This window comes from Macaca mulatta, chromosome 7 (genome assembly GCF_049350105.2).
Source record: "Macaca mulatta isolate MMU2019108-1 chromosome 7, T2T-MMU8v2.0, whole genome shotgun sequence".
NCBI lineage: Eukaryota > Metazoa > Chordata > Mammalia > Primates > Cercopithecidae > Macaca > Macaca mulatta.
The window spans coordinates 111,806,921-111,951,099 of NC_133412.1; the positions used below are offsets into that span (position 1 = coordinate 111,806,921).

The window sequence follows — 144,179 nt, forward strand, 5'->3', positions numbered from 1 at the left end:
CATTTGTTTGTATCTATGATTTCTTTCAGTAGAGTTCTGCAGTTCTTTTATAGATCTTTTACCTCCTTGGTTAAATATATTCCTAACTATTTAATTTTTGCAGCTGTTATGAAAGGGATTGCGTTCTTGATTTGATTCTCTGCTTGGTTGTTATTGGTGTATAGCAGTGCTACTGATTTGCATACATTGATTTTGTAACCTGAGACTTTACTAAGTTTGCTTATCAAATATAGGAATCCTTTGGAGGAATCTTTAGGGTTTTCTAGGTATAGGATCATATTATCGGTGAACAGTAATAGTTTGCCTTCCTGTTTTTCAGTTTGAATGCCCTTTATTTCTTTCTCTTGCCTGATCGTTCTCACTAGGATTTTGGTACTACATTGAATAGAAGTGGTGAAAGTGGGCATCCTTCTATTGTTCCAGTTTTCAGGGAGAATGCTTTCAACTTTTCCCCATTCAGTATGATGTTGGCTGTGATTTTTCATAGATAGTGTTTATTATTTTGAGGTAAGCTCCTTAAATCACTCAAGAGCAGATTGCTTAATTTTCATGTATTTGTAACTTTGACAGTTCCTTTTGAAGTTGATTTCTATTTTTATTCCACTGTGGTGTAAGAAGATACTTTATATGATTTTGATATGTTCAAATGTATTGAGGCATTTTTGTGGCCTATCATATGGTCTTTGAAGAATATTCCATGTGCTGATGACAAGACTGTATATTCTGCAGTTGTTGGGTAGGATGTTCTGTAAATATCTGTTAGGTCCATTCATTCTAGAGTGTAGTTTAAGTCCATCATTTCTTTGTTGATTTTCTGTCTTGATGATCTGTCTAATGCTGTCAGTGGAGTGTTGTAGTCTCCCACTATTATTGTGTTGTTGTCTATCTCATTTCTTAGGTCTAGTAGTAAAGGTTTTTTATGAATATGGGAGTTCCAGTGTCAGGTACATATAAGCTTAGGATTATGATGTTTTCTTGTTGAAATGATCCTTTTATCATTATATAATGGTCTTCTTTTTTATTATTGTTATTCTTACTTTAAAGTCTGCTTTATCTAAGAATGGCTACTCCCGCTCACTTTTGGTTTCCATTTGCATGGAATGTCTTTTTTCACTCCTTTTCCTTAAGTTTATATGAATCCTTACATGTTAGTGAGTCTCAAAGACAGTAGATACTTGTTTTGTGATTTTTTATTCATTCTGCCAATCTCTCTTTTAGGTGGAACACTTAGGCCATTTACATTCAACATTAATAGTGAGATTTGAGGTGCTGTTCCAGTCATCATGTTACTTGTTACCTGGATATTTTGTGTTTTCCATTGTGTTACTGTTTTATAGGCCCTTCAAGTTTTATGCTTTCAAGAGGTTCTATCCTGGTGCATATCAACCTTTTGTTTCATAACTTTCCAGTGCATTTTGTAATTCCCTAAACATGCCTTTCATTTCCAGAAGTTCTGATTGGCTTTTCTTTAAAAAATATATTTCTTTAGAAAAATTTTCATTCATATCCTGAATTGTGTTTTAATTTATATTGGATTTCACCTTTCTCTGGTGTCTCCTTGAGTAGCTTAATAATTAACCTTTTGAATTCTGTATCTGGCATTTCAAAGATTTTTTCTTGGTTTGGATCCATTGCTGGAGAGCTAATGTGATCTTTTGAGGTTGTTATAGAACCCAGTTTTGTCATATTACCAGAATCATTTTCTGGTTCCTTCTCATTTGTGTAGACTATTTTTTCTAATTATTCTTGAATTTATTTTTTATGTGACTGGTTTAATTTCTTTTTTTTTCCCCTTAAGGATGTGACTTTAATGTTTATAATTTATTATAGCCTAATTTGGCTCCTAATGTTTTCAGGCGTGAAGATTCTATGTGAGTTCCTTGATTATATAGTCTTTATATGATGGCTTTCTTAGATATTGATTATAGTAGCAATGTGCTCAATGTGTGGGCAAGTTCACAGTCTCCCATGGGGTTGGAATAGCAGAGGTCTCTTGAAGCTTACCTTGTTCCCTGGTGGTATACACTTTATTTATTTATTCATTCATTCCCCAGTGTTTAATTTACTGGGTTGAATAGCGCAGGCTTCAGGCCAGTAGGGGAACTGTCCCTGGGTAGAAACTGGTTGTGGCTCTCCAGTTTCCATCAAACTTGTACAATTATCCAGACAAATTTGTACAATTTATTACTTCATAATGCCCTCTGATCTGAGTACTGTTTTCCAGAATTTGATCGACAGTATCTGCTGCTCCTTTATTAACATGTAGAATAATTATCTATAGGGATGGCAGTTTTGTCTACCTTCAAATTAGACTCACATGAGCAGTTCTAGATTGGATATAACCCATGGAAATATGATTTTAGGAATCTAAGACTCTCCTAGCATCTATACTGGATCTCTAAATCATAAGAGGATTGGACTGTAGTGTATAAAATTAGAAATCAGAGGGACAAAATTCCAGCACTGTTCAAAAAAGAGGACACCCTGATTATCAAATAAGAGTATTCCTTCTCTGTCAGTTACGGATCTATAATGAGGACACACGAGTCACATTAGTGTAGTTTCATGTCACTAGTCATCAGCCCATTCACCTAAATCCATTTCTTATGCTGCCCTGATGAATACAATGAGGCTTCCCAAGTGCAGTTAATGTCTGCCTCCTGCTAAGAGCTCCAGGGCCTTGGGGACTCTCCAGTTCTCCTTTTTATTCACCATTCTAAATGCATCCATCCTCTCTATTAGACATCTGTACTTTCAATTGCATTCCTTAAAACTAGATTTCTTCCACTCCACCCAGCCCCTCCAGATTTTTACTGTAGTTGTCTCTTCATTTCAGTTTTATTCTGGGTACTCTCTTTCTGATTTCTTTTGTCTAAAAAATTATTCATGTCTAAATTATCCAGTCAAACTTGTACAATTTATTACTTAATAATGTCCTCTGATCTGAGTACCATTTTCCAGAACTTGATAGATAGTATCTGCTGCTCCCTTATAAACATGTAGAATAATTATCTATGGGGATGGTAGTTTCATCTACCTTCAAATTATACTCACATGAGTGTCCTAGATTGGATACAACCCATGGAAATATGATTTCAGGAATCTAAGAGTCTCCTAGCATCTCTACTGGATTTCTAAATATCAATTTCCACTAAAAAGAAGCAGTTTCTTTGGAAAAATCCCTGACTCCAGATTTTCTTGGATAGAGAAAGTACAAAAAAAGCATGGCTCTTGTCATAACAGAAAGAAAGGAAGTATTTAAAGATTATTAAAGTTGTATCAAAAGGATGCAAGAGCCAAATTGAAGAGCCTACTAATGACCAAAGATGAGATAATGTGGGCATTCATCAGAATGATAACTGCAACATTTTAAAACACATCAAACATATTATTTTGAGTTTATAACAATACTTTAAAAATATATTGGTCTCTGGGTGCTAGGAAACAAATGTCATTTTGAAAACTAGTAAGTAAAGAATCACGCCTTTCTTACATAAACTGTACTCAAGATAACCAAGGTGTTGATTAAGGGCAGTTTCATTTTTAGATTTCAGCTAATAGATTAAGAAGAAATGAAAGAAATCTGCTTCCAGCCATTATGATGTAAAAAGGATTTCACTTGTTTTTCTACCATAAGGAACTAAAGAACCAGACTAAATATATAGAACAACAATTTTCAGATGCTGGACATCAGGTGGTAAACAAATTTCAAGGCAAGTGAAGACGGAGAAAAATATGAGCAATAATCAGAAAAACAACAGAAATACTCAAAAAATAACAGAGATAATGGAATTAACTAATGAAGATCTTAAACTACTTACTATAAATATGCTTCATATGTTCAAGATAGAGGAAAGCATCCATACAATGAGAACATAAATAGAAGACATAAAATACACAACTAATGGAATCTTTAGAGATTAAAAAATCCCTAAAATGAAATTACACTGAAAGGGACTGATAGCATTTTATACACTGCAGACACAGAGATCCAATAAACTTGAAAATATAACTGTAAGAACTACCCAAAATACAGTCAATAAAAAAGACTGAAGAAAATGAACAAAACGAAAGTGACCTATAGGATAATATCAGGCAATCTAAAATGTATGCAACTGGAGTACTAGAAGAAGGGAGCTAAAAAATATCTTTAAAAACAATCGCTAAAAATTTTCCAAAATTGATAAAAACTATATACCAGAGGGAAATTGTTTTCCATGTGTCTCTCACATTACTACACATATTATAAGCAGAGACATTCTATTTTTGCCCTGAACTATCTTTTGAAATATGTTTGTATTGCCAATAGCCTTGGAATGCAAAAATAGTGTCTTGTTCTGAAAAAGGGGTAGATTTGTTTACAGTCTTGGAAGATAATGTAAGATAAGAGATACCTTTATTTTCCTATCTAGAGTAAAAGGAAGACATGCATACTGCCCTTTATAAAAGATTCAGATTCCCTAAGTTTAGAGTCTTTGTCTGTAACGTAGCTTAACTGAAGTTCAAATTTCACCTGGACCTCTTCACATAACCTTGTAGTAACTGAAGATCAGAGAAGTGTTGATACTCTAGCTACTACTATTACTGTGAGTAATTAAGTACTCCATGAAACTGTAGTAAGCTAACTTGTTAGCTTGGAAAGTAGGGTAAAATCTCAGACCCTTCAAGTTCTTAATATATATTCACAGACCCAAGCAGCTCAACTCATCCCAGGAAGAATAATCATACATAAAATCCCACCAATGAAGATCACACTCAAATTGCTAAAAATCAGTAATGAAGAGAAAATATAATGGGTCATTTCAAAAGGCACATTATATACATTTCTATATACAGAGAAAATTTTTCAATAAAAGTCTTTCCAAGACTTCCATAACAAACTTTACAAAGCAGAAGACAATAAAATAATATCATTAAAGTGCTTAAAACAAAAATTTAAAAAACTATCAACCTAGAAATTTATATTCAAAGAAAAATCTTTTCGAAAAAAAGGAAAAATAAAGACATTTTATTTCCAAAACTCAAAAGTTGATGAACTTCATTGCCAGCAGACATGCACTATAAGAAATGTCAAAGGAAGTTTTTTAGGCTAAAGGAGAAGAATACTATGGCGAAATTTAGATCTACAGAAAAGAATAAAGAGCATCTGAAATAAGTATGTGGGAATTATAAATATCTATTTCTCATTTTGAATCATGTTAAGAGATAACTGTTACAAACCAAAATAATAGCAATGTGAAGCTTATAACATATGTGAATGTAAAATGTATAACAATAGCACAGGAGATAGGAAGAAGTAAAAGAACGTATACTGTTATAAGGTTCTTTATATGAAGTGGCATAACACTATTTGAAGGTTGACTGCACTAAGATAAAGATTCACATTGTAAACCCTAGAGCAACCATGAGAAAATAAAGAGTCATAACTATAAGGCCATTATAAAGAAAAAGTCATCAAAAATATTCAAATCAAATGAGGGCAGGAAAAGAGGGAAAAGGAAAGAGAAAACAAGTGGGACGAATTTTTAAAAATTACAAATTAGTAGATTGAGACCCATCATATTAACGACTGAATTAAATTTAAGTGATCTAAATACTCACATTAAAAGGCAGAGGTTGCCAGATTGGATAAAAATGGAAGGAGTCAACTACATGCTGATTATAAGGAATCTACTTTAAATATAAAGACATGAATAGGTTAAGGCAAAACTATGAAAAAAGATACACCAAGAAAACAGTGATGTGGTTATATATCAATATCAGATAAAGTACATTTAACACAATAAATATTTCTAGGGATAAAAAGAAGCATTCTTTTTTTAAGTGGTCAGTCCATCAAGAAGATATAACAAATACAAATGTTCATGCACGTAACACCAGGGTTTCAAAATATATAAAACTAAAAGGAAAAATTCACAAATAAAGTTGAATATTTCCACACACTCCACTATTAGTAATAAATGGAACACATAAAATAAATAAAAATTGTAAGATTTGAACAACATAATCAACTTGACTAAATTGACAATTTAGAACACGTTACTCAATAGCAATATAATAAACATTTTATCAAGTACAAATGGAATATTCACCAATGTAAACCATATTTTCTGCTATAAAACAAACATGAATAAATTTGAAAAGATTATTAAATTTATTTTCTCACCAAAATGTTTCCTTTTTAGAAATGGGGTGTTGCTATGTTGCCCAGGCTGGTCTCAAAACTCCTGGCCTAAAGAAATCCTCCCACATCATCCTCAGAATAGCTGAGGCTTGTGCCTACAAGCTCACTACTAAACTACACTAGCTAAAAGTATAGCTAACTACACTACTAAAAGTGAAATTAAACTAGAAATTAATTAAAGGATAATATCTAGAATGTCACCAAATATTCAGAAATTTACAATAACACTATAATTAATATGCGTCACTGAAGAAAAAATCAAAGGAAATTAGAACATATTTTGAATGGAATGAAAATAAAAACACAACATATTTATAACTCAAAGCAATAATTACTTATATCAGAAAGGAGAAATAAAGGCCTCAAATAATTATCTAAGCTTCCGCATAAGAAAAAGAAGTACAAATTAAATGAAATTAAGCAGAATGAAGGAAAGGGAACACAGCAGGAATCAATTAAACACAAAACAAGAAATAGAGCAAATCAATGATATCAAAAGTCAATTTCATTAAAAAAATGAATAAATTTGATAAACCTCTAGTACATCAAGTGAGGAAAGAAAGAATACATGAATTGTCAGTATCAAAATGAGAGAGGAACATAATTACAAATCCTACATTCAAATGATAATGTATTCTTTTAAAAAACAATGGTAAATTTAATAATTTAGATGAAATGAAATAACAATTTGATAAAAATTACCAAATTGATATCAAAAGAAATAGACAATTCTAATAACCATATATATCCATTAAAGAAATTTATTTTGTAATTTAAAATCTTCCCACAAATAATCTTCAGGACCAGATGGCTTCAACCGGTGAACTCTACCAAACACTTAAGGAAAAAAATACCACTTCTGCACAAATATATACAGAAAAAAAGAGGGAGAGAAAATGCTTCCAACTCATTTTATGAGACCAGCATTTTTATAATACCAAAATCAGACAAAATTATTATACAAAAGAAAAACTACAAGCAAATATCCCTCATGAACATAAATGTTAATACTCTTATTTTCCTTCCTTCTTTCCTATTTTCCATCTATAGAGCTATCTAAGTGATAACAGGAGAAAAATGCCTGGGATCAATCTTTATTCTATAGTATAAAATTATGTACAAGGATAGGTTTTTGGGTGACCAAAGCACAGGATATTACTGGACAACTGGGACTGGGTCAGGAAATAGGGAGGAAGAGGCCAGCAGTTTTGCTAGAATTCAAAATTTTGTTGCCTTTAAAAGAGGAAGTGGGAGATTCCTAGAAGCCAACTTTATGTTTCACAGATACAGAAGTCAACTAGGACTTTTTAAATAGTTGGGTTTTACTTGTGGCTTCTAACCCTGAGGGTGGTTCCAGTTGCTTTTTAAATAGTTGGGTTTTACTTGTGGTTTCTAACTCTGAGGGTGGTTCCAGTCGCTCAAGACCTAAAGGATCGGGTGCAAAAGCCAGCCATAGAAACCTCCAGGATTCCAAAAACATGATTTTGAGCTGGGGATACACAGACTGCAACCGAACTCTTGTCTTGAGGAGTACGTAATACAGCAGGAGGCTGCATGGCCCTGCAAGGTTGGTTAAGGGCACAATTATGGAGAAAAGACTCAGGGTAGATACATTCGACAAGTAGAGCAGCAATTACAGAAGCAGGACACTCAGAAGCAATGTGCTTTTAGCTTTTGTAGGACCCACCCTCAGCCATGCCATAGGTATTAATATTCTAAAACAAAATTAAGCAAACCTATTCCAGAAATCCATAGAAAAGATAAAATACCATAATCATTGTAAGATTTATCCTAGGAATGCAAAATTTGTTTAATATTTGAAAATCAATAATGTAATCCACCATACTAACAGACTAAGAAGAAAAATTACATTATTTATTTCAATAGATGAAGAAAAAGCATTTGTTGAAATTTAATAACCATTTATGAAAAACATTCTTACAAACTAGTAATAGAAGAGAATGTCCTCATTCTGATGGTAAAGAGCATCATACCATGTGGCATGTAAAAACCTACAGCTCACATCATACTTAATGGTTAAAGACAACATTAATTTGTCTAAGGTTTAGAAATGGGGCACAGTGCCTGCTCTCACCCCTTCTATTCAACATTATACTGAAGGTTATAGACAGTGCAATCAGGAAAGAAAAAGAAATAAAGGGCATATAGATTAGGAAGTAAGACATAAACTTGTCTTTATTTACAAATGATGTGATCATCTGTGTCAAAAATTCTAAGTAATTCACTTAAAGAAAAAAAAAAAAGCTGCTAGAATAAGTGTTTAGCAAGGCCCCAAGATTCAAGATCAGTCAATAAAAATCAATTATATTTCTATATTCTAACAACAAAAACCTTAGAATTTAAAATTTAAAAAAAAAATACTATCTGTAATAACATCAAAACAATGAAACATTTAGAAATAAATTTAACAAAACATGGCAAGATCTCTACACTGAAAATACAAATGAGAGAAATAAAGACCTAAATAAATGGAGAGATATAGAATATTGTTCTAAGACTTTACATGGTTCAGATGTTATTGTTCCCCAAATTGATCAATAGATTCAAAACAGCACCAATCAAAATTGAAATATACTTTTTTGGCAGAAACTGATAAGCTAGCCATGGAATAGCCAGAAAGAAATGATTAAAAAGAAAGATGAACTTAGAAGACCAACACTACCTGATTACAACAGCTGCAATAAAGCTATAGTAATCAAGGCAGTGTGGTATTGGCATGAGGAAAAAACACATAGGTCAATGAAACAAAATAGAGAGCCCAGAAGTAGATTTACATAGATATACTCAATTAGTTTTAAAAGAAAAAGGTGCCAAAGTAATACAATGGGAACAAGGAAGTCTTTTCAGCAAATAGCTACATAAAAAGAAAAATCAATCTCAACCATTACCCCATATCATCTACAAAAATTAACTCAAAATGAAATATACACCTGGATCTTAAAGTAAAACCTGTAAAATTTATAGAAGAAACCTCAAACATCTTCATAAAGGTAGATAAAGATTTTTTTGATGACAAAATGGATAAATTATTTTAAAAACTGATAAATTAGAGTTTATCAAACTAAAAATGTTTGCTCTTTCAAAGTCACTCTTAAGAGATGAAAAGACAAGATATAGATTGGAAGAAATTATTTTCAAAACATCTCTGATAAAGGGGTTGTATTCAGATAAGTAAAAAAGGTACTCCAATTCAACAGTAAGAATCAAACAATCTGATAAAAATTGACTAAAAGAGTTGATCAGACACTTCCACAAATATATACATAAAAGGAAAATAAGACACTCAATATTACTATTCATTAGGAAAGTGCAAATTATATATATACTGAGCTGTAACTACATACCCAGTAGAATGTCTAAAATTAAAAAGATTGACCATACAAAGTTTTGGCCTGCATGTGGAGCAAATGGAACTCTTTAACATTGCTGGTGAGAGTGCAAAATGACACATTCACTTGGAAAAGAATTAGGCAGTTTCTTATAAAGTTACACATACAATAACCACAAAACCCAGAAAACAAACTAGTAGGTACTGACCCAAGGGGAAAAAAAAGTTAATTAAAAATACTGTTTTGTTTTATAAGACCTCATAGCCTGCCATTCCCTTTTAAAATAAAAGGGTAAGTAGCTTTAGACATAAATACTGAAATAATTAAAAATGAAATTAATTTATATCTGGGGTTTGGTTCAAAATAACCCAGGATAAGAAAATTGATAGAAAATGGCCCATGAATTTAATATTGTTTTAATTAAGATGTACATGGGAGTTTGTTATTCTATTATGTCCTCCTTTGTCTGTGTTTTTTAAAAGGAAAAAGGAGCTCACAGAACAAATCTCTAAATTATCTCCTCTTTAACCTAAAAACCAAAATAATGCCAACAAAGCTATCCTTGATCTTTGAGCAGCAAATGCCAAGGACGATAAATGTTGAAGAAGTATTACTATTAGTTTGTTTCAGTTGAATTTCCTTCCTTCTCAACCTCTTGAAATGAGTGAGTAAGTTCAGTAGAACTAGCTGAGGCTTAAAAATTTGAGAAATTATATCCATTCACTTTCACTTTTTATCTTTACTCTAAAATAATGACAGCCACAGTAGTAGAAGAAATACTTTTGATGTTAATGTGGGTATGATCGTCTTGCAGAATAACAACAAATATTCTGTGTAGAGTATCGTGTAAACTGGCTCTGACTGGCATTAGCTATTTCATCACAGAGTAGAAGACCAGCATAGTACATTCAAGGTTCAAATTTTGGAAACATTAGATCAAAAGGTCCCAGCATACATGACCACAATCCTACCAATATAGACAGGAGCAGCTGCAAACAGAAGCTGGTCCAGTGAGGCTTTTTTCACTCAACATTCTGAATTGCAAATCACCTCTGTCAAGCACACACATTCCTTAAGTTGGCGCCACATTCTATATACTAACATACTAAGTACCAGGAATCCCAGAAGGCACTTCCTTTCAGCAAAATCTCAACTAAAGTTGATGCAATTTACACGGAAGCGGAAGTAGATATATACGTATAATCTGGAAGATGCTGATGAGGTATTGTAAGACTTTAAATGTCATGCCAAAGAGTCTAGAACTAACTTTGAATATGAGTAATTGATAATAATTGTTATCAATTAATATTTTTAACTGGCATGTCCCCAAGATACTTCATTCGATCATTTTAATTAAGCAATATATTTAAGTGCCACAAGGTGGAGTGGGAGCAAGATGGCAGAATAGAAGTCTCCACTAATCATCCACCCCACCACCACCCAGGACACCAATTTAACAACTATCTACACACAAAAAGCACCTTCATAAGAATCAGAAATCAGATGAGCATTCACAATATCTGGTTTTAAAGTAATGTCACTGAAAGATGCATGGAAGAGATAGAAAAAACAGTCTTGAATTGATGATACCACCCCTCACCCATCTCCCAGCAGTGGCACTGTGGTGCAGAGAGCATTTTGGCATGCTGGGGAGAGGGAGATCAAAGGATTTGTGAGGCACTGAACTCAGTGATGCCCTATTATAACAGAAAACAAGACCACACCAAACTCTACTGACAACTGCCCACAGAGGGAGCATTTAAACTAGCCCTAACCAGAGGAGAATCACTGATCTCAGTGGTCTGAACTTGAGTTCCCACAAGCCTTGCCACTGCAAGCAAAAGTACTCTGGGGCTCTAACTAAACTTAAAATGCAGTCTAGGTTGCAAAGAGTGCAACTCCTAGATGAGTCCTAGTGCTGAACTGGGCCCCAGCCAGTGGACTGTGGTAGGGGGAATATGACCTACTGAGACAGAAGCCAGCATATCTGAGAGAGTCCTGGCATCACCCCTCCCCTAACCTCAGGCTGTGCAGCTCACAGCTCCAAAAGATACTCCTTCCCTCCACTTGAGGAGAGGAGAGGGAAGAGTGAGGACTTTGTCTTACATCTTGGATACCAGTTCAGCCAGAGCAGGATATAGCAACAATCAGAGTCATGAGGCACCCCCTTTCCAGGCCCTAGATCCTGGAAGACATTTCTAGACACACCCTGGGCCAAAGGAAATCTGCTACTTAAAAGGAAGAACCCAGTCCTGGCAGGATTCATCACCTACTAACTAAAGAGCCCTTGGGCCCTGAATAACCATCAGCAATACCCAGGTAATACATTGAGGACCCTGGGTGAGACTCTGACTCTCACTGCCTTCAGATGAGACTCAGCACATTCCCAGCTGTGATGTTTATGGGGCGAGACTCTTTCTACTTAAGAAAAGCAGAGGGAAAAGCAAAGGGGACTTGGTGTTGCACACTACATATCAGATCAGTCACAGTGAGGATAAAGCAGTAAATGGGCTCTTCGGTTCTCCGATTCCAAGTCTTAGCTCTTGGGCAGCATTTTTAGACCTGCCCTGGGCCAGAGCAGAGCCCACTGCCCTGAAGGGTGAATCCCAGGCCAGGAAGCATTCACCACAATTCAGTTTCAGTCAGGAAGCTGACTGAAGAGTCCTTGGGCTTTAAGGAAATACTGGTGGTAGTCTGGCAGTACTTCCTGTGGGCCTATTGTAGCAGGGGCAATGGGGTGAGGGCCCTCTGCCTCTGCAAATGGAAGGGGAGAGTGGTAAAGACTCCATCTTGTGGCTTGAGTTCCAACTCAGCCACAGGACAATAGAACACCAGGTAGACTTCCAAGGTTTTTTATTCTAGTCCTTGATTCCTGGATGGTACCTCTGGACATGCCCAGGGCCTGGGAGAACTCACCAACATAAAGGGAAGGACACAGGCCAGGCTTGCTTTGCCTCGGGGCCTTGACCAAGTATAGGTCATAGGTAGGGAGTGGTTACAGCAGGCCTCAGGTGAGTCCCAGTGCTGTTCTGGCTTCAGGTTTGACCCAGTGCAGTCCTAGTGGTGGTGGACACAGGGTGTGCTTTGTCATACCACCAGCAGCTCCAGATCGCTCAGAACAGAAAAAGAGGCTGTCCATTCGGAAGAAACTAACAGAAAAGAACAGTCTCTGCCTGGTAATCTAGAGAATTCTTTTGGACCTTGTCCAAGACTATCAAGGCAGTACCTCTATGAGTCTGCAAGAACCACAGCATTAATGAGATTGGCGTGCCCTCTAAAGCAGATACAGTTTATATCACAAGACCTAAGTCCTTTCGAATATCTGGAAAGTCTTCCCATGAAGGACAAGTAAAACAAGTCCAGACTGAGAAGACAACAATAAATAACTAGATCTTCAATGCTCAGACACCAAAGAATATCTCTAAGCATCAACAGCATCCAAGAAACTATAATCTCTCCAAATGAACTAAGTCAGTCACCAGGGACCAATCCTGGAGAAACAGATACGTGACCTTTGAGACAGAGAATTCAAAATAGCTGTGTTGAGGACACTCAAAGAAATTCAAGATAACACAGAGAAGGAATTCATAATTGTATCAAATAAATGTAACAAAGAGATTAAAATAATTAAAAAGAACCAAGCAGAAATTCTGGAGCTGAAAAATGCAATTGGCATACAGAAGAATGCATCACAGTCTTTTAAGAGCAGAACTGGTCAAGCAGAAGAAATAATTAGTGAGTTTGAAAACAGGCTATTTGAAAATACAGAGGAGACAAAACAAAAGAATAAAAAACAATAAAGCATGCCTGCAGGATCTAGAATATAGGCTCAAAAGGGCGAATCTAAGAGTTATTGGCCTTAAAGAGGAGGTAGAGAAAGCAATAGGGGTAGAAAGTGTATTCAAAGGGATAATAACAGATATCAATATCCAAGTACAAGAAGGTTAACAGAACACCAAGTAGATTTAACCCAAAGAAGACCACCTCAAGGCATTTAATAATCAAACTCCCAAAGATCAGGGATAAAGAAAGAATCCTAAAAGCAACAAGAAAAGAAACAAATCACATACAACAGGGCTCCAGTATATCTGGCAGCAGATTTTTCAGGGGAAATCTTATAGGCCATGAGAAAGTGGAATGACATATTTGAAGTTCTGAAGGAAAAAGAATTTTACCCCAGAATAGCATATCTGGCAAAAATATCCTTCAAATATGGAGAAATAAAGACTTTCTGAGACAAAAAAAAAAAAAAAAAAAAAAAAGTTGAGGGATTTCATCAGCATCAGGCCTGTCCTACAAGAAATTCTAAAGGAAATACTTCAATTAGAAAGAAAAGAATGTTAATGATCAATAAGAAATCATCTGAAGGTACAAAACTCACTGGTAATAGTAAGTAGACAGAAGAACACAGAATATTATAATACTGTAACTATGTTGTATAAACTATTCTTTGTTTTTTGTTTTGAGATGGAGTCTCACTCTGTCACCCAGTCTAGAGTGTAGTGGCGCAGTATCAGCTCACTGCAACCTCCGCCTCCCAGGTTCAAGTCATTCTCCTGCCTCAACCTCCCAAGTAGCTGCTATTACAGCTGCCCACCACCACACCCAGATAATTTTTTGTATTTTTTTTTTTAGTAGAGCTAGTGTTTCACCCTGTTGACCAGGCTGGTATTAAGCTCCTGACCTAAGGTGATTCACCCACCTTACCCTCCCAAAGTGCTGGGACCTACTCTTAAGTAAAAAGACTAAACAAGGAACCACTAAAAACTAATAACTATAATTTTTCAAGACATAAACAGTATAATAAGATATAAATGGAGACAACAAAATGTTAACAAGTGGGGGGTACAAAGTTAAGGCGTACTATCTTATTAGTTTTCTCTTTGCTTGGTTGGTAGTTTGCTTACACAAAGAGTGTTAAGTCGTTGTCAGTTTAAAATAACGGGTTATAAGATAGTATTGTCAAGCCTCATGGCGACCTCAAACCATAAAACATACAGCAAATACACAAAAAATAAAAAGCAAGAAGCTAAGCCGTATCACCAGAGAAAATCACCTTCACTAAAAGGAAGACAGGGAGTAAAATAAAGAGAAAAGACCACAAAAGAACAAGAAAAAAAATAACAAAATGATAAGAGTAAGTCCTTACTAAAAATTAATAACATTGAATGTAAATGGACTAAATTTTTCAATCAAAAGGCATAGACTAGCTGAATGGATTTTAAAAAGACCCCAAAATCTGTTGCCTATCAGAAACACATTTCACCGATAAAGACACACATAGACTGAAAATGAAGGGATGGAAAAACATATTTCATGCCAATAAAAACCAAAAAAACCAGGAATACTTGTATCAGACAAAATATATTTAAAGACAAAAACTGTAAGAAGAGACAAAAAAGTCACTGAATAATGATAAAGGGGTCAGTTCAGCAAAAGATTATAATAATTTTAAATATATACATCCCCAACACTAGAGAACCCAGCTATATAAAGCAAATATTATTAGAGCTATAAAGAGAAATAAGTCCCAATACATACATAGCTGGAGACTTCAACAACCTACTTTCAGCATTGGACAGATAGATCTTTCAGACTGAAAACCAACAAAGAAACATCAGACTTAATCTGCACTATAGAACAAATGGACCTAATAAATATTTACAGAACATTTCATCCCATGGCTCCATAATACACATTCTTCTCCTCAGCACATAGATCATTCTCAAGGCTAGACCATGTATTAAATCACAAAACAAGCTTAGAACATTCAAAAGAAATTGAAGTATTATCAAGCATCTTCTCTAACCACAATGGAATAAAACTAGAAATCAATAGCAAGAGGAAATTTGGAAACTATACAAATACATGACAATTAAACATATACTCCTGAATGAGCAGTAGGTTAGTGAATTAATTAATAAGGAAATGGAAAAATGTCTTAAAACAAATGATAACGGAAACACAACATACCAAGACCTATGGGATACAGCAAAAGCATACTAAGAGGAAAGTTTATAGCTATAAGTGCCTACACCAAATAAGAAGACAAACTTCAAATAAACAACCTAATGATACATCTAAAAGAACTAGAAAAAGAAGAGAAAAACAAATTCAAAATTAGTAGAACAGTAAGAATCACAGCAGATACTGAAATGAAGAAAACAATGCAAAAGATTAATGAATCAAAATGTTTTTTTCAAGAGTTAAACAAAATTGGCCAACCTTTAGCCTGACAGAAAAAAGAGAGAGAGAATATCCAAATAGATAAAATCAGAGATGAAAAAGGAGACATTACAATGGATACTCTAGAAATTCAAAGGATCATTAGTGGCTACTATGAGCAACTATATGCCAATAAATTGGAAAACCAAGAAGAAATGTACAAATTCCTAGACACATACAACCTACCAAGATTGAACCATGAAGAAACCCAAAACCTGAATACACCAATAGTGAGTAATGAGATCAAAGCCATAATAAAAAGTCTCCTGGTAAAGAAAAGCCCAGGACTCAATGGCTTCACTGCTAAATTCTACCAAACATTTAAGAAAGAACCAATACCAGTCCTACTCAAACTATTCCAAAAAATAGAGGAGGAAAGAATACTTCCAAACTGATTCTACAAGAACAGTATTACCCTGATATGAAAACCACACAAAGACTCATCAAAAAAATAGAGAATTACAGGCCACTATCAATGATGAACAATGATGCAAAAATCTTCAACAAAATACTAGCAAACCCAATTCCATAACTCCATAAAAGGGCCATTCATCATGACCAAGTTGGATTTACCCCATTATGCAAGGATGGTTCAATAAACACAAATCAGTCAATGTGATACATCATATCAAAAGAATGAAGAACAAAAACCATATGATCATTTAAATGGATGCTGAAAAAGCATTTGATAAAATTCATCTCTTCATGATAAAAAAAAAACTCAAAATACTGCGCAGAGAAGGAACATACCTCAATATAATAAAAGCCCTATATGGCAGACCCACAGCTAGTATCATATTAAATGGAGAAGAACTGAAAGCCTTTCCTCTAAGATCTGAAACACGACAAGGATGCCCACTTTCACCACTGTTATTCAACATAGTACTGGAAGTCCTAGCTAGAGGAATCATACAAGAGAAAGAAGGAAAGGGCATCCAAATTGGAGTGGAAGAAATCAAATTATCCTTGTTTGCAGATGATATGTTCTTGTACTTGTCAAAACCTAAAGACTCCGCCACCAAAAAAACTATTAGAACTGATAAACAAAGTCAGTAAAGTTGCAGGCTACAAAATCAACATACAAAAATCAGTAGCATTTCTACATGCTAACATGTAACTATCTGAAAAAAAATCAAGAGAGTAATCCCATTTTTAATAGCTACACATAAAATAAGATACCTAGGATTAAAATTAATCAAAGAAGTGAAATATCTCTACAATAAAAACTGTAAAACTTCAATGCAAGAAATTGAAGAGAACACCAAAAAAAAAAAAGGGAATATATTCCATGTTCATGGATTTGAAGCATCAATATTGTTAAAATGTCCATACTGTTACATGCATTCATGTGAAGAGACCACCAAACAGGCTTTGTGTGAGCAACAAGGCTGTTTATTCACTTGGGTGCAAGTGGGCTGAGTCTGAGAAAGGAGTCAGCAAAGGGAAATAGGGGTGGGTCAGTTTTATAGGATTTGGGTAGGTAGTGGAAAATTACAGTTAAAGGTGGTTGTCTCTTGTGGGCAGGGGCAGGGGTCACAAAGTACTGAGTGGGGAGATCATGAGACTCACTGTCCAGGGGAGGGATGTCACAAGGTCGATTGATTGGTTAGGATGGGGCAGGAACAAATCACAATGGTGGAATGTCATCAGTTAAGGCAGGAACTGGCTGCTTCACTTCTTTGGTGGTTCTTCAGTTACTTCAGGCCATCTGGATGTATACATGCAGATCACAGGGGTTATGATGGCTTAGCTTGGGCTCAGAGGTCTGACACATACTACTCAAAGTGATATACAGATTCATTGCAGTCTCTATCAAAATACCAATGACATTCTTCACAGAAATAGAAAAAACAATCCTAAAATTATGTGAAACCAGAAAAGACCCAGAAGAGCCAAATCTACCTTAAACCCACACACAAAACAAAAACAAAAACAAAAAACAAACTGGAGGAATCACTTTACCTCACTTCAAATTATACTATAAAGCTAGAGTAAACAAAACAGCATAGTACTGGTATATAAATAGACACATAGACCAATGGAACAAAATAGAGAACCCAGAAACAAATCCACACACCTACAGTGAACTCATTTTTGGCAAAGGTGCCAAGAACATACACTGGGGGAAAAATAGTCTCTTCAATAAATGGTGCTGAGAAAACTGGATATCCATATGCAGAAGAATGAAACTAGACTCTTACCTCCTGCCATATACAAAAATTAAATAAAAATGGATTAAAAATTAAATCTAAGACCTCAAACTATAAAACTACTACAAGAAAACAGTGGAGAAAGTCTCCAGGACATTGACGTGAACAAAAATTTATTGAGTAATACTTCACAAGCACAGATGACCAAAGCAAAAAATTGGACAAATGGGATCACATCAAGTTAAAAGCTTCTGCACAGCAAAGGAAACAATCAACAAAGTGAAGAGAAAACCTACAGAATGGGAGAAAATATTAGCAAACTACCCCTCTGACAAGGGATTAATAACCAGAATATATAAAGAGCTCAAATAACTCCATAGGAAAACACCTAATAATCCAATCAAAAAATGGGCAAAAGATATGAATAGATATTTCTCAAAAGAAGACATACAAATGGTAAACAGACATATGAAAAGGTTCTCAACATCACTGATCATCAGAGAAATGCAAATAAAAACTACAATGAGATATTATCTCAACCCTGTTAAAATGACTTTTATCCAAAAGGCAGGCAATAACAATTGCTGGCAAGCATGTGGAGAACAGGGAACTCTCTCACACAGCTGATATACAAATGGTGGTGGTAATGGAAATTACTACAACCACTATGGGAAACAGTTTGGAGGTTGCTCAATAAACTAAAAATATAGTTACCATGTGATCCAGCAGTCCTACTGCTGGGTATGGGCCCAAAAGAAAGGAAATCAGTATATGGAAGAGATAATCTGCCGTCCTAAGTTTGTTGCAGTACTCTTCACAATATCCAAGATTTGGAAGCAACTTAAAATGTCCATCAACAGATGAGTGGATAAAGAAAATATGGTGTATACACAATGGAGTACTAGTGAGTCATAAAAGAATGAAATCCTGTCATTTGCAACAACATGGATAGAACGGGAGGTCATTATGCTAAGTGACATAAGCCAGGCACAGAAAGACAAACACCACATGTCCTTACTTATTTGTAGGGAAAAATCAAAACAACTGAGCTCATAGAGATAGACAGCAGAAGGATGGTTACCAGAGGCTGAGAAAAGCAGTGGGAGCATACAGTGGAGGAGGGGATGGTTAATGGGCACAGAAAAATAGAAAGAAAGAATAGGCTGGGCACAGTGGCTCATGCCTGTAATCCTAGCACTTTGGGAGGCCAAGGCAGGTGGATCACTTGAGGTCAGGAGTTCCAGACCAGCCTGGCCAACGTGGTGAAACTCCATCTCTACTAAAAATACAAAAATTAGCCAGAAATTGCTTGAACCCAGGAGGCAGAGACTGCAGTGAGCCGAGATCGTGCCACTGCATTCCTGTCTGGGCAACACAGCAAGACTCTTGTCTCAAAAATAAAAATAAATAAAACCTAGTATTTGATAGCACAACAGAGTGACTATAGTCAATAATTTGATGTATGTTTAAAAATAACTAAAATAATATAATTGGATTATTTGTAACACAAAGGATAAATACTTGGGATGGGTACCTCAATTTACATTATGTGATTATTATTCATTGCATGCCTATATCAAAACGTCTCATGTATGCCATAAATATATATACCTATGTACCCACAGAAAGTAAAATTAAAAGACACACAATAAGCTTTGTTTCTCTTATTGATAAATACATGCAAACACATGCAAAATCCATGCAGGGATTGGCAGATACTCTTAAGAATGCCCATGTTGGTAGGCACCTAAACTTCATTATCTCTTTGGTAGACAATGCACTATACATAGAAAATGCCTCAATATATATATTGAGTTCTACACTAAAGTATTTTTTTCTTTTGTTTCAATTTTATTTTTTAAGTTCCAGGGTATATGTGCAGAATGTGCAGGTTTGTTACATAGGTAAACATGTACTATGGTGGTTTGCTGCACCTATCAACCCATCACCTAGGTATTAAGTTCAGCGTGCATTAGCTATTTTTTCTGATGCACTCCCCCACCTCCACCCTCTCCCAACAGGCCCCATACACTAAAGTATTATTAGAAGAAGAATGGCAGTAGTTGTTTCCCTGGGCAATCTAAAATTAATCTGTATTTTCATGAAATAAACGGTTTGAGACAATAGCTTCTCCTTGGGTAAGACTGAATTTGTGTTACCAAAGTATAAACTTGCTCTGGAAGTAAAGACTGGATTAGGATCTAAAATTAGATTATGACTTACACAACAGATAATATTTTAAAAACTAATAACTCACTGCATAATGAATTCTCAAATTTTGAAGACTGGTTACCAAGTTAGTTGATTAATTATCCAGGCCCTCTGTCACTATTCTTCTAGCCATTTTATTATTTATCAATATGTTTTTAACAGAGAATGAAAAAAACAAGTCACAGTATATTTAACTGTTGTCAGCAGCCAGGATCCACAGGTTGGTGCCAGAGGTCTATTAAAGATTATTGAAGATTATCCATTAAAGACCAATAATTTTCTTTTCTTGGATTTGTTACCTATGTTTTCCCTGACCCATTTATCACAAATAATTGAGTTGTTTACACAAAAGAGGAAAATTAAAAATTTCTTCAAGTCAATGCAAGGTACATTTTTAAAATAATATGCAAATTTTAAGAAACAAAAGACCAAGTGCAGAGGCTCACGCCTGTAATCCCAGCACTTTGGGAGGCCAAGGGAGGAGGATCACCTGAGGTCAGGAGTTTGAGACCAGCCTGACCAACATGGAGAAACCCCGTCTCTACTAAAAATACAAAATTAGCTGGGTGTGGTGGTACATACCTGTAATCCCAGCTACTCAGGAGGCTGAGGCAGGAGAATTGCTTGAACCTGGGAGGCAGAGGTTGTGGTGAGCCGAGATCGCGCCATTACACTCCAGACTGGGCAACAAGAGCGAAACTCCATCTCAAAAAAAAAAAAAAGGAAAAAGAAACAAAACACCTGGCCAGATAGCTCTGCTAATAATGAACTCTTAATCTACTAGGATTTTGTTTGTTTTAGAACTCATAATCTGCCACTTGTTTGTTTTTAGCTCTAAGAAAACAATAGAGGATGCATGACGGCCATTTGCAATGAATGTGAGCACTGGAATCATCGTCTCCCTCTATAGTTGACCATAGCTCAGTAACAAAATCTTTCTTTCCAATCATTTTATGTTTAACAAGCAGGAAGAAGCTTATTCTTCTATGAAACATTCAAAACATTATTCTTTTGTCTCTTGCCTTCATCTTGTCTGTCATCCTTATACAGGATTTAAAGTTGAAACATCTCAACTACTTCATCCACCTCTACACGCTCTGCTTCCTACAGAAGCTGACCTTTTTATACAACTGTTCAGACAGCTGGATGAACCTTTTATATACAGTAAATTTTCTCCTATTTTGAAAGCTTATACTGGCTTGTTTTCTGGCACCTACACTTTCACGTAGGTAATACATAAATGTGCAAGTCTGTGAATGCTCTTGAAATCCAGCTGGCAGAAAATGCCAGTTTATAAATAAAATTTACCATGCTCATTTCATTTTCCTTTATGTGAAATGTACTCTAAAAGGAAATAGCGTCTTGCTGAACAAAAAATCTAAGAACAAAATATACACAGCTCTCTGGTCTAATGAAAGTATTTTAAATGGGTAATAAAGCATGAAAAGAGAAAAAAATTATAACACAGATCACTGAACCAAATGATCAACTAAGGAGTCCTCTCTAAAGTAACGGTCAACATCCAGCATGCACTTAGGGGGCTGTCAAGCAACAGGGATTTCAGCAGGATCCTTTCTGCTTAAACGAGTTGAAGTTCAATGAAACTGATATGAAACTCAAAGTCATATCAGTGACATTCTACCATGGAGCAAATAACATTTTTACAAGATTGAGGTTCTTGTTCAGTGAAGTTGTAGTCACGGTATCAAACGCTTGGTTGCTTTAATAAAATAACCTAAAGAGAAATAGCAGCTATAGTTGAAAATGTTAAAAGAAATATGCTTTAAAAATACTTGATCTACCATCATTTTCCAGAGCAGGAGAACAGAAAGCCCCAAGTAACTAGGGATCCAATTCAAGAGGCCTCATCTGGGCAGGTCCTCAGGCTCTGATTTTCCATCTAAGAAATATCTCCTGCCACAATCAATGATCAGACCAATTACTTCCTTCTAAAGAGTACAGTAAAAAATAACTTCTAGTTCTCATTTCTCAAGTTGCCAAAACTTGGTGTAGAATATTTACTTGAAACTAAGACTGGTCATGATTCTAGGCCAGGATCTGGAAAAATTTTCCTATAAAGGGCTAAATAGTAAATGTTTTAGACTTTGTAGGTCGCATACAGTCTGTCACATATTCCTTGAGGTATCTTTGTATGTTTCGTGCAATCCTTTAAAAATGTAACAAACATTCCTAGCTCATGGGCCATGCAAAAATGGGTCACTGGCTGGATTTGACCCATGAGCTGTTTAGCATTTGCCAATCTCTGTTCTAAGCATTGTTCTTCCAGTGCTTACCTGCTAATTCCCCTGGAAACGGACCACACACTAGTATAGCCAGCAGGAATCTTTGGTTTGAACAGGCACCCACGCTCAAAATGTCTGCTAAGAGATTAAGGGAACCCTTAAAGGAAGGGCTTGTGGCCCACTTGTGGGGAACGCACTCAGCAGACGGCCTCCAGGTGTCAGCTCCTTCAGAATCAGCCTCAGCTGCAGAGAGATGCTTCACTCCAGATTACACCCTTTTCAGAGCAGCTTGCGTCCAGTAATTGAGCAAGGCATGAATATAAATGTAAGGCCACTGTGTCCCAACATGGACAGTTCTGCTCGCTCCCCATTCCTTTCATAGGTCTTGATCCCTAATAAACACCTTGCACCGAAACTCTTTCTCAACATCTGCTTCTGGAAAGTCCAACCTGTGACAAACTTAAACTCTATATACGACAACTGAATTATTCAATATGCTACACCAAATTAATGAATACCATTTTCCCAATTGCGAACCAAAAAGGTCACTTTCAGTATCACAACTGTATATAATCTTTTTGTTACTCTAGTCAACATCTTACATTTTTTAATTTTTTTCATATCTAAACTTCAAAGAAGAGTAGAAACTAATTGTGATCTTATTCCTGTGTTTTATGAGATTTCTTACCTCTTTAGAAGTCCTTGTTTGAGTTTCAAGTTTGTGGTAAAGCCCTCAATCATTCTTCAATTCCTCAAAATTATTTTAAAGATTTTTCAACACAAAAGAGAGTTATTTTAAAGATTTTTCAGTATGCCAGTCTCTCTCCATTAACCTATCAAGTCTGCTCTCTACTCATGGGCCCTTCTCCAAGATAAAGATTTTTAATGATTGTGCTTTAATGTAAGGTCACTCACTCACATTGAGAGACACCATAATAAACAGTGCTATGAAACCTGTCAGTGTTTCTGTTGTAAGGACACCTGGAGAACGTTCATCATTAAATTGAGCAGTGTCATCTTCATGAGGCCATTCAGGGGCAATGTTTCTTATCTCACTATCAGAAATTGTTGTGCTTATCTTAAGCAATTCATTTTCTTTTATCTTACCTGTATCATGTAGAACTCATCACGTGAGAAGGCAGTCCAGTGGAGTGGTTAGACTGATCCAGACTGCTTCATAGCCTAGCTCCGCTGCTTGCTTGCTCTACAACTTTGAATGAATTACTTCAACTTTCTGTACCTTACTTTCCTCATCTGTAAAATGGTAATAATAGTACCTTCCTCACAGAGTGATACCAAGAGCTAAATGATGTATATAACATGTACGTAATACTTAAAAGTCCTAGCACAGAGAACACATTCAATAACTGTTAAATTATAATTTCCTTTTTAAATTGGACTACTTAAGGCCAAATTCCTCTTACTTCATGCCGTATATTTTATGTTCTCTGCTCACTTCCCATGTCTTTTTTTTTTTTTTTTTTTTTTTTTTTTTTGAGACAGAGTCTCGCTCTGTTGCCAGGCTGGAGTGCAGCGGTGTGATCTTGGCGCACTGCAAGCTCCACCTCCCGGGTTCAAGCGATTCCCCTGCCTCAGCCTCCCAAGTAGCTGGGACTACAGGCGCCCGCCACCACGCCTGGCTAATTTTTTGTATTTTTAGTAGAGACGGGGTTTCACCGTGTTAGCCAGGATGGTCTTGATCTCCTGACCTCACGATCCGCCCACCTCGGCCTCCCGAAGTGCTGGGATTGCAGGCGTGAGCCACCGCGCCCGGCCACTTCCCATGTCTTTTTTGCACTTGGTTTTCACTGTGCCTTAAATTTCTCAACTTCCTCTTTTTGAAATGTATAATATTCATCATCTTTTTCTGATTATAAAATTAATAAATCTGTAAGGTCTAAAATTTATAAAATCTGAAATTATATAATGTTAATAATTGATATAAATACTATTTATTAAATACTTGGTATATGCTAAGCACTATGCTAAACGTTTTGCATATATTAGCAAATTTAGCCCTCACAGCAACTGTATTGTTATTTTCTTCATTTTATATATGAAGGAATTAAGACCTGGAATAACAACAAAATTTAACCAGAATCTCACAGTTAGAAGTTGGACCCGCATCTATTTTACCATTTCACCATCCTAAGATAACTACTGGAAACATTTCAATAAATTTTCTTCACTTACATGTGTTCTTTGCCTATAAGTATATATACAATAGATATATTTTTAATTAAGAAAATTTATATAATTTTAAATTTATTTATGGTTTCATGTCATTAATTAGTATTTAAATAGAGGTTTTAAGAGCTGCATAATACTCTACCTGTTTGCGTCAAAATGTGTTTGAGCCAGTTGCCTCACTGATTTTGCCAACTTCGATTTTTTTGTTTTTTTAATAGAAGGGGTCTCACTCTATTGCACAGGCTGGGGTACAGTGGTGCAATCATGGCCCACTGCAGCCTCTAACTCCTGGACTCAAGTGATCATTCCACTTCAGCCTCCCAAGTAGCTTGGGACTACAGGCATGCACCACACCATCACACATAGCTAAATTTTTTTTTTTTTTTTTCATTTTTAGTAGAGATAAGGTCTCACTATGTTGCCCAGGCCAATTTTCTTTATAAAGCTTTGACAAACATTCTTAAACATGGAGTTTTATTAACACTTCCAATTATGTATCTAGTATCCAAACTGGAAATATTAAGAGATCTGAACATTTTAAGATTATTCACATTTTCCAAATGTATTCAAGAAACATTGACCAGTTTATTCTCATACCAAAGTCCAAAGGCCTTATGTATCATGTCCAAAGTCAAATTTTGAAATATGTGTGTATGTATTCAATCCTATTGAATTTTTATTGGAATTGTATTATAAACATAAGCTCACTCAGGGAAAAGTAAAATCTTTACAACCAAGAGTATGGCATGCCCCACCATTTATTCAAGTCTTCTTTCATAATTCAGGAAAGCTTTATTTTTCTTTATATAGGTTTTATATGTTTGAGGTAAAATGTATTTCTAGATATTTCATAGTCTTTATTGTTACTGTAAAAGTGGTTTTTCTCCATTGTATTTTATACTTGATTTTCTATTGAATAAAGAAAGGAAAGCTATTTGGTTATGGTTTTATTCCTTTTATTAATATTTAACTTGTAACAGAAAATCTTATTTCTCGTATTAGTACTATTCACTGCTTAGATGGTTTTCTTATATTCCTAGATGCCAATTTGAAGATCAGTAAAGAAGCAAATATTACCTACTTGCAGCTTCCATCCCCCCCCTCTTCCTCTGCCTTTGGACCTGGTGGAACAGTCTCTTGGAGCCTTGGCATTAAGGGGAGAGCAGGAATTGGTGTGGTCGGCCCCAGCAGGGAGTAGTATTTTCTCATTGACATGGCTTAAATGTCCAAGCTCACAGCAGCAGCTATGCTCTCTGTGCCCTGGGCAGACTCTCCCACCACAGCCCCTGGGTAGCCACTGTTCTGTAAAGGTTCTGAGAGGGCTTCTCACAGGAGTATGCTAGTAGGAAATCATACCTGGTTCTACATGGCCAAGAGAGGACAAAGGAATAATAAATTCATTAAAGTACCCTAATATTTTTCAAAATGTAGACTATCTGTAAGGTGTTTTAGTCTTTTTTTTTTAAATTTATTTATTATTATTATACTTTAAGTTGTAGGGTACATGTGCATAACGTGCAGATTTGTTACATATGTATACTTGTGTCATGTTGGTGTGCTGCACCCATCAACTCGTCATTTACATCAGGTATAACTCCCAATGCAATCCCTCCCCCCTCCCCCGTCCCCATGATAGGTCCCGGTGTGTCATGTTCCCTTTCCTGAGTCCAAGTGATCTCATTGTTCAGTTCCCACCTATGAGTGAGAACATGCGGTGTTTGGTTTTCTGTTCTTGTGATAGTTTGCTAAGAATGATGGTTTCCAACTGCATCCATGTCCCTACAAAGGACTCAAACTCATCCTTTTTGATGGCTGCATAGTATTCCATGGTGTATATGTGCCACATTTTCTTAATCCAGTCTGTCACTGATGGACATTTGGGTTGATTCCAAGTGTTTGCTATTGTGAATAGTGCTGCAATAAACATACGTGTGCATGTGTCTTTATAGCAGCATAATTTATAATCCTTTGGGTATATACCCAGTAATGGGATGGCTGGGTCATATGGTACATCTAGTTCTAGATCCTTGAGGAATCGCCATACTGTTTTCCATAATGGTTGAACTAGTTTACAATCCCACCAACAGTGTAAAAGTGTTCCTATTTCTCCACATCCTCTCCAGCACCTGTTGTTTCCTGACTTTTTAATGATCGCCATTCTAACTGGTGTGAGATGGTATCTCATTGTGGTTTTGATTTGCATTTCTCTGATGGCCAGTGATGATGAGCATTTTCTCATGTGTCTGTTGGCTGTATGAATGTCTTCTTTTGAGAAATGTCTGTTCATATCCTTTGCCCACTTTTTGATGGGGTTGTTTGTTTTTTTCTTGTAAATTTGTTTGAGTTCTTTGTAGGTTCTGGATATTAGCCCTTTGTCAGATGAATAGATTGCAAAAATTTTCTCCCATTCTGTAGGTTGCCTGTTCACTCTGATGGTAGTTTCTTTTGCTGTGCAGAAGCTCTTTAGTTTAATGAGATCCCATTTGTCAATTTTGGCTTTTGCTGCCGTTGCTTTTGGTGTTTTAGACATGAAGTCTTTGCCCATGCCTATGTCCTGAATGGTACTACCTAGGTTTTCCTCTAAGATTTTTATGGTATTAGGTCTAACATTTAAGTCTCTAATCCATCTTGAATTAATTTTCGTATAAGGAGTAAGGAAAGGATCCAGTTTCAGCTTTCTACTTATGGCTAGCCAATTTTCCCAGCACCATTTATTAAATAGGGAATCCTTTCCCCATTTCTTGTTTCTCTCAGGTTTGTCAAAGATCAGATGGCTGTAGATGTGTGGTATTATTTCTGAGGACTCTGTTCTGTTCCATTGGTCTATATCTCTGTTTTGGTACCAGTACCATGCTGTTTTGGTTACTGTAGCCTTGTAGTATAGTTTGAAGTCAGGTAGCGTGATGCCTCCAGCTTTGTTCTTTTGACTTAGGATTGTCTTGGAGATGTGGGCTCTTTTTTGGTTCCATATGAACTTTAAAGCAGTTTTTTCCAATTCTGTGAAGAAACTCATTGGTAGCTTGATGGGGATGCCGTTGAATCTATAAATTACCTTGGGCAGTATGGCCATTTTCACGATATTGATTCTTCCTATCCATGAGCATGGTATGTTCTTCCATTTGTTTGTGTCCTCTTTTATTTCACTGAGCAGTGGTTTGTAGTTCTCCTTGAAGAGGTCCTTTACATCCCTTGTCAGTTGGATTCCTAGGTATTTTATTCTCTTTGAAGCAATTGTGAATGGAAGTTCATTCCTGATTTGGCTCTCTGTTTGTCTGTTACTGGTGTATAAGAATGCTTGTGATTTTTGCACATTAATTTTGTATCCTGAGACTTTGCTGAAGTTGCTTATCAGCTTAAGGAGAATTTGCGCTGAGACAATGGGGTTTTCTAAATATACAATCATGTCATCTGCAAACAGGGACAATTTGACTTCTTCTTTTCCTAACTGAATACCCTTGATTTCTTTCTCTTGCCTAATTGCCCTAGCCAGAACTTCCAACACTATGTTGAATAGGAGTGGTGAGAGAGGGCATCCCTTTCTTGTGCCAGTTTTCAAAGGGAATTTTTCCAGTTTTTGCCCATTCAGTATGATATTGGCTGTGGGTTTGTCATAAATAGCTCTTATTATTTTGAGGTACGTTCCATCAATACAGAATTTATTGAGCGTTTTTAGCATGAAGGGCTGTTGAATTTTGTCAAAAGCCTTTTCTGCATCTATTGAGATAATCATGTGGTTCTTGTCTTTGGTTCTGTTTATATGCTGGATTATGTTTATTGATTTGCGAATGTTGAACCAGCCTTGCATCCCAGGGATGAAGCCCACTTGATCATGGTGGATAAGCTTTTTGATGTGTTGCTGAATGCGGTTTGCCAGTATTTTATTTAGGATTTTTGCCTCAATGTTCATCAGGGATATTGGTCTAAAATTCTCTTTTTTTGTTGTGTCTCTGCCAGGCTTTGGTATCAGGATGATGTTGGCCTCATAAAATGAGTTAGGGAGGATTCCCTCTTTTTCTATTGATTGGAATAGTTTCAGAAGGAATGGTACCAACTCCTCCTTGTACCTCTGGTAGAATTCAGCTGTGAATCCATCTGGTCCTGGACTTTTTTTGGTTGGTAGGCTATTAATTATTGCCTCAATTTCAGAGCCTGCTATTGGTCTATTCAGGGATTCAACTTCTTCCTGGTTTAGTCTTGGAAGAGTGTAAGTGTCCAGGAAATTATCCATTTCTTCTAGATTTTCCAGTTTATTTGCGTAGAGGTGTTTATAGTATTTTCTGATGGTAGTTTGTATTTCTGTGGGGTCGGTGGTGATATCCCCTTTATCATTTTTAATTGCGTCGATTTGATTCTTCTCTCTTTTCTTCTTTATTAGTCTTGCTAGCGGTCTGTCAATTTTGTTGATCTTTTCAAAAAACCAACTCCTGGATTCATTGATTTTTTGGAGGGTTTTTTGTGTCTCTATCTCCTTCAGTTCTGCTCTGATCTTAGTTATTTCTTGCCTTCTGCTAGCTTTTGAATGTGTTTGCTCTTGCTTCTCTAGTTCTTTTAATTGTGATGTTAGAGTGTCAATTTTAGATCTTTCCTGCTTTCTCTTGTGGGCATTTAGTGCTATAAATTTCCCTCTACACACTGCTTTAAATGTGTCCCAGAGATTCTGGTATGTTGTATCTTTGTTCTCATTGGTTTCAAAGAACATCTTTATTTCTGCCTTCATTTCGTTATGTGCCCAGTAGTCATTCAGGAGCAGGTTGTTCAGTTTCCATGTAGTTGAGTGGTTTTGATTGAGTTTCTTAGTCCTGAGTTCTAGTTTGATTGCACTGTGGTCTGAGAGACAGTTTGTTATAATTTCTGTTCTTGTACATTTGCTGAGGAGTGCTTTACTTCCAATTACGTGGTCGATTTTGGAGTAAGTACGATGTGGTGCTGAGAAGAATGTATATTCTGTTGATTTGGGGTGGAGAGTTCTATAGATGTCTATTAGGTCTGCTTGCTGCAGAGATGAGTTCAATTCCTGGATATCCTTGTTAACTTTCTGTCTCGTTGATCTGTCTAATGTTGACAGTGGAGTGTTGAAGTCTCCCATTATTATTGTATGGGAGTCTAAGTCTCTTTGTAAGTCTCTAAGGACTTGCTTTATGAATCTGGGTGCTCCTGTATTGGGTGCATATATATTTAGGATAGTTAGCTCTTCCTGTTGAATTGATCCCTTTACCATTATGTAATGGCCTTCTTTGTCTCTTTTGATCTTTGATGGTTTAAAGTCTGTTTTATCAGAGACTAGTATTGCAACCCCCGCTTTTTTTTGTTCTCCATTTGCTTGGTAAATCTTCCTCCATCCCTTTATTTTGAGCCTATGTATGTCTCTGCGTGTGAGATGGGTCTCCTGAATACAGCAGACTGATGGGTCTTGACTCTTTATCCAGTTTGCCAGTCTGTGTCTTTTAATTGGAGCATTTAGTCCATTTACATTTAAGGTTAAGATTGTTATGTGTGAACTTGATCCTGTCATTATGATATTAACTGGTTATTTTGCTCGTTAGTTGATGCAGTTTCTTCCTAGCCTCGATGGTCTTTACATTTTGGCATGTTTTTGCAATGGCTGGTACCGGTTGTTCCTTTCCATGTTTAGTGCTTCCTTCAGGGTCTCTTGTAAGGCAGGCCTAGTGGTGACAAAATCTCTAAGCATTTGCTTATCTGTAAAGGATTTTATTTCTCCTTCACTTATGAAACTTAGTTTGGCTGGATATGAAATTCTGGGTTGAAAATTCTTTTCTTTAAGAATGTTGAATATTGGCCCCCACTCTCTTCTGGCTTGGAGAGTTTCTGCCGAGAGATCTGCTGTTAGTCTGATGGGCTTCCCTTTGTGGGTAACCCGACCTTTCTCTCTGGCTGCCCTTAAGATTTTTTCCTTCATTTCAACTTTGGTCAATCTGGCAATTATGTGTCTTGGAGTTGCTCTTCTCGAGGAGTATCTTTGTGGCGTTCTCTGTATTTCCTGGATTTGAATGTTGGCCTGCCCTACTAGGTCGGGGAAGTTCTCCTGGATGATATCCTGAAGAGTGTTTTCCAACTTGGTTCCATTTTCCCCCTCACTTTCAGGCACCCCAATCAGACGTAGATTTGGTCTTTTTACATAATCCCACACTTCTTGCAGGCTTTGTTCATTTCTTTTTCTTCTTTTTTCTTTTGGTTTCTCTTCTCGCTTCATTTCATTCATTTGATCCTCAATCGCAGATACTCTTTCTTCCAGTTGATCGAGTCGGTTACTGAAGCTTGTGCATTTGTCACGTATTTCTCGTGTCATGGTTTTCATCTCTTTCATTTCGTTTATGACCTTCTCTGCATTAATTACTCTAGCCATCAATTCTTCCGCTTTTTTTTCAAGATTTTTAGTTTCTTTGCGCAGGGTACGTAATTCCTCCTTTAGCTCTGAGAAATTTGATGGACTGAAGCCTTCTTCTCTCATCTCGTCAAAGTCATTCTCCGTCCAGCTTTGATCCGTTGTTGACGATGAGCTGCGCTCCTTTGCCGGGGGAGATGCACTCTTATTTTTTGAATTTCCAGCTTTTCTGCCCTGCTTTTTCCCCATCTTTGTCGTTTTATCTGCCTCTGGTCTTTGATGATGGTGATGTACTGATGGGGTTTTGGTGTAGGTGTCCTTCCTGTTTGATAGTTTTCCTTCTAACAGTCAGGGCCCTCAGCTGTAGGTCTGTTGGAGATTGCTTGAGGTCCACTCCAGACCCTGTTTGCCTGGGTATCAGCAGCAGAGGCTGCAGAAGATAGAATATTTCTGAACAGCGAGTGTATCTGTCTGATTCTTGCTTTGGAAGCTTCCTCTCAGGGGTGTACTCCACCCTGTGAGGTGTGGGGTGTCAGACTGCCCCTAGTGGGGGATGTCTCCCAGTTAGGCTACTCAGGGGTCAGGGACCCACTTGAGCAGGGAGTCTGTCCCTTCTCAGATCTCAACCTCCGTGTTGGGAGATCCACTGCTCTCTTCAAAGCTGTCAGACAGAGTCGTTTGCGTCTGCAGAGGTTTCGGCTGCGTTTGTTATTGCCCTGTCCCCAGAGGTGGAGTCTACAGAGACAGGCAGGTTTCCTTGAGCTGCTGTGAGCTCCACCCAGTTCGAGCTTCCCAGCAGCTTTGTTTACCTACTTAAGCCTCAGCAATGGCGGGCGCCCCTCCCCCAGCCTCGCTGCTGCCTTGCCGGTAGATCACAAACTGCTGTGCTAGCAATGAGGGAGGCTCCGTGGGTGTGGGACCCTCCTGGCCAGGTGTGGGATATAATCTCCTGGTGTGCCTGTTTGCTTAAAGCGCAGTATTGGGGTGGGAGTTACCCGATTTTCCAGGTGTTGTGTGTCTCAGTTCCCCTGGCTAGGAAAAGGGATTCCCTTCCCCCTTGCGCTTCCCAGGTGAGGCAATGCCTCGCCCTGCTTCAGCTCTCGCTGGTCGGGCTGCAGCAGCTGACCAGCACCAATTGTCCGACACTCCCCAGTGAGATGAACCCAGTACCTCAGTTGAAAATGCAGAAATCACCGGTCTTCTGTGTCGCGCGCGCTGGGAGTTGGAGAGACTGGAGCTGTTCCTATTCGGCCATCTTGCTCCGCCAATCGTGTTTTAGTCTTTAAAAATAACTGATTAAATCAAAAAGGACCCTAGTTTGCTGCCTTACCAAGAGTGAAGGTGTTTTATTATTTTTAAGACCACAGTAGCTCAAACATTATCCCCATATATTGACTTATCTTTGCTTCAGAAGCCATGTGCACTCTAAGTTTGGGATTTTCTATGTGCTCTGGATATGTATGTTTCCTGGAGAACTGCATATTGTGTTTCTAGTTTCATGAACTTTGTCTTAGGAAACCTAAAGCACATTGTTACACACACACAGAAGCACACCCCTAATCTCAATGCTGAGGTCACTGCGTATGAGTTAGGAGAGTGTGGCTCTATCTCGTGCTCTGCTACCAGCTTGATCTGCTATGATCTTGGAAAATTCACTTATGTCTCAGCCTTGCTTTTCATCTTTAAAAGGGAAAAAGTCAGGTGACAGTATTTCTAACATTACTTTGATTCTATAACAATCAATGCTCCAAACAGCCAACTTTTAGTTTCTCAAAGATGTATTATCCAGCTTATGGTTAGTTGATGCTTTTTCTTATCTTTTTCTGCCCACTATTAACCATGCCATTTGATAAAAGCCAGTCACAAAAGGTAAAGCCTCGAAAAGCCTAGATCATGAAATGTAAGAACTTCATATCTGTCTTTTTCTGAGTTTCCCATCAGATAGCTAACTGCATGGGGGCGTCTGGATTCCTTCGTGTGATTAGCATCCCTGCACCTGTTTTGTTCTCTTCCACAGCATTGCCACTTACTAAACTATGACAGCAAAAATCTATCCAACTGCTTGCTTTCAGTGCTGGGAAATGTATCTGGTTTAAGTAGGAAATTAAATGAAAATTACAACAAATATTTTTAAGTTTATAGGCACTTTTATTTAAAGCTTAAGGTAAATCTATAGCAAAACTAAACTACTCTGAGTGACAAAAGGAAAATTACTCAAAATTTCATTTCTTAGAATCCTGCTATAACATCTAAACATTTACTACATCATTTTCCTGCCTTAGAAAATACGAAAAAGGCCGGGTGCGGTGGCTCATGCCTGTAATCCCAGCACTTTGGGAGGCCAAGGTGGGCGGATCATGAGGTCAACAGATCGAGACCATCCTGGCTAACACGGTGAGACCCCGTCTCTACTAAAAATACAAAGTTAGCCAGGCATGGTGGCAGGCGCCTGTAGTCCCAGTTACTCGGAGACTGAGGCAGGAGAATGGCATGAACCTGGGAGGCGGAGCTTGCAGTGAGCCGAGATGGCACCACTGCACTCCAACCTGGGCAGCAGAGCAAGACTCCGTCTCAAAAGAAAAGAAAAGAAAAGAAGAAAGAAAGAAAAAAGAAAATACAAAAAAAAAAAAAAAGTCTCCTCAATGGGTTGTATCACTTACACATCACTTACACATCTTCAAGGAATTATAGAAAGGGCATGTGTATTAGTCAGGGTTCTCTAAAGGGACAGAACTAATAGGATATATGTATATATGAAAGGGAGTTTATTAAAGAGAATTAACTCACACGTTCACAAGGTAAAGTCCCAAGATAGGCTGTCTGCAGGTTGAGGAGCAAGGAAGCCAGTGGTGGATCAGTCCAAGTCCCAAAACCTCAGAAGTAGAGAAGCTGCCACTGCAGCTTTCAGTCTGTAGCCAAAGGCCGGAGAGCCCTTGACAAACCACTGGTCTAAGTCCAAGAGTTCAAAAGCTGAAGAACTTGGAGTCTGATGTTCGAGGGCAGGAAGCATTCAGCACAGGAGAAAGATGAAGACCAGACGACCCAGCAAGTCTGCCCTTCCATCTTTTCCTGCCTGCTTTATTCTAGCCACAGTGGCAGCCGACTAGATGGTGCCCACCCAGATTGAGGATAGATCTGTCTCTCCCAGTCCACTGACTCAAATGTAAATTTCCTTTGGCAATACCATCACAGACACACCCAGGAACAATACTTTGCATCCTTCAATCCTATCAAGTTGACATGCAATATTCACCATCAGAGCATGTTACTATCCCGGTCAGAAAATGAAGACCTGACTCACCCATGCTGAGATGTGAAAACAGTTTATGGTTATTTTCTTCCATATATCCCTCATGGAGAGATCTTTTGAAATGACAACATGGTTATGCATTATGGGTGCTTACTTATCAGCTCTATATGTTGTCTTATGAGGTAATGAACTATTACTATTTTATTTCATGGTTATTTTATCTAATTAAGTCAACTAACCTCCTGTTCTTTCACATAACACCTAAAGCTTTGAAGTTGCATATTATTACACACAGAGAGAGGAGAAAAGAGCAAGCTGCCAATGTATGTGATCTGCTGAGCCCTGCTGCCTTTCCCCTGCAGAGAAGCAATGCAGGGCAGAGGAGGAAGACTCTAAACCAGATATCTTGTGTTGAAACACACTACCCAGGAAACACTGGGCAATTGGCATACCCTCTATGACTCTGACCTATAAAATGAGAATAATACTGACATTGGCCTCACAAGGTGGTAGTAAGGACTTGAGTTGATTGATGGCTCCTCCTGATACATTGGGTGTGCTATATAAGCATTTTCCTGTATCTTCCTTATTGGTGCCCTGCTCCAGCACCCTGGGCTTCTTTAATTCCTCGAACATGAGGAGCACACTCCTTCCTCTAAAACTCTGCAGTTTATTTCATAACACTCACCACATAAGTAATGATGTGTGCATTTGTATGACCATTTGCTTAAGGTCTGCCTTCTCCCCTGGTGTAGCTTCCATGAGATCAGGAACTCTATTTTGTTCCTCACTGCATAACCAGGACTATGTCAATGCTTGCAATGGATGCTCAATAGATGTTTGTTGAACATGGAGTGAATAAATAGAAAGCCTAAAATAATAAAAGCATCTAAATAATTTTTAAACCATTATTGGGTTTGCTAAGTCTTCATGGTTTAAGTCAGTTCCTTATCTGCAGTATCATATATTACCATATCAAATCTCAATTTAGCTTGAAACCTTAGAGGTATGCTTTCACATATTTTCTTTCAAAGTGCTTCTTGAGAAACCATATTGCAGAAGTTAATCATGTCTTTTAGAGAACTACATAAATATAGGATCCCTGAGATTACTTCATTTTTTTCTTCTTTGGAAGAAATACCATGAATGAAAATCTAATCAAATTGGATCAATCAGTAGTAAACACAGTGTTCCCAGAACAAAACTTCTTAGCAGATGATGCAGGACTTTGAAACTCAATGTTTTTCCCTTTAGGAAGCAGAGACAAAACTCGAATAAGTTCACTGTACCCTAATGATACTGTTATTTTGGTTTAGGGAATGCAATTTTTAATGAGGATGTACATGCAGAGCAATAAAATGATGTTTTGTAGGAACTATATATTTGATTTTTCACATTACTACTATATTATTATAATACTACCTATGTAAAAAAAATTAGTTCCCTCAAAGAGCACTTTGAACCATTCTGGGAGAGGATTTTATATAAAAATATTATTCAAATCATCATTCAAAATACACAGAGCGTTTAGTAAACCTCTGACCACAGGGAAAGCAAATACGTTTGTCAAAGGCTCTGTTGAGATAGCAATCTCAGAAGGCATCACTATGCCTGCCTTTTATTCAGTTCATTCAAATACACAACCTAATTACACATTTATATTTTTCAATTATTTTTTACCTTACTATACATTTTCATTTATATTTTCCCTAGCTACCTTGCTACTCAAAGTGTGGTCTGCAGATCAGCAGCATTGGCATCACCTGGGAGCTTGTTAGACATGCAGCCTATAAGACCACACCTGATGTACTGAATCAGAATCAGCAATTTAACAAGATCCCCAGGTGATCTGTATGCACATTACATTTTGAGAATCACTGCTGTAAATAGTTTTACCCAAAGCAATGAGAGTTAAATTAAGAATTTCAGTGCAAAGAAGAAATATAGTACTTATGAAAAAAAGTGAATTTGTTAAACAACGTGCAGGAGAATGGTCATGTAGCAGCTGATGGCAATAGAGTCAGACAGATCTGCCTCTCACCACCTTATGTACATCAAACACTTCTTAGTCCCACCACACACCCTCTCAATCTGCCTTTTTACTCCAGCCATTGCTGTGGGAACCAGCACTGCAAACCTGTAACCTGGTAATACCTGACCTCAGCTGCTCTAGGTAGCTATCACTTTCACCCAGGGTTTCACTGCTGCCCCCATGAGAGATGCCTTTGGGAACCTGCTCAGTCATTTTGAGCCATCTACATGCCTTGAAGTCAGAATTCTCCCCCATGGGCAACCCTTGACCAACCCTGAATGACAGCTGCATTCCATTCTAAAGTGCATTTTATGAGACCTCTCAGAGCATTCCCAGCAAAATAAGCCCCATTTGCCCATAGCAGTGGCTAACTGTATATAGAACTGTGGCTTTCTTCTAACCAGCAGAATATGCAAAGACAATAGAACGTCACTCTTGTGATTACATTATATTATATACAGCTCTCTCGGTAACAGACTCACTAGTGATTCTCTCTCCTTAGCTGGCTCTGAATAATTAAAGGGTCATGTTGGGAAAGCCACATGGCAATGAGCTGAGGGTGGCCTCTAGGAGCTGAGGGTGGCCTCTAGGAACTGAGAGTAACCTCCAGCCAACAGCCAGCAAGAAGCCAGAGCCCTCAATCATGACACAAGGAGGTGAATTCTACCAACACCGCAAGTGAGCTTCAAAGCAGATTTTTCCCCAGTTGAGCCATTGGATAAGGATGCAGCCCAGCAACACTTTTATTCCAACCATGTGAGGCCCTGAGCCAAGGACCCAGTAAGCCATGCCCTGCATCCTGCCCACAGAAACTGTGCAATAATTAATGTTTGTTGTGTTAAGCTGCTAATTATGCAGCAACAGAAAACTAATATACTCTCCATTTTATTCTGCAAGCTTCATGAGGTTAGGGACCGTATCTGAAATGTCCAGTGCCTAATAAGAGTGACACATAGCAGTTGTTCAATAAATATGTTATATGTATAAACATATCTCTGAGTTCCCTAAAACAGAATTCACAGTACGCATGTCTAAAAGTATATTCTTCCAGCATTAATATGGTATAAAAAGCAATAGTCATATATTAAATCCCTATTATCAGGTCACATATTATACAATTATAACACAAACAAAACAGGCAATCAAAAAGGAAACAAACCCAGAAATAGTGTTTGCTTTCAGTACTCCTAAGTGCCTGACCAAGATTTGCCTCAATATTTTGTCTCAAGGTTTAATGCTCCAGGCTTCAATCACAAAAAGACACAATTAACATTCATTTCCTTCTAGCCCGTTTTCCTATACCTTAAAAAAAAAAAAGCAGCTGAGAACATGCTATGCATAAAATTGATATCTGGGTTATTTCTTTCAATATCCTATTATGAGCATATTCCTTGTCATAAATCAGCCATTTTCACAGACACATTTGAAATGCTAGACCTTGTATGATTTTGATAATGTTCTCCCAGCATTCTCTGCCTGATATTATCTTATATAAACAGTCAGTCATGCAGAACAGGTGTGACACAGCTGACTTCTGCTTTGGTGCAGCCAACTAGACCCAAGTTTGCTAATTTTAGTCACGTCTCCTTCCCCTCATCAGAACACTGATTCAGTGTTCCAGATGAAACCCTAACACATTGAACATCACAACAGTCTAGTTTATAATAAACTTAAATCCTCTTCTGGCCTAAAGCTCCTTGCCAAGGCCTGTTATAACTACTGCAACAAATTGATGCTAAGTTGTTTTATATACATATATAAACATTGGTAATTTGGCCATGGACATTCACTTCCTGGATGAATTTTTCATTTTCTCACTTCATTGCCTTAATCTCAGTATGGATTTCCCATCCAGATGTCATATTCAATGTGTGCCAATAACTAGCATGAGTTGGGCTCAAAAACCACTTGCTTATATTGTTATCTTGTTTACTTAGTGCCCTTTTACAAAGCTAGTGACAAAAAATGATTAAATATTCTAGGGAGAGGATAAAAGACACAAAGTCAGAGCTATTGGTTACTGTCAAAAGATCAGAATCAACAGGTGTTTGGATCAGTAAGTCTAATTACTTACTTTTCCTTATTGAAGGGACTTTCTAGCCAGAGAGAATCTACTCTTACTGAAAATCCACCAAAAACAAACCAAAACAAAAACCTTCTTCAGAAATAAAAATTTCATCCTTGTTTTGTTATTGGTTCTTTGACCAGGAATGGGTCTTCTCTTAAATATCTCAGGGTTTTTCTTTTTTATTTTTTTAATTAAAGGCCATTTCTCTCATTTGATTTCCCAAAAACATTGAGAACAACAGCTAACGTACAGTCAGCCCTCTATATCTGAGTTCCATATCCATGGATTCAACCAACCATAGATGAAAAATATTCAGGAAAAAAATACATTTGTACTGAACACGTATAGATTTTTCTTGTCATTAGTCCCTAAACAATACAGTATAACTGTTTACGTGGTATTTGCATTGCATTAGGTATAACTAATCTAGAAATTATCTAAAGTATACACAAAGGTGTGTGTAAGTTATATGCAAATACTATGCCATTTTTTAATTTTTTTTTTTTAGACATGGGGTCTCACTATGTTGCCCAGGCTGGCCTTGAACTCTCGGGTGATCCTCCTACTTCAGCCTCCCGAGTAGCTGGGATTATATGCATGCACCACCAACCTGTCTTTACTATGCCATTTTGAAATAAGAGGATTTTGGCATCCTGGAGGGGTGGGGGGTATGGGGGTTTGGCACCAATCCGCCATGGATACTGAGGGACGATTGTACTTGAAAATGGTAATCAAGTCATCACTTTCAAGCCTGTTGAATCCAGCGCTTCATCTACTCCACACCTGCACCCACACAGCTGAATGTGTCTGAAGGAAAACACATAATTGTACTGATTAATCTCACTTTAAATTCATGACCACCCATTTCCAAACAAAGCTGACCCCCTCCATTCGAACACTTAAATCTAATTCCATCTCTCCTGCTCAAGGATATAACTCCCACAATTGCCCCTTCCTCCTACATGTTTTATTTTCCCATCTGTACTCAACATGCAATATATCTATAATTTAAGGCACTCACAATCCCACTTTCCTGTCCTTGTATGACCCCATATCCACACTTTGAAACAAATGAATAGACTTGCTCTGTCCAATTTCTCTCTTCCTGTTCTCACTTAAACCCACTCGGAGTATGCTTTTGCCTGATTGCTCCATCAAAACTGCTCCTGCCAAGCTTTCCAATGAGCTCCACAGTGGAAATTCAGATTCCTCATCTTGCTTGACTTAGCAGCCTTTGATGTGGTTAAATGTTATTTCCTTCTTGAAGCACTTTCTTCACCTGACTTCTAGGACACCACATGGTCTCAAAAGCTTCCTCTCAGTCTTGGCTGGTTCCTTTACTCCCCAACCTTTTAATGTTGGAAAACTCCCAGGCTCCCTTGCCCTGGAACTTCTCTTTCCTATTATCTGTCTACATCTCTAGCTTCATCCCTCTATCGTGATCCCCATTCAAGTCAGAACAGGCTATGTCTTCCTGGGTTAACAACAACCAACCTCCAGTCCCAGTAGCTTAAGAAAGATTTCTCACTCATGCTCCCTCCCTTTCAGTTGTGGTTTGCCTGGGTGTTCTATCCCATGTTGTCCTTTCTCTGGGACACAGCTCATAGAGCAGCTACCATAAAGAGTACTGCCAGCTGCTGTGACAGAGATAAGAATGTGACATTGTGCATTAATTACTAAAGCTTCCATCCAGAAGTAACACGTATTATTTCCACTTGATTTTAGTTGGACAGAGCAAGTCACAGGGCCATAATGAGTAGGAAAATACAATTCTAACATAAAACCATATTAGAAGATGAAATGGAAATATTTGGTGAATGACACTAGTGATTACCAAAACTCCCAAATGTATATCTCCTGCCTAGGCTTCTTCCTAAACTCTTTTTTCATGTACCTAACTCTCTGGTCAGCATCTTCACTTAGATATCTAACTAAAACCTCAAACTGGCCAGGCACAGTGGCTCACGCCTGTAATCCCAACACTTTGGGAGACCGAGGCGGGCAGATCACCTGAGGTCAGGAGTTCAAGACCAGCCTGGCCGACATGGTGAAACCTTGTCTCTACTAAAAAATACAAAAGTTAATCCCAGCTCTTTGGGAGGCCGAGGCGGGCGGATCACGAGGTCAGGAGATCGAGACCATCCTGGCTAACACTGTGAAACCCCGTCTCTACTAAAAATACAAAAAAAATTAGCTGGGTGTGGTGGCGGGCACCTGTAGTCCCAGCTACAGGGGAGGCTGAGTCAGGAGAATGGCATGAACCTGGGAGGCAGAGCTTGCAGTGAGCTGAGATCGCTACTGCACCTCCAGCTTTGATGACAGAACAAGACTCCGTCTCAAAAAAAAAAAAATACAAAAGTTAGCCAGGCATGGTGGTGTATGCCTGTAGTCCCATCTATTTTGGAAGCTGAGACAGGAGATCACTTGAACCCAGGAGGCAGAGGTTGCAGTGAGCCAAGATCGTGCCACTGCACTCCAGCCTGGGAAAAAGAGTGAGACTCCATCTCAAAAAAAAAAAAAAAAAAAAAAAAAAACTCCTCAAACTAAACATCTTCAAAACTGAGGTCTAGTCTTCTCCTTACTCCAAACCAAACCTCTTCCTACAGTTGTTTAATCTCAGTTCGTGGCAACTCCATGAACTCCATATATAAGCCTCGTGAGGGTTTATTGTTGTATCCCCAATGCCAAACAAAATGTGTGGCAAAAAGTAGGTTGAACAAATGACTTGATGAATAAATATTGTGTTTTTGTCTCAGGTCACGCTCTGATTTCTTCACATCTTTAAAAAATGGTAAAGTAGAAACCTTACTTAAAAAGATTCTGACTAACTGAATATAATGATCAACACCGTAGCTCAAGCATACAGGGCCTGTTACTATACCAAATATTGGGTTGAGTTCCTTGCATTCTCTGTCTCCCCCACCCAACAATTAGCCTACAAGTGCTGTACTAGTAGTTCTCTGACATTGTTAGCCTCCTGAATCCGAGCCTTCACTGCCTGCATCCCCTCCCTCTTCATCCCATATGGCCATTCTCTCTCCATATGTGTATACAAACCTTTTGGGAATCCATTGCATATGTCACATTTTTTAAACAGGTTATCCTGTGATCCCCGTTTAACATTTCTAAGACCATTTACTACAAGGTCGATTTTTCTTTTAGAACTTATTATATTTACTTCTGGACTCAACACATTTTTTCTCATTAAGCGTCTCAAGTCATCTCTCCTTACTCATCAGACAAATGCCATGCCAGCTGAAGAATTTTGTGTCCTAAAAGCCTAACTTTTTAAAGAGCTATTTGCAAATTATTGTTATTTTCTGGATCTGACTGACATACCAGGTGAGAGAGTTGTCAGCTGTTAGCTGACAGTTGCAAATCCAGAGGCCTTAAGTCAAGACTCCAAATAAGAAACCCAGCAGCCCAAACTAAAGGTACTATTTCCAAATACATGTCAAGGCATTTGCTTCCCTTTTTAAAAATAAGATCAGATTATATATAAAGTCTATTATTCCATAGTGTCTCTTTCATAAGGTCTGTTATGGTGAAAAAAATCAATAAATATATGTAAAGTGCTTAGAATAGTACCACTCAATTTAAGTATGTGTTGCTATTTTCTTTTCCTTAAGATGACTAATTATTTAATAGTCTAAGTGGGTACTATATTAGGGTTCTCTAGAGGGACAGAGCTAATGGAATAGACATATATATGACGGGGAGTTTATTAAGTATTAACTCACATGATCACAAGGTCCCACAATAGGCCATCTGCAGGCTGAGGAGCAAAAAGAGCCAGTCCGAGTTCCCAAACTGAAAAACTTGGAGTTCAATGTTTGAGGACAGGAAGCATCCAGCATGGGAGAAAGCTATAGGCTGGGAGGCTAGGCCAGTCTCTCTTTTCACATTTTTCTGCCTGCTTATATTCTAGTTGTGCTGGCAGCTAATTAGATTTGTGCCCACCCAGATTAAGGGTGGGTCTGCCTTTCTCAGCCCACTGACTCAAATGTTAATCTCCTTTGGCAACACCCTCACAGACACACCCAGGATCAATAATTTAATCCTTGATTGAATCCTTCAATTCAATCAAGGTGACACTCAGTATTAACCATCACAGGTACACTCTCTTAAATTATAATCCAAAATATAATCTTCATGTGCTGTTATTAACATTTTTAATCTTTGGTAGATTAAAATAGGATTTAAGTAGTTTAAATTCACAGTGTAATTGTAACTATACATATGTTTGGAAACCTGGATATATCAATGCAGCATGTGAGACAGGAAAATAGTTACGTTCCAAAGACGGTACAGATCCAATAATTCTGTCCTGTTGGAGCACATAACAGAAGAAAAACACAGGGGAGGTAACACTGAGACCTAATAAAAACAACCAAAAGGAACTGCCCAGCTGAGACGTAGACACTCAGACGCAGCAGTTTTGGCCGCATAACTGATTGACTAAGCAACCTGAAGCCAGTCGTGAATCGGTGTTTTATTCAGATGTGAATAAAGATGACTGCCCCAAATTTTAGTTACCCCAGTGTGAAAACATTCATTTTTCACTGTCAGTCAGTCAGAAAATATAAATTCTGTCTTAGCTATGTCTCCAGACACACTCTCAGCCATGGCTGGAGTAAGCTTTGATTCCATCTAGGCTGGGAATGTAACCTACTCCCTGCTTGTTTCCTCACACTGTACCACGGCCATCCCAATACAGGCCTCCAGGAGGCAGTGTCTCTTTATTGTAACCGAGTGCATGAATTCTTCCAGTTCTTCAATATTCTTAACTTCTGTCTTCATTCTCCTAGGAAACCCTTCTAGTCCAAGAAAAATTATTCTGTAACGGTAGCCCTCCCACTGGCCCACCCATTATGGAATAATGCATCATGACTTTGCTAGGTTGGGTGAGTTCGTTCAAAGATCACACGCAGGCCTTTGGTTTCGGGAAAGGTAGAGAGAAGGGGACCACAATTTTGAAAGTAAAAGGACTGAAATTATTTTTTGTTTGCAGCACTTGAGGGAAGATGTGATTTTTAAAATAGAGCTTAAAAACCTAAACAAAAAATTGTTGGCCCTCATATATGTATAGGTTGTCCTAAGGAATGCCTTTATTGCTTTACATAGGACAACCAAAGTTCCTGTTGAGACCTTAGGTTGACCCTTTGTCACTTTTCCCACTGAAAGTTGCTTTTGATGTTCATTCTCACTGATTTTTACCTTCAATCAAGCCCTTGGATATGATGTTAGCCATTGCCACTATCAAATACCCTAGAAGAGTGGATATAACCCTTTTTTGATCATGAGTGTCTTTGAAGTTCCAATGAGATATATGTGTATTGCTGAACCTACACATATGTATATATCCTTATGCTTTGCTAACAATTTCAAGGATCTGCTAGATTTTGTTCAGTAAGGTCTTCTAGGTGAAGAAGAGAGAGCCCCTTATAGCTCTCTCACTGCTATCCTAGGTCAATTAGATTAGTCTGGTTATCAAGTGGCTTTTTGTGAACCAGTACTATTGAAAGCCAAATATCAACAATTCGGGAAAATTGTCTTTGACTTCTTTATTTGGAAATACTCTGTAAAGAGAGAATTTTTAATTACCACACAGGACTGATGTTTTATTTGTAGCTTGATCACCAGGTAACTGCTTCATTCATTCATTTCATTTACTTTTACTATCATTACCTCACTTTACATAATAATATTTAACAATTACTGTAATCAGGACACTATTCACACTTTAACCAAGTATCTTTTACGACACTCCTGAGAAAGAGATATCTCTTCTGGATAACCAAGCCAGAGAAGAATAGTTCAATAGCTTTATTACTGTGATAGTGAAAGTTGATGTCAATGCTAAATTGATGACCCTCAATCCTAGGATCATCAAACCACACCTTTCTCCTTTACAAAAGTTAGCAATACTTCCACATTTGCTAATTTCATAAATGATTTAGTAATATCAACTAATACAAAGTATTTGCAAAGCATCTGAAAAAAAAATCATGTTCAGACAAAATCTCATCAAGCTTAAAATTTCATGTCCTAAATTTAGAATATTATATTCACACAAACTACCTCCATTTTATTGCAAATAAAGTGTCTATCGATGTCACCACCATTGTCATTGTTGCAATTGACATTCATTGGTTCAAGCTTTAAGATCAGAGTGGCCCCTAGTGGTGCATTCTTTTTCTTTTCCCCCTCTTTTGTTCTGCTTCAAATTATCAACAGGTACACACTGAATACACATTGATTACTCATTATAACAACAACTTTATTAATGAAATGCTTACTACCACCACTTCCCTAAACTTATAGAAACAAATTATTTTGGAATTTGAAATCTCATATTTTGAAAATATGTGACACGAAAATGTTGACAGAACGGAAGCTCACTGGTAATATTTACTGACAATGAAAGTTCTAAACTAGAATATAAAAATGAAACATTTCTTTAAAAATCAAGAAATATAAAAGGCATGCTAATAATATGATAATGGCCATCCCAAGACAATAACTCAAGAATTAACTGTCTGCAAATAATCATCTGTATAAGCAGTACCTTGACTTTGAAGTCCTTAAAAATGCAAGCTCGAAGACAAGGGAGCTAATCATACTAATTAACTCACTGTGCCTTGTAACAAATTAATTTTGAGTAAAGGAACAGGCAACTAGAGAAAAAGTCCAAAATCTCAATTTGTTAATCTGAATAGAACCTAAATACTCTCAGAATTTATTTGGCCTTTAGAATAAGAGTAGAACCAGGAGGGTGGGAGCAGTGATCGCTCCACGCTCCACGTCAAAATTGTTATTTATGACACCGTTTTTCAGTTCTACGTTCCAATGGGAGAATTTACCATATTTGGGCAGCAGAACATGACAGGTTGACGTAGACTATCCATAATAGGCTCCACCCTCAGAGAACTAATCTAACCTGAAACTTTAACAAGTTCTTCCTATTACTAGGAACAATAGCTTAGCTTCTGTTTAAAATGTGTTCCTGACAGGCAAACTTTGTAGACTAGGTCCTGCTCAGTACTGTCAGCATTCGTTTTTAGTCATCAAGTTGTAGCTAAAGGTCCTTTACATACCTGCTACCATTCTACAAAGACTGTATCACCATTCTTGACTTTTTCTAATAAATGCTGATATTTTGAATGTTTACAAAGTAAAAATATAAAGTAAGAGTCACTCCTTACTCCTAGAGGATCTAATTCTTGTATCTGCCCATTCCTGTCTCCTCAACTTCTTCTTACATAGGTTTGAGCCTCCAGGTCTTCAAACATATTCAGGTGTTACTGGCTGAAAAGCTGTGTTTCACTGATGTTACCACATCTCTCTCCAGCCACCATCCTCAATGTAGCCTTCCTTTCACAAAGTTCTTTAAAGGATATTCTAAATACAGTGTTTTCATGCTCTCACACACACACATCTTAAAATTCCTGTCATAACCAGCCCCTCCCACCCCATATTCATAAATAAAAATAAAATAAAATAAAATAAAATAAAACCAGGCTTCCCAAACAACTTTTATTCTGAAATCTGTCAAGGCTGACCGATGACCTCACCAAATCCAGTAGTGTTTTCTTAACCCTTAGTTTTCAAGGCCTGTCTGTTCTAGTAGACATTATTGACTACCATCTTCTCAAAATGCTTTCTCCTCTTGGATTCCAGGACACCACATTTCTCTGATTTTCCTCTTCCTTTTACAACTCCAGGACATATATCATATATTCTCTGTCTGAGTACTATATACTTCTATTATGTGAGTGACTACAGTATTGACCACAATTATGTATATTTTTTTTCTTTAAGGAAGAGAAGAGAATACAAGGACAATGGAATGATGAGGGAGAGGGACAACAACGTACTTATTGGCCAATTACACCTTTGTGTGATATCTGCAAAGCACACCCCATTCTGAGTAGCTAGATATGTGGTTTAAAGGAGAACTTGGAGACTCACAGGACATAGGAGACATCTGGCCTTCTGAGAACAATTGGGTGCATTCTAAATAGCTCCTGAGCCCCCAGTAGGCCTACTAACAGATAAGACCTTGGGTAGACTACACTGATTCATAGCCTTTTCTAATAACTTATTTGTTTTTAACATTATCATTTACTGTGTCTAAGATTTCTATTCAACAAACTTTTAAGGAAAAAAGTTTTAAACTGTGAAACCATAAGGATATGCTCTGACCATTTCTGAAATTATCAGGTGTCACTCTGACCAAAATTACATGCCCTGAGTATATTCTTAATATTAAAATTATAAGTGTTTTGTCCTTTATTTAGATATTCAAGTAAGCAGAGGAAGCCACGTTCTCTAAAGGCAATTAGAGGAAGCTTGTTGAAATGATCATTTTGGTTGTTTTCATTCTGTTATGAAATGCCATTCTGTTATAAAATGTCATTCTGTTCATTTCATTCTCTAACAAACTTCATCCTGTTAGATATCTCAGAACTCAAACTACGAAGAACTTTAGAGCAAATGAGTAAGTTGATTGTGAAAACATGATGCTCTGCATAGCACACTGATGGCCTCTGTTCAGAATTGTTTTGTTTCCGTTTTGTTTTTTAATAATGAAGGTCAATTAAGCCATAAAATGATAATCCAAAAGAATCCCCTATGGAAGATTCAAGGCAGGCCCAGAAGAGGTGATACTAAAATTGAAAGGGAAGAGCAGCTCTACTGGCCATCTAGAGTAAGTAGGAGACACAGGCAGTAAATATCCTAAATCCATCTATTAGCCTGCATCCTTCCACCTTTCTGGTCCTCTCTTAAGATGATTAATTGATACCAATAACTTCTTAGGGTGTTTTTTTCCCTTTTTATGTACATATGAATGTATGTATGTATTTATTTTAGAGATGGGTCTTCCTATGTTGCCCAGGCTGGAGGGCAGTGGCTATTCACAGATGCAGTCATAACACACTATAGTCTCCAACTCCTGGGCTCAAGTGATCCTCCTGCCTCAGCCTCCCAAGTAGCTATGACTATGGTGCATACCACTGTGCCCAGTTAACATCCTGTATTTTGATATACGAGCTTATTTTTTCCACACTAATAATCTGTATTGTCCTTTGACTTAGAAATTCTGCAGTCTCATTTGGAGAATGGGATATGAGCAGATAATAAAAGTTGGAATTCTTCCTCTTCCACAAATGTATTATGTAATTATAATAATTTCTATCATTTCTGAATGCTTACTCCATATCAGATACCGTGTGAAGCACTTTGTAGACATTATCTCGTGTGATCACAACTATTCTGCGTGGTAGTATTGCCCTTAATTGATTGACAAGAACCTGTGACTCAAAGAAGTAAAAAAAAAAACCTTGCTTATTTCCTAGTAGGCAGATTCAAATCAATCAATACAAACTCACCTAGGAAGTAGCTGAGCTAAGATTCCCAATCTGAATTTTTTTTACCCTGAAGGAACACGCTTTTCCCAACTAAATTAATATTGCTGTTCACCATATTTCTGATGTATAATCACTGGACATTGGAGTAGACACATATTTTTAGCACCCTAATCCAGATAAGGAACTTTAAATGCTCACCAGCCCAGGCTGTGTATCCCAGCATGTTAGGAACCAGGAGGGAAGTTAAGAATACTAAAAGAAATAACTAGACCAAGAAGCAGCTTATCCGCCCCTTCTGGAATCTCTTCCTGGTTCAGCCCACCTGCCTCCACTCCTGCCTCCACCATGTCCATCAGGGTGACCCAGAAGTCCTACAAGGTGTCACCTCTCTGCCAGGGGCCTTCAGCAGCCACTCCTACAAGAGTGGGCCCAGTGCCCTCATCAGCTCCTCGAGCTTCTCCCAAGTGGGCAGCAGCAGCTTCCAGTGTGGCCTGGGTGGAAGTTATGGTGGGGCCAGCAGCATGGGAGACATCACCACTGTCACAGTCAACCAGAGCCTGCTGAGCCCCCTTAACCTGAAGGTGGACCCCAACATCCAGGCAGTGCGCACATAGGAGAAGGAGCAGATCAAGACCCTCAGCAACAAGTTTGCCTCCTTCATCGACAAGGTACAGTTCCTGGAGCAGCAGAACAAGATGCTGGAGACCAAGTGGAGCCTCCTGCAGCAGCAGAAGATGGCTTGGAGCAACATGGACAACATGTTCCAGAGCTACATCAACAACCTTAGGCGGCAGCTGGAGACTCTGGATCAGGAGAAGCTGAAGCTGGAGGCAGAGCCTGGCATCATGCAGGGGCTGGTGGAGGACTTCAAGAACAAGTACAAGGATGAGAACAATAAGCATATAGAGATGGAGAATGAATTTGTCCTTATCAAGAAGGATGTGGATGAAGCTTATGTGAACAAGTTAGAGCTGGAGTCTCCCCTGGAAGGGCTGACTGATGAGATCAACTTCCTCAGGCAGCTGTATGAAGAGGAGATCCGGAAGCTGCTGTCCCAGATCTGGGACACGTCTGTGGTCCTGTGCATGGACAACAGCCGCTTCCTGGACATGGACAGCATCATCGCTGAGGTCAAGGTGCAGTACGAGGAGGTCACCAAGTGAAGCAGGGCTGAGGCTGAGAGCATGTACCAGATCAAGTATGAGGAGCTGCAGACGCTGGCTGGGAAGCACGGGGATGACCTGCAGTGCACAAAGACTGAGATCTCCGAGATGAACCAGAACATCAGCCAGCTCTAGGCTGAGATTGAGAGCCTCAAAGGCCAGAGGGCTTCCCTGGAGGCCGCCATCACAGTTGCTGAACAGCCGGGGAGCTGGCCATTAAAGATGCCAACACCAAGGTGTCCGAGCTAGAGGGTACCCTGCAGCAAGCCAAGCAGGACTTGGAGCGGCAGCTGTGCGAGTACCAGAAGCTGATGAACATCAAGCTGGCCCTGGACATCGAGATTGCCACCTACAGAAACCTGCTGCAGGGCGAGGAGAACCAGCTGGAGTCTGGGATGCAGAACATGAGTATCCACAGGAAGACCACCAGCGGCTATGCAGGTGGGCTGAGCTCGGCCTAGGGGGACCTCACAACTCCCAGCCTCAGCTATGGCCTGGGCTCCGGTTTTGGCTCTGTTGCAGGCTCCAGCTCCTTCAGCCAAACCAGTTCCACCAGGGTCATGGTTGTGAAGAAGATCGAGACCCGCGATGGGAAGCTGGTGTCGGAATCCTCTGATATCCTGCCCAAGTGAACAGCTGCGGCAGCCCCTCCAGCCTACCCCTCCTGCGGCTGCCCCAGAGCCTTGGAGGGAGGCTGCTGTGCAGGGGAGCACAGGGAACAGGAGACCCACCTGAGGCTCAGCCCTAGCCCTCAGCCCACTGGCAGGGGAGTTTACTGCCTGGGGAACCCCCTTGCCCATGCCTCCAGCTACAAAACAATTCAATTGCTCTGTGTGTGTGTGTGTGTGTGTGTGTGTGTGTGTGTTTTCAAAATAAAACCTCAGCTAGCTCTGCCCAAAAAATAATAAATAAATAACTGAGGACAAACAGCCTTACTTCTCCCCTTCTATGGATAATGGCCCCCACTGTTTATCATAAGATGTGACTTGCCTTAGTAATCAGAGAAAACTCAATTGGGAAAGAATGGGAAGCAGTACTATATTTTGGAGAGACACTTTATCCATATAATTTTCTGTGAAAGCCTATTCCTATAAGCAGGACTTGGAATGTGTTGCTTGCTCTCATAATCATCAAAATATGAAATAAATCCATCTTTTATAAACCTACAGGCCAGATTGGCCTCCATCTTCAATTCTAGGCACTCCTGCTAATGCCAGTAAAAAGAAGAAAATTAATTCATGCCTTAATTAGACCAAAATTATTATTTCTCAGTGGATCTCTTAAAGTAAATCTCAAATTGATTTGTGGTGTGTGTGTGTGTGTGTGTGTGTGTGTATTTTAAAAGCATAATGAGGTCATATTTTCTCAAATGTGCACATTTTGGCACAAGCAAGTCTACCAGAAGTCTTCTGAGAACATAGCTTAGTAGATTATACAATTATTAAAGATTGACCTCCTCTGTTGTGTTTAATGAACCAGAAATTGCATTTTTAACCTTGGCTGATGTGCTGTCTGATGTCAATCGTCTTTTTTTAATCTATCTGAAATAGACAACAAATTAAATTGGTCCAAAAACTAATTTATTAGGCCAGAAGAGGGGCAAAAACAGCCAGTGGTAATGGAGAAAGACTTCAAGGAAGATTCGTTCTGAAGTCATGTTAAGAAGATGGCAATGGCAATGGCAATGAGAATGACTGATTTACATACACAGTCATGAGAACTATTGGCGGAGGGGAAATCCTGTAGCAGAGCCTTGAAGCCCTTGTAACTTGCATGTAATACAAACATGTACTGAAAGCCCGGTGAAGACCGCTACACACCAGACACAATCCCAACGGTGTGAAACGTATATTCTCAAGCCAAATTATACCTAAAACAAGTCTATCACTAAGCTTACAACACTTTTTACCATTGTCTATCATTGCATTTTATAACTTTCAATGTAAACATTTTGTATATACCTCCCTTACCAATCAATTGACCATTTCCATTTGAAACAGAATCTATTTGCTGCACAGTATTTCATGTGTTAGGAAAAGTAAACATCTTCATTAACTTTATAAAACAAGCATCTCCATAATGCCTCCTTTGTTTTGTTCATACCATTTTTTCTTCCTATTCCTTTTTAAGGACATTATTCAGTTTGCAAAAGATTTCTAGTGAATAAACTTGTGACCTCTGCTTCCCCCCCCCCCCCCGCCCCGCCAAGCTTCTTAATACATTGCAGGTGAGATATATCTGTGAGTTGAAGCTACTTGTATGAAATGTTGGAATAATGAGTGAGTGCAATCAATTCTGCAAAACAGCTGGTCAGTTCTGATAGGCGAAATATAATCAATTTAACAAATTGGACACACATTCCACTTTAGACACTGGTGCAAGGTGTCCCATTGACTCAAGAACAAACAGAAGCCAGCCTCTGTCCTCAAGGAGCTTGGAGTCCTGGGGTAGGAACAAAATGTGTGTAAATGACTGTAAGTCCTTTGGTGTTAAGCTAAGAAGGTAAACTCGAAAGTTGATAAAATATGTTTGCTCAAATAAAGTTATCATGTTTACTGGTTCATTTGGTTTATTTTAAAGGAAAGTAACAAGTTTATTTTTCAATACATAGAGAAGCATAAGAAAAAGAGGTGGGAGAGGCATTTCATAACTTGTCAATTTACGATTTTTTAAGTCTTATTTTTTACACACACACACACCACACACAGGTGATGGGGCTGCCTTCCCTCCACTATCCCTGGCAGTAAGGCATCCCAGTGTGAACAGCCAGGGACCACACAAGGAAGGGGTCAGAGCAGGGCAGCACCCCAGCAAGGTCAGGAAATTACTTATTGGAGAATTGAGTAAATAAGTAAAGATATCAAGAATAATGATAACTAGGCTTTTCACTGTCAGAGAACATGAGGTACAAATTTGAGAAGAGGGAAGGAGAAACAACCCCTGCAGCATTAGATTGGAATTAAAGTTTGTCTGGACGAACTCATGGTTTTCAGTGTATACCTAGATAGATACAGAGATATAGAGAGATGAAAATGTGTATATACACATGTGTATGACACATTATGTGTGGAGATATGTATATATTATGTAGGTGTGTATGCATGTATGTATATACTTGCATAGATTTCCTTTCTCTGACCACTGAGAGGGCCTAGGGGCAGCAACATCTCAATAGCAATAAAGCACACCAAGCACACAGATCTTGACTTTTGAATGCCACTTCTCCATTTAAAAAAACAAAAACAGGACATCTTAGATAAATGGCTGATTCCAGGGTGGTTAGCGGCAAGGAAAGAAGACGTGCTTGTGCACATCTTGGTATATCAGGTTTAGGAAGCTGTCACTGGTCAAATCAGGGACAACTTTGAACATCAAAATAAATAATCGTTGTAATGGATCATAACTCATCGATGTAAGTCTCTAAGTACACACTTATATCAATACATATGTACATATACACATACATACATCTTTACATACTACTGAATGGCAACTAATAATGGCATTTGGCAAACTGTTATGCTAACAATTAACTCAGGCAAGAAACATCAATGGAGGCTAAAACTGGTAGATAAAATTGAGATGAGTAGATTTTACACAGTCTCCAAGTGACTCTCCACAAAATACCTATTGTTACAAAGGGAAAGATAGATAGGTTTGCAACAGAAAAAAAAAAATGTCAGACATCATGTTAACTAATGAATCAGTGTTAACTTCTCCAGCAATGAGACAAGTAGGCAAACAGCTGCCAAGACAGGATGAAGTAAGAACACAGCATCACTTCTGTGACATTCTGGCCAAAAATTTTGGGTGTTATCATAAGGAAACATCAAACAGACCCAAATTGGCCTTTAATCTTCATAACTCTTCAAGGTCATGGAAAGTAAAAAAACTAAAGAATTGCTTCAGGTTTGAAGTTTGAGCCACATTACAGCTGGGTGTAAGGTCCTGTCCTAGATCATATCCCATTGTTATAAAGGAGGCTAAAATGGAGTCTCTGGGGGAAGGATATATTTGAGTCATTTATACTATTTAACTTTTCTGTACATTTGAAAATGTTTCAAAATTAAAATTATAAAAAGAGGTAATGAGTAAAAGCAATTACTGTAAGGGTAATGGAAGTAAAGTGAGGTGGGGTTCAGAAGCTAGAGAATCCCATTTCCATAGTAACAGAGCCCAGGTCTGCCTTCAGTATTACTGTATCTTGAGAGCCCAACCCAGTCCTTCACATAATTGGCATATGTTGAATGAATTCTTTGGTTAATTGAGCACAGAGAAGGGGAGGTGTCAGCCAAGAAAGTTTCATGAAAGAGACAGAGGTGAAGAGGGGGCAGTGTAAGCACGGGAAAATGAATAAAGGTCACAGAAGTGAGAAAGCAGATAGTACATGAAGCAGCAGGTGGTTGGAGTAGAGCAAATGTTTTAGAACACAAGAGGGGTGATGGTTAGGAAAAGTAGTTCATACAACATAAGAAATAACCTACAATATCAGGGTGAGGTAAGGAAGGAATACTCATTTTGGAAGGCATTTGAAAAAGCTTGTTAGTCCTTTCTAAGCAAAGTCCATTTAATCTTTTTTTTTCTATCTTTGTTCTAATAGAGGTACCAATGCCCAATAGTGTATCCAAGGAGGAAAGAATACAAACAAAGATTAGGGTTAGTCTGCAGTTACATGACAAAATCCCCCAGGGAATTCTACAGGCTTATGTTCCATAGAACCCTATGTTAGTGTTTTGTGATGAAATAATTTTGAATTGGGCTAAATTAACCATATTTTTCTCCTAAATGACTCCTTACTGGGATATTCCAAAAGGAAGAGAATATGCAATTTGACCCAAGTTAACCTCAGTACCATTCCCCACTCCATCTCCATCCACCAGGAGTCTCTAGAGGAACTGCAAAAGCACACTCCAGAAAATGTTTGTGTGGATGAGTAGAGGGGAAAAGGCGTATGCCAGGTATTTGTAAACAGCCAGCTAAACCCTGCAAGGCATGTAAGGATTTTAAGTGAAATCAGAGATGAAGTATAAAGTGATTGAACTCAAATGGTGGCAGAGGAGCAAGGCCCTGCACTCTATAACTTGCCTACTTCTTTCTTTCGAGCTCTGTCAGTTTCTATGTAAACAGCCACACACAAAGATTGTAAGGATAAAGTCAAGCCCTCCCAAGGGGTCACATACATGAGCTGACCTCTTTGTGGCACTCTGCTAGCTGTGGCTGGGTTACCATGGATATCAGAAGAGTTAGAGGAAGCTTGCAAGAAAGCATTGATTCATGAACGGGTAAGGGTAGTGCCTATGGCAGTTGGGGTGTAAAATAAGGCAAAAACAAAAATGAAATGAGTGGGGAGAGATTGAGAGGCCAGTTTGATGGAGTCTCAAAGTGCTGCAGGCCTATACTCATTCTCTCATTCTACCAATGCCGACAAGAACACCTTCTTCAGTGAATGTTCCTATTCAGGGTCTGGTGACTCTCACTGATAGAGATACATTCAGCCCAGAACGGGGAATGACCGATGATGTCTGTGGAATTGAAATTCAGCAGCACGTAAAGTATGCACAGTGCCTCTTCAGTGACCATTTTGGACAATTACCAAGTTGAAAGATACATAAGTGCCATGTAAACTTTTCAAACATTCAAGAAGCAAATAGCTCTTCCCTGCATAACTGTGGTTCTTCCTATGAGAAGGAGGAGGCAGCAAGAACTGGTAACAGCAAAAAGCAAGAGATAAATGGAGAAAAAGTGAGGAAGGTCTTTAAGGTTTCTCCTCCAGGTACCACGGAGCAGAAAAGAGGGAAGATGTGAAATGGAGAAGGGAGGAAGCCTGCATATGCCTGCAATTAATTTTTTGAAGAGATATAAGATGCCCCTCTGTGATTCTCAAACTTCAGTTTGCTCTGGAGTTCCCTGGGCAGTTTGATAAGAAAGCAGATTGCAGGGTTTCACATTCCATAAGGTTAGGGCTCACTAGGTTGGGGTGTACACTCAGAAGTCTGAAAGATAAAAAGATCTTCAAATGATAATGATGCCAGCGTCCTTTGACCACGGTGTTATAAATCCTGGGCTATGACGATCTAGTAAAAGTTATTTGGGCTGAGGGTTTCCTGAGACTATAATGAGTCCATGACTGATTGAGCCAAAGCTGATAAGCAGGCTAACAGAAGGCTCCTACTACAGGTGACCAGAAAGGGATAAAATATAATCTCTTTGTCATCTATGTATGGGTCTATGTCAAGGTCTTGCATATCAGTGGAGAAATATAGCTAGATATAGATATATAGCTAGATAGAGATATATGGATGGGGAGGAAGGGACCCACTTTAGTTAAGAGAAGTATTGAACAGGAGAAGAAATGTAATATGGTCCAGGTCTTGATGTTATTATACTTGAATCCAAGTAAATTAATACATAATCCACCCTAATTATTTAAAACAATTGAGCTCAAATAAATCCTTAAAATGAGGGACTCTATTCCAAACAGTCAGCCACATGTGTTCCTTCACAGCCATGTCCTGGAGGCAGCAAAGTACTGAGGTGAGAGCCCTACAAGAACATGTGAGTGCATATATCTTGACAAGGTGGTGATCTTATTCCCGTCAAGTATATGGCCAGAGGGTGATTGCTGGGCCATATGGTACTTTTGTTTTTAATTTCTTTAGAAATCTCCATACTGTTTTCCATAGTGGTTGCACCAAGCTACATTCCCATCAACAATGTACAACTGTTCCCTTTTCTCCACAGCCTCAACATTTATCCTTTGACTTTTTAGTAATAGCCGTCCTAACAGGTGTGTGAAAAGGGTAACTTTGTGAGATGATGGATATGTTAATTGCTTCACTATAGTAACCATTTTACTATATATAGTATCCCCTATTATGGTTTGTACTCTAAATAAACACAATAATTTTTTTGAGCCCTGCATGATAGTCAGTCTGCCTGGTTTCAAATCTGGTTCTGAAACTTCCTTGCTATGTGACTTTGGACAAATGAGATCATACAACTATCTGAATCATAACTTTTTTTAATAAGGGGATTTTAATATAGGAAATTGGTTGTACATGTTTTGGAAGGGCTAAAGAAGAAAAAGAAGGAGAGGTGCTGTAGGAGAAAGGAGGAAGAAGGACTGACACCTAAAGATTAGAAGCTGCTAAAGCCCCTGGATTGGAGCCCTTTAGCAGGACCTGCTACCGTGCTGTTGGAGAAACTATCTCAGTTGGTTCTGCATTCATCAAAAAGTTTCTGTGACTGGGGTTGGAACCACAGAAAAGATGTTGACTTGGTCCAAGCGTCGGGACTTCAGAACCTCTCTAACTTGTTGTCATAGCAACAAACAACAACCGCCACATTATTAGTGTCAAAAGCAGGAAGCTTCTCTCGGTCCACTTCTGATCTTCAAATGGGAACTTCAGATTCCCATTAGCATAATTGAAAGGTAAGTCAGCTGGCAATGGAAGCTGGGAAATGTATAGTTTGCAGACTTCAAGCCCCAGTAGTATAAAATATAGCATAATTGGGCAGATGTGAAGCTGAGAAAGATGAGTAAATAACTAGCACAAATGCTCATGAGACAAATTGGCCTGTAGTTTTCATTCTCATAGTGAATTTCTTCATTTGTTTTAAACAACTCTTTATTTTACCATATATTTAAGGTATATAGCATGATGTTTTGATATACTTATATATAGTAAAATGGTTACCATAGTGAAACAAATTAACATATCCATCATCTCACATAATTGCCCGTATGTGTGTGCGTGAACACATTTAAAAATCTACTCTCTCAGCAAATTTCCAGTATACAATTGTTATATTTTCCTCTAATTTGGTCTTGAGGTCTCTCTCCGGAAAGTGGTACAAATTCCAGTGCTGCACTCACAGGACTCCAGGGTAGATGGTCGTGGATATTTACAGTGTGCTTTCACAGGGTACTTCTTTATTCTCATAGATAGCCTAATGCCCAAATGTTCAACCCATGACCAGGTGTCTCTCACACAGGAAAATCTTCATTCTAGCAGACACCCTTGTGGGACTCTTGTCTGACCTGTGGATAGCCACCCTCTAGGAGAGTCCTGGCCAGGAAAGAAGTTAGGTTCAGGTGTATTGGTCAGGTGAGACACAGAGGAAGCAGCACAGCAAAACATAAAATAGCAGAAGCAGTTTCTTACCTACAAATCCCAGATGGAAGAGGGCAGCACATCTTGTAGGGCCAATGGGAAAGGGGAGCTTTCAGGACATGCACACTCAATCAGTGGGTAGGGAGCAAGAGAGAGAGTGAGGGACTTATGGTACCTGTCTTTCATATGGTTCAGGGCATTGCCCTAACAGATGTTCCTCAAGGAGTTCTAATTGGTGGGTTTAGAGCAAGCAGGCTTCAGTTCCCAGGAGTTATGCTATGACTGAAAGGTGGTCACTAATGGCATATGTGCACATTCCATGAAAGGTATGGGCTCACTAGGGCAAGTCAAGTAAATCATATCTAGCTTTACCATAGGAAGGAGGTCCACGCCTCCAATTTGTGGATCTTTACACCGTTCAAGTCTCTACTTTCTATGATAGGTGAACCTCATCTTAAATGCTTACTAACAATAATACTGGCCTGGAAATCAGAAATCCCTAGTTGAAGAACTGACATACTAATGACGTTGAAAAAGTCATCTTACCTCTTTGAATATCAGTTTCTACTTCTAGAAAATAGAGCTCACACAACTCCTGTTGGAAGCTGAGAAGTTCAAGATCAAAGCCCTGGATTGGAACCCATTAGCAGCACCTGCTAATGGGCTAGTGGGAGAAACTATCTCACTTGGTTCTGCATCCATCAAAAAGGTCCTGTACTGACTGGGGTTGGAACCACAGCAAAGATGTTGACTTGGCCCAAGCTTCAGAGTTTGGAATCTCTCTACCTTTGCTGTCACGGGTCATCTTACCTCTTTGAACATCAACTTCTACTGCTATAAAATGGAGCTAACAGTAACCCTTGCAAGCAAGCAGTTAGATCACATGAGAATGCAAATGTCCAGATACTCTATAGACTATAACACTGTAGAAATTTGAAGTACGAGCTGGTTACTATTCCTATTAAAGTTCTTAAGAGTAGTTCGAATTCTGATGGAGATGGGCTTTTCAAGACTGACCAGGAAACTGTGTTCACACTTAAAGCTATTATCAGTTTCAGCTTGAATATCACTCATTTATTTAATTCAGAATGATTCACTTTCTGTCACATGAATCAAGAACCCATTGCTATATTCTGAATGTTTGTTTTCCCCAAAAATTCATGTTGAAATCCTAATTCACAAGGTGATAGTATCAGGAGGTATTAGAAGCTGAGGCCTTTGGGAGGCTCTACCCTCAGGAGTAGGATTAGTGTCTATATAAACGAGGCCAAAGGAATTCATTCACCCCTGCCACCATACAGAGGTTTTAGAGGAATGTGACTCTCTATGGACCAGAAGACAAACATCGGTTCTGCCAGCACCTTGATCTTGAAATTCCCAGCCTCCAAAACTGTGAGAAATTTCTATTATTTATGAGCCACCCAATTTATGGTATTTTGTACAGCAGCCCAAACTGACTAAGACACAGAATGCATCTGCCCAACTAAATAATTTTTGAGTCCTGTGAGAAAAAGAATAGCAGAGACTTTGAAGAGAGTCGAGCCTGAACCTAGTCTGCCATCTTACTTTGCTTACAACACAGAACACAGGTCTGCCTGGTATAGAGGTAAGAGACTTTGTGCCATCCCCTTCAGTGGAGTCTATGGGCAGAGCCAGGGCATGATCAGAGGACGGGTGTTCAGGGTGCTCTTCCAGAGCAAGCTGCCCCAGCCTTGGCCAATGAACAGAACAGTCAGGGCAGCAGCAACTACAAATCATTCCCAGCCACCCAGAAATTGCTGGGTCTGAAGGAAGCCGACAGCTATCAAAGCTGCCGTGGCTGGCTGGCTGCTGCTCACCAAGGCAAAGAACAGTTTCCAGTTGAGGGCTGGGGGAACGGGGCTGAGTTCTCTGACAGCACAGGCATGACCTCTACAAGTCACCCTCTTCGCTGCACTGTTGAGACTTAGAAACTAGATAATTCATGCGAAACACATAAGAAACATCTGAAAGTCCATGAGAAAGAGGGCACAGAGACGCTTCAAACTCGGAAGGAGCAGTTGTTGGCAGGCCCAATAACAAACTTTGCAGTCCTTTTTCTCTAACTGATATTTTTTAATAATCGCTTTACTCACAAGCAACTCAGAGATATTAGGTTTTCTGTGTTTCCAGGGGTTGCTAGGCAACATTTCTAGGCAGCTGGAGATATTTCTGTAGTAAGCAAGTCATGTTCTACCACAAAGGCCATGGTTTGAAAAACACATTTTTCATCTATCATCTATAAACCCAGTGTTTTAATACTAGGAGTCTTTTATAATAGCTAAAATGAGATTCAGCATTTGATAATAGTAACTACAGCATGCTTTAGCATCGAGCCCTGATATAACTCTGCTCTGAGAACATGCATACACCAAAGAGTGCGTCAGTTTTCACAGGTACCATCCATCAGTCAAGCATGGCCAACAAGATGGATCAAAAAAACTCACCTAGACAGATTTTTTTTTAAATAGAGTTTTTAAAAGAGCTTTTAGAGGTTGGTTCTTTGGTTTTTGTTGTTAATTTCAAACTGAAAAGATTTGTTTTCCCTGATTTTCTTTATTATTACTTCAAAAAATGTGAGATAACCTCTAATACAATGAAATTTACTTGTAGGAGTCTCCATTTTTCTAATTAAAATTTAATATATACCAGTGATCTGTACATTTTTGCTAAGTTCTAATTTTGATTCTCTTTAGTTGGATGCTTACAAATCTCTTCAGTGTGTGGGATACTTTAGAAAATTTAAACATTGACTGTGCCTGAAGGTATTTTTAAAAGTCTCCAGAAACCCTGGGCTGCATCTCTGCTGTTACAGAAAATTAGCTTTTAACAACAAACATGTTAACCAATAGTGGATTAAATTATTTCTCATTCTTTGCTCATTGCCGTTCTTTAGAGCCATACAGTTATACCCAAAGCAGAGCCTTCTCCTCTGAAAGGCATGCAGTGCCAAACTTCTAATACCCAGGTTTTGAAAGAGTTACATATCCAGAGTCCCAAATAGTTTTGCAGAATTGGCAACCACAAAAGGACACTTCTAGAGCTGTCTTAAGCACAAAGTCACCCACTCTCTTTTCACCAGCACACACACAAAAAATACATGTTCTAAGTCAGCAATTGTTGTTTGCTGGTTCCTCAAGATACTAAGAATAACAATTAAGTTTACCACATGAAAACCAAACTCTTTTTGGACCCATTTCTCTAATGCTTTCTTATTTATGTAGCTTCAGAAGGCGAGTTGATTGCTTCCAAAATAACACATTTATATCTGATTCTTTTCTAATTGGGTTTTACATAGATGAAAAACAGGCATAAAATATAATTAAAGATAATAAAATTATCTTCCACACGTATATGCTATCTGTTTTGAATTTTTCTTGCAGCAGTGGGTACTTCACAGAACAAAAGTGTCAGAGGCTGAGAATTTTATCTTCAAGAGAAGTAGATGAAGTGGCACATTTTTGCACCAAGAATAAGTTTCTTCTGTAATGGACAATTTTCAAAATCAGGCAGATCTACAGAATTAAAGTAACTTTAACATTTGTATTCTTAACCAAGTCTTCGTGTTATTAAACCACAACCACAATTAGGAAAATAATTTTTTCTTCTGTTAAGCAATAAAATCTCATTGATTCATCCAACAAATCTCGAGACCCTACTGTACATCAGGTATCCTGTCCATCTCTAGGGATATAAGTGAAGAGAATGTTTTCCCTGCCTTCAAGGAGTTTACGGCCCAGGAAGGAAATACAAATAAATAGCCAGGCAATTATAGCTGTGCAATAAGCACCAGATAGAAGTAAATATAGGGAATTACGAGAACACAGCAGAGCTCAGGAGAGCCCTCCAAGCACCTCCAAACTGAGACCCGAAGGATCCACAGAGTTAGCCAAGAGAAGGTGTGGGGGAAGGGGAGGAGGGAGGGCAAGAGTGTTTCAGACAGAAGGAGCCATAAGTTCCAAGAAAAGCAGCACCTCTCTCCTTCGCTGGGACTAGTCATCTTCTCCCTGTGTCTGTGTCCCAATCTCCTCTTCTAATGCGACACCAGTCACAGGGGATTCGGGCTCACTCTAATGACCTTGTTTTAGCCAAATTACCTCAAAATTATCTTATAAATAAAAAGACCTTATCTCTGAACAGTCACATTCTGAGTTACTGGGACTTAGAACTCCAACATATAAATCTTGGAGGAACAAATTTAACTCATAACAGTCACTTTGGCTGTAAAAGTGGAGAAGGTAAAACTAGGGGATAGACACAGGACAAGAAAACCCAGAGAGTGTATTTCCAGGAGGAGGGGGAGGAGTTAACAGCACTCCAAGTGCCTCCAAGGTCAATAAAAAGGTAAAGACTGAAATTGTCCTTCAGAATTAGGGGCAAGGAAGGGACCATGACTTCGATAAGTGCTGCTTTGGACAGTGATGGGTGCCAAAGGCCAATCTCAGTTTATGAAATGTCTGGGAGTTCAAAGGTACAAGCAACCCCTCAGGAAATTTGTCTGAGAAAGCCAGGAGAGAGCTATAGGTAACTGAAGACAGAGTCACAAGAGGACTTATTTTGTCAACAAATAATTATTAAATTCCCACTGTGCACACAGGGCTGAGGAAGTACATTAGATGAAACCTTGCCATTGGCAAGATCAACGTTTTGAGTTAATGGAGAAATTGCAACTATGTTTAAGAATTTCCATATATGATCAAAGACTGGAATACACAAAAACGATATCAGATGCTGAGTTTGGGAGTCAGGAGTAATCTATTTTTTTTTTTATTGTTAGCAATTTGTTTAATGTAGTAATAATAAAAGCTATCACTAAGTATCACGTATTAGGCAATGTGCTAAGTGCCTTACACTATCTCTTCTAATTCACATAAAAACTGTATAAGGTAACTAGTATTATTTTCTTCATTTTACAAATAAGAAAGCTGAGACTTAATGAAATTAAATAACTCAGTGAAGGTCCAAAAGCTAGTAAAAGTGGACCCAAACATCATCCATATCCATGCTATTAAAAAGAAATGCCAAAAACGCATTTCAAAAGGAGTATCTGTGTTTGAAAACAGATGTGCTGAGGGGAGGTATTTTGTGTAATGTGGGAAAAATCAAGACAGAAACTATGTTATATAATTATGGCAAAAGAAAAACTGTTTATAGAGTCTCCCAGCACTTGTCATCTGCATTAGAGTGCAGACCTTGGCCGGGCGTGGTGGCTCAAACCTGTAATCCCAGCACTTTGGGAGGCCGAGACAGGCGGATCACAAGGTCAGGAGATCGAGACCATCCTGGCTAACACGGTGAAACTCCGTCTCTACTAAAAAGTCCAAAAAGTAGCCGGGCGAGGTGGCGGGCGCCTGTAGTCCCAGCTACTCGGGAGGCTGAGGCAGGAGAATGGCGTGAACCCGGGAAGCGGAGCTTGCAGTGAGCTGAGATCCGGCCACTGCACTCCAGCCTGGGCGACAGAGCGAGACTCCATCTCAAAAAAAAAAAAAAAAATAGAGTGCAGACCTTGGTTAAATTCTATCATGAATCAAAGAATCCTGGGAGTTCCATGTTGTATGTATACCTCGCCTGCCAATCTGACATAAATTTCTCAAGAGTAGCTATGTCTTTATTACCCTTTGTTGTTCCCACCAAGCCTAGCTCAGTGATTTCACTGTAGGAGTCTAACGCTGAATAAATGTTTGCTTGAATTACTGAATGTTAAACAAAAATATTGAAACAGACAACAAAACAGTCCCAGTATCAAAACAAAGGTGCTGGGAGCTTTTGAGAAAAACATTCCGCTTCTGAGACACCATTTTCTCCTCCTTGCTTAAATACACTGGGCCTTTGATGATATTTGACATCATTTCCTAGCACTGATTCACTGGCTCTGGGAGGGAAGGGTGAATCTCTTCTCTCCCACTGTTTCTTAGCAATGATAAAAGCAAGCCATTTCTATCATTTTTGGAAATGGAACAGAGATGCTTTACTTCCAGCTGCTTATTAGACATATAAATCAACACCAACAATCAATTGTACATCCTCACTTTGCTGTTAAGATCACTAATAGAATACAGTTGGCTCATACTATTAGCAGTCAAGGGTCATGCATAAATCTAACAGTAACCGGGAACTGCTTAATTCCAAAATCACATTTTTAAAGATGCATCAGAAAGAAGCTATTGTAACCCTTCATGCACCAAACTGGATTGGTTCTACTTTTGTAAATCCCTAATAGCATTTCTTCAATCGTTAGTACACTCCTATTTGCATGTGTAGTGAGGCATATAATGTCTAATGATAATTTGGGTGATCATGGTGTTATAATGCAATAGCATTTTAAAAGTAAAAGTTCACATGTATGAGAGGAATTTTCTGTCTCTAGACAACTGAAAGATTATTCAAAGGTCTAACTGCTTTTTCACATACATAATTCCAGCCACCAAAATTGATACCTTGGAGGGAAGTGTTGAAGAGTGGTTACATGTGTGGTCTGTGGAGTTAGACTACATAGGATTAAATCCAAGGTTTACTATTTATGTGATCTTGGAAAGTCAGCCTCTTTTACATCGATTTCCTCAACCCTAAAAAGAAATACTATTCAATCATAAAACAGAATGAAATCCTGTCATCTGTGGCAACATGAAGGAACCTGGAGGTAACTGTGTTAGTGAAATAAGCCAGACACAGAAAGACAAAACCACATGATCTCACTCTTATGTGGAATCTTAAAAAGTTGATTTCATAGACAGAGAGAGAATAATGGTTACCAGTGGTTGAGGAGGAAAAGCAGGAAGGAATACCAGGAGAGGCTGGCCAACTGGTACAAAGCTACAGTTAGACAGGAGAAATAAGTTTTGGTGTTCTATTACACAGTAGGGTGACTACAGCAAATAACAATGTAGTGTATATTTCAAGGTAGTGAGAAGATTTTGAATGTTGTCATTACAAAGAAATAAATGTTTATAGTGATGGGTATAATAATCACTCTGATTTGATTATTATACTATGTATACATGCATTGAAACATCACATTGTACCCCAAAATATGTACAATTATGTTTTAGTTATAAACACATACATTAAATTTAAAAATAGTACTGACATTTATTTGTTGCTTTGTGGTTAAAAATCAGATTAAAAATAAATAAAAATAAAAACAGGGTGAAAAGAATCAAAAATAAAAACATAAATATGAAACATTGATAAGTAAAACAGTCATGTAGGTGACTTTCTAACCAGAGAGACATCTCATGTTTTATTGAAGAAAAATAGACATCACATAAAACTCACTATTTTAACCATTTAAAATAGTACAATTCAGTAGCTTTTAGTGCATTCACAATGTTGTATAACCATTGCCATTACCTAATTTTAGAGCATTTTCATCTCCTCTAAAAGGAACCTCACACCCATTGAGTAGACAGGCAATCACTCTTCATTCCCCCATATCCCGGCCCCCTGGCAACCAGGAATCTGCTTTCCGTCTCTGGATTTGCATATTCTGGACTTTTTATATAAATGGAATGGTACGAGAGAGAGTCAAGTAAATTCATTAAGCAGAAGTATTAGCATATATCTAGAGTTTTGAAGATAAATACCCAAAGAATTAGAAATAATTAAAAGGGTTTCTTCTGGGGATGGGGGTGGAACTCAGGATAGAGAGCGGCAGCATGAAAAGGTGCTTTTCACTGAAAGTTCTTTAGTGTTCAGCATGTGTGTATAGTGCTTTGATAATTTATTTTTCTTTCAAAAAGAAATTCTGTTTTTAAAAATGAGGATAATATTAGTATTTAATCAAGTTGTTAGAAGGTTGAGTGACATAGTGGACATAACACCTGTGAAATAGTTGGCTCAGTGCCTGACGCACGGGAGATATTTGATAAATGTTAATTATTAGTATTATTATTACCACTAATAATCAGGTTATCAGTGTTATAGAGCAATGGAAGCAGAGCCATTTTGGGGTCAGATCCCAGGGCACTTTGAAAATGAACAGTGCAGTACTGTGTATTTTATAGACATACCACTAATATAATATCAAAATAGTCCTTTAAATATAATTCTTAAGTTTCCTTCAGTCTTTTAGATGATTAAATTTTGATTGAGAAGAAAAAAGTCTTTAAAACTGAAACCTTAACGGAGTTCTGCTACTTAAGTGTCATGCTGCCTAGTGAGTCATTGTTCCACCAGGTGGAGGGAAAGGTACTCTGGGCAGCCAACAATACATGGCAGGAGGATGGCGTTGAGCTTCTGACCAAACAAAGGTCATAAGCAGAGATGTCTCTTTTCTCATTGTGACTTTCTATAGAAGTTAACACGTCAACACACCTTATTTTGGAACATGCTTTATCAATTCCACCAACTAAATGTTAACGACAAAGTGACAGGTGAGGGGCATCACGCTGAAATGAGGCTAACTGCCAGCACTAAAGTACTGCTTATCACAACCCAAATCTATGCTATGAGTGGCAGGTGGGTTGAAGATGCTCGGAACTATAATAGACCTTGGTAACAGTATTAGTCAGTTTTCACATTGCTACAGAATACCATCTGAGACTGGCTAATTTATAAAGGAAAGAGGTTTAATTGACTCACAGTTCTGCATGGCTGGGGAGTCCTCTTACAAGAAATTTACAATCATGGTGGAAGGCGAAGGGGAAGCAGATACCTTCTTCACAAGATGGCAGGAGGGAGTGAGGAAGTGAAGGGGGAAGAGCCGCCCCCCCCCCCAACCCCCCTTATAAAACCATCAGCTCTCTTGAGAACTCAATCACTATCACGAGAATAGCATGGGGGAAACCACCACCGTGATCCAATCACCTCCCAGCTGGTCCCTCCCTCAACACCTGGGGATTACAATTCAAGATGAGATTTGGATGGGGACACAGAGCCAAATCATATCAGTAACCAACCCTCCAACTCTTAAATCCATTCTACCACATAATTTCCAACACTCTGCCCAGAAAACCAAGTAGTTGCTGAGGAATATGCTGCAAGCAATAGAAGTAGTCACAAGCAGGGAAGACAAAAGCTTTAAGGATTCCCTAAATAACAGGTCTCTTCTGGGAGACAAGGAGCTGTAGGTATTACTTAGAAAAGACTTCAAGCCTCTGTAACTTGAGACACAGCACCGGAAAAAAACAGAGCATGCTCCGGGGTTAAAATCCCAGCTCTGTCCCTTACCTTAGTTGAGTGTCTATTAGGTGAGGCTATTGAGAATCCAATGTCATAATATTTGTGAGGATTCATTATAATAATAATAACCCTTGGAAAGTACTTAGTTCTATGTCAAATAGTAAGTGCTCATTAAAAGTTATTATGTTTAACACTAGAAATATTTCTAATCAAAGCCACATACTCATTGAGGGAAGTATTCTTTTGACACAAACTGGACTGTTCATGTCACAATTGCAGAAAAATTACACTCTGTCAAATAGTTTTTACCTTAGTACAGTTGAAGCCATTGGGAGAGAGAAACCTGAAAGTAGCCTCACTTCTTCCTATTGAGCTTAAGAGAGCGTTCAATGCTCCCTGATGAGCTGAGATTGGAATCTTTTTCCACTTCTAGGATTCTTACAGTACCTGTGTATGAGTCAGTTCTAGAAAAGAACAAACAAAACAATCACCTACTTACCTTGGACGGTATCCAGACAGGAAGTCAATAAGGCAGTCTGCATGATTTGGGAAATATAAAGTCATCGCTGGTATGTTTCTTTATAGGTATTATCGTCATTTGAAATATTGGTTTCAGTTGCTCTTGTGAAACCTATTGGCTTTTAGCATATTTCTCCTCTCAGATCTGTTACTGGGCATGAGTCTACATTGTTCCATAAAATCTCAAAGCGGGAAAGGATGTTAAAGAATTTCTAGTTAAGCCTCTTTATGTTACAGATGAGGAAACTGAGGCATGAAGAGATTAAATGAGTTCTCCAATATCAAGATTAGAATATAAGCCTCTGGAATTCCAGTGCTAGTTCTTTTTTCTCTGTCATAAAGCTCTCATTTATTAGAGATGGAAATCGAGCACAGGAAGATTGATTTTAGCCAAAGCACAAAAGAACTAAATGCTTTGCTAGTTATTAGCATCCAGAATTACTGATTCTTGGTTAGTGTTCTAACTACAGAATAAAACTCTATTCCTAGCTACCAAAAGCAAGCAATTTAATAGCAAACTATGCTGAAATGGTTATGGTCACTGTTTACTCTCAACCACCATAGGATGCCAGGTAATACTAGCATGCTAATTAATCCTGCCCATCTGGCCAATGCAGTCTTCATAATTTATAATCCAAAGCCTTTGGGCACAAAGACCTATTAACATGCTAATATACCTTCTCATTCTAGCTGCTTTTCAATTAGTAATTATCTATAGACTGAGCCAAGGAGAGGCAATTTTTCCAAGTGATTAGCACGTTGGAAATCACGGTCAGCCTGGTTGCTGATTAACATTCTTTAGTTTTGGCAGTTAGCATTTCTCATTCCAGCAAATTACTCTAGTGGGTTCAGTTGGCAGCTTGGGGCCATGGAAACCCAAACCTATTCAATGGCCAATGACTATTTCAAGAAAATATAATTATTACATTTTAGATATCAGAACTTGATTCACTTGACAAAATATATGAAAACATTTGTTTCAGCTCTCAAAAACATTCTGGGGACAATTACAAAAATGTGAATATAAATGTATATTAGATAATATTGTTGAGTTATTTATCATCTAAGGTGTGACAATGATATTATGGTATATAAGTCAGATGTTAAAGTATTTACAGGTGGAGGTTCATGATATCTGCAACTTACGTTCAAATGGTGCCGCCACAAATTAGATAAATTGAAAGAAACTGTGGCAAAATGTTAAACATGTTTTCGTTTCAAATAGATCTATTACTTTACCTTCACAAGGAAAGATTTGTACAATAAATGTTCATTTACAGAAAACTATATATTATATATGCCTAAAACACCATATATATAACCAATATTTGGATCAAGTGTCACTCCTTTAGTTTGTCAATGTTTTTCTCCCCTTCTCTCTGAATTGTTAAAAAAATAGGATTTCAAATGAAAAAAATTCAAAACATTCTAAACATATATAATGGCTTCTACATCTTAATATCTGTTGGGCTATAGAGATATCTAAGAAGACAACAATGTTCCCGCCACCAAAGTGTACAGCTGTAGTACATATTCTGATCATGCCATCCCAGCCTTCAGCTGCTTCAAAAATGCCCACTGACACAGATGTGAATGTTTCAGAGGCATCTACCAAGTAGCCACCTAGGCCACTCATAACACCTATTATGCTTTTACTTCAGAATCACCTTCACTTTTATTTGGTGTTAGTCACTCAGGATCAAACAGCAACATGCTTGAAAGCATGGCTTCATACAGCTATAAACATAACCAACTTTATATTCTCTTTTAAAATTCTTTTGAAAACAACATAATTAACTGATTTGAATATAGTGGCAGAGTAATAATGGCACTGAATCTAATCTACTTGCCATAAAAATAAAAGATGTGGATGAGCAGACAAGTATTCCAAATATATTAAACCCCACAGCCCCCAAACAACCATAAGGAGCTTTTATCAAATGTGTTAAAGATGTAATCCCGAACTAAAAGCAACCACTGAGCGATGATTCAAGTGGCAAACATTCATTGAAACATCAGAGTACCATAGTTGACATTTCCATGTGCATTATGAATCCTCCTAATATCTCTTGCTGTTGATAAGACAAGCATGAAGTCATGTCAGTGCAATACAATGTTGTAGCTATTTTGAAAACAGCCCATTTCTCATTTAATAGCAAATTAATCAGGCCTAGACACTTTTCAGAGGACTAAATGTCAATAAATAAAATGTAAAATGTCACATTATATATTCATCTGCACCTTTGATGACACTAATTTCTATCCTTTATTTTTTCCTAAAGGAAACTAATTACTAGTAAAGAATTGAGAAATGCATTGTTCTATATTAAAGAAATAGATTTAACAATAATGCCAAGTACTCTATAATTACCTCTATAAAGTTAGAAATTATATACATTTCATTAAGGATGAACTACAAACCCTCATTATAGCCAGTTGTTGGTATACTCAATGCCAACACACACATGAAAATATGCACACACACAAACACATGCACATACATACACACACACAGAGAGAGAGAGAGAAACACACACATACTCTAGCCATTTGCAGTTGATTCCAATTTTAAATAGAAATGATGACCTACCCCCTTCCCTCCTCCAAAATAGACCTAGGTTAATGGAAAAGTCAAAATATATAGAATTCCAAAAATATTGTGTCAACATTTAACTAAATGGAATTTAAAAAAAAAAAAAAAAGAAACACCACAAAGGTTCTAACCTAAGTCATGCCTGACCTAATAAAATAATAATTAAACCAAATGGGGGGAAAATGTGATGTTTTTTTCTTTGATGTTCATGCAAATCTGTACTTCTAAGAGAATTCTTAGTCTTATAGAACTTTATGTTTATGAATTATTTTGGTATCAGAAATGAGCTCAAAAAGAACAAGGTTAATCAGGACGGAGAATGAAGTTTGTGAAAAGAAACTGGAAACAGAGGAGTACAAAATTGGTGAACTCAAGAGAATTGCAGGTCAGTGATTTTTAACATTTAATCCTTTTTATTTTTTAGCACAGAATAATATTCTGACAAATCAAGTGAATGCAAAGATCCAAGATCCATTTTCTTGGATAGGATTTTTATCTCCTGCATTTTCTGAATGATTTCCATTGCTTCTCCTTGCAAAGAGCTTCTTTAAAACAAAGCAATCCTCTAAGTTTAAGATGAAATCTCTCAGTATTAAATGCTAATTTATTAGATGGTTGTAAAACTGCAATACCATCAACTCCAGCAATAATGAATCCCCATGGTCTCTCAGTTCACACAGAACTTGACATATAATCTGAAAAAATGAAGAAACATAATCAAATGTCATTGTTAATGACATTCAATTATTCCACCTGTGACCTGAGCTATTATGACTGTTGCCTTACAATTGCAGCTCATCCAGTGGGAAAGCCAACTTCAAACATTATCATATCTTAAAGGTCACTCAGAAAGTATGCAATTATAACAAAATTTTGTGATAGTTATGAAAATGAATTCTTTTTTTATTCTTAGCTCCAGATAATATTTGTTCTTTTAAAAATAAGCCATAGAATATGAGTTAAAGTATTATATTTACAGTATATTTTCCATCTCTCATACATTTTTTAAAAGAAATCAAGAACAAATTTTCCCTGTCCTTTGTCCAACAATTTTTTCTCTTTTCTATGCAGCAGCTGTCATCAGTGACTTTAATCTCCATGGGACCTGCTAGGCATTTGCAGGTACAGAGTCAATTCGTTCCCCACTTCTTGCCCTGCCTCTCACTCCTCTCTTCCCTCTGTGTTCTTGAACTTGGCATGGACATACTCTTAGGCCTCTGGATCACTTCCAATAATAAGGAAAAAAAGAGCAGTGAGTAAAAAAGCAGTTCCCTGTTTTTCATTAGCCTAAACAAAAGAAATTTCCTGATTTTTACTAGTCTAAATCCAAGCTTTACATATAAAAATAAGCAAAACTTGAAAATAAGCTCTACCATTTAATTATATTTAGATCCTCATAACTTCCATTTGTTGAGAGCTTTCCACATGATAAGTACTGTGTTAGGTACTTTACACACATCTCATTTATCTGCTTCTTTCTTTCTCTTGGTTTGATTTTCACATGCAAAAATGCTCACTCGAAGTTACTGTCCATTGAGGAATTGATAAGAAAGAGAGAAATATTAGGATTTCCATGTCCAAATAACCTTAGCATCAATTATTGCAAAACCGTCACTGGTACTTATATATTTGGCTAAGAATTCAAAGGGGGAAAGGGGTGGGAATAGCAGAAGCAGAAGAAGCCCAGGAGTTTCTGGGCCTCCTCTGAGTCCCAAATTACAGGACAGAACAGGAAGAACTCTCGCCATGGTGAGGAGGTTGTAAAGCAAATCTAAACTGCAATGTTGGTCACAGAAGGAAAAGGAACAGATTAGACCAATGACAGATACTGAGTGATGAAGCCTCAGTAGGAAGTTAGAAGAACAAGAGAACTCAGGGTCCTGGAGAAGTGGGAACTGCAGGAGGGGCCCAGATTTGTTCTTCGTACAGAATGTCAAGGCCTGCTGCAGGATTTTATCTGCTTTTTTGAAATAGTTTGACTGTTTTCCCCAATGAGTTGACTGAACTGAGCAATTATTTTATTATAGAGATGATGAGACAGTTACTGTTAGAATGAGATAGGAATTTTGGCACCTTATTTCCAGAAAAGCAGCACTAACTCTTTAAAAAAATTGTTTTTCATTTGAGAAAGATTAAAAGTAATATATATCGACAAACACAAATGTTAACATAATACTGATGAAAAATAAATTATGTATGCTTTTTTGTACATTCAAAGCACAGAAGAAAATAATGCTATATATTGTTTATAAATGCATTTATATGTATATAAAAGTATTGAAATTGACTGGAGTGACTTCTTTTTTTCTCCAACATTAACTTTTTAACAATGTTTATTTAGCAAAACAATTGTTCAACTTTAGTCAACTATGTTTCTGCGGCTGGGGTCCAGGGAAGGAGGTAAGTAATTGGTTAAATTGTTGTCAGAAATTATTTAGAAAAAGCATCAATAGATAAATATTTTTCTCTTGAGTGTTTTCTTACACATGTGATCCAGTATTCTTTTTTTCTTTTTCCAGTTTATATTCTTGCTTTACCTCCACCTACGAATGATCATAGAATTAGACTCATCAAATGATTAGAATGAGTCCAACTTTCAGGAGAAAGTGATGACTTTCATTCTATTTAACCCTTTTCCAGTGGTTTAGCAAAATCAGACAGATAGACATTGTCCTCTTTCATGTAATTATAACTTGCAACAAGTAGTAGCAGGTAATATGGTGACATAAGCAAATTTATGATACTGTTTACCTATTCCCATTATCTATAACTAAAATTTTTAGTTTAAGCCCAATTAAAAGTAGCATGATTGAACTGTTGATGAGTCAAATTTTACCTGATCTATAAATTAAAATACCTATAAAACATTTTTATGCATAGATTGCTGTAAAGAAATAAAAACAGTGTTCGACATCCTTGGTAGGCCAAGGTTCTATACAAACACACAAAGAAAGCAGTATTTCTAGACATAACTCTTTTAAAAGGGGAGCTTTTTGTTTTTAATGTGTGGGGGATGGGGGTAGTTTTTCAGTTCCACTGGACAAATCAGTCAAAACATGCAGATTGATCTGAACACGGAGTCATAGCCTGAATCCAGCATCCATTCTGTGATGCAGAGGAAATTTCTACATTTGTTAAACTACTCTGCCACAGTGTCTTATCTTTCTCAGAGCATCTCTCGGCATCATCACGATCCATCAAAAAAAGTACAGTGACTACATAAATGAAAGTAGCCATTCGAATGAACTATTTCAGAGAGCAATGCCTTGAGGAAAGAACTGTTTGCATTATACATGGCCTTACACTCAGTGACCTCCCCAGACCACAAAGGGAAGATGGATGTTCCTGGTCACAGGAACAGTTTATGAGGCTCCGTACTATAAAGAGACATCTCCAGGGCCTTGTGTTTGTACATTGGAAAACTTTGAGATATTTTATGTTACAACATACATATTTCATGTGATAATAAAATAGCTTATTTGTTTCAAAGTATCTTTTTATCCTTGCTTATATAACCAAACAGCTTGATGCTATTGGCTAAATTTTCAAAACTTACTATTCACAGTAGCAGTGGGAACATGCCCAACTTCCACAGATATATAAATCCGATTCGAGAAGCTAAGGACACATTCAGGATGAGTAATGTGACATCCATCTGGGAACACAATGTTGAGGATCGAGGAAACTTTTTAAGGCCCAGTGAGTTTCCTTAGTTTCATATTGTTTCTACAGGGAGATATTATTTTTTTATTTCCAAAAATGGTTAAATTACAAGCCAAAAACTATTCAGTAAATTGAACATACCAACATAAAAAAGCAAGGGACCCTTTGGACAATAGGCAGAAGTAGCACTAAACTAGTAAGGTGAATGGACAAAGTGTTGAAAAATCAGATCTTCAAATAAAAATTTACTTGAATGGCACCAAATGGCATTTTACTACACGACCAATGTAGGCTACTTAAAGACTTGCCGGATCATCTTCATGCTATCTGTTACTGACAGTGCAGTTATTAGTCGGCAGAAACTCCTACTGTAAATTATTTTCTAGAACTAGCATGAGAAAGTCCTAGAGAAATGAGAGTCAATGTTGAGTCTTACAGGATCCCGAAGATTGAAATGTAAATAGTGGGTTGAATATCAAGCAGCACATTATTTCACAGCCAAAATATGACAAGGAAGTGAACTTACGCATCTGTCTTGCCTTGCTTTATTCTAAAGGTAGCCCAAAATGATGTTTAAAAAGAAATGTTCCTGAGTTATAGTGTTGAGTGGATCACTTAAGACAGTGTATTATAAGAAAAGAATAAGAATCTCAAATATTGTTCTATACTATTTGGAGAAAATTGCTTAAGATATTATTAGAGTAACTGCTTAATCAAAATATTTACCCACTTTGATCTGAGGCTATGTCTTCATAATCCAAAAGATTTGAGAATTTGAATTAAGTTTGGTAATTACTAGTTTAATCTACATAGCAATCAAAATTTATAACTCAAACTCTTAGGCTAATTTTTACTACATTAATCATATTAAGATAACAAATAACAGGTCTATTCATTTTCCTTTGGGAAAGACAATTTTATTCTAATATGTGTTCTTGGCCTAGCCTTTTTATGTAAATAATATAAATAAATAATATTTTTATTGATTTTCTATGAATGCTTTCTCAGTTTTTTTTTAGTTTTTATCTAATTATATGGTACAATAATATCTGTTAGCATTGATCTAGGTGAGATGTTTTAAATGAAGCTCACTTACCATTTGATAGATGAACATTCAATAGTGTCATCAAAGCTACAAGAACTTTTAAATTGAAAGAAATAAACTTTTATCCTAATTTTCCATTTGTCATAAACTTTAGGTGGTTAGTGTCTTTCATAGTCTGACATTATTGCACATTACAGGACAATGGAAATGGCTATTTTGCTTTAAAACTGTCCCCTAATCTAAGTTGAGCATTGCTTTATTCCACTTACTGAGTATCTCTGTTTAACTATATTTTTTATTTACATTCCTCTTTGATAGCCAAAAGGCACTATGGGAAATAATTTCAGTCACTGTTTCTTGTATCTTTTTTGTTGTTGTTGTTTATAGTTACTTGAGAAAAATACAAAAATATAAGTCAGGTCAAATTATTCTCTGTTTAAAAATCCTCTCACCACTTCTTGTCTCACTCAGACAAAAAAACCAAACTGCTTACAATGGTCTATAGGGTCCTTTACAACTGTCCTACTCTCTCTATCCTGACCCCCCAACTCCTCTGACCTCATCTCCTACCACCATCCCTTTGGACCCTTTTTGTGGTCTGGAAAGATGCCAAATACATCCTGCCTTAAAGTCTCTGTCTGTGCTGCTCTGTCTGCTGTACGGAGACTAGACCACAAAGAAGCAAGGTAGAAACAGAAAGCAGAAGCGGTGATACTGGAATAATTCAGGTGAAAGATGATGGAACCAGGATGGTAGTGGTGGAAGTGGTAAGAATGGGAAGAAGATAATTGTTCTTTTTATTGTTATTGTTATTTCTAATAATTGTTATTTTTCTTCTTTGAACTTGTCTTTTTTTTTCTTGAGTTGTATTTTATTTTATTATTATACTTTAAGTTCTAGGGTACATGTGCATAACATGCAGGTTTGTTACATATGTATACTTGTGCCATGTTGCTGTGCTGCACCCATCAACTCGTCAGCACCCATCAACTCGTCATTTACATCAGGTATAACTCCCAATGCAATCCCTCCCCCCTCCCCCCTCCCCATGATAGGTCCCGGTGTGTGATGTTCCCCTTCCCGAGTCCAAGTGATCTCATTGTTCAGTTCCCACCTATGAGGGAGAACATGCGGTGTTTGGTTTTCTGTTCTTGTGATAGTTTGCTAAGAATGATGGTTTCCAGCTGCATCCATGTCCCTACAAAGGACTCAAACTCATCCTTTTTGATGGCTGCATAGTATTCCATGGTGTATATGTGCCACATTTGCTTAATCCAGTCTGTCACTGATGGACATTTGGGTTGATTCCAAGTCTTTGCTATTGTGAATAGTGCCGCAATAAACATACGTGTGCATGTGTCTTTATAGCAGCATGATTTATAATCCTTTGGGTATATACCCAGTAATGGGATGGCTGGGCCATATGGTACATCTAGTTCTAGATCCTTGAGGAATCGCCATACTGTTTTCCATAATGGTTGAACTAGTTTACAATCCCACCAACAGTGTAAAAGTGTTCCTATTTCTCCACATCCTCTCCAGCACCTGTTATTTCCTGACTTTTTAATGATCGCCATTCTAACTGGTGTGAGATGGTATCTCATTGTGGTTTTGATTTGCATTTCTCTGATGGCCAGTGATGATGAGCATTTTCTCATGTGTCTGTTGGCTGTATGAATGTCTTCTTTTGAGAAATGTCTGTTCATATCCTTTGCCCACTTTTTGATGGGGTTGTTTGTTTTTTTCTTGTAAATTTGTTTGAGTTCTTTGTAGGTTCTGGATATTAGCCCTTTGTCAGATGAGTAGATTGCAAACATTTTCTCCCATTCTGTAGGTTGCCTGTTCACTCTGATGGTAGTTTCTTTTGCAGTGCAGAAGCTCTTTAGTTTAATGAGATCCCATTTGCCAATTTTGGCTTTTGCTGCCGTTGCTTTTGGTGTTTTAGACATGAAGTCTTTGCCCATGCCTATGTCCTGAATGGTACTACCTAGGTTTTCCTCTAGGGTTTTTATGGTATTAGGTCTAACATTTAAGTCTCTAATCCATCTTGAATTAATTTTCGTATAAGGAGTAAGGAAAGGATCCAGTTTCAGCTTTCTACTTATGGCTAGCCAATTTTCCCAGCACCATTTATTAAATAGGGAATCCTTTCCCCATTTCTTGTTTCTCTCAGGTTTGTCAAAGATCAGATGGCTGTAGATGTGTGGTATTATTTCTGAGGACTCGGTTCTGTTCCATTGGTCTATATCTCTGTTTTGGTACCAGTACCATGCTGTTTTGGTTACTGTAGCCTTGAAGTATAGTTTGAAATCAGGTAGCATGATGCCTCCAGCTTTGTTCTTTTGACTTAGGATTGTCTTGGAGATGCAGGCTCTTTTTTGGTTCCATATGAACTTTAAAGCAGTTTTTTCCAATTCTGTGAAGAAACTCGTTGGTAGCTTGATGGGGATGGCATTGAATCTATAAATAACCTTGGGCAGTATGGCCATTTTCACGATATTGATTCTTCCTATCCATGAGCATGGTATGTTCTTCCATTTGTTTGTGTCCTCTTTTATTTCACTGAGCAGTGGTTTGTAGTTCTCCTTGAAGAAGTCCTTTACATCCCTTGTAAGTTGGATTCCTAGGTATTTTATTCTCTTTGAAGCAATTGTGAATGGAAGTTCATTCATGATTTGGCTCTCTGTTTGTCTGTTACTGGTGTATAAGAATGCTTGTGATTTTTGCACATTAATTTTTAAAATTTAACAAAATTAACATTTTTAAAGAAAAATACTGATAACAACTCCAAGATATATTTGAGTGGAATCTAACAGAAGCTAATGGCCATTTGAAGGAGGTGGAGGAGGGACAGTCCTTTAAAAAGGTTTTCAAGATTTGGTTTGAGCAGCAAGAATCATGCTACCCGTAATCAAAACAGGAAACGCAGAAGACATAACAAGCTTTAAGTGTTATGACATTGAATTCAGGTGCCCACAAAACAGAGCTAACCAAGCACTATCTAGACAGCAGTTGTACTTTTGGGTTGAAGAAAGTGATCTGGGTCTGAAATATAAAGTTCAGGAATCATTAACAGCAAAGTTGTTGTTAAAGCTTTGTGGTAATAACTGAAGAAGAGTGTGGACTCAGAGAAAAGGGAATGACGCCACGAAAGAAGAGCAGCCTGTATGTTGGACAACAACAAGGGGACATAAAAAGAGATGCAGAAGAGAACGGTGTCTCAAAGACTCCAGAATAAAGATGTATTAAAACTCATGACAAAACTGCAATTACTTTTGCACCAACCTAAATACTCAGGAGTACCAAACTTCATATGTACTACCACTATGTCAATTTATTTGACTCAGTGTAAGGGTCCATGCAGCTCTGAAAAAGATGTTTACAAGTGTTTTAAGTCCCTATTTAAAAACAGAACTTAGGTGTAGCAAGTTCCTTTCCATTATAAACTTGATAGACATAAAATTTGAACAAGCCTTTGATACCACCTTAGTATTTGTTTTATAATTTATATAATGCTCTTATTGTCTTATTTTAAGTGTATCCTTATAAAAGCCTTTCTGAACATTATTGGCTATATAATCTATAGTATAATGCCTGCTTTATAATTTAGATCTCCATTTCTATCCTATTAAGCCATCTGCAGTCTTCCTTAATATTCTTACCTTAAACACTGTCACTCTGAGCTTGATTCAGGTCAAGAAAGACTGTGGATGTTTCACCCGTCCAACTCTAAATGCAGAAATAGAAGTCTATGAAAACTTGCTTTGTTTTTATCTATTCCACTGTAAGGGCAAGTTCACACACTGCTGCTTTTTATTTTTTATGCATAAAAAAGTTTATTTGATATAAACTTTCTACTGAAATTTTCCTTTGACTTTAGTAGATATTTAAAACACCCTTTTTCCCAGTCAATCTGTGATTGGTGGGGTATAACAAGAGAAAAGGATGCCCTGGCAAAGAGCCTATTCTCTTATATCATAAAATATATTTATAATAAAAAAGTGATAAAATAGAACAGTTTGAGCTCTTCCCAGTCACTGAATGTTATTCCATCCATACACCTACAAAGCCTCAGTTCTCATCTGTACACCGTAAGGAAGAAATTGACAAGGTAAATTTCTCATTTTCCTAATTTAAGGTGACTGAAGCCCTAGAGTCTCCTATAATTGATGTTCATGGACATTTAGGATTTACACTCTTCAGGAAATAGACAATTCATACATTTTAACACTCAAATCAACCTTGAGTGCCCTTCTATGCCTCTATAAGTAATAACGATGTGATGATCAATTTTGCACATTTTCTTACTGGCATCTTACATGGGCTGTGAAACTTTAATAGGGGTCTATTTCTGAAAATTATGCTATGTTGCTTCAGCTATTCTGATACTCAAGGATTTGGAAAGGTGAATCATTCATTCTGTTGCTTAGAGAGATATTTACAAAGAAAAGGAATCTGAATTTCCTTCCAAATCTAAAATTTTCTTTCAAAATGTGCTTTTGTTGAACATGTTATTGCTTACCAGGTGTCCCCTAAATAATGTCTTCTTTCTTAGAGGATAATTTCAGACTAGCACATTTGCAAGTGACCAACCTTTGTATGAAGAAATTTGTTTCTGTCAGCCAACTATCTCTTCGATCAAATGCAGTTGTGTTCATTTGGCCACACAGTGTTGACTTTCTCAACTATAAAATTGTACCAAAGAATGGACTTTTGTGTCCACCTGCTTCCTTCAGCCTGAAAAAATATATATGTGTATTGCATACACAGCATTAACAGGAAAATGAAACGAATGCACTGACTCTGAAGTATGATCTGCAGACAATCAGCATCACAGAACTTGTGAGAAATGTTCATTCTTGCCCCAGCCCTCAGACCTAGTGAATCATAATATACAGGAGTGGGGCCCAACAATCTGAGGTTTAATAAACCCTCTAAGCAATTCTGATGCAAATAAAACACATGTAAAGCACATTTTTAAAAATGATAATGTAGGGGGAAGTGGAAGGTGAGTCATTTCCAACTAATTAAGTCAAAATTTCTGGGGCTGGGGCCTAGACAATTATTTGTTTTTAAAGCTCCCAGGTAATTCTAATGAACAGCCAGATTTGAGAGCCACTGCTCTAGAGACACCATGTCTCAAGTGGTGAAAACCACTCTCCAAATTACTGGTTTTGCAATTTACTAGTTCTATTTATTGAGGTGCTTATTTTATTGCCTTACTAGCTTGAGATGAGATTCTAAGTATTATTTGTATCTCGCCCCCGCAGTGCTTAGCACAATCCCATGCACACACTTTAATGAGAATAGGTTTCAATACTTGATTCACAAAGAACGATTCTACTTGGTTCTTGCATCAAACTTCTGAAATAGGCAGATTATTATTATTTTTTTAAAAATAGGGTTCACAGAGAGTAACTGGCTGACTTTCTCACAACTAATCACAGCAGAACCTTAACCACCAACCCAGATATCTTTCTATCACAAAAGTTTCTCCTTTTCTTCAACTTCCTTTTGGGATGCAATTTCCACACTGCAAGTCTTTCCACTTAAGATTATAGGACCTTCTCCTATCCCATCTCCCTACTACCACTTCAGGGCCCAAATTTATGTCTTTCAAAAGGCACCCCTAGGTTTCAACATTCTCAGCAGCTTCGGAGAGTTAGAGCTATATCCACCCTGCAGAGACATGAGGCATCATTCATTTCAAGTTGTTAAAATGCTGCAAATAAAGAACACAATCTTTACTAAGAAAATTCTCAAAAGGGAGGGAAGTAGGTAATAAAATGAACATGTCTCCGGGTTTATTAAGCTTTACCACCAATAAAAGAAATCATCAAGTGGATGTGACAGTATACTTTTTTCTAAAAGAATTTTCCATGGTTTTAATCAGAGCTTTCAGATGGCTCAACACTTACTGTCATAAAAATGTGGACCCAATAAAGTTATAACCTGAGTAGCATGCAAATATTTCCCCATGAGGGCCATGCACCATCTGCAAGAAAGGCCTGTAAATAATCCTTCTTTTCCTTCCAAATCCAAACGATTATACAGTACACAAGCCTTATTTACAGATGGATCACTGTACACATTCTCATTATTAGAAGCTTCCGAGTGTTACTTCCTTTTTCCTAGCATCTAAATTTTGAATAATCGGTCTGCATTCCTCAGAGTGTGGGTGGGCTATGTGAAATATTTTAGGTCTTGATCAAAAGTATATTCGGGGGGCAGCCTCTGCCCTTGGACAGAACCAGCATCTGTCTCGATTATCAGTGTGCTAAAGAAGTCAATCTTAAGGCATATATTATGTTTTTTCCAGAAGTTGTACAATTCCAAAGACTTTGTAAGTTTTTTTACTGCATTCCCATAATAAAATTTAAACCTTGATAATCCAAATAGGGAACAAAGCTAAAGAAACAGGATTATGTAAGATTATATCTGCATCCTTGATTCAGATAAGAAGATACATTACCATTCAGGAGGGGGAAAATCCATGAACCTGCCAGTGAAGATGTTAATGCTGCAATGTTATATGAAGTCCTCTGGTGTCAGATCACACTCCCTCCTATGACCAAGAAAAGCCACACCTTCTCCCTGATGGTCACCAAATAAGAAAAAGGAAGTGAGCTGGTAAACAAGCAGAAAAGGATATTACAGTAAAACTAAAATTAAAGATTTAAGACAGAAATGATAAGAAGTTGTTAACAGGATAACCCTCATGTAAGGAGCACTGAGAAGAGAAGCTAACATGAAAATGCTTCTTCATAATCAAAATGTAGAGGTTACTAATACAAGATATAGAATCAATAGCCTAAATTCTAATTGTGAATCCACTAATTTGTGTGATCTCTGATAGCTTATTTCACCTTTCTATGCCTCAGTATCTTGATCTGTGAAGTGGGGAATGGTTTCCATGAAAGACGCTTGGCACATAGCACACAGTAATATTTGCTATTATTATTCCTTGAGACCTTCTTTAGACTAAGAAGAGTATAATGTAAAACCTACAGAATAGAAATTGAAGGTGGCTCTTTTGGCTCACCCTAGCTTTAACCTTGTACTCCTAGCCATGGTAATAACAGCTTCCTCTTCAGTAATTCACACCTGTGGCCTCCTTACTTTTCATGACCATCTTCAAATATCTTCAGCTCTTTTCCTCCCTTATGCTTAATACATATGTTGCAAAGACTTTCAAGTCTAAATTATTTTAATTGTACAAGAACTCTATCCTGCAGATTATGCAAGAAAACGAATGAATTTTGCTAATGTAGGGTATAAATATCATATGTAACTTTCAAACCTATAGTAAATCAAGGGCTACTCCATCTGGAAAGACTGCCAGCAGAGATGAGCTGACTTCGCTCATATTTATTTTGTAGAAAAAGTACCCAGGTCAAAATAACTAATATTTGAGATGGACCCAAGAACTACTGAGGTTCAGGACAAGATTTAAATAGCTGGGCTACATCATGTATGTATACACCAAGGCAAGCATCTTCCAAATTCCACTGTGTTATTTATACCCAATATGTTTCCTCTTCTATAATGTTAATCTACTCAGTAAATACTTAAAAATAAAGCTTAAGAGAGGTTCCAAGATGGCTGAATAGGAAGAGCTCCAGTCTACAGCTCCCAGCATGAGCGACACAGAAGACAGGTGATTTCTGCATTTCCAACTGAGCTACCAGGTTCAACTCACTGGGGCTTGTCGGTTAGCGGGTGCAGCCCATGGAGTGCGAGCTGAAGCAGGGCAGGGCATTGCCTCACCTGGGAAGTGCAAGGGGTCAGGGAATTCCCTTTCCTAACCAATGACAGATGGTACCTGGAAAATCGGGACACTCCCACCCTAATACTGCGCTATTCCAATGGTCTTAGCAAATGGCACACCAGGAGATTATATCCCGTGCCTGGCTCAGAGGGTCCCATGCCCATGCAACATCGCTCACTGCTAGCACAGCAGTCTGAGATCAAACCGCAAGGCAGCAGTGAGGCTGGGGGAGGGGCATCTACCATTGCTGAGGGTTGAGTAGGTAAAAAAAGCCACCAGGAAGCTCGAACTGGGTGGACCCCACTGCAGCTCAAGGAGGCCTGCCTGCCTCTGTAGACTCCACCTTTAGGGGCAGGGCATAGCTGAACAAAAGGCAGCAGAAACTTCTGCAGACTTAAACATCCCTGTCTGACAGCTTTGAAGAGAGTAGTGGTTCTCCCAGCACAGAGTTTGAGATTTGAAAACAGACAGACTGCCTCTTCAAGTGGGTCCCTGACCCCTGAGTAGCCTAACTGGGAGACACCTCTCAGTAGGTGCCGACTGACACCACATACAGCTTGGTGCCTCTCTGAGACTAAGCTTCCAGAGGAAGGATCAAGCAGCAACATTTGGCGTTCTGCAATATTTGCTGTTCTGCAGCCTCCACCGGTGATACCCAGGCAAACAGGGTCGGGAGTGGACCTCCAGCAAACTCCAACAGACCTGCAGGTGACAGTCCTGACTGCTAGAAGGAAAACTAACAAACAGAAAGGACATACACACCAAAATCCCATCTGTACGTCACCATCATCAAAGACCAAAGGTAGATAAAAACACAAAGATGGGGAGAAACCAGAGCAGAAAAGCTGAAAATTCTAAAAATCACAGCGCCTCTTCTCCTCCAAAGGAATGCAGCTCCTCGCCAGCAACAGAACAAAGCTGGATGGAGAATGATTTTGACAAGTTGAGAGAAGAAGGCTTCAGACGAATGGTAATAACAAACTTCTCTGAGCTAAGGGAGGATATTTGAACCCATCACAAAGAAGCTAAAATCCTTGAAAAAAGATTAGATGAATGGCTAACTAGAATAAACAGAGTAGAGAAGACCTTAAATGACCTGACGGAGCTGAAAACCATGGCACGAGAACTACGTGACACATGCACAAGCTTCAGTAGCCAATTCAATCAAGTGGAAGAAAGGGTATCAGTGATTGAAGATCAAATGAATGAAATGAAGCGAGAAGTTTAGAGAAAAAAGAGTAAAAAGAAACAAACAAAGCCTCCAAGAAATATGGGACTATGTGAAAAGACCAAATCTATATCTGATTGGTGTACCTGAAATTGACTGGGAGAATGAAACCAAGCTGGAAAACACTTTTCAGGATATTATCCAGGAGAACTTCCCCAATCTAGAAAGGCAGGCCAATATTCAAATTCAGAAAATACAGAGAATGCCACAAACATACTCCTCGAGAAGAGCAACTCCAAGACACATAATTGTTAGATTCACCAAAGTTGAAATTAAGGAAAAAAATGTTAAGGGCAACCAGAGAGAAAGGCCGGGTTACCCACAAAGGGAAGCCTATCAGACTAACAGTGGATCTCTCAGCAGGACCTCTACAAGCAAGAAGAAAGTGGGGGCCAAAATTTGACATTCTTAAAGAAAAGAATTTTCAACCCAGAATTTCATATCCAGCCAAACTAAGCTTCATAAGTGAAGGAGAAATAAAATCCTTTACAGACAAGCAAATGCTGAGAGATTTTGGCACCACCAGCCCTGCCTTACAAGAGCTCCTGAAGGAAGCACTAAACATGGAAAGGAACAACCAGTACCAGCCACTGCAAAAACACGCCAAATTGTAAAGACCATTGATGCTAGGAAGAAACTGCATCAACTAAAGAGCAAAATAACCAGCTAACATCATAATGACAGAATAAAATTCACACATAATAATATTAACCTTAAATGTAAATGGGCTAAATGTCCCAATTAAAAGACACAGACTGGCAAATTGGATAAAGAGTCAAGACCCACCAGTTGGCTGTATTCAGGAGACCCATCTCACATGCAGAGACACACATAGGCTCAAAATAAAAGTATGGAGGAAGATCTACCAAGCAAATGAAAAACAAAAAAAACCAGGGGTTGCAATCCTAGTCACTGATAAAACACACTTTAAACCAACAAAGATCAAAAGAGACAAAGAAGGCCATTACATAATGATAAAGGGATCAATTCAACAAGAAGAGATAATTATCCTAAATATATATGCACCCAATACAGGAGCACCCAGATTCATAAAGCAAGTCTTTAGAGACCTACAAAGATAGTTAGACTCCCACACAATAATAATGGGAGACTTTAACACCCCGCTGTCAACATTAGACAGATCAATGAGACAAAAAGTTAACAAGGATATCCAGGAATTGAACTAGCTCTACACCAAGCAGACCTAACAGACATCTACAAAACTCTCCACCCCAAATCAACAGAATATACATTCTTCTCAGCACCACATCGCACTTATTCCAAAACTGACCACATAGTTGGATGTAAAGCACTCCTCAGCAAATGTAAAAGAACAGAAATTATAATGAACTGTCTCTCAGACCACAGTGCAATCAAACTAGAACTCAGGATTAAGAAACTCACTCAAAACTGCTCAACTACATGGAAACTGAACAACCTACTCCTGCATGACTACTGGGTACATAACGAATTGAAGGCAGAAATAAAGATGTTCTTTGAAACCAATGAGAACAAAGATACAACATACCAGAATTTCTGGGACACATTTAAAGCAGTGGGTAGAGGGAAATTTAAGGCACTAAATGCCCACAAGAGAAAGCAGGAGAGATCTAAAATCGACACCCTAACATCACAATTAAAAGAACTAGAAAAGCAAGAGCAAGCACATTCAAAAGCTAGCATAAGGCAAGAAATAACTAAGATCAGAGCAGAACTGAAGGAGACAGAGACACAAAAAAAACCCTTAAAAAAATTGATGAATCCAGGAGCTGGTTTTTTGAAAAGAAAAACAAAATTGATAGACCACTAGCAAGACTAATAAAGAAGAAAAGAGAGAAGAATCAAATAGATGCAATAAAAAATGATAAATGGGATGTCACCACTGACCACACAGAAATACACACTACCATCAGAGAATACTATAAACACCTCTATGCAAATAAATTAGAAAATCAAGAAGAAATGGATAAATTCCTGGATACCTACACCCTTCCAAGACTAAACCAGGAACAAGTTGAATCTTTGAGTAGACCAAAAACAGGCACTGAAATTGAGGCAATAATTAATAGCCTACCAATGAAAAAAGTCCAGGACCAGACGGATTCACAGCTGAATTCTACCAGAGGTACAAAGAGGAACTGATACCATTCTTTCTGAAACTATTCCAATCCACAGAAAAAGAGGGAATCCTCCCTAACTCATTTTGTGAGGCCAGTTTCACCCTGTTACCAAAGCCTGACAGAGACATAACACAAAAAGAGAATTTTAGACCAATATCCCTGATGAACATTGATGCAAAAATCCTCAATAAAATAGTAGCAAACTGAATTCAGCAGCACCTCCAAAAGCTTATCCATGATCAAGTGGGCTTCATCCCTGGGATGCAAGGCTGGTTCAACATACACAAATCAATAAACATAATCCATCATATAAACAGAACCAAAGACAAAAACCACATGATTATCTCAACAGATATAGAAAAGGCCTTTGACAAAATTCAACAGTACTTCATGCTAAAAACTCTCAATAAACTAGGTATTGATGGGATGTATCTCAAAATAATAAGAGCTATTTATGACAAACCCACAGCCAAAATCATACTGAATGGGCAAAAACTGGAAGCATGCCCTTTTAAAACTGGCACAAGACAGGGATGCCCTTTCTCACCACTCCTGTTCAACACACAGTTGGAAGTTCTGGCCAGGGCAATCAGGCAAGAGAAAGAAATAAAGAGTATTCAATCAGGAAAAGAGGAAGTCAAATTATCCCTGTTTGCAGATGACATGATTGTATATGTAGAAAACCCCATCATCTCAGCCCAAAATCTCCTTAAGCTGATAAGCAACTTCAGCAAAGTCTCAGGATACAAAATCAATGTGCAAAAATCACAAGCATTCTTATATACCAATAACAGACAGACAGCCAAATCATGAATGAACTTCCATTAACAAGTGCTTCAAAGAGAATAAAATACCTAGGAATACAACTTACAAGGGATGTGAAGGACCTCTTTAAGGAGAACTACAAACCACTGTTCAATGAAATAAAAGAGGACACAAACAAATGGAAGAACATTCCATGCTTATGGATAGGAAGAATCAATATCGTGAAAATGGCCATACTGCCCAAGGTAATTTATAGCTTCAATGCCATCCCCGTTAAGCTACCAATGACTTTCTTCACAGAATTGGAAAAAACTACTTTACAGTTCGTATGGAACCAAAAAAGAACCCGTATTGCCAAGGCAATCCTAAGCCAAAAGAACAAAGCTGGAGGCGTCATGCTACCTGACTTCAAACTATACTACAAGGCTACCGTAACCAAAACAGCATGGTACTGGTACCAAAACAGAGATATAGATCAATGGAACAGAACAGAGCCCTCAGAAATAACACCACACATCTACAGCCATCTGATCTTTGACAAACCTGACAAAAACAAGAAATGGGGAAAGGATTCCATATTTAATAAATGGTGCTGGGAAAACCGGCTAGCCATATGTAGAAAGCTGAAACTGGATCCATTGCTTACACCTTATACAAAAATTAATTCAAGATGGATTAGAGACTTAAATGTTAGACCTAAAACCATAAAAACCCTAGAAGAAAACCTAGGCAATACCATTCAGGACATAGGCATGGGCAAGGACTTCATGTCTAAAACACCAAAAGAAATGGAACCAAAAGCAAAAATAGAAAAATGGGATCTAATTAAGCTATAGAGCTTCTACACAGCAAAAGAAACCACCATCAGAGTGAACAAGCAACCTACAGAAAGGGAGAAAATTTTTACCCTCTACCCATCTGACAAAGGGCTAATATCCAGAATCTACAAAGAACTTAAACAAATTTACAAGAAAAAAATCAAAGAGTCCCATCAAAAAGTGGGCAAAGGTATGGACAGACACTTCTCAAAAGAAGACATTTATGCAGCCAACAGACACATGAAAAAATGCTCATCATCACTGGCCATCAGAGAAATGCAAATCAAAACCACAATAAGATACCATCTCACACCAGTTAGAATAGCAGTCATTAAAACGTCAGGAAACAACAGGTGCTGGAGAGAATGTGGAGAAACAGGAACACTTTTACACTGTTGGTGGGACTGTAAACTAGTTCAACCATTGTGGAAGACAGTGTGGCGATTCCTCAAGGATCTAGAACTAGAAATACCATTTGACCCAGCCATCCCATTACTGGATATATACCCAAAGGATTATAAATCATGTTTCTATAAAAAGACACATGCACACATGTTTATTGTGGCACTATTCACAATAGCAAAGACTTGGAACTAACCCAAATGTCCATTAATCATAGACTGGATTAAGAAAATGTGGCACATAATCACCATGGAATACTATGCAGCCATAAAAAAGAATGAGTTTATGTCCTTTGTAGGGACATGGATGAAGCTGGAAATCATCATTCTGAGCAAACTATCACAAGGACAGAAAACCAAACATCGCGTGTTCTCACTCATAGGTGGGAATTGAACAATGAGAACACTTGGACACAGGCTGGGGAACATCACACACCAGGGCCTGTCAAGGAGTTGGGGGAGCGGGGAGGGATAGCATTGGGAGATATACCTAATGTAAATGACGAGTTAATGGGTACAGTACACCAACATGTCACATGTATACATATGTAACAAACCTGCACGTTGTGCACATGTACCCTAGAACTTAAAGTATAATAAAAATAAATAAATACAAATAAAAATAAAGCTTAGTATAAACTTGATATATGGTCTAATCAACTCTCTTCAATCTGACCAAAATCAATATGTTTTAAAGCCAAGATTCTGGCCATGTTTAAGAATTGGTGCTACCGGCAGGGCGCGGTGGCTCACGCCTGTAATCCCAGCACTTTGGGAGGCTGAGGCGGGCAGATCATGAGGTCAGGAGATCGAGACCATCCTGGCTAACACAGTGAAACCCCGTCTCTACTAAAAAATGCAAAACATTAGCCGGGCGTGGTGGCGGGCGCCCGTAGTCCCAGCTACTTGGGAGGCTGAAGCAGGAGAATGGCGTGAACCTGGGAGGCGGAGCTTGCAGTGAGCCGAGATCGCGCCACTGCACCCCAGCTTGGGCAGCAGAGCAAGACTCCGTCTCAAAAAAAAAAAAAAAAAAAAAATTGGTGCTACCTATTTCTTTCTAAAACTAATATTCATGGTCCTGTGTATTAGCTAAGCTTCTTCCAAAACGTTTGTGTATCTATCATGAAATAAAAAACAACCAACTATTTATTGAGGCAACTTCCCGATGTCTTTTTCAGTGCTGAATTGATAATTAATCTGACTCTGAGACACAATAGAGAAAAAATGTTAATATATTAGTGCGCTTCTGACTGGATTTAATTTTTAAATTACCTCAAAGAGCTCAATAGCATGTTGGTGATTTATAGGGCAATTTCTATGTGAACAATTATTAGACTCCTAGTGACAATCCAACACATGAGACATCCTGTTTTATGAAGAAAGGAAGGAGTAGTCAGAGAGACCTGAGGTGATTTCTACTTATTTTCTTTTTTGGAATAAGAAAAACCAGTGTTTCTTTGCATACCCATTCTGCTAGACAAACATTTCTCAAGTGGCATTCCACAAAATGCCAATCTTTCCACATTTGCCACTGCAAAACTGAAGGGTTATTCTGCTTCTGTTGGGGATATACTGGAATACAGGGAATGATAACAAAATGAAAACTTTCAAGAAGATGATTAGGTGAGACCAGTTCCACAATCTACTTGTTCAAATCAACTCCATTACCTCTAATAGGTTCAAAAGCCTGCTTGGGGTAGAGCCTGGTGTTTGGTAGTACAGAGTACCAACACATAGTAATCCTAGATCCAATCCCTATTCTGGGGTCTCTGTTATTTCATTATATATTATGGTGATAGTGATACCTATTTTCTAGAGTCACTATGGAGATTATTTTGGATAATTCATGTAAAAAGCCATCCATATAACAGGTACTCAATAAAGAACATACATTTTCCTACTTTCTGTGCTTTTATTTCCTTCAATGGGTTTTTTTCCATTTAATATTATTTATTACTTGAATTAGATAAGTGTGAAATATTAAGTTAATTCTTGGGATATCTGAAAAATTAAAGTGAGGGGTAGGTTGAGGAAGAATCCAATAACAGGGTTAGATGGAGTCTAAGATCATTGGGAAAAAAATCATAGCATCTTCGATTTGTAAGGATCTATATCTCACAAGAAAGTAAAGATCGTCGGAAAGCATTGAATGAGATTTGAAAGCAAGACTAAATTAAGCCATCGAGCAGACATTTAGCTGTGCATAACAAGCAAAATGAGAGATTAACAGGAATCACTTAGACAACATAAATCAGCAGAACAGGGCCTTGCTTTCCTCAAATATTCACATATTTCAGAACAATAGTCTGTTCTCTTCAATTATTCAGTAATTGCTTCAATTCTGTAATTCGTTTGCTACACATATAGATATGGCCTATTTCTTTGAGATTCTACAAAGAAGAAAATGGCTACTTAGTTGTACTCTGGTCATGAAAAAGCAATTTAAAAAGCAATCAAGCCATTTGGTTAAAGGCAGACCAGGAGAGTGCAAATCTAAGATTACAGTGCACTTTTATGAGTCATCCAGGGCTCAAAGAATATTGCAGCTTTAGGATCAACCTAAAGAACATATCCCAAACTTTATGGCCTCTATGTAGTTAAGGAAATACAATTTCACTCTTTCCTTCTGTCCAGGCACTATACAAGATTATTTATCAGGTGGGAGGCAGAAGAAATAGACAAACCCCTAAGGCCTGTCCCATCAGAGTCTGCTTTGTTCAAAGGTACATTTCCCTTTATTAGCCTGTACTCTTAGGCTATGGCTGTAAACAGAATAAACAGTAGAACTGAGGCTACTGTCCAAGTAGTTCACTAAAACTCCTGCTTTCATTGCAAATGTCTCAGTGCTTTTCACTCTAAATTATACATATACTATCATAATTTTATATTACATTTCATTTTCCATGTATAGATAGACAGACATATGTTAACTAAGGAGTTCATCTGAGATTATAATGTATTCTGTTTGCCATGCTTGGTAATGAAGAACAAGGCATTGAATTACAAAGTTCCTAACGTCATTGACATGGCAAGATGAATTCCATTCTGGTCAGTAAAAAGAGAGTTTATTTTTCTAAGGTCATGAAAACCAAGTTAAGTTTGTATAATTCATGAAGTTTTGTTTAAATTATTTTTAAAAGCAGAATTATATGTAGCTCAAAAGCTAAATGACACTATTTTTGAAATACATTTTCTGTCTTATCCCTTGATATGTAGTTTCATTCCTATTGTCACTATCTTAGTTCAGACCTTGATTTTTTCTTATCATGACTATTGTGATGGTCTTTTAACTGGTCATAATGTCTCCAAGCTTGTACCCTTCCAATCTATCAGTTCATGCTGCCACCAAATTTTTAAATTAAAATCCCAATAATAAAGCACCATCTAAAGTGTTTCAATAACACCCCACCACTACTATCTTTATTGCTTAGAAGAAAAAGTCACACAGTTACACAGCATATATATGACTACTTCAAGGCCTGTAGAACCTTGAACAATTTCCTCAGGCTCATTTCTCACCAATTATCCATTAGCATCGATTACTTGCACTTCTCCAGGTATGACGCATTTCATGTCCCTGTGTTTGCGTGTTGCTTCCTTCACTTTGTCTGCAAATGAATAATCATCTTTAATACAACCCTGGTTTTTCTTTGGTGTTTTCCCTGGTGTCTATCCATCTCCGGGATGAACTGACCAATTCATCTTTGGTGTCCTGATACTATGGAACTCCATTTGTTGAAATTATATTCAATCTTCAAAGCCAATATTAAATGTTTTCTCCCTAAATAGGATAACCATGTGATATTTCTTCCAAACTGGAATGCTTTAAAGAGTGTAAGAGGGCCTAATAATAGTTATCCTAGGACAATAGACGTAAACTGGAGGTATCCCACACAAACCAGGACATATGCTTGTCCAATCCATAAAGACCCTGTTTGATGAGCAAAACTGAAAGAGTCCTTCCACCTTATACTTCTCTTATACCATTGCATCCTTGCAGTATTCTCATGTTTGTCTTATCCCTATCAATGAGTCATATGCTCCTTAAGGGCAGGAATTATATTTTATTCATCTTCATATTCTCTACAATACCTGCCACTTTGCTTCACATATAAAAAGTATTTAATAAATACTTGTTATCTTAATGGATAAGTGTGATGCTATCTATGGCAGTATGAAGAAACACAGCTAGATCTCTTAAATGACAGAACTTGTCGATTTCACTCTAATTAGCACCATGTTCATAACTAAACTAACGAATCTGTGTCAACTGTGCTTTGAAATGCCAGCAATTTGTTTCACACATTCTTGAATTTGAGAAATGCTTTCTTCTGCATTGGGCTTCTGATATGTCTTGGTGATGAAGACAGACATCTAAACTTATAATTTTTCCTAAATAAAATTACTTTTGAAAAAATTATCTTCCAAAATTATTTGGCTCATTTAAAAACAAATTGTGCTTTCACTTGTTTTTTAGAAATATTATTCCATTTAATTAATTTGGTCACGTGCCAAAATACTGAGAATTTCAAGAAACGGCTAAAGTATTTGATTCCAAAATAAAAAAATGTTATAAGTACATACCAAAGAGAAATTTTATTAACTAATAATTTTGAAGATGTCACATTCAGTGACTAGATTATAGCTGATCATTAGAAAATTTTTACAGATACATTTTTTCCAGAAACTTATAAATTTCTCAAGGAATTCAAACACAGCATCTCCTATTAGAATCTTTAATCTAAAATACTTTTTAAATATAGTCTAAGGAGAAAGAAATGCTACTTTTCTTAATTTTGTATCAAGTGGCTCTGTGTCTAGACAGTTAAATACTATTTGTGGAGGAACCATGAAAGGAAACCAGCCCTGAACCATACCGTTTTCTGATTAGATTACGCCTCCAACATGGGAGGTTATCCATTGCAGATAATCAAATGCATTGTCACATTTCACATTGCTATTGTCGATGGACCAGCAATCCAGACTCAAGGAAATGTTACTTCCAATAACTGAGATCTGGCTTTTGTCAGTAACTATATATCTGCTTGAGGAAGAAACAATTCTACTTTTCAATCTCTGCCAATTTGTCAAGGCTTGATTACTTCACACCATTTTCTGAAGTTAGAATTTAATTTATTCCACTTGACTTAAAATATAAGTACTTAGTAATATCTAGATTATAGGACTCTCATAGTGCGGTAGACAGTACTTAAAGTTATTATTAAAAAAACATGTATTTGAGTAGAACCTATCCAGCACATTTCCCCCAGACTGATCTTAACAAATTTGCTCACTTCCCCTTCCTACCAACTGCAAAACACAACAAACACAATACCTATGGAATAACATCACAACCAATCGCCAAATGTCACCCTCATTCTCAAGCAATAGATGCTGGATACTTTTCAATAACAGGTAAATCTATTTTCATTCATTTATATCTTCTGCCTAGTTAAAGGGAATTTATAGAGGCTCATAGAAATGCATACAATAGAATGGGGTTTTTTTTAAATAAGTAGATTTTAAAAAATCGAAACGAAAAGAAACTAGGATAGGGTAATATGAAATCAGGATTCAAATTAGACATAGAAATGTACACCATAAGCCCTATATACTTACTGAAGATGGCCTGTAAATTTGACTCAGGCTTCTAGCAGCCAAAGGAAAAAGAGAATTCTTAGAGTTAATATAATAGAAAACCGTGATTTCTCAGGAGAAGCTCCAATTTCTCAAATCTGATTTTTTAAAGAAATCTCCCCAAGGGCACTCATTAAGGGGATTTTATGAGTTAGACTGGACGTTGTTCTTTTCTTTCCACTTCTAGTGAGTGAGTGAGTGAATGAGTTTTAATGATGTAATAAGCATCTGTGAATCTACCACAGATGACCAGAGCTAGGACCTTGACAATAACCTATACCACCTCTATGCTCCCAACCCAGCCCAATCCAGACTCCTCCAAGAAAAGTAACCATCATCCTGTATCACATGCTCCTCATTACCTTGGGTTTCTTTATATATATATATATATATATATATATATATATATATATATATATATATATCATTTTATATGTACTCCTAAAATTTTACTCTCTCCTATTTTAATTGTTTGCAACTTTATAAAAATGGGTATCATTTTGTATGCGATTTTAGGACTTATTCTCTCACTTAACATTGTATTTCTAAGATTCATTTATAATATTGCATGTTGCTATAATTCATTTGTTTTGATTCCTTAATAAACTTCCATTGTGTGACTATAATGCAGTTCCTTCATTTACTCTCTTTGGTGGATGTTTGGATTATTTTGAGGTTTTTGCTATTGTGAATAGTGGTACTGTGAATATTGTGTACATGACTCCTGCCAAAAATGCACAGGAGTTTCACTTGGTAACATATCTAAAAGTGAAATTGCTGGGTCATCAAGTATGGATCATATTTAACAACATCCCCTTAATAAATATAGCCACTTACAGATAAGTGCTCCATAAAGGGTGGAACTTCACACGGTGCATAAAGAGGAGGACATCAGAGCATAATTCACTTAAAGTCATTCACTGCTCTCCTATAATGTGACTTGATCCAGGGGTAACATTTATTAAGATAAATAGATAGATTGCCTGTCCCTCTATGAATATTATTCCCTAAGTGAGCTTTAGGAAAGAGTTGAGCAGCAGGGAACTCAAGGTTAATGTTTCTGTCAGGAACCTAAAAAGTAGATTGACTATGTGGTTGATTAAGATTAGGAAAAAGTATATGCATTTGTTCCTACACAACAGTGTTGCAGGTAGTTACCCGTTCTTCCTTGAAGGCTTTTTTCCAATGTCCTTTAAATTTTCCTAATGGTATCAACTCTGCCTTTCTCCTTAGCACATTGGACTCTCCCTGTAAACAAAGTGCTTCTTCTCGGAACTAGACTAGATAGCCAGACAAAGATGGGACAGAGGAAAGAGACTGCTGAGCAAGAGACGGTGTGGATGAAGGTTTAGTGGTGAAAGCAAGCAAGCCTCTATGAGGATATGCATGACAGTCACTGGTCTAGAGCAGAATTCAAATTGGGAACCAGAGAGAAAAAAGCTGGAGATGTATGCAGAAGCCAGAGATCAGGGAGGAGCTTGTAAAAAAGGATATTGGTCAGCATCTACTTGACTAATTAGGAGCACTGATGGTCCCAGCCTCAACCTGACTCTGTATTTCCTGTGCCATCCTGATATGAATCCTGTCATTTCTTGGTATTTGACCTTGACTTTCTTTTCAAAGGCCTGGTGTTATTTTCAGTGGTACTGTCCCTATCACTTCTGAGCAAATAGTTCTGACTAGGTCCTGCCTGGCACCCTCGTCCTCCAGCGTGTCTGTCTCAGCAAGTGGCAACTGGCAAAACTGGCACTAGATAACAGGAGATAACTGAACATTTACCAAACACATGAAAAAGATGTGTTACTGAAAAAGTAATGTCCAGAGGTTACTGTTCCTCTCTCTTGTGTGTATGTTTTTTTAAGTCTTCAGTGGAAATGACTGAATCTTTATTAGAATCAAATCTTAGTTATCTCCTGGAGGAGTATTCATTTTGTGTGAAAGGTCCAGAAGTATTCCCTGGCTTTTCATTTGTTGAATGTGTACAGCTCACTTGGAGCTGGAAGGGCAAACAACTTGAGAAATCTGCCTTCTCTTTAAATATCCAGATCTAACCACACACACACATACACACACACACACACACACACACACACACACACACACACACACAAAAGCATTTAAAATAAAAATAGACCCTCCCATCTTCTCCTTTCCAAACAATATACACTAAACAATCAGAGAATCGAGGGCAAAGGTAAAGCTCAGTGTAAGCAAAATAAAGCTTCACACTGTGGAGGAGGAGTTGCATAAGCAAAGGGAAGAATTAGAAAGTGAGACAATTTTCCGTGTTCTTCTGAGTTCTCATAATGACTTTATGATTGTATTAGAAACATTATAAAGCCCGAAATAGCTCATAACACAAGTGCACAAAATGGAGATTCAGCCGGGTATGTTTCCTTTATATTATCCACAATATTCCTTCCCTTAATTTCCATGGCTAATGGAGACTGGTCTAGGCTTTTATGATATTGTGCCTCTATCACTAGGGGATACTACTATAAAAGAAAAAGTTTAAAGGTGAGATTAAAAATGAGAAAGAACATAATAAACATTATCTATTCTAGAAGACTGGTAATCTTCCCAAATATGAAAGAGGTTTCCCAAAGATTACAGCAAATATCAGACACAGTGCCAATGAAAACAAGCAAATTGCTATGTATTCAGGGTGTATACAAATCATGACATCCTCAGAGGAAATTACATGGCAGCCTGAATAATAACACATAAAGCTAAGAGAAATTTGAGTCTCTGACACACATATCTCCTCTCTTTATAGTTCACCGAAGTTGTACTTGTGAAAAACTTGGGAAAAAAGTAAAATGATGATTGAAAAAAATTATCCGCATAATTCATGATCTAAAATACATATTTCCCTGCAACATCTAGACAATTCAAGTAAATGGGTGGGTGGAGGGGGTTCTTTTTGGTCTAAATTATCTGCATAAATGCCTTAACACTCTACCTCAAAGTGGAAGGTAGACTAAGCCTTCATATGCATGATACAGTAAGATGACTGACGCATTTCCTTAATTGACAATATCAGGAAAAGAAGTGTGACCTAAAAGTGTACGCCCATTCTGTGCCATCTGGATTTCATTCCCAAGTGCTTGGCTGCCCTAACTACCTATAATGCTTCCAAGTCCTTGTCTCTCTTCCCCATTTATTCCATTTGAATTTGTATGTATGATAAAGGCTAGGACAAGAACCCTACTCTGAACACTAAGTAGCAGTTATACCTACTGTAACCTGCTATTCTTCATGTAGCCCCTGAGCTTGTCTACAACAACAAAGTACATTAAATTGCATTCATATATGTGTTAAAAGATAAAGTTAGACACATTCAAACATTGAAGAGTTTATTTATGAAAACAGCGATACATGAATTGTACAGCACCAGACTACAAGCTGCTCTGGAAAGGATTTCACAGGGTGAATGCAGAAGCAAGGCAAAGAGTACATCCCAGCAGGAAGTTCCAGGTGAGAAGTTAGTTGGCTGTTTCTGAATGGCCTAGAATATGACCAATTACACTGAGTTAAGTTTTGGTTTGCTTACCTAGGATCCCAGGACACTGGAACCACCTCAGTCCAATGCCTTCCCAATTAATGATCCTAAGATAAACAACATCAGTGAATTGAAAATAAAGCAACTTTCCAGGACAACCTTATATTGCAGGAGGAAGAAAGACTAGAGAGGGGCATAAGTGGAGAGCAAGGGCTGAAATTATAGCTAGAAGACCCCGAGATGGGCCCCCTAAATCAGTGGTCCCCAACCTTTTTGGAACCAGGGACCAGTTTTGTAGAAGACAATTTTCCTACAGACAGGAGATGGAGGGGACGGTTTAAGGATGACACTTTTACCTCAGATCATCAGGCATTAGTTAGATTCCTATAAGGAACACGTAACCTAGATCCTTCCCATGCACAGTTCACAATAGGGTTGGCACTCCCATGAGAACTAATGGCCTTGCTGACAGGAGGCAGAGCTAAGGCCGTAATGCTTGCTTGCCTGCTGCTCACCTCCTGCTGTGTGGCCTGGCTCCTAACAGGCCACGAACTGGTACTGGTCCATGGCCAGGGTTTGGGGACACCTGCCCTAGATGGTAACCTAGAAATGACAGATATGACTGAAGACCATACTGTGCAGCCTGCCCAACAGTTACCAAAACAAACTGATATAAACAGAAATAAATGAAATAGAAACTAGAAAAACAATAGAAGAGATTAATGAAACTAATAGTTGGTTTTCTGATAAACCATACAAAACTGACAAACCCTTAGCTAAACTAAGAAAAATGAGAGAAGATTCAAATAAAGTCAGAAATGAAAGGGAGACATTACAACTGACAGCACAGAAATCCAAAGATCATAACTACTCTGAATAACTATATGCCAACAAACTGAAAAACCTAGAAGAAATCGATAAATTTTTAAAAACATATAACCTAACAAGACTGAAAAATAAAGCAATTAGAAATCTGAATAGACCAATAACAAACAAGGAGATTGAATTAGTAATTAAAAGTCTCCCATCAGGGCACTTCCAGTTCCAAAATGGCAGCAGAGAAGCAAGCTGGCTTCACTTTTTCCCACAGAAAACAGAAAACAAATATGCAGTGCTGAGATGATCACCAGCAATATTCTAGAACTCATATATGAAGATGAGACAGATTCCCAGGGCCACAGGGAAGTGAAAAAACTCCAAGCAGGGGACAGGAAAATTAATGTTCCATATCCACAACACCCCTCCCTCCATTCTGCCTAGCACCAAGCATGTGAGAAATTTTTCCCCAACTCACAGTTTCTACACTAGAAAAAGTGGGATCTATGTGGACAACCAGCTTGCCCATCATCTTAAGTTCCCTGGCAAGAGAACTGTCTCTGCCCTAACCAACAGGAAGATCATGAGTGTGTGAAGAGAGTAACATCCCTGAGGACAGGTAGAGAATGCAGCAGTGAGGGGAATACCACCTCCAGCCCTGAAAACTTTAATCTCTATCTCAGCCACAGGAGATGCCAGATCAGAGTGGTTGAATGCCGGCAGAATGCTGTAGAAAGTGTGTTCCATGGGTCCGCTGAGCACAAACACCAAGACAAGGAAATGAAAAGTGGGTTTTCTGAAAAGATAAACAAAATAAAAAAGCTTTAGCTAGACTAAGAAAAAAGGGAAAGGACTCAAATAATTAAAATCAGAGACAAATAAAGGAGACATAACAACTGAGGCTTCAGAAATACAAAGGATTGTTAGGGACTATTATGAACAACTATACACTAATGAATTGGAAAACCTAGAAGAAACAGATAAATTCCTGGACATACAAAACCTGCCAAGATTGAACCATGAAGAAATACCAAATGTCATCAAATCAATAATGAGTAACAAGATTTCAATCGTAATCGTCCCATCAAAGAAAAGCCCAGGATCTGATGACTTCACTGCTGAATTTTACCAAACACTTAAAGAAGAACCAATATCATTGTACTTAAATTCTTCCAAAAAAAAATTGAAGAGGAGGAGATACTTCCAAATTCATTCTATGAGGCCAGCATTACCCTGATATCGGGGTATCCAGCATACCCTGATAACCAGACAAGGACTCAACAAAAGAAAGAAAATTACAGGACAAAATCACTGATAAACATCAATGCAAACATCCTCAACAAAATACAAGCAAACCAAATTCAGCAACACTTTAAAAAGATCATTCACCGTGACCCAAGTGGGATTCATTCCAGGGATGCAAGAATAGTTCAACACATGCAAATAAATGAATGTGGCACACCACATTAACAGAATGCAGAATACAAACTCCATGATTGTTTTACAAGATGCCAAAAAAAATCTGAAAAAGTTCAACAGCCCTTTCAGATCAAAACCCTCATCAACATGGGTTAGAAGGAACATACTTCAAAATAGTAAAGGCCATATATGGCAAACCCACAGCTAATATCATACTGAAAAGGCAAAAATTAAAGGTATTTTCTCTAAGGACTGAAATAAGACAAGGATGCCCACTTGGACCACTTTTATTCAACATAAAGCTGGAAGTTCTGACAAGAGCAATTAGGCAAGAGAAATAAACAAAGTTCATCCAAATTGGAACACAGAAGGGTATGGATGTTCCTCCAAAACTAAAAACAGAACTACCATATGATCCAGCAATCCCACTGCTAGGTACATACCCAAAAGAAAGGAAATCAGTGTATCAGAGATATCTGCAATCCCATGTTTATTGTAGCATTATTCACAATAGCCAAAGTATGGAATCAACATAAGTGCCCATCAACAGATGAATGGATAAAGAAAATATGGCATAAATACATAATAGAGTATTATTGAGCAGTTGAAAAAACTGGAATCCTGTCCTTTGCAGCAACATGGATGGAACTGGGGTTCATTATGTTAAGTGAAATAAGCCAAGCACAGAAAGGCAAATATCGCATGCTCTCATTCATATGTCGGAGCTAAAAACAAGTGGATCTCATGAAGATAGAGAGTAGATTGGTGGTTACCAGAGGCTGAGGAGATAGGGAATAAAGGGAGGAAGAGAATTTAATGAGTGGGTACAATCACACAGTTTGATAGAAGAAATAAGACTTAGTGTTAGATAGATTAGTAGGGTAACTATAGTTTACAATCCTAAATATCTACAAGAGAATAATTCAAATGTTTCCAGAATAAAGAAAAGTTAAATATTTAAGGTGATGGATATTCTGACCACACTGATTTAATCTTTACAAATTATATGAATGTATTAAATTATCACATGTACCCCCAAACTGTGTACCTCTATTATGCGTCAATAAATAAAATGTTTTTTAAGAGTCTCCCATCAAAGAAAAGCCCAGGACCAGATGGCTTCACAGTTCAATTCTACCAAACTATTAAAGAATACCAATCTTTCTCAAATTCTTTCAAGAAATTGAAGAGGAGGGAACACTTTCAAACTCATTTTATGAGGCCCCCATCACTCTGATACCAAAGCCAGACAAAAACACTGCAAGAAAATAAAACTACAAGCTAATATCCCTGATGAACATAGATGTAAAAAGCTTCAACAAAACACTAGCAAACCATATTCAGCAGTACATTAAAAGAATCATTCATCATGATCAAGTGGGATTTTTTTCCTGTGATACAGATTGGTTCAACATACAAATAACAATAAACGCCATTTACCATATGTGATGGTTAATATTGTGTCAACTTGACTGGATTGAAGGATGCAAAGTGTTGTTTCTGGGTGTGTCTGTGAGGATGTTGCTAGAGGAGATTAACATTTGAGTCAGTAGACTGAGAGAGGCAGACCCACTCTTAATCTGAGTGGATACCATCCCCTGGGCTGCCAGTACAGCTAGAATAAAGCAGGCAGAAGAAGGCGAAAAGAGCAGACTTGCTGACTTCCGGCCTTCATCTTTCTCACGTACCAGATGGCTCCTGCCCTTGAACATCAGACTCCAAGTTTTTCAGCTTTTGGACTCTTGGGCTTGAACCAGTGATTTGCCAGGGGGTCTCGGGTCTTCAGTCACAGACTGAAGGCTGCACTGTTGGCTTCCCTACTTTTGAGGTTTTAGGACTCTGACTGGCTTCCCTGCTCCTCAGCTTGCAGAAGGCCTATTGAGGGACTTCACCTTGTGATCGTGTGAGTCAATGCTCCTTAATAAACTCCCCTTCATATCCTATTAGTTCTGTCCCTCTAGAGAACCCTGACTAATACAGCATATTAACAGAATAAAGGACAAAAAAACCCCTTAAGGTTATCTCAATAGATGCAGGAAAAAAAAAAAAAAAGAAAACATTTGAGAAAATTCAAAATCCTTTCATTATTAAAAAAATGCTTAATAAATTAGGTTGAATGGAAGAAATTTTCCCCAATTTAATAAAGACTGCATATGACAAACCCACAGCTAACATCATACTTAACAGCGAAAAATTAAAAGCTTTTCCTCTAAGATCAGGAATAAGACAAGGATGCCCACTCTCACCATTTCCCTTCAATAAAGTACCAAAAGTTCTAGCCAGAGCAGTAGGCAAAAGAAGAAATAAAAGGTGTCTAATTGGAAATAATGAAGTAAAATTGTTTGCTGATGACATGATGTTACCAATAAAAAATCCTAAAGACTTCATGAAAAAAACTTTTAGAACTGATAAACGAATTCAGTAGTTTCAGGGTACAAAATCAACTTACAAAAATCAGCAGTGTTTCTCTATACTAACAACAAAGTGTCTGAAAAAAATAAGAAAACAATCTCACTTATAATAGCATCAAAAAGAATAAAACGCTTAGGAGTAAATTTAACCAAGGAAGTGAAGATCTGTATATTGAAAACTATAAAACATTGATTAAAGAAATTGAAAATGACACAAAGAAGTGGAAAGATATTCCATGTTCATGCATTGGAAGAATTAATATTGTTAAACTGTTGATACAACCCAAGGCAATCTATAGATTCAATGCAATCCTTATCACAATTCCAATGTTATTATTCACAGAAATAGAAAAACATAAATCCTAAAATTTGTACAGAACCACAAAAGACCCCAGAAAGATAAAACAATCTTGACCAAAAAGAGTAAAGCTAGAGGCATCGCACTATCAGGTTTCAAAATATATTGCAAAGCTTTAGTAACCACAACAGCATGATACTCACATAAAAACAGACACGTCAACTAATAGAATAGGATAGAGAGCTGTGAAATAAACCTACACATCTATCATCAATTGATTTTCAACAAAGGGGCCAAGAACACACAATAAGGAAAGGATAGACTCTTCAATAAATGATGTTGAGAAAACTGGATATCCAGCACATACAGAAGAATTAAAATGGACCATTATCTCACCCCTTACACAAAAGCCAACTCAAAATGGATTAAAAGCTTAAATGTAAGACTTTAAACTATCATACTGGAGTAAAACTGAGGAGAAAACTCGATGACATTGGTCTAAGCAGAGATTCCTTGGATGTGACCCCAAAAGTGAAAATAGGCAAATGGAATTGCATCAAACTGAAAACCTCCGGCATGGCAAAGAAAACAGTTAATAGAGTAAAGAGACAACCATGAATTTGGAGAAAATATTTGCAAATCATGAATTAGATAAGGGGCTAATATCCAAAATATGTAAGGAACTCAAATTACTCAATAACAAGAAAACCAATAACTCTATTTAAAAATGGGCAAAAGACTTGAATAGACATTTCTCAGGAGAAAACGTACAAATGGACAACTGGCAAATGAAAAAAATGTTCAAAATCTTTAATCATCAGAAAAACACACAAAAAAAGAATGAGATATCACCTCATACTTGTTAGATTGGTTATTGTCAAAAAGATGAAATATAACAAGTGTTGGCAAGAATGTGGAGAAAAGGGAACCCTTATATCCTGTTGGTAGTATTGTAAATTAGTATGGCCACTTTGGAAAATAGTGTGGAGTTTTCTCAAAAAGACTAAAAATAGAATCATATAATCCAGCTTTCCCATTACTGAGCATATATCCAAAGGAACTGAAATCAGCATGTCAAAGAGATGTCTCTACTCCCATGCTCGTTTCAGCATTATCACAATAGCCAAGATATGGGGAAAACTGAGTGTTCATCAACTATGAATCGATTTTAAAATGTGGTATACATACACAATAGAACACTACTCATCCTTAACAAAGCAAGAAATTCTGTCATTTTTGACAACACGGATGAACCTTGAGGACATTATGTTAAGTGAAGTAAGCCAGGCACAGAGAGCTAAATACCATATGATCTCACTTATATGTGAAATCTAAAAAAGTCAAATTCATAGAAGTAGAGAGTAAATTGTGGTTACCAGAAGCTGGTGGATGGAATGGATCGGGCAAGGGGAGACATTGGTCAATAGGTATAAAGTAACAGATAGGAGGAATACATTCTGGTGTTCTATTGCATAGCAAAGTCACTACAGTTAAAAATTACATTATACGTTTCAAAATAACTAAAAGAGAAGATCTTAAATGTTCTCACCACAAAGAAATGACCAATATTTTATGTGATAGATATGCTAATTAACCTGTTTTGATCATTCCACAATGTATATAAATATCACATCATACCCCATAAATATATACAATTATCATTTGTCAATTAAAAGTAAAACAAAGGCCAGACGTAGTGGCTCATGCCTGTAATCCCAGCACTTGGGAGGCCGAGGCGGGTGGATCACCTGATGTCAGGAGTTCGAAACCAGCCTGGCGAAACCCCATCTCTACTATAAATACAAAAAAATTAGCCTGGCTCAATGGTGGGCACCTGTAATCCCAGCTACTTGGGAACTGAGGCAGGAGAATCGCTTGAACCCAGGAGGCAGAGGTTGTAGTGAGCCGAGATCACACCATTGCACTCTAGCCTGGGCAACAGAGAGACTCTGTCTCAAAAAAAAAAAAAAAAAGTAAAACAAAAAACTGGTATATATTTTGCAGTGTGAAATTGCAAGTAGAAAACCAGTTTTGATATTTTAACATCAATTGACCAGAAAGTTTCACTATTATGTGTGCATGCTGTGTACACACACACATATACAGAAATACATGTTATTTGCTAGTCACTACTTAATGGTCAGCCCTTGTGAAAGTGTACAGAACACACCTGATTGCAAGTTGATGAAATTATTTTGAAGAATATCATTTTTCTTGAGTTCTTGATAAAGAACCCAAAATGTCCTGTAAGCAACAAGGCATACTTAAATATCTGAAGTCTCATATTGATCAGCTCAATTGCAAACAGTGAAGGTACCAATAATGTGATATTTTCTTTGAAGTTTAGATTTCTAGATAGAAGAGATAGCATCCGATCTTTGTACAGCAATGGTAAATCTCATTGGGTGTGGCTGATACTGGCAAATCTTGTTGCCTGTGTCTGATAAATTATGAAATATATTTAAATGCAGTTCCTATTCTAATACTCTAATTCTCTTCTTAAAACTTTAAAATTCTACATACTGTAGCTTCAAAGATCATCCAGGATATATGCTGCATATACAGATACCCATATTCACCATGAGTCAGCACTGTTTATCACTCATCCCTCAATTGTTAACTAAGTAATAAGATCCATGTATGTGGGAAGAAATAGCATGTGTTTATGTAATTTACATTTATGATGATTTACATATTATATTGAATGGTTTTATCATCTAAAATTCACATAAAAAAAGATACCGGCCTTTCATACTCAAATGTGCAGAACCAAGTGTGATCTAATACTAAACTTCTATGACAAGAAGTTTTTATAAACTCTCTTCACACTTACCAATTCACAATGGTGAATCATATTCTAGTCATGTTAGGGGTCACCTTGTCCATTTATATTAAATTCTAATTTGCTCTGGGCCTGTGAGCCTAGAGACCTTAGCAATAGATGAAATATTTCTCGGTAAAAAAAAATTCCATTTGAAAGGCATTATTCTTTCTAGCACTATGCTCATCAGTACTTTGAAAAGGGGCTATGTCCCTATGGTAGTCGTTAGAACTGTTCACACACATTCTGTTTTCCCTTATTTTGGGCATGTGATGGCATAGTACTTCCCTGCCACTTTGAAGTTAGGCATAGCCCAGTGATATCCTTGCCCAACAAAATGACTAAAAATTACATACACCCTTCTGTGTAGAAGCTTTAAGAGAAAATATTTAATTCACCAAGTTCCTTTTCTCTTGTCTTGTTAAGTATGGAAGAACATAGTGTGATAAAAGCTCCAGCTGGCTGCAATGAATCTGTGCAATAACTCACAACAGACATTTAGTATATAAACATTTTCCAGAAATAAACATATACTGGTAAAGCACTGAGAGTTGGCAGTTGTTTGTTACTTCAGCAAACTTAACCTATCCTGACTAAATAAAGATTCTTAGTGGTTCCAGTAATTTCTAGAAGTCCCCTCACAAAGCAAGTGTAAGACATCTATTTAAGATTCTTTAAAATAATAAATCACAGTAAAACCATAAATATGATGTTAAAAAGCTAAGTGCAGAGTGTTGTACATTAACTTTATCAATTACTACAGAAAGTCTCAAGCAATAATTCAAGTAGTAATTCCAGATCATCACACTCTAAAAAATCCAAGTCTGATTAATGTCTGTACCCTAAATAAAGTTGGACATACTAGTAAGCCAAATGGCAGATTAAGACACCTGAGGAAACCCATTAGATAGATGTATAATAATTTTTAAAATTTTTTGTCTCTACATTCTCCCTCTATAAATTATCTCGACATGTCACTGCCATATACATTGTTCTAAGCTATTATGGCATCTCTCTAATTCAGAAACCACAGTATATTCCTACTATTTTTTAATCAAAACCAAACTCTTTGACACTGGCCTACAGGCCTCCTCAACTTTACCTGTATTTCCCACCACAATCCAGTGTACACCCCTGCCATTCTTATCCATCCTAATTAACTGGTTTCTTCACCACACACACTGTATTCTTTTCAATCTGCTCTACCCATCGCCCAATCTCTAAATTCTTATGATTCTTCTAGTATACATGTAACCTGGCATTTGATTATAGATGATGTTTCCATTTATTATTGTGGATATAAATATGTTATCGCTTTCTATCCCCATTAGACTGCTGGCTCCCCAAAGGAAGCAACCTGTCTTCCAATGCCTAGCAAACTACTGGATACATTATATATACTTAGAAATGTCATGTTAATTTGATACAGCTTTTGACAACAGCAGCAATGAATGCAAAATAGCAAAGATGCACCAAACCAAAAAGCAGAAAACAATGTTAAAGATTTTAAATTATTTGAAAACAACAAAATCTTGCTTATGCTTCCTTAAAAACAGAGGATTTATTTTTCAAATAAAAGCTTCCTCTTCAAAATAAAACAGCAGACTGACTCCCACAAGAGAGGATCAATGTGTCTCCAGAAGAAAATTAAAGTATATGTGTGGATTTGCCCAAATAGGAAATCCAAGGTCTTACTGGAGAAAGTGGAACTTACTGAGAGAACAAGGTATACTTCTTAAGAACTAGACAAAACATCAACTTTACTTATTAGGCAAAATGCATCCATTTTAACTGCCAAGCCAACCTGGAGCATGAACAGGCAGCTTCACACAATTCTAATACACAGCTCCCTAAAGGTGCAGGGACAGATCAGCAACTCAGTGAGCTGGATCACTGAGTTCAGTAACAACCCTTGCCACAAAGACAAGTCAGTCCAAAACTCTGTTCATAATGAGCTCAGGGCAGAAATATTATGTAGCTGGCTTTTCAGCCTCATGGTAATGAGCCATGCTCTAAAGAGTTTATGCACTAAAACCATTGAGCTGCATATTCCCTTTGGTAAATAAGTCAATAAGTTTGCATTTAGAGAAATATTGATTTTAATATCACTTACACATGATCAAAGAGATTCCAGGTGGATTTTACCTTATTATATGCCTATAGTTTTATTAAATGTTATGAAACTATCTAAAATGTATTATTACAATTAAATTTGTGCAGATAATAGACCTTTCCTCTTATCTGGTTGGAACAAATCTGTATGAAGGACTAAGAAAAAAACTCTGCCCTGAAGGACTTCTAAATGCGGAAGTAATTGTATCCCAAATTGTATGGATGGCAATATGTTTATTCCATGGTGATACATTTTCTTTTCTTTCTTTTTTATTTTTATTTTTATTTTGTTTTTTGAACGGAGTCTCATTCTATTGCCCAGGCTGGAGTGCAGTGGCGTGATCTCACCTCACTGCAACCTCCACCTCCCAGGTTCAAGAGATTCTCCTGCCCCAGCCTCCCGAGTAGCTGGGATTACAGATGTGAGCCACTGCACCTGGCCTCCACGGTGATACATTTCTAATGGATCAAGACTCTTTTTGAGGCCAGGCATGGTGACTCATGCCTGTAATCACAGCACTTTGGGAGGTCAAGGTAGGCAGATCACCTGAGGTCAGGAGTTTGAGACCAGCCTGGCCAACATGATGAAACCCTGTCTCTACTAAAAATACAAAAATTAACCAGGCATGGTTGTGTACACCTGGAATCCCAGCTCCTTGGGAGGCTGAGGCAGGAGAATCGCTTGAACCCAGGAGGCTGAGGTTGCAGCGAGCCGAGATCAGGCCACTGCACTCCAGCCTGCGTGACACAGCAAGACTCCATCTCAAAAAAAAAAAAAGGACTTTTTTTTTTATTCATATTTTCACATTGAAGACTTGAGTCCTCATCCATAGCTTCATTTTCCTCAAGAAACACTTAGTATCCCCCATTTTTCAAAGCCTTTTGTGATCAACAGCAGCAGAAGTAGAATTTTCTGTTTACCACTCCTTAGTTCTGGGCAGAATTCTCAGCGGTAGCACCATCCAGGTCCTGGATGGAAAACCAAGAGGACCTTCTATGTATGACGTGGCCTCCCTTATGAAGCTGCCTCTGGCAAAGACGCAAGGAAAATATCATAGGCCAACTTCAGGACACTGCTGTTTCACAAATTCTGATTATGTCCAAGGAGCAAAAGATTTCTTTCAATATGTGCATTTACATAAAAATTGAAATGAAATTTGTGGGATTCTTATGAAATACATTAATGAAAGAAAATAGCCTTTGTTGTGATCATATAATGTTTGAGGTAAAAATGTTTATTTAGCTGAATCATTCATGTATTTGCCTTGCTTCTACATTTCTCTCTGTGAAGATCATTACTGCCACTCATTTGAAATGTGCTAGGATCCTTTCAAGACAGGCAAGCATATTGGCAAAGACGTTATTGTATTGTTAGATCACCTTGATAATATATTCGCGCAGACAAGCTCATACTTCTGTTAAACAATTCTATTCCCCCAGAGGTGCTTTATAATTCATCTATAACTTAAATATTTAGAAGACAAGATATTAATAATAAAAAGGAACACCAAAACAAATCACCAGGCCATCTGATGATTTTCATAAAAGAAGAACATAATTTTTAAAATACCATTGTAGTGTCTAGTTCTGCAGAATGAAGGAGAAAAACAAAGCATGGCTCAATTCAGGCAAAGCACACTCACATATTGCAGACTTTGAGCAGATCATCTGACTGCTCTGTATGTACGTTTTTTCTTCTATTGAAAATATCTGGCCTTACTAATACACTTAATTATCATGTGAATAAAATAAACTCTCAGATACATAAATATAAATAAGTAAATATATGTAAGCACAAACATTTACGTAAATTAAAGTAGAAACATTTTGTATTTCACAATAGTCATACATGATTTGGAAATATTTATATTCTTTAACTCAATAAATACACATCTAGAAAAACCTATCCTAAGAAAATAATCAGTAGTTATCCAAAGATTATGTATAAAAAATATTTACTGAAGCACACTTTTATTTAGAAAAAGATGGAAACAACCTAAATGATTATTAAAGTTCATAACATGCAGCTATTTAAAGTTTTCAAAGACTGGTAATGACTTGGAAAAATGACACAATGTTACATTTAACATTTTACAAACTGATATCAATTGTGAAATATATATGTACATAAATAATGCACAAACAAAAAACTGGAAGAAAATGTATGAATATACTAGCCATTTTATTTCTGGGTAATTTTTATTTTCTTTACTATACTTTCATATTTTTAAATGTTCTAAATAACCATGTATTACTTTTTAAATTTAAAAAGAGAAGAATGTTATTTTGAAAAAAATGTTTACCTGCAATAATAAAAACAAATGGAAGCAAAATGAATAGTTTATCATTTAAATTTGTTACAAAATAGCATACTAGGCTGTCTAGCGGGGGTGCACCTACTCTTGTTTTGGTATGCAGTTTAAGCCCCTCTTTTAGGAAGCACCACATGACCACTGCATAACCACGCCTCACAACCAGATGAATCTCTTCCCCACTGCACACCCCAACCTCGGCTGCACCAGCACCCTGGGACCCACTGCTACATCCCTCATCATACTGCACATGGGCAGTGAAGGTCTGGCACTTCCATGTTAGCATAATGTCTTTGGCCAATATTTAGGGATAGCTTAAAAAACTAGCCTATAAAACAACTCCTTCTATTTAATGTGAAGACATTTTCAAATGCAAAATATTGTTCCCTAATTATGCACACTCCTCTCATGAGGATCATTTGGGAGAAATTCTCTCTGGTCTCAATTTCAGGAATAGTCAAACTTCTTTCCAACATGTTTGACTCGAATCTTGTGAACATCATGAATTGTTTAATCATGCTTCTCTCAGCTTGTTGGCTGCTAGAAAGTTTAGCGCTCATTCTGTGATCCACCTCTGGCAAAACAAAACAAAACAAACAGCATGTTTTTTTGTTTTGTTTTGTTTTGTTTGAGACAGAGTCTTGCTCTGTCGCCTAGGCTAGAGTGCAGTGGCACGATCTCAGCTCACTGCAACCTCTGCCTCCCAGGTTTAAGCAATTCTCCCACTTCACCGTCCCAAGTAGCTGGGATTATAGGTGCGTGCCCACCATGCCTGGTTAATTTTTGTATTTTTAGTAGAGACGGGGTTTTGCCTTGTTGGCCAGGCTGTTCTCGAACTCCTGGCCTCCTGTAATCCACCCACCTCGGCCTCCCAAAGAGCTGGGATTACAGGCATGAGCCACCACGCCCAGCCCCTAGCGTGCATTTAATGTGTGACTCTTGTGCAGAGTTTCATTCTACTTTCAGGCATTATTTTTCTTCCTTACCACTCTGTCCTCATTTTTAAAAAGCTATGCTATTTTGGTGTTTGAATTTATGATTGCAAGACTCTTTTGAAGCCAGTCACACTATATATCAATGAGCTAGTTAACCAAACAACTTCAGATCATTTTTATACTATTATTTTTTGTATAGTTGTATAATAATTTTACATCTTCTATGTATGAGGCAATGTTGCCTGATTGCTGAATTTATTTAATTTTTCTTTGTGGACAAAAAGTATTTCTACATTGCATTTTTTTAAAAAGAAAATTTAAATAATTACTTGTGAGGGGTGTTTGTTTTTTCTCCAGATGTTTGGTGACTTGTCAAGAGGGCCACTATGTGAGCGATACTATTTTTCTGCCACATCATAAAATGATTAGGTAGAAATTTTAATGTATTCTAATGACCAAAATCTTAATTTACAACATTCACCGTGTTTTAAAATATTCAAACATCTGTTCCAGTTGCATTGCAATGGCAAAGATTCATTTCTTTCTTATTTGGCAAGCACTACAAATATATCTGTTATTTACAAGCATGTTGCCTCATATATCAAGGTTGCTCAGAGCAGACAGCATTTAGTGACTAAGTACAGCATGGCAAAGAATGATAAAAAAGAAAAATGATTCCAGCCATAGTTATGTTAATTCAGGAATGTCAACTGTGAAATGTTAAATCTCCCATCAAGTAAGCATTTCCCAAAAGGAAGCTTGACCACCATCTCAATACAAACTCAATAAATATAATTAGTGCAGTTGAAATTGTGTAGTCGAAGCAATCATTAGTGGGTTTCTTTCTTTCTTTCTTTCTTTTTTTCTTTCTTTCTTTCTTTCGTTAGTTGGTTCCATATCAAAGTCTCAAATTAAACCGCGACTTCTAGAAACCCCAACAGAGAAGCCCACAGCAAAATTAAATGGGTAATGACAATAGTGAGAGGAAAATATTTTAATTGAACATTAGATTTCATGAATTTAGGTTCTCTCACATATTTTCCAAGGCACATTTTATATCTTTGGTATTTGGGGTTTTTTTCCATTTTATTTCATATATCTCTCTAGGGCATCGCTCTAAAGGATATCTGGAGGGGCAAAGAAAATGGCATCGGATATTAGTCCCCTTAGAACACTTCTAAATAAGGCCCTCCCCTGGATATTTATGGATACGCAATTCTGCTTTCTCCTGGGCATTCCCCCACATGATTAAATAAAATATAGTAAAGGTATTTTTAGATACAGAGAAACCATGTATAAGGAGATACCTATGGGACAGAAAAAAAAAAATAGATGTAATAACTTTTCATTTAGATAGCTCATAGGCAAATGCAGCACCTAACTTCCTTAGGAAGAATCAGGTCTGAAAATTCTGTCAGGTAGTATAAAACTGTTATGCCAGAACTTGGTTGACCCAAGGTCAAGGTTTGGAGGAGCAAATAAGCTTGGAAGATTCAGGCAGAAACTCTTAAGGCCAGACAAGCAGGGAGCAAAACCAGAAGACAGAGATTAGCTAAGACAAAAGAGTCCCAGTGTTGCCAAAGGTTTATGCAATCTTTTGTCTTACGGCATGGATTGGGTGGCTAAGTACTACCATTTATCCCAAGCACAATGTGAGGCCCCAGGCCATCCCCAGAACAGCACAATGTAGTCGGAAAAAGTAGATTCACAAAGATAAAGTAACAACAATGATAGCCAATTCTATTTATTAGCATGTGCGCTACACCAGGCACTGTGCTGGGCATTTTATTTTCCTTTCTCATTTTGTCCTTCTCACAACCCTCTCTCCTGGGCCACACTCCTAGCCAAGGAGAGCAACCTAAGCATGAGGCTTGCCAGCTTCCACAGGGCTACCCCAAGGAGGCAAGCACCATTATTTCCCCCGCTTTACACTGAGGAGAGCTTCAGAGAAGCCAAGTAACTTATAAAAGCAAGGCAACTAGTGAATGGTACAAGCAGGCCTCATAACAATATTTTCAAGCATGTCTGAACAATCAGGCGACAAGAACAGGTAATTGATTAAAGAAGTAGTACAAATGACCAGCAAATCCACGATAGAAATGTAACCTCTCTGATAAAGAAAGAATGCTAATTAAAATGAGATCACATTTGTCATTGATCAAACTGGGGACATTTTATTTTGCTGCATATCTTTTAAGAAAGTAGTAGGTGCTCATATCCTGCCAGTAGAAGCTCAAAATGACCACTTTCTAGAACATAATTTTATAATGGGAATTGGTCTAACAAAATGAATATATAAAACTAACAATTCAACTTCTACATTTTTACTTTAAGAAACAAAAATAAGACCTAATATTTTCTATGTATATATTTTCCGGGCACTTGGGATAGAATGGTGAGCAAGATGTAGTTGGTCTCTGTCCCTATTGAATTTAAGGATAATGATGCTCATTATGGTATCATTCACATAATAGCCAAAAAAAATAGAACGAATGGGGGTTGAGTAAATAAACTATGACACACCCATATAATAGAGTAAATTGTACCTATAAATGAAATACTATGCTGTAGAATAACTTTAAGGTACTAGCAAATGTTCATAATATTGTCTGAAGAAGTAGATTATAAAACACAAGGCTGTGAAACAGAATGCACGTTCTTTATAGTCCAAATTGTGTACATTGTTTAAATTGTGTTTATTCACTTAACAAATGTTTATTGAAAACATATTTCATGGCAGGCCCTAGGGAAAGAGTTATAAATAAACAGATAAAGGTTTTGCCTTACTAGAGCTTACATTCTAATTAGAAGAAGGGACAATAAACAAAAGTAATAAATATATGATACAACATTATTATGAAAAAAATTGAGTACTATATTATCCAGAGAAGAAAGCTCTGATCAGGAAACATTTGAGTGAAGACTTAGAAAAGGTATAAAAAGTGAGCCGTGAGGTAATCTGAAATAAGAGCCCTAGAAGCAGAAAGAACAAGAAGTGCAAAGGCCCTGAGGCAGAATGGGCTTGTGTTCTAGGAACAGCAGGGTGAGTGAGAGAGAGTGAGAGAGGATTATAGGAGACAGCTAGTGGAGGGGTCAGACCATGTAGAGGCTTGAAGGTCATGGTAAAGAATTTGGAGTTAATTTTGAATTAGATAAGAGAGTTAGGCAAGTTTGAAGAATAGACTTTAGCGATGGCAAAAGGAAGATGTTAGACTAGCTGGTAGTGGAGCTGATGAGAAGACCCTGGAGTTGACCTGACATTGACTGAAATAGAGAAACTAGGGGAGGAGACATTTTACAGTAATAGATGGAAGAAAAAAAATCAAAAGTTTGTCCGGGGACATATGGCAGCCATGAAAAAATGCCTCTCAGATCTCCAGCTGCAGTGAGTGTGTTGAACCACGGCCCAGCTGCTGGATCCATTCACACCGAGGCCATGCTTTTTCCATGCTGCTCCCAGCTGAGGACTCCTAGGGATACTAAGTCATGCTCATCACAAGAAATGTGGGATTTCTCCAATGGTGATTTTGGCTCAAGGACCCCATGCCAACTTTGTTGAAACTTTCTTAGGACTGCACCAAAGTCTAAGTCTTCCTACCCTAAGTCCTAAGACTTTCTTCCCTCTGTCCCCAACATGGGGTAGCTCTGCATCCCAGTGTGACAGCTCCCCCAGCCTCCTCCAGGTCCCCCACTCTTCTCCAGTTCCCTCCCCATTTTTTCCTCACAAGCATTTCCCCCAATAAATAGGACTGAATCTCTAATCTCATCTTAGTATCTATAATACTTCTCAGCGGACTCAAACTTATACCAATGTTGAGTTTAAGATGCTAATAAACACCCAAATTAAGATGTCAAGTAGACAGTGTAGAGTTCAGAGTTGGGAATAGAGATATAAAATAGGAGCCATCCGCACACAGATGGCATTTAAAGCCAATGACCTCGTTTTATTCAACCTTCATTTCCTTCAGTGCCCAAATCCTAGCTAACCACATAGGGATAACCCTAGTAAGTTATTTCATGCTAAAGTGTGCTTTGTGATGAATGCCTTCCTGGCAAGGGCCACCCCCTGTAGGAATGTCTGCATTTACCTTAGGATGTTCATGAAGTGAACCCAAAGGATCAACCTCTCCTGGTGTAATTTCAAGTCCCATGGCGATTGAGTCAGTGGGATTATTTTTTGCTTTCTCTATGTCCATTCAGAGTCATACTCTTATCACTTTTGACTAAATCAAACTTGTAGATATTTTTGTTCATTTCCCTTTGGTTTTTATCCTCCAGTTTCTGCTCTCCACTCCAAATCATCCCTTCACCTTGTCATCCTTCCTTTTTTATTTTCCTTCAGTGATAACCACTTTATTCCTGGAATTGGTTTGTAAGCAGTTTCACTAACTATGCTCACGAATATGTAGTTAAGGCCCCTAAATCTTCCTGCAACGTAAAATAAAGGAACGTGCAATATCCTCTACCCAAATAAGCCAATAGAAAGTCTATTAGCTAAGGAAAGTTCAATTTGTAGAAAAACTGAAAAATATGATGAAGAACAAGAAAATAATATGAAAGTGGAACAGTTAAAGTTAGACAAGGATAAAAGAAATGTTATTTATATAAAAGTAATAGCCACTCTTTCCCCTACCCCCTTATTTTTATCTAGCATTTCCAGCAAAAAAAAAAAAAAAAAAAAAAAAAATTCTCTAAATTCATCCTTTCCTCTGGTTCCTGTCAGTTGTTATATTCAGTTTCCATCTGCCTTCCTCCATGTGTGAGTGTACACTTATTTCCTCCCTTTTCACATATACACAGGAGAGATAAACATTCTCTTGGTAACAAAAATCAATAAACTAGATATAAAATTTATGAAAACTATATTAGCAAAGTTAAGGAAAATCATATCTATATCCTCTTGACTGATGAATAAACATTATGCATTTCTCAGTGGTGTCTTCTTCCATTTACAATGTTAACATCTCTCAAAACCCAGTGACAGAACACATATTCTGGAAAGCATGAGTATTCTTATGGAGGCAATGGAGCAGAATATTAAGATCTAGTTGTCCTCAGAAGTCCAAAGTGTGTCACCACTGTGCCTAACTATTACATTAATTTAAAAGCCTAGGTCTATAGTAACATCTCACTTGGGCTCATGGTGCTGCTGCAACTAGCCCCTGGCTCAGCCCATGTACTGTTAGGTTAGTGTGAAAGTAACCGCAAAAACCACAATTACTTTTGAACCAACCTAATAGCTTAGAAAGGCAGCCAGGACCTTTCTGCAATGCCAAAGGGTCTTGGGGAATTTTTAGAGTTAACCTGATTTTATTGTGAAACCCCAAAATAAACTACCACTGAGACTAATAATCCCAGGAAACATTGCAGTACAATACCATGAAGCTGGTCTTGATGTTTTCCCTTTCTCTAACCAAAGCTATAATTAAGATCATTATGGGATTTCCCTCTGCCCCCAGGGAAACACGATTCCAATTTTATAATGCAGTCAATGGGACAGTAGGATTCAATTTGAAATTTTTGAACAGAGTCTTTGGCAATACACACATCTACTTTATAAATTGAGGTATACCTCAATATACACAAACTCCCTAAAGCTCCAAGAATATCAAAAGTAATTTGGAAAACAGGATTGATGTTTGTGTGAAAAAATAACATCATTTAACACATTTAGCTTGCCCAAGGGAAGAAGCATAGCTTTCTGTGAACTGTAAACACTACAAAGATTTTATATAGAGAAAATGAAATTAAGAAAAATTAAATGCAGATTGGCTATCAGGAAAAAGAAAAACTGTCTCCATATCATCATTATCTCCCCCCTTGGATTAATTAAGACATTAAATGGACTTACTCAAGAACTAGTAATGACTCTAACAGTGGGGATATGTAATAGCTTTAAATTAGTCATGAGGACAGGAACAGTCTATGTGCCCATTCTTGGGTCTTTACAGTTTTTCTTCACCCTTGGTTTCAGGAAGGTCAAAATTCATGGAAAAAGGAGGAAAGGAGAACATAGCTGACAGAATGCAGCATGCAATTCAAAAAGCTGCAATTCCTTATGGCAGCCTCCAGTGAACATGGAGCACTCACTCTCCACCCCATCCATCCCCAGAAGGCAGCCTCACTTGTATGGATAACGTGCTTCTCTTCAATTCTGCTTTAACAATGCCATGGCTCTCACTCAGTGAAAGCGGAATGAAATGTATCATCATTCTCGAACCTCAAAGATTTTAGTTTTATGGAATACTGAAAAATGACACTGCTGGCATAGATGTTACTTTTCTTAGGAAGAATAGTTGGGCAGAGACATTGCTTCAAACGCCTTTACACCAGCAAATACGCACAAGTGGCAAAACATGAGGAGATTTGTTCATAAATCCATGGGAGGCACTCTGTGTACACACTTGTAGAAATATCTGGGGAAAAGATATTTTGCATGGAGTTAGATGTCCTGTCCAATGGGGGGTGCTACACCACCAGCAGCATGCAAGCTATTATCATTAGGGGAATTTCACTTGTACCCACTGACAGGTGAAGACTTGGAAAGTCTGTATTTCATACCAAAGTTTCCATTTGGATAACTGAAAATTTTCACTTTATTTATGTAATCTGAACATTTTTATCCAATTTATTCAATATTAAAGTATGATGCCATTAAATGAAGAATGGAAGGATTCCTTACTGGTTCATCACTTGTGTTTCTAATCTACAGGTGGCGAGAAAAGATGTAACAAGAACCTCTTCTGCATACCATCAGCTGTAGTGCTCCATGTCAAGATCCCAGTAATCCTACTCAAAAAAAGACATTCACTTGCTAGTTCTAGTGTTAACACAAAATCTGTGTACTGTCCTATGCTGATAAACTTGCCTCTGCCACATGGGAAATGCAAGGTTCATTTCAAACACCTAACTCAATAGTCATAGCAAACACATAGTGCTTACCACATCCAGGCACTCTTCTAATTGTCCTACACATTGTAATTTATTTAATTTTCACTTGGCCCTATTAAGTAGTTGCTATTTTAATCTCTGCCTTAAAGAGAAGGAAATCATTGCACAGAAAGTGAAAAGCTAGGGTGTGTAAACAGGCAGTCTGGATCCAGGGTCTTAGCCAGACCTGAAGACTTAGGCAGCTGGCCCCATGCCACCTGCTGCTCCAGGTTCTGCTGGAGAGAAGTTAGTGCTAGCAAAAAGAAGGACTGCTGGGCACAGTGGCTCATGCCTGTAATCCCAGCACTTTGGGAGGCCAACGCAGGCAGATCACCTGAGGTCAGGAGTCTGAGACCAGCCCGGCCAACATGGTGAAACCCCATCTCTAGTAAAACTACAAAAATTAGCCAGACATGGTGGCAGGTGCCTGTAATCTCAGCTACTCGGGAGACTGAGGCAGGAGAATCACTAGAACCCGGGAGATGGAAGTTGCAGTGAGCTGGGATAGTGTCACTACACTCCAGCAACAGAGTGAGATTCTGTCTCAAAAAAAAAAAAAAAAGAGAGCGAGAGAGAAGGAGGAGCCATTAAGCTGCTTAAATATACCAAAGACAAATTCTAAGAGGAAGACATGATGCAAAAAAGAAAAGCAAAGATCCAAAGTGGGCTGATATGCTTTGGCTTTGTGTCCCTGCCCGAATCTCATGTCGAATTGTAATCCCCAGTGTTCGAGGAGGCGCCTAGTGGGAGGTGATCTGATCATGGGGACAGTTTCTAATGGTTTAGCACCATCCCCTAGTGCTGCTTGCTTAAAAGTGTGTAGTGCCTCCCCCAACTCTCTTTCTCTCTCCTGACGGTGATGTGAATATGTGCTTGTTTCCCCTTCACCTTCTGCCATGACTGTTTCCTGAGGCCTCCCCCAAAAACAGCCTGCAGGGCCATGAGCCAATTAAGCCTCTTTTCTTTATAAATTACCCAGTCTCAAGTAGTTCTTTATAGCAGTGTGAGAATGGCCTAACAGAAAATAAGCCATCAGAGGCAGCACCAAGCTGCCTCTATCTCTCATCTTTTCACTTTTACAAAAAGCAAAACCTTCTTTCTTAGTGTCTGTATTCTTGACCCATGCCAAAGCTTGTTTAGTGACAGTGATCTAGTGATTTTTTAAAAAACAAGTTGCTACAACAATACATCCCAATATGTCCAAGACTACCTCACAATATCTATGCTGTGGCCATGAGGAGCCCCGTCAAGAATGCCACTCTACCTCAATGATGTCAGTGTAACAGGGCATTTCTGGCAGGCCATGTTACTACTCAGAAGTTGTAAACATCTCATTTCTCCCTTTTCTGTCCACCCACTCCAACCTGTTTGTGTTCACTGATGTGCTTGGGAGCTCTGGTTTTGTAAATAGAAAAGAGAGGAGTTTTGTTGGAGAGGGATGGGGGAAAAGCTGATGCTCTGTAAGGGATAGAATGGCATCTGGCCTTTGTTTAATCTCTTGAATTGATTTTGAGCCCCTTTGGAGAAGGAGACTAGAGACTTTGTGAGTCTCTGGCACAAGCAGAGCTGCACTGGGGTCAAAGTGACCAAGTGTGGCCCAGAGTTGGAAGGAGCCCATTCTATTCAGCAATACTCACCACTCCAATAACCAGGGAGCATCCAGATGTCTCACCCTTGGCATGAACACTGGCATGTCATGATTGGCAGTGACAAAAGCAGTTTTGTAGGTAATAAGGGTGGACAAGGGGGCACCAGGGCAATGAGAACAAATTTCATTTGACAGCTGACAGGCTGCTTGGTAGGCCTACATGAGGCATACCTTTGGGAACATCAAATCCAGCTAATAGGGCCTTATCTCTCCTAACTTTAGGTAGGAAAAGGAACTGTGGCCTTGTTTTGTAATCAATGCTAGTGTGTGATGTAGCATATTTATTTAAGTGAGCGTCCATCTAAGCTTCATGTCGCCTCATACTTGAACTGCAGTAGCCTCTCTGCCTTCAGACTCTCCTTCCTGTAGGCTGCATGATATTTCCAATAACTTAATTTCCTTGCCCAAAATGACCTCTATTCCCCAACATGAGATGTGCCTGTGGGCAAGATAAAATGTAATTGTAATTACTGAAGAGAGCTGGTAGGGTGATCAATCATCCACATATTCCCAGGACTATCCTGGTTTTCCCATCAAAAGTCTCATGTGCTGGGAAACCCCTCATCCCCAACAAACTGAAAAGCTTGTTTATCCTTGCTGACCATTGCTTTGGCTTGGGTTTAGCATAAAGGTATGTGGGGATATATATATATTTCTAATGATGTGCTCCAACACAGAGAAGCAGCATTAATAGATGCTATTTTTACACCAAGGAGCAATGAAATTTAGTTGCTTACTTCATATAGGCAGCTTGGTTGCTATGGCAACGGTGAGTGGCAAACTCAATTGTACCAACATATAAAATCGACAAAAACATGCTTGTTTTATACCTATAACTTTTATATTTGCTACCACAGGCTAAGGCCCTCAGATTGTGAAATTACATTATAACACTTTAACATAATTATTTGCCTTTCAAAATATTATTACCAACCTATTTGGAAACTAATTACTTATCATATTTATAACTTCTGTTTAAAACAAGTCTTTACTTTGGGAAAATTTTTAGGCCATCATTTTAATTCTAGACATGAATTATAAACTCTCTGAGGACAGCATGTTTGAACAACTACTAAATTCTTGGTCCACAGGTGGTACCTAATGTACACCCACAGTTACAGGGAATAGTCTGCACATTTTTATGTGCTGAAGTTAAGACTCAGAAATCATTTATTTATTTAGGCCCTACCCTATAAAGAATTTAAGGAGGCTTTAAAAATATAAGATAAAGCAAGAAAGGAAGAAGTGAGTACAAAGTGAAAATGTGGATAGGAAAGAAAATTGGCTCCATGAATAAGGTTAGTACAAAACAAAATGCATGTCAAGAAGTTGCATTTCCTCACAAAATTCTAAATAGGGGTTACATGTGTATTTCTGAACCATCTAACAGGCAATTGAAAGGGGAAAACATGCTCTATTATAAAATTCAGTATCCATTTGGTAAAAACAAACCAATTACCTAAAAATAGTATAAATATTGATAGAAAAGTGAAAGATATTTATCATATGGTCTTCACATAAAGGATACTATTCAAGACAGTAAATATCTAAATCAATTGCCAAGTATCTAACCTAAGACTGCTGTGTGAGGAGAATTACACAATTACTTAAAAGGAAAAATATCTTATTCATCTAAAAAGAGGAGAAATGGGCAGCTCGAGAAAACATAAAATAATGATCTCAATTAATAGTAATTAAGACCTAAGTAACAAAGTAATTCTTTGTCACAGGTAATAGATAATAACCACATGGCTTTAAAAAATTATGTAAAGAATTTTATTTTTCTCTGTTAAAATAATGGGCAAAAAGGTAATACCTATGTGCTCCCAAATACCCCGTGAAACACTGTATACAATAAGCTATACTAATAAAAGCAAATACTTTCTATTTGATAGAAATTATAGATCTTTCTAATGTACAACAGGTTTTACATGCAATACTTCATTGGTTCTTTTATGACACTAATCATACAACACAGGAAACAAGCAACTTTTTTAACTTGAAAGTTGATCTCAGATTCAAACTTATTTCTGAATCAAGCCTATATTCACTCCAATACCTCTGACTAATTAAATAAATTAACCACATAGTTCATAATATAGAGATTCTTTAATAAAAATATATTCAAGTTACAAACCATAATCTTAGTTGTGACATTATACCACAGTTAGCCTTCCATTTCTTCATTTTGTGCATCTGCAGATTCAACCAAATATAGATGGAAAATATTTTAAAAACTAAAAAATAACAATATAACAATAAAAATAATATAAATAAAAACAGTAATAATACCTATTTACATAATATTCTTATTGTATTAGGTATTTTAAGTAATCTAGATTGATTTAAAGTATACCTGAGGCACTGTCCACCCCGCCAGCAACCCTGCCCCCACATACTGCTAAGGGACCTAAAGACCAGCGTGCCAGAGGCCCATCACCACTCATGCTGGTGACTCCACATCTTCCAGCAGTAAGGCTGCTGCACTTGCCACCCAGGGGCCCAAGAATCAGCACACCTAGCATCCCTATCCCCAGCAAATCTGCACCACAGCCTCCACAAACAACCTCAGTTTAGGCTATCAAGGAACTCACGAACACTGCAGACATTGATTACAACTAAAGAAAATATACAGAGACTACCCTAATGCACCCACCCAGAACCAAAGCCAAAACACCCTATCCAACTAACACCATAGACACATATATAAGAAAAAGACTTTCCCTACAAAAGCTACTTCACAAAATTGGAAAAGCAACTGTTCCAACAGATATGTATATATTAAGATAGGTATATAAGAAACACAGAAAAGCAAGGAAACATGCCACTTCCAAAGGAATACAATAATTCTTTAGTAACAGAAATCAAAGAAACAAAAATTGATGAAATGACTGAAAAGAACTTCAAAACAATGCTCTTAAGGAAACTCACCAAGATACAAGAGAACACAGACAGATGATTTGATGAAATCAGAAAAACAATTTATGGTCTGAATGTGAAATTTAACAGAGATAGATATAAAAAAGAAGCAAACATAATCTTGGAACTGAAAAATTAAATGAGTTAAATTAATAATACACTTAAGAGCTTAACAATAGTCTAGATCAAGCAGAAGAAAGATATCTAAACTTGAAGACAGGTCTTTTGTTTGTCTTTGTTTTTGAGACCAGGTCTGGCTCCGTTGCCCAAACTGGAGTGCAATGGCACAATCTCAGCTCACTGTAACCTCCACCTCCCACAATCAAGCCATTTTCCCACCTCAGCCTCCCAAGTACCTGGGACTATAGGTGTATTGCCACCATGCCTGGATAATTTTTGTATTTTTTGTAGAGATGGGATTTTGCCATGTTGCCCAGGCTGGTCTTAAACTCCTGAGCTTAGGCAATCCAACTGCCTTGGCCTCCCAAAGTGCTGGGATTACAGGCATAAGCCATCACACCTAGCCAGGTCTTTTAAAACAATTCCATCAGATATTAAAAATAAATAAATAAATAAATAAATAGAATTTTAAAATGAAGAAAGCCTACATGACCTGTGAAACACCATCACACAAAAACGTATTTATACTACGGGAATTTCAGAAGGATAAGATATGGGAAAAGGCATAGGAAACCTACTTGGTGAAATAATAGCTAAAAACTTAAATCTTGGAAGAGTTAAGGACATTGAGGTACAAAAAGCTTAAAAATCACCAAACAGATTCAACCCCAAAAGGTCTTCTCTCAGACACATTATAGTCAAACTGTCAAAAGTCAAAGACAAAAAGAGAATTCTAAAAATAGCAGGAGAAAAGTGTCCAGTCACATAAAAGCAAATCCCCATCAGACAAACAGCAAAGTACTAAGTAAAACCTTATAGGCTAAAATAGAAGTAAATGATATATTCAAAGTGCTGAAAAAAAATCACTGTCAGCCAAAATTACTATATGCAGCAACACTATCCTTCAGAAATGAAAGAGACACAAAGAGTTATTCCAGATGGGCAAGAACTGAGGGAATTCATCACTAGTCTGGCCCTACAAGAGATGCTAAAAGGATTCCTATATCAAGAAATGAAAGAATGATATCTTCCACCACAAAAACACACAAAAGTATAAAACTCATTGGTAAAACAGATACACAAATGAAAAAAGAGTTAGGAATCAAAACTTATCATTACAAAAAAAAAACAAACACCAAACCACAAAGAGAAACAATAAAAGAGGAATAAAGAAAAAGGGATATACAAAACAACCAGAAAACAATTAACAAATAAAAGGAGTAAGTCCTCATCTATTAATAACAACCTTAAATGTAAACTATTTAAATTTCCCAGTTAAAAGATACACACTGGCTGAATGAATTTTCTAAAAACCAACAAACAACTACATGCTGCCTACAAAAAAACTCACTTCACCTGTAAAGACACACATAGAATTAAAATAAAGGGATAGAAAAAGATATTCCACACAAATGGAAACCAAAAATGAACAGGAGTAGCTACACTTCTATCAGACAAAGTAGCCTTTAAGAAAAAAAAAATCAAAAAGACAAGTAAGAGCATAGTATAATGATAATGTGATTAATTCAGCAAGAGAATATAACAATTATAAATATATTCACACAACACAGGAGCAACCAGATATATAAAGCAAATATTATTAGTGCTAAAGACAGAGATAGACCCAAGTACAGTAACAGTTGAGGACTTCAACATTCCTCTCTCAGCACTGGACAGATTATTTAGAAAGCAGATCTACAAAGAAGCACTGAATAAATGGTACTAAAGATAAAATGGACCTAACAAGCATTTACAGAACATTTCATTCAACAGTTGCAGAACGCTTTCTTTTCATCAACACATGTGGAACCTTCTCCAGGACAGATCATATGTTAGGCCACAAAACAAGTCTTAACAAAATTTTAAAAATCAAAATCATATTAAGTATCTTCTCAGACCACAGTGGAATAAAACAATATCAATACCAAGAGGAACTTGGGAAACTTTTCAAATACTAGGAAATTAAACAACATGCTCCTTAATAACCAAAGGATAAATAAAGAATTAGGAAAGAAATTCAAAACATTATTGAAACAAATGAAAAATGAAACACAACATACCAAAATCTATGGGATGCAGCAAAAGTGGTCCTAAGAAAGAAGTTTACAGCAATAAACACCTACATCAAAAAAGGAAAAAGACCTCAGTAAACAACTAACATGCCTCAAATAACTAGAATATCAGGAACAAACCAAGCCCAAAATTAGTAGAAAGAAAGAAATAATCAAAGATCAGACAAGAACTCAATGAAATAGAGACAAACAAATTTACAAATCTGAAACAACAAATATTTAAATATTTGTTATTTAAAATATCAAAAAAATGGAGTTGTTTTTTTGAAAATATAAACAAAATCAACAAGCCATTAGCTAGACTAGCTAAGTAAAAGGGAAAGAAGACCCAAATAAAGAAAATCAGAAACTAAAAAGAAGACATTACAACTGAAACAACAGAAATACAAAGGGACTACTATGAACAACTCTACACCAATAAATTGAAAAACCTAGAAGAAATGGATAAATTCCTGCACTCATATAACTTACCAAGACTGAACCAGAAAGAAATTTTTAAAACTTGAATAGACCAATAACAAGCAATTATATCGAATCAGTAACAAAGTCTCCCAACAAATAAAAACCCAGGACCAGATAGATAAATCTATCAAACTTTTCAAGAAGAACTAGCACCGATTCTCCTCAAAGTATTCTAAAAAAAAAAAAAAAAAACTTGAAAAGGAGAGAATCTCCTTAACTCATTCTATGAGACTAGAATTACCCTGATACCAAAACCAGACAAGAATACAAAAAGAAAACTACAGGCCAATATTCCTGATGAACATAGATGTAAAAATCCTCAAAAAATACTAGCAAGCCAAATCCAACAGCACATCAAAAAGATAACACAGGCCAGGCACGATGGCTCACACCTGTAATCCCAGCACTTTGGGAGACTGAGGCAGAAGGATCACGAGGTTAGGAGTTCGAGCATACAACATGGTGAAACCCCATCTCTACTAAAATATGAAAATTAGCGGGCGTGATGGTGCATGCCTGTAATCCCAGCTACACAGGAGGCTGAGGCAGAAGAATTGCTTGAACCCGGGAGGCAGAGGTTGCAGTGAGCTGAGATCGCGCCACTGCACTCCAGCCTGGGTGAGACAGTGAGACTCCCTCACAAAAATAAATAAATAAACATACAAACACAGCATGGTCAAGTGGGATTTATCTCAGGGATGTAAAGGTTGTTCAACATACATAAATCAATAAATGTCATACATTGCATCAACAGAAAGAGGGCAAAACTATGTGATCATATCAACAGGCACATAAAAAATATTTGATAAAATTCAACATTTCTTTATGATAAAAACCATCACCAAACTTGGTATAGAAGGGGCATAACTAAACACACAGAAATGGCCATACGTGAAAAATCCACAGCTAACATCATATTGATTGAGGAAAAGGTATAAAAGCCTAGACTTCAAAATCACAGGCAACAAAAGCAAAAAGACACAAATGGAAGCATATCAAACTAAAAATTTCCACATAGCAAAGAAACCAACCAACAGAGTAAAGAAAGAGACAATCTGTAAAATGGGAGAAAATATTTACAAACTATTCATCTGATGAGGGACTAATATACAGAATATACAAAGAACCCAATAACTCAACAGCTATAATAATGCAAATCATCCAATTAAAAGATGAGCAAAAGATCTGAGCAGACATTTCTCAAAAGAAGACATACATATGGCCGCAAGTATATGGAAAACACTCAGCATCCCTAATCATCAGAGAAATATAAGTCAAAACCACAATGTGACATCATCCCACCCCAGTTAGAATGGCTATTGACAAAAAGACAAAAAATTACAAATGCTGGTGAGACTGCAGAAAAGGGAACTCTTACATACTGTGAGTAGGAATGTAAATTAATACAGCCATTATGAAAAACAGTTTGGGGGTTTCCAAAAAACAATTAAAAATGGAACTACCATATGATCCAGCAATCTCACTACTGAGTGTTTATCCAAAAGAAAATAAATCAGTATATCAATTTTCTACACTTCCATATTTTTTACAGCACTATTCCCAATAGCCAAGATATGGAATCAATCTAAGTGCCCATCAACAGGTGAATGGGTGAAGAAAACATGGTATATATACACAATGGAATACATTCAGCCATAAAAAAAGAAGGAAATGCTGTCATTCACAGTAACATGGATAAGCCTGGAGGACATTACATTAAATCAAGCACAGAAAGATAAATATCACATGTTCTCAAACATATGTAGAAGCCTAAAAGTTAACCAAAAAGAAGTAGAGAGAATTGAGGTTATTAGAGGCTTGGAAGGGTAGGGAGGAAGAAAGGATAGGGACAGGTTGGTTAATGGATACCAGATTACAGCTAGATAGGAGGAATAAGTTCTAGTGTTCTATAGCACTGTAGGATAAATATAGTTAACAATACTTTATTGTATACTTTCAAAAATCTGAGTGAGGATTTTGAATGTTCATAACACAAAAAAGATACATGTTTATGATGAGTATGCTAATTACCCTGATCATTGCATGTTTTATGCATGTATTGAAATATTACATTGTATTCCATAATTATTACATAAACAACTAATACATGTCAACTAAAAATAATAGGAAAGAATTATAAATAAATAAATATAAACTGTATGGGAGGATATGCATAGATGATTTGCAAATACTATAACATTTTATTTAATAGATTGAGCATCCTTGGATTTTGTTCTCTGTGAGGATACTGAAACCAATCCCTCACAGATATCACCAGACAACTGTATAGATGGCAAGGGAAGGCTGAGTGAAGGATATACAGAACTTCTCTAAACTGCCTCTGGCAAATGCATGTGAATCTGCAATTACCTCAAAATAAAAGGTTTTTAAAACAATTACTAGTAGACCTAACAAATGAGATAGACAACCACACAATAACAGGGGTTGACATCAGTACTCCACTGACAGCACTAGACAGGTAATCAAGACAGAAAGTCAACCAAAAAAATGGCTTTAAATTATACCTTGGAACAAATGGACTTAACAGATATATACAGAACATTCCATCCAACAACAGCAGAATTCACATTCTATTCAACATCACATGGAACTTTCTCCAATTAGACCATGTGATAGGCCACAAAATGATCCTCAATAAATTTAAGAAAATTGAAATTAAATCAAACACTCTCTCAGACCACAGTGGAATAAAACTGGAAATCAACTCCAAAAGGAACCTTCCAACCCATGCAAACACATGGAAATTAAATAACCTGCTCCTGAATGATCCAATGATCGGGAGCAAAAACAAAATCAAAATGGAAATTAAAAAGTATTCAAATTGAACAACAATAGTGACACAACCTATCAAAACCTGTGGGATACAGCAAAAACAGTGCTAAGAGAAAAGTTCACAGCCCTAAACGCCTACATCAAAAAGACTGAAAGAGCACAAACTGACAATCTAAGGTCACACCTCAAGGAACTAGAGAAACAAGAACAAACCAAACTCAAACCCAGCAGAAGAAAGGAAATACCCAAGATCAGAGCAGAACTAAATGAAATTGAAACAAAAAAAAAAAAAATAGAAAAGATAAATGAAACAAAAAGCTGGTTCTTTAACAAGATAAATAAAATTGATAGACCTTTAGCAAGATTAACCAAGAAAAGAAGAGAGAAAACCCAAATAAGCTCAGTAAGAAACGAAATGGGAGATATTACAACTGACACCACAGAAATACAAAAGGATCATTCAAGGCTACTATGAACACATTTATTCGCATAAACTAGAAAACCTAGAAGAGATGGATTAATTCCTGGAAAAACCCTCCTAGCTTAAATCAGAAAGAATTAGATACCCTGAAACAACCAATAAAAAGCAGCGGAATTGAAACGGTAATTTTTAAACTACCAACATAAAAAAGTTCAGGACCAGATGAATTCACAGCAGAATTCTGCCAGACATTCAAAGAAGAATCGGTACCAATCCTATTGACACTATTCCAAGACAGAGAAAGAGGGACCCCTCCCTAATTCATTCTATGGAGCCAGCATCCCCCTAATACCAAAACCAGAAAAGAACATAACCAAAAAAGAAAACTACAGACCAATATCCCTGATGAACATAGATGCTAAAATCCTTAAAAAAAAAATACTAGCTAACTGAATCAAACAACATATCAAAAAGATAATCCACCATGATCAAACTGGGTTTAATACCAGGGATGCAGGGGTGGTTTAATATATGCAAGTCAATAAATGTGATACACCACATAAACAGAATTAAAAACAAAAATCACAAGATCATCTCAATAGATATAGGAAAAGCATTTGGCAAAATCCAGCATTCCTTTATGATTAAAACTCTCAGCAAAATTGGCACACCAGGGACATACCTCAATATAATAAAAGCCATCTATGACAAACCTACAGCCAACATAATACTGAATGGGGAAAAGTTGAAAGCATTCCCTCTGAGAACTGGAACAAGACAAGGATCTTCACTCTCACCACTCCTCTTCAATATAGTGCTGGAAGCCCTAGCAATCAGATAAGAGAAAGAAAGGGAATCCAAATCGGTAAAGAGGAAGTCAAGAATTCAACCCCTTTTACAATAGCTGCAAAAAAATAAAAATAAAATACTTAGAAATATACCTAATCAAGGAGGTGAAAGACCTCTACAAGGAAAACTATGAAACACTGCTGAAAGAAATCACAGATGACACAAACAAATGGAAACACAACCCATGCTCACGGATGGGTAGAATCAATATTGTAAAAATGACCATAGTGCCAAATGCAATCTATAAATTCAAAGCAATTCTCATCAAAATATCACCATCATTCTTCACAGAATTAGAAAAAAAAATTCTAAAATTCATAAAAAGAGCCCACATAGCCAAAGCAAGATTAAGCAAAAAGAACAAATCTGGAGGCATCACATTACCTGATTTCAAACTATACTGTAAGGCCATAGTCACCAAAACAGGATTGTGCCGGTATAAAAACAATCACATAGACCAATGCAACAGAATAGAGAACTCAGAAATAAACCCAAATACTTACAGCCAACTGATCTTTGACAAAGCAAACAAAGACAAAATGGAGAAAGGACATCCTTTTCAACAAATGGTGCTGGGATAAATGGCTAGCCACATGTAGGAGAATAAAGCTAGATCCTCATCTCTCACCTTATACAAAAATCTACTCAAGTTAGATTAAGCACTTAAATCTAAGACCTGAAACTATAACAATTCTAGAAGATAACGTTGGAAAACCCCTTCTAGACATTGGCTTTGGCAAGGATTTCATGACCAAGAACCCAAAACCAAATGCAAAAAAAAACAAAGCTAAATAGCTGGGACCTAATTAAAGAGCTTTTGCACAGCAAAAGGAACAGTCAGCAGAGTAAACAGACAACCCACAGAGTGGGAGAAAATCTTCACAATCTATACACTGGCAAAGGTCCAGAATCTACAATGAACTCAAACAAATCAGTAAGAAAAAAACAAACAATCCCATCAAAAAGTGGGCTAAGGACATGAATAGACAATTCGCAAAAGAAGATATACAAATGGCCAACAAACATGTGAAAAAAAATGCTCAGCATCACTAATGATCAGGGAAATGCAAATCAAAACCACAACGTGATGCCACCTGACTCCTGTAAGAATGGCCATGATAAAAAAAAAAAAAAAAAGTAGATGTTGGTATGAATGCGATGAACAGGGAGAACAGGGAACACTTCTATGCTGCTGGTGAGAATGTAAACTAGCACAGCCACTATGGAAAACAGTGTGGAGGTTCCTTAAAGAACTAAAAATAGAACTACCATTTGATCCAGCAATTCCACTACTGGGTATCTACACAGAGGAAAAGAAGTCATTATACAAAAAAGATACTTGCACCCTTGCACGTGTATGTTTATAGTGGCACAATTCACAATTGCAAAATCATGGAACCAACCCAAATGGCCATCAAGCAACGACTGGATAAAGAAACTGTGATATATATATCTATATATATATATGTGTGTGTGTATATATATATTCCACATATATATATATGGAAGACTATTCAGCCATAAAAAGGAATGAATTAATGGCATTTGAGTGACCTGGATGAGATTGGAGACTATCATTCTAAGTGAAGTAACTCAAGAATGAAAAACCACATGTCATACGTTCTCACTGATATATGGGAGCCAAGCTATGAGGACCCAAAGGCACAAGAATGATACAATGCACTTTGGGGACTTGGGGGGGGGTAGGGCAGGAGGTGGGCAAGGGATAAAAGACTGCAAATAGAGTGCAGTGTATACTGCTCAGGTGATAGGTGCAGCAAAATCTCACAAAGCACCACTAAAGAACTTATGTAACCGAACACCACCTGTACCTCAATAACCTATGGAAATTTTTAAGAAAAAATAAATAAATAAAGAGGTATTTTCAGCAGGTGGCCTCTTTTGGTTCCTCTGCTGTTCCACAAGGTAAACAGAGTCATGTAGGAAAAGAAAAGCATATTTGAATGCTGACTATCATTTTTTGGTAATGGAACTTTAGCAAATCAAGTAATCTCCCTGAGCCTGTCTCTGTTTTCTCATTTGCCTCATTTGTTTGTCTCAGTGACAAAGGAATCCTGCTTTTTGAAAACTGCAAAATGCTAGAGAAATACTAGTTATTATTATTATCTGCTAGTCTAAAGTGTTCAAAGAGACATACATGATTTCTATGAACATACCAGAGATAACTTGAAGAACAGGAACAATGGGTTAATCATCTAAATGATATAGTGGGATATGAGGGGGCTAGAACCCAACTAAAAAAGAAATAAGCCCTTCCCTTACCCCTCGTATACCAAAATACTTGATATTAGATCACTTAAAATTCAATTTTCTCTAACAATTCAATTTCTCTAATAGTGTCAACACCTCAGGGCAAGCTTAGCTCCTATCACTGCATACCCATATTTCATAATGCCTAACACAGAGTAGGTGATCAAAAAGTACTGGATAACCATGGAAAAGGGTTTGTCTCTAGAAATTCCAAGTTTAAATTCCAAGAGGATTGCAAGGTATGTTGAGGTTTTGTGAATCATTGACTCTTTAAATGGTGACCTACTGTAATGGATGCTACAGTGCAATGCTCAGACCACTGCACTGGAGAACGGAAGCACGCATTCCCATGGCTACAGGAGTGTTGAGTACTGGTGGTCCAGAGCTTTCAGCTAACTCCCTTCTTAGACTTGCCATCAGCTAAAAAGAACCACCTCACCCAAAATCACACCTTCCCCCTGACCCCACACAGGGGTATAAAGGCCCAGCTTTCATGTCTTAATGTGGGCCCATTCTAAAGGGCAGTCCTACTCCAGAGCTCTCTGTGGGATCAGCTGAAGTTTCTGTTACAACTTCATCAACTTCTCCCTGTACCCAATCCTGCCTCCTTCACTCTCCAATAGGTGTTGATCCCTAGATCATTCCCAGTAAACTTCCAGCTTATAAAATGTTTATCTCAGGGTCAGTTTCCTAGGAAAACTCACCCATGTTACCTACTCCTCCCGTAAATACAGTTAACTCTAATACTTTAGTTTTCAAAGAGCTTGAGATGGTGCAAAGGACACACATCCATTTTGATGAGTGAGCTCAAGTAGGAAACCATATTGTGAAATCAGGCCTGCCTTTTGTGCCATTAGAAACCTAAGAACTATACCAGGAAGATGGTAATTATGGCCATGCTTTTACAAGAAAGCTTAGCTTTCATCAAACCTCTTATTTTTCCTCCTATGCCATGTTAAGAAGACATCCAAGTTCTGAATTTTCTTGCTGTGTTTTATCAGGACAGCATGAAAATGTAATTGCTGATCAATAAGAACTAGGTTTGTGGTATCTTTTCACACTGTCTCTTTGAGTCACTGGAATGTAACTGTGAAGCTGCTGGTATATTTTCCAAGCTGAGTTATTTGGCTTATGTAACTTTACACATCGAGTAAGTGTTAAAATTGACGGGAGCAGAATCATTTTTATTGCACTCTGAGAAAAACTATTAATTTAGAGGAATAGTTTACTAAATGTCATTTATTGCATTGATTTTAATCTATAGAAAGTTTATGCATAAATTATACTTATTTAATTACATTAAAGAAGCATCAACACATACAACCTGGAAAATACTTGATGTCAAGGGATACTGAACAGAGAACTTCACTATTTGTGTCATTTAAAGGCGGCATACCTGGCATTCACTAAATTTAGTTCATCCATTTAACAAACATCATTTAAGCCTACTTTGTGTATTAAAACTCCGTACCATTCCAAGAATATGAACAAAGTGGAAATCATTTTCACTTTTACTTTGAAAACATTTTGCCTGACAGAGTTTGTTATTCCTGTCAATCTGCTCAACATCTTCAATCACGAAGTAATTCCAAACCAGAAGGAAAGATGAACAAATCAAGCTTGGTGGGCTGTCCTTCTTTCATGACTTTTAAAAATTCTTAATGAGAACCAAATCATCACTGGCTCTGGAACTATATTCTCTCTCTAAAATCTTAAAGGTTGGTCACTTAGACCCTCCTTCAATCTCCTTAGAAGATTTTAAAAATCAGGTAGGAAAATACATTTTTAACTTCACAGCCCTGATTGAATATTTTTAGCAGACTCAAGCCTGGGTTCCAGCAAGGTAATTTAATGGTCTCCATGGTAAAAGAAATGTAGAGTTCTTTCTTAACAGCACGGTACATTAAAAAAATAAAAATCATTCCTATGCTTGATGTAGTAGAAGATACAAACACTTTGATTACACTCAGTCATTACCTTTTTCATGTCTCTGCACAAATAAAATGTCAAGGAAATAAATATTTTATATACATACCATCATGAACAAAATGAAGATTTTATTACCATAAAATATGAATAAACTTCAATTTAAACTGGACAGTGTTACTGCAACTTAGCCCAATATTTAAAACAGAAATATGATTAGATGAGTTAATATGGATGAAAATGCTTGGTAAACCCAAAGAATTAGTAAAAATGTATGATCGTTACTAATCAGCTATGTGACTAATTTGTCATACCAAATAAGAGACTAAATTTTGGCTAGCACTACAAAACCCATCCTGTAAAATCCTGCATACTTGAGTCTGAAAATGATTGATGCTGACAAATTATAGGTTCCTTCTGAATATTCTTCCAAGAGTGACATATTTTCAAAACAAGTAGGAACCAGCCAGCTTGGAAGATGACAAAAACACATAATGTGTGCTGTTAATTGCTGACATTTATATAGAGTTGACACCAGATATCGCTTATGATAGCAATTACTAATAGCAATTTGCATATCCAGAGCCCATAATGAAATTTTGCTAAATTCAATTTTTAAAAATTTATTTTCAACCTTCATGCTAATGTTCTTTTTATTAATATGAAGTATAGAACAAGGCTTCCCAGCATTTTTTATTATACACACAAAAGCTGATAATGTTTGTACCAGTTCCCTCCCGACCACCCTGAGGAATGAGAGAACTGACATTTAGGCACACCTAAAACCAAAGTGGGGTAGTATCTTAACATAGTCAGTTTTGCAGAGATCATCTGTTCTATAGTTCTGTAATGCAGCAAACCATGCCAAGCAAAGAATAAGTTCTAGATCTTTATAATTAAGGTAAAATCTTATTTTAAAAATTATCTTACAACTTTCACGTTTTTATTGAGTTAATTACAGTGAATTATATATAACACATGGTTCATGGCCATGTCAGTTCTCCTTGTCTATAATACAATGCTTCTATTTTGTTGTTTTATTAGGAAACATAGGTGGCATCCTTGCCAGAAAAATCTGGAAGGCAGGAGTAAGTAACAAGTTGATTAACCACTTTGGCTATTGCAAAAATGAAGCTCTGTTACTTAATCTAAAAAGAAGCCACCCTTTTTCCCACAGTGGGTCCAAGAGCATGAGACGATTTCCTGCGGATCAAATATGGACCATTCTGAAAAACAGTCTGAAGTTGTTTGAAATGTTACCCAAGAAAATCCTACCCTGAAAGGAAGAGCAAGAAAACACCAACAGAGGTCTTGAAGAAAGGGACCACATGAGAAGAAGGGGCTGAAGGGGTGGTCCCTTCCAGCATCCCAGGGCTAGAAGAGCCCCCAGTGGGAGGCTCAAATACCCCACAAAAGTGTCCAGAAGGTAAGGGCAGCTATAAATGCCTGTCAGGCCCAAAGAGCACACCACCACCCTACGTCACTGCTGAATCAAATTAGAACATCTGGGACCTTCCCCTCCCCACCAACTCCACAGCTAGCAAATGGAAGAGGCTGGGAGGTGGAAACAAAGCTTCTTACTCCCAGTCCTCAACAGCAGCCTTAGGTTCTTGATGGGGTGAAGGGGGATTCGAGATTAAGTCACATTAAGAATTGTGATCATTGTTGAACAGACATTCTGTTTTCTGAGTTGAGACTATCTGTAGCTTAAAGTGGTGTTAGGACTATTACCTAAAAATCACCAAAAAAAGTCCTGAGACCTGCCTAGGTTTCATCCTAGGGACGGAATTATAGTCACCCCCAGTGAGTATACATTAAAAGACCATGAGGGATAAAAAATTAACTCGTGCTTACTCATGTTATAGATTATACAGAAATTTGCTTAAAACAGGACATCTGTAAATGTACTGGCTTTTCATGTTTACCTTAAACTTTATGAACCTGCTCTGAGCTGCATACCAAAAATCTGGCCTTTTCAGGACATTTTATAAGAGGAATCCAAGTTTCAAAGTTATCTGAGAATGTAATTGACCATCTGGAAGAACCAAAAATGAAATCAAAGTCTACATTAGATAAGAAAATCTTCAGGCAAACTCAGGACCTAAAGTCAATTTAAAAAAAAAGAAAGTATGGAATTTAAGTTATCAAAGAACATATAAACTAGAAAGCAAAGCTACATTTGTCATGAAAAATCAGAAAATTACTTCAAGCTATCAAAATTATGACCTAAAAATATTCCAAATAGAAAAAAAAGGTTGTTAGAGCAATGATACATCTAATTTTTTTTAACCTGCAAAATTTCTTTCTTTTGAAATTTCTTAAGTTCCCTGCTGTCAAGTAAAGACTAATTTAGTAATGATGCTAAAAGAATATGAAGCTTTCTATTCAGGTTTTCAAAAAGCTTTTTTATTTTGACTTTACATAAAATGAATTTTTGGAGAGAAATCTGGGATTTTATAGGAGTGACTTCTTCTTTGTATACAACGGTATTGACTGACCAATTGGCTTAAGAAAACATGGATGATAAGTTTGTATGGAAGAAAAAGAAAATCAAGAAGAGACAGATAATGTAGACTATTTTCAAAGCAATCTTGTTGCTTTTTTTTTAAATCACTTTTTTTAAAAAAATCACTTATTTTTAATTATGATAAAATATAAATAACATAAATTTTACTATTTTAATCTTTTGTAAAAAATTTTTAGAGACACCATCTCTCTCTGTCGCCCAGGCTGGACTGCAGTGGCAGGATCATAGTTCACTGCAGCCTTGACCTCCTGCGGATCAAATATGGACCATTCTGAAAAACACAGTGAAACACCATCTCTACTAAAAAATATATTAAAAATTAGCCGGGCGAGGTGGGGGGCGCCTGTAGTCCTAGCTACTCGGGAGACTGAGGCAGGAGAATGGCGTGAACCCGGGAGGCGGAGCTTGCAGTGAGCCGAGATAGCGCCACGGCACTCCAGCCTGGGCCACAGAGCGAGACTCCATCTCAGAAAAAAAAAGAAATAGAAATAATTACAAGCTACACTTTTTCAGTCAGACTGGTAATACATTTTCTTTCAGCCTATTATCTGAGAAATGTTATGAAATCTCCATACCCAGTATTAACTAGATTTGCCTTTAAGATATATTTTGCAAACAACGATCCACTTCTGATTCGGGGAGGTTTCTCTAAACTTTCTTCTTATTCAAAATATCTGCTGCTGTCACAGCCTTCTTTCTTTCACTGCTTTCTGCAATAATAAGATCATCCTATAAGCTCCGTGAGCTGAAAATAAATATATTTCTGAGGTAATCCTCTCTGGTCCCAGGTTTCTAATTAAAACATGGTACTCTGGTGTGCCTCTGTTTATAATCAGAGAACTGAGAATATATTGAGAAAGGTTCTCCATTCCCCGATGGTCCCAGCCCTCCACACACAATTAAAATAAATAAATAAATAAATAAATGGTTTTAAAGCTACGGGAGGCAGGGTGTTTTGAAAGTGTTCAAAATAACTGTAAATATTCATACATGCCGGTACCAACACAGTTTACACCTCTTTGCTTTTCATTGCAACAGCACCTTTTACCAGGGAATCTGAAATTCTTTAGATATTTACACTTCACCTCACCAGTGCACACCGATTTTGCTAGATCTCACATTTCCTACTCAATTGCGGCTCAACCTGTCTCTCCATTTCTCTCCCTTCACTTTCCCTCCCTCTTACCTACTTCAAATTCAGTGTGCCTGAGCCTGAGTCATAGCATAACAGAGAAGCATCTCTCCTCAGTTTGAACATCCTGAATCCAAGACAATGTTTATAAGTTCAGAATTGATTGAATTATGAATGTTTTCCATTATCTGCATTTTAAAAATCTATCTTATGTCAATTAAGTAAATAGTAAATAAATCAGCTGCTGATTTAATTATTTTGTTAGTTGTTACATTTGCATCGTGAAGCTCTTTCAAATCTTTCTGTAGTGGTTCCACCAAATCCTAATATCAAGTACCTATCTGAATTTACAAACAATTCTAAAAGAAAATTCATCATGAAATCCTTGTTGTTCCATACATTAAAAAAGAATAAACACATAGCCCTTTGTACACAAGGTTGACTTCCTAACCAACACTTACGGCAAGTAGGTGAACTACTTCAATTATCCAGAAAATTCCTTTTTAAAATGTGATTGCTATATTTGAAGGAAAAAAAAATAACAATTTACACAGACCTTAATACTCTAAAAACAATGTTTTGTGTAAACAGACAATTTTTCTGTCTGTGGATTCACCAGGCTGGTGTTTAAATTGTAGTCTACAGATCAGAAGCGATCGGTGAGAACCTCTCTTTCTGCATGTAGTGCTGCTGCTGGGAAGAAATCGGTCATCATGAATATTCATTGGATACCACCAAGTGCTACCTCAGACTGAGATGGAGAAGGAGAAAGAGAAATGGTCCATCAAATTAGAAGAAAAACCCTTTTAACGATTGATGAAAAAGAGAACTATGAAACTTTATGCACTACAAGATTTTATGTCTTTTATGTCAACCTATGAATAACTTCTCCTCCGCAATATTCCAATTTTATTTTCCCTTTAATAATACAACTTTTAAGTACTAAGGATACATAAGATACTTTGTATTAATGATACTTAGTCAGTCATGGATGCCTGACTTGTAAAGGAATATTTAAAATATTCAAATATTTATGGTAGTAAATCTACTTTAGACTACAAGGAAGAGTTGCTATCTGACTGCTTGTACAATGCTGTTCTGTCCACTACCTTCCTGTCTTTTTTTAAATTAGGTTGTATTGCCCAACTTGCCTGTTTTAAACATTTAGCCAATGTCTTTGAAAAGTTTTCATCATTATCAAGTGAAAATCTGAAAATGAGAAAAGTATTAGTATTAGTATCTACAGCTCTCTATTTTTGTCTTTAACTTATCATGCACCTATTTTGTGCTATTATATATATTCAGTATCTTACATATACCCTTATTTAAAGAGCATGGCATCATTGTAAAGCAGATACATTAAGGTCTCTGTTTTACAGATGAAGAAATCAAGGTTCAGCAAGGACTTGCTCAAAGTCACACAACTGGCATGTGACAGAGACTGGATATGAACTGAGTCAGACTCCAAATTTGGACTCGAAAAAGACACTACCTTTGTGCTCTATCAAGTGCATTCATTAGGGCCTTTATCATGCCAGTCTGTCAGCAATTGTGCTCCCCCTGGCTCAGAGCCTTTCCTCCACACTTCAATCAAATAGAAATCCCTCACTGCAGTTTAGACCAAAGTGGAGTTACTAGCCCAAAGTATTCAGGTTAGCTCTATGGATAGTTCCCAACTTGACAAAATCATAACTGACCTGTTGAGAAACGCAGATGATTCAGGAGATAATTTTTATCATACTGTACTGGGAGGTGAGTGGTAAAAAATACCATAGGATGAGGGAAACAAGGGGAAAATGAACATAAACTATATCCATTATAAAAATACAAAAAGATAAACTGGCACACCAAACATTATTGTTATTATGAAGAACTATTTACCATCTGAATCTGACCACAGTTAGAAAACCTGCCACATCACAAGTGCCTTGGATAATAAAAATATCTATTTCAAATGTTTTCTTAGAAAGCATTTTAATAACAAGAAATGAAGAATAAATAAGATCTCAAAACAGAAAAAAATCTAGCTGCATAAACTGAACACAATGCTGAATACTATCCTCATCCAAACTGTCTTTCCTTTATCTTACTTACCTATCACCTTCAATACACAATAAAAGTTCAGTCACAAAATCAGCTTAGAAAGGAGAATTACCTGGCCTAACTGCATAGATTGATTTAATAGCAAGATACTTTCCTGCAAAGACATTTATGTGTTATCTGGAAGAACTTTTAGTGTTTCATTTTATATTTTACCAGCGATTGATTTATTATAGGAAAAAGGTTCAATCTTTCCTCTTATTCTCAGCAAGAAGTGTCAGCAATGTGATTTTTTTAAGAAACAACAAACCGAGCATGAGGGTTCATGTCTGTAATCCCAGTACTTTGGGAGGCTGAACCCAACTCCTGGGTTCACCCAACTCACTTGAGCCCAGGAGTTTGAGATCAACCTGGGCAACACGGTGAAACCCCATCTCTACAAAACAATTAGCTAGGGGTGGTGGCACATGCCTGTCATCCCAGCTACTTGGGAGGCTGAGGTGGGAGGATCACTTGAGCCCAGAAGATCAAGGCTGCAGTGAGCCATGATTGTGCCACCGCACTCCAGCCTGGGTGACAGGGTAAGAGACTGTCTCAAAAAAAAAAAAAAAAAAGACAGGTTCCGTTGATCAAATAGGAAATCAGCGTCTGTGGCTTCAGCTGGATCTCCCAGGTTACAGTGTTCATCTTCTGAATATGCTGCTATTCTTCCTCTTTTTGACCTGTTTCTGCACTTCCTAAGGTCTCTAGCCCATAATCTTGCTCTGGAGACTACCATCTTTGAAATCTAACTTTCTCTTGTACTCTTAGATACATTTTTGGTTTAGATGCTCATTGCCTAACTCTCAAACTAGAACACCTGTTCTTTTCAAGCAAGGTATCTTTTCTTTCCTATTTACTTTTGTTTTTCCAAAGGCTAGCACAAAATTAGCACTTAAAAATAACTTTTGACTAGCTGACTATTTCAAGAGTTCCAAATGAGTTGGATGGAGACATGATTTTAAGTCATCAAAGGTCCATGACAACATATAAACATTGGACTGTTTCAAGATGGAGGTTTGACTGGTGGTTTTTCTTCCCTTTTTTGGTGCAACAGAATTTATATATTTAAACGTTAGGTCAGTTACCTAGAATAAGTTAAACATGAGACCAGTTACTTAGAAAGAAAACTTGTTTTGAGGTTGCTGGTAATTTGGTTTCCAAGTTTAATGAGCCAATAAATCAAATATTAAAGAACAAGATAATTGAATTTGAGAAGACAGTAGAAATAAGGATGCACCCCTTGGAGAAACAAGGAGTTCCCCTAGATAAACAGAAGAAATGGACAACGAGCAATAGAAATGGGGCAGTGAGTACAAGGCAATCTCCAAAGTCTGGAAGTAGTCCTTGGGGAGTCGTTCAAGGAAGGTAAGGGCCACCGCCTCATAGGAGTAGAAAGAGTAACTGACAAAGGACCATTAAGCCCAGAAGTTGACTAGAACGTGAGTTGCTCAGGCAGAATACCCAGCCCTTATTCAGCAAGAATGTCCCATTTCATGTGCCCAGCAATGGCAACCAATTGTTCTTATTGACCTATATGCTCAGAACTTCACTTCGTTATCATTCAGCACCTCAACCACTGATTACCCTGTGTGGACTATTTTCCTTAAACCCCATCAACTTGTGCTAATGTACCCCAAGAAAGGGAGGTGGGGCTGTGGACATCTGGTGGGTAAGGAGGATTATCAGCATATCTGGCAGGTAGGGAGAATTATCAGTACATCTGTACTGTATGGGATGAAATGAGCAAAGGGTGGTAAGATCCCTACTCTACTGGCATCAAAACAGTTGAACCATCTATTCTCAAGTGTGGAATCCTTGAGGCTTTCAATGTAACAATTTCTTTGCAACTTACTAGTGAGGCTACCCATGGTAGTTTAAATATACCTGCTTTACTCTATTCCATCCTAAAATATCACCAGAATAATAACAGAATAGTAGAGGGGATAGCAACAGATAAGAGATACTATAATTTCAGAAGACAGAAAGTAGATAGACCAGTGTTAACTAGCAAAGCAGAGGAAATGAAACCTAAGGGCATGAAACTGGGAAGCCAATAACAGGTAAGCTAGTTGGTGCTCCAGAATCCCAGGAAGCATGAGGAATTTGAGAAATTGCTTACTACAGAGGATGAAGGGTGAAGAGTGGGACTAAAAACAAGAGTGTGGCTGAAAACCTATATAGAGGGCAGTTATTTCCCAGCCTTTCACCCACCCCATCCAGCCAGAAAACTTCCCATACACTATTTCATCAGGAAAGGAGAGGTTTATTCTAGATAATTAAACCATCAATCCCCTTCTCCCTATCAACTTGTAAAATACTGGAAGTCAGAAAATTGGGGAATTCTTTTCTGGAGAACTTGATCAGCTCAAGGGAAAAGAACTAATATTGAGAGCTGGGTGTCTTCTCCCACATAAACTACTAGATCTTTGCCCAATGAATAAGCCCAGCCAGATTTTAGTGTCTCAGTCAGATTCTTAGTGCCTCATTCTTTAAATACAAACAGTAAGCCAAGCATGTTAGTCTTTTCAGGAAAGCTTCAACATGAAAGAGACCTAAACAAATAAGCAAAAATTTGTAATAAATAACCTCACAGGAATTAAGAGAGCATTACAGTCATAAAACAAGGTCAGGATGCTATGTTTCAAAAAGAAAATTCAGTGAACAACAAAGCACTCTTCAAATTTAAAAATAAAATAAAATTTTACATTTTAACAAAAGAACTGGAAGATAAAATTTTTCATTTGAGTATTTCTTATAATGTTTGAAAAATACAGACATGAAAAAATAGGAATACCACTAGGAATTACAGACAGAGAGAACAGGGGGGGAAAAAAATGTATCAAAGAAATAAGGTAATTCCCAGAATTGAAAAATATGAGTTTTCAAACTGAAAGGTTACACTGGGGGCCAAGGAATGTCCCTTTGTAGTACCTTTCAGATCCCAACAGCTTTCAGATTAAAAAAATCATACACAAAAGTTCAGCATAATAATAGCATCAGACTTCTCAACAGCAATACTATACTAGAAGCTAGAAGACAATGGAGCAATGCTTTCAAATATGACAGGCAATTTAGAATTCTATACCCAGACAAACTATCAAGTGTGACAATGAATAAGACATTTTCAAATATGTAAGTTTTCAAAAAATAAATTACCTTCCATGCATCATTCTCAGAAAGCTATAGGAAATTGTAATCCACTAAAACAAAGTGTTATTAAACTCTTGATAGATATCCTTTTGACACATGAAATACCTAGAGTGATATCCCCTCTTTTATTCTTTTTTTTTTTTTTTTTTTTTTTTTTTAGACAAGAGTCTCTCTCTGTCACCCAGGCTGGAGTGCAGTGGCGCAATCTGGGCTCACTGGAAGCTCCGACTTCCGAGTTCACGCCATTCTCCTGCCTCAGCCTCCCGAGTAGCTGGGACGACAGGCACCCGCCACCACGCCTGGCTAATTTTTTTCATTTTTAGTAGAGACGGGGTTTCATGGTGTTAGCCCGGATGGTCTCGATCTCCTGAGCTGGTGATCCACCCACCTTGGCCTCCCAAAGTGCTGGGATTACAGGCATGAGCCACTGTGCCCAGCCCCTCTTTTATTCTTAATATTAATTTCTGTTTTCTCTCTCCTTTGATTTTCTATTAATATTTCATAATTGTATATATTATATTTATATTACTTGATATGGTTGTCTAGCATATTAATCTTTCAAAGAATCCAATTCAACTTCATTGATTTTCTTTTTGTTATTATTTTCTTCGTCTTACTTTAGTTTTCACTCTCTCTTCTTTTTCTGGCTGCATAAGGTAGAAACTTGCACCATTTATTTTAAACCGTTCTTCTTTTTCTAATATGAGCATTTTAAGCTATAAATTTCCCTCTAGGTACTTTTTTAGCTGCTTCCCACAAGATTAGATATATTTTCATATTAACTTATTAAGAAATATTTTCTAATTCTCCTTATGACTTCCTCATAATTTATTGAAAAATATTTTCTAATTCTCCCCATGATTTCTTTTTTGACCTATGAGTTAATTCGTATTATTTAATTTCCAAATAATGGAGGATTTGTCAGATATATTACTGTCACTGATTTATAATTTAATTGGTTGTGGTCAGAGAATATACTGTATACAATTTCAATGTTTTGAAAATTTATTGAAATTAATTTTATGGTCTGGCATATGGTTTATCTTAGTGAATGTTCCATGTGCCTTCGAAAAAAATTGTATATTCTACCTTGTCAATTAGATCATGTTGATTAACAGTGTTTTCCAGATCTCTATTCTTATTTTTTTGTCTAGTTAGTCTATCAGTTTTTGGAAGAGAATTGTTAAAAAAATATTCAGCTATGATTTTCCTATGTTTCTACCTGTATTTAGTTGCTTCCCTATGTCTTCAAATAGTTGTTTTTCATGTTTTGTTTAGAGTTTATTATTGTTAACTGCAGGATTAATCTGATACAAGCTGCTCCATCATTACCAGAGGCAGAAACCTAAGACTCCATTTTGAGAAAAATATTTGTATTCTAATGTTTAACTCAAATTTCTAAACATATTGTTGCATTTCCCAACTCTGCTTCCCACCCTCAATCCTGCCATGATATCATGAAAGGTTCTGATACCAAAATATATAATTCCCTTAGTAGACTTTAGAATTACTTTCTTTCCATTTTGTTTCTGTGAACAAGCATTATATTGCCCTCTATTGAAATGCCTTTTAAGGTTTATTGAAAACAGATAAATATAAGACAAGAGGAAAATCTTCTCATTCCACTAGCCTGCCCAATTTCCACCTCTTCTCTCTAAAGGGGAAAAGGAACAATTATGAGAAGACATAAAAGATACAGGAGACCCTGTCTATATGGAAAATATTTTCTAGAAATTCCAGAAAAGAGAAAATTCATAACCATGAGAGGGATCGGTCCTGACCAAACTACAAGGTAACAGAAGAGATTGATATCTGGCAATCAGAAGAATTGAAACGGCTGTGCTGAGATTTAAAGGGGCAGTTTTGGAGAGAAATGAGAACTGCCTGCTGCTATTGAATACATGTACTCTTCCTGCACAGTCCGAAAATCCAAAACCATGAATCTCAAAATCCCATATCATAAGTTATATCACCATTATAAAAAGCAATTTTGCCAAAGCATCTATTTTATGTGGCAGTATCCTAAAAGCTCGTAAATATTTGAGCTGCAGACAGACATTTTTCTGAAAATTGAAACTAACTTCATAACTCTGAGTTACCTTTTGGAAGGTGTAGAAGTAAAACTTATCCAGCCTATAAGACAAAGTCATCTGTCCTATTCTTATCCCTGTGAAAAGCTTTTTTTCTAGCTGAGCTTTTTTTCATGGGAGCACATGAGTCCTCTCAAGTTCTGGCACATTTAATTGCCCCACATCCACTCTGCAATAGTCCAGATAGAAGATCAAAGAAGAGAAGAGAAGAACTAGTCTATCTTGAAGAGAAATCACTCTAACTTCTTCAATTACTTTAATGAAAAAGAGAAAAATAAAGAGGAAAAGAGAACATGTGGTTCAGTAGGGAACACAAATAAATTCAGAATCCCAAAGTTCCAATATTAACTCTGTTATTACCGTATGTGATCAAGCCATCAGTAATGTTTATATTGTTCATCTGTTAAGTAAGGGCACGTACAGAGAAGGAATGAAACATAGGTCATGAAAATGAATGCAAGTATTGAACATGTCCTGATACAACCATTCCTTTCTTTCCATAGAACTACTGAAAACGTTGAAAAAGCTGGACTCTTATACTTTTCTCCAAATCTAAGACTGGCAGGCAGTCTCTTCAAAAAGACATTCTTTAGCTACAACCACCGCTAACCTGTCATTCTCTGTTCCTTATTCTATATTGCTTTTCCTCATAGCATTTATCACTGAATATATATATACGTGTGTGTGTATATATATAGGAATATATACATATATATGTGTGTGTATATATATGTGTGTATATATATATATATTCCTCTCTTTTATTATTCAGACTATGATCTCCACTAGGAAAGAAAGGAACTTTCATTCCCTGCTATATCCCCAACATTTGGAAGCCATACCTAGCCTAGCCATAGTAGAGACTAAACAAATGTTGATTGAATAAATGAATAAATATAATGCTAGTAGTCAAAAAGAATACATAATGAAGCAGATTGAACTAATTCAGTATTTCTCATACTGAGATCTTGAATTATCTGAAGTCAGCTACAAGTACAATCACACTGGCCCGGCACAGTGGCTCATGTTTGTAATCCCAGCATTTTGGGAGGCTAAGGCGGGCAGATCATGAGGTCAGGAGTTTGAGACCAGCCTGGCCAACACAGTGAAACCCTGTTTCTACTAAAAATACAAAAATTAGCTGGGCATGGTGGCGGGCACCTGTAGTCCCAGCTACCCAGGAGGCTGAAGCAGGAGAATCACTTGAACCCAGGAGGCAGAGGTTGCAGTGAACCGAGATCGTGCCACTGCACTCCAGGCTGGGTGATAGGTGAGGCTCTAAAAACATTTCATCCTAGGCTGTGACAATTCCATAATAGTTCACTGCGTTCCTGGTACCTTATACTGCTGAATGACTTCTATGGGCTAAATTCAGTATTTTTGCAACTATTCCAGTTCTCTATAGTCTACTCACATAGCTTAACTTAACTAAGGATTTTCACACTGGGTACTTAAAATAAAAGCAGAGGATATCCATATATTGGGCATGTGGACAAAGGAAGAAATAGAAATACCATGAATCGACCCATCCTACAAATTCCACTCTGGGTCTCATAATAGGAGATCCTTATG

The 144,179-nt window shown here is 37.4% G+C and overlaps 1 pseudogene; it reads left to right on the forward strand.

The window, feature by feature from the left end:
• Positions 1-47,920: 47,920 nt before the first annotated feature.
• On the forward strand, positions 47,921-49,412 carry LOC699434 (keratin, type II cytoskeletal 8 pseudogene; annotated as a pseudogene).
• Positions 49,413-144,179: the final 94,767 nt, after the last annotated feature.